Here is a 117,227-nt window from a genome sequence, read left to right on the forward strand (position 1 = left end):
TCCCTGCCCTGTGCCACATCTCCCCAAGGGTTTCCAGTCTCGATGGCCCCTGTGTGCCCACCCCAATGGGCAGTTTTCCCCCAGCTCCAGCCCTGATGACACAATGTCAGGGTCCTGGCACTTGGCAAAGTGTTGGCTTTGCTTCCCAGCTTATAATCAGTCCTTGGGGCTCTGGCATGCTGCCAGGAATGCTGGTGGTGCCAGGTGTGTGCCCAGGCTGGTAGCAATAGCCCGAGGTTCCCACAGGCAGAGGAACGTGCAACATGTGCTGGCAGCACCAGTCCCACACTGGTGGCACCAGCCCCATGACCCACTGTGCCACCCCAACCTGCAGCCGTGCCCCAGCCCACCTGTCCTGAAACTGTCCCAGCATCACTCTGGGTGGGCACCACATGGGCATTCCAAATGCCTCTGTAGCTGTGGGGTGGCAGAAGTGGATGGGGACAGGGCATCACCCAGTGCTGCCCACCCCCATGGGCGTCATCTCAGGGCCATGGGCAGAGGTGCTGGGCACAGCAGGGATGCAAGCAACACTTCCTCAGAAAGGAGGAACATGGCACAGTGCCCACTGGCACCTGCTGCAACGCCCCCAGCTTGCCAGCCGCAGCTCCGGCGCCACACGGCTCTGCCGGCTGCACCCAGACAGGGGCACACCCAGTCGTGCCCAGCCACTGCATGCCATCCTGAGGCCCAGGCGTGCCCAGCCACTATGTGTGCAGCAGCTTTGGTGATGCTAAGGAAGGATGGCCCCCACCTGAGGCACCGGGCCCTGACAGCACAGTGAGCAGAGGGACAGGGTGGCAGGAGGATGGAGGGACAGGGTGGCAGGGGGACAGAGAGAGAGACGGGGGACAGAGCACGGAGCAGCCCCAGCTGCTCATAGAAAAAGAAACCTACACTTTATTGTGGCTGGTGGGGCCGTGCCAGCCGTGCCAGGGTTACATTCAGCTCTACTGCAGTCCGTTAGCATGCGTCAGCGGGGGGGGTGCAGTCCTGCCACCCGTGGGTGCCACAGGTGGGATGGGGCATGGGCATGAGCAACCCCCTGCCTGCCCCAACCCTGATGGGGCAAGTTGGGGGCAGCTGTAGCCAGGCACACACTGAGCGCCCGAAGGCGGGGGTGAGGGTTAGCACCAGAAATTGGGCTTGGCATCCACTGTGGGGCACTGGTGCCCAGTACCAAGCCCAGCCACTTCCCACTGTGGCACGGGTGGCAGGATGGGAGACTCCCTCCAAGCAGTGCCAAATGCCAGGGGGCACCAGTGGCCAACACAATAGCCCAGGAAAAGAGTCGTGGCCATCTCAGGGGCACCTGGGTGCCCTGGCTGCCCCTGCATCTGCGTAGTGCTCCTGGCAGCTGCCCAGGCACTGGGAGAGGGCATTGAGGCTCAGACCACCAGAGCTGCCTGGTGGGGTGGGAGGGAGGGGTGGGCAGAGAGTAGTGCCAGTCAGAGCCTTGGGGTGGGTTGGTGCATGGCAGGGAGTACTTGCATATATGCCAGGGCCAGGTCTGGTGGGATGGGTGAGCCCTGGTGACATTGGTAGTCTTGGTGGCATCAGTAGCCTCAGTGGGTGGGTGATGAATAGAGCTCAGCCCTTGCAGGTGGGTGCCCGCTCGGGGCAGGGGGTGGCAGTGCCAGTCTGGGGGCACACAGGGCGCACAGCTGTGCCATCCTCCAGCCCTCGGGAGGATCCTGAGTGGGGCACTGGGCACGGGGGGTGTCAGCGGCAGGGGCTGCGGTGCTCCGGGGGGGCCTCTTCAGGCGGCTCTGCCAGGGCCAGGGGGTGCTGCTGGGGGGTCTCTGAGACTGGAGGGATCCTGGGGTTGGGAGCAGCCCCATGGCCCTGCTCCACAGCCCCCCACTACCCTGCCCCACAGCCCTGCCCCACATCTACCCTCCACTGTGCCCCACACTGCCCCACGGCCCTGGCCCACGGCTTCCCATGCCCTCCCCACACCAACCCACCACTGTGGCCCACATCACCCCTCCATTCTGCCCAACGCTACCCCACCATCCTGCCCCACGCTGCCCCAGTGCCCTGCCCCACATGCCCCCTTCACCCTGCCCCACATAACCCGGCCCCACATCACCACACCACCTCCAGCTCTCCCATGCTCCCCAGCCCCCCCAGCCCCGTGCCCCATGGGGTGGGCAGGGTGCTGCCCGGAGGTCCCTCACCGGAAGGTGCCAGGGCGGCGGTCTCCTGGGGCGCGGGACCGGGCAGCTCAGCGCCGTCGGGCATCAGGGACGCCCGGGAGCGAGGGCAGCGGTCTCCGGATCGCGTCCTCCGCAGCACCGACTTGGGGAGGACAGGGAGGTCAGCACCCACGGGGGGTGGTGACCTCTGTGGGGAGGAAGGTTCGGAGGCGCGGTGACCTCGAGGGGAGGTCCGGGCTCTGGGAGTGCCCCCACGCCTCACCTTCCGGGCCAGGGGGCTGCTGGGGGCCGAGGCGCTGCTGTAGAGGCTGAGGCTGGAGCTGGAGCGGCTGGGGGACAGCGCTTTGGGGGAGGGGGACGCGGGGGTCCCCGCGCCCTTGGTGGCCCCGAAGGCGTCGGAAGACAGGTAGCGCTCGTTGATCTTCAGGTTGGTTCTGCCCTTCACTGCGGAGGCACAGCTGGTAAGAGCCGGGCGAGCCCGGTGGGCACCACAGACCTGCATGGCACCGCGGGCAGCGGGGACACACAGCACAGCGGTACCGGGGCTTGCCTGGCCTCCTGCCACCACAGAGCGTCCCGTGGGCACCCCGAGCTCCCCACACCCACCTCTGCAGGGGTCGTTCTTCACCAGGAACTCGTCCAGCGCGATCCAGCCGCCGCCGACCCTCACCATCAGAGTGCTGCGCAGGATGCGCACCATGCGCAGCTGCTGCGACTCCCCGAACTGCGGGCAGCAGGTGGGCACGGGGTGAGGCTGGGGGAAGGGGGGCACAGCAGGGACCCCCACCCAGCTCTGTCCATCTGGGACCCATTCATGCCCACCGTGCACAGGATCTGTGTCATGTGCAGCTGCTGCGGCTCCCTGAATTGTAGGCATGAGGTGGGCACAGGGTGAGGCCCGAGGAACTGGGGTCTCAGCAGGGACCCCCACCCAGCTGTGCCCATTTGGCACCCATCCATGCCCACTGTGTGCAGGATCTGCACCATTTGCAGCTCCTGCAACTCCCTGAACTGTGGCATGACGGTGGGCATGTAGGCCACAGCAGGAACCACCACCCAGGTATGCCCACAGTGTGACGTCTGAGTCCAGTGATCCCATGGGACATAAGGCCGTGGGAAGCTGTGGAAGCAAGCCTGGGGGCTGCCAGCTGTGGTGGTGGCAACGCCGGAGTGTGCTGGCACTTACCCGGTACCTGTTGGCACTGATCTGCTCCACCTGGAAGCGCTTGGCGCAGTTGCACTGGGCCACCTGCCTGTTGACCTGGAGAGAGCAGGCCAGGATCAGAGCTGCGCTGGGACCCCCGGCCCCAGCCCCGCGGGCAGCAGGGCTGCCCTACCTCGTCCTGTATCTGGTCGGCGTCGGCGCCACGGCGCAGCGGGTCGCGGCTGGGGTGCAGGGCGCTGACGAACTCGCAGTAGTCGATGAAACCGTCGCCGTTGGTGTCGAAGATGGCAGCCACCGCCGTCATCTCCAGGACATTGGTGGGGAACTCTGCCAGGGCAGCCACGCAATGAGTTGGCACCTTCGAGGTCATCCAGCTCCATCCCCCCTGCCGCAGGCACGGATGCCTTCCTCCGGCCCAGGCTGCTCAAGGAGCCTTGAACGGGTCCAAGGATGAGCTGCCCACAGCTCCTATGGACAACCTGTTCTAGTCTCTCACCACCCTCCTGGGCAAGAGCTTCAGCCTAGTGTCCACTGCCCCCAGCCTGCAGCCTTGCTGGGAGCCCATCCTTGGTCAGCCTCATCCCATTGGGCTCACCCAGACAGCCTGGCCAGGTCCTTCTGGAGAGCCCCAAATGCCCTGGAGAGCCTCACTGGGCCATGCTGACCCACACCTATTCACCAGACCAAAGCCCCACGGGGTGCCCAGCCCAGCAGCCCAGCAGCCCAGCCCAGGCACGCACTGGAGGCGAGGACGCTGGTGATGAACTGGCGCTGGGTGACACGCCCGGCCTGCTCCCGGTCGATGCCGCGGAAGACGTCCAGTGCCCGCGCCTTGCGGCGCCCGATCCATTGCACGTAGCGCTGGCGCCAGGCTCCGAAGTCAAAGTGGGCAAACTCCTCCAGCTCAAGGGGTACAGACTCAGGTTAGTGGCACCAAACCCCCTGGCACCCACCTCATGCCACCCAGGGCAACCATGCTCTGTCCTGTGCTCTGCCCCACATCATGCCCATAGTGTGCTGTGTGCTCTGCCCCAAAATCTGCCCTACACTGTGCCTCACATCATGCCCACACCATGCCCCATGTTGAGCCCCACACTGCACCACATGCTCTGTCCTACACTCTGTCACATGCTGTGCCCCATGCTGTGCTCACACTCTGCCTCATGCTTTGCCCCACACTGGGGCTCACTCTGCTGAGCTCTCCCCACTCCTGACCTCTCTGGGCTCTCTCAAGGACCTCAACACTGGTGGCTGCCAGGATGTGCCCAGTGCCACCCACAGGACCTCCCAACTGAGGGGCAGGTCCAGGAGGGCTCCTGGGCACTGCCTGCTCCATCTCACCCACCCTGGGGATCATCTCCATCCTTGTTCCACCCGGGGCCATGGGGTCCCACAGTCAGGGGCCTGGCTGAGCTGGAGGTGCCCCTGGGGTGCCCCATGGTGTCAGGGGCTGGGTACCTCACGCAGCCGCTGCTGGGCTGTCTCCAGACGGTACTGCCGGTCCAGTGCCAGCAGCCAGAGCTGCTGCCAGCGCTGCAGGAGCTGGGCCACCAGCGGGCTCTGGGGCTCCAGCCCCCCGAGTGGCACTGCCAGTGTGCCCACTGCCTTCCCACTGCTGCGGCGACCTGCAGCCAGCAAGACAGGCAGTGAAGGCACTGACGGGCATCCTGCAGTACTGCGTGGCACGGGGCAAAGAAGCCTTACGTGAGGGCAGCCGGCGGGTGGCTGGGGGGCCCATATCAGAGCCTAGTTTCTGCTTGCTGCTCTTGGTGACCTTCTCCACCTCAGGCTGTTTGTGGTTCAGCTCCTCCATGAAGACCTGCAGCAGATCACCAGTGCTGAGTGCCCACTGGCAGTGCCAGCATGGCCCCAGAGGTGCCTGACTACTGGCACTGCTGAGCATGGGGTTGTAGTTGGATGTGTGGCCACCATCAAAGTAGCTCTGCTGACCCCTCCACAGGACCCTCCTTTAGGGAACCATGGACCCATGGAATGCATTGAGTTGGATGAGGTCTCCAAGCTCATGGAGTCCAACCAGCACTGCCAGGGCACCACCAACCCATGGCCCTCAGCACCACAGCCTGCAAACCCCTCCAGGCATGGGCACTCCACCACTGCCCTGGGCAGCCCGGGCCAGGCCTGCACAAGCCTCAAGGGGCACAAATTGTTCCTCAGGGCCAACCTGAACCTCTCCTGGGGAAACTTGAGGCTGATTCCTCTTGACCCAATGCTTGGCACAAGAGATCTCAGCCCCAGCTGGCTCCAGCCTCCTCTCAGGCACTTGCAGGCAGCCAGAAGCTCTCCCCTCAGCCTCCTTTGCTGCAGGCTCCACACCCCCAGGGCCCTCAGCTGCTCCTCACATTTTCTCCAGATCCTTCCCCAGCTCCCTTGCCCTTCTCTGGCACTTTGGCTCTGCACCAGCAGCTCCTGCCATGGCCTTGGTGCTCTAGAGCTGTGGCTGTGCCATGCCTGAAAGGTGTCAGGGAGCTGGGTGAGGGCCTCTCACCGTGTGCTGGGCACTGAGCTCCTCCAGCGCTTCAGCCTCCTCGGGCAGCGGCTCCTGGTCCCGCAGGCTCAGTGCCTCCTCGGCTGATGCCATCCACTCTGCCAGCCGTGCCACCTCCTCCCGCTGCGCCGCCAGTGCTGCCGCCTGCACCCGCAGCCGCTCGCCCTGTTGCTGGGCCCAGCTCAGCACCTGCAGCACCACTGGGCCTCAGTAGGATGGCACCAGAAGGGTGGCACCAGGGGCATGGGACAGGGTGGGCACTGGGCAGGCATGGGGCTGGCTGCCTTGCTGTCTGACCGTGGGATCAGGGCTTAGGGGGAGCCATGGTCAGCCCTGCCATGGGGCTGGCACAGACTCCTGCCAACAGCCCTAGTGGGTGTGGGGCAGGGATGTGGGACAGGGATTAGGAACATTGCCATGGGGCAGGGTTGTGTCCCTATGGCCATGCCAGCTTCCCTGGCAGTGGGGCTGGAGGGCCCTGGAGCAGATCCAGATCCAATCCCAGAGACCCCAGACCCCTGGGATCTCTAGGATCTGGGATCTCTGACACTGGAAATCCCAGATCCCAGGCTGCTGCTGGCTAGGGCTTGGTGCCAACGTGGCAAAGGCTCAGTTGAACCTGCTGGAGCCATCCCAGGAGGGCAGGGACCTGGAGCTTCCCCCCTAAACCCTCAACACCCAGAAGCGTCCCTGGCAGCAGGATCTGGGATGGACATCCCCAAGGTGTTGCTCTCCAGGGACACCCTGCCTGGGCCAAGTGGCATCTGGCACCACATGGGACTGAGCCATCACCATCTGGGTGGCACCACAGAGGCCCTGGTGACACCAGGATGAGAGAACAGGGGTGAGTGCAAGCCAGTTGATGTGATGGCTCCCGGTGGGTGACATGGGGTCAGGGTGGGCAGGAGAGCTGAGATGGGTCACTGGCACCACCAACCCACCTCCTGGAAGCGGCTCTTGGCCACTGTCACCCAGGACTTGATGGTGACAATGGAATCAGGGTGGCAGGTAGCCAGGATCTCCTCCCCCAGCGAGGTGATGCACTCCAGCTCCAGCTCCTGGCACTGCAGGGACTTCAGCAGCTCCTGGGGCACATGGAGAGTGGCACAGCCAGGCCATGGTCCCTGACACCCACCGCACACCCTGGCACCATGAGGACCAGCCTCTACCTGGGCTGGGTATGCAGTGCAGTGAGCACAGCCACCAAGCATGGCATGGAGTGTTGGCATCCTCAATCTCCACACCTCAGGGTTCTGGAGGCTCCAGCCCCTTTGACTTGGCATGATGGGACCCAACAGCCCACATCTTGGGGTGGCTCACCCCATGCCCTGCCAGGGGCTAGCTAGAGCCAAGTGACATGGGACATCGAAGGGCATGGATGGAGCCACTCTGGAGACAGGGGCTGGAGGGGGCTGGCACCAACCTGCAGCTGGCCCTGGCACTCCTGCACAGCTGCCTCCTCCTCGGGCAAGACGCCAAACTTGAGGCTTTTTTCTGACTCTGAGAGGCGACCCAGGAAGGACTGGACCAGGCTGTGGAACTCCTCTGCCTAGCATGGGTACCAGGGCACTTGCTCAGTGCCCACCTCATGGGCCCCGAGACCCCCATCAGACCCTGAGCCCTGCAACTTCTGCCCGTGACCCCCAGCAGCACCTCATAGAGCAGGGCACCCTGCAACGTGCTGCCAGTCTGCCCCAGGCACCCTGTATGTGGGCACACCTACAGCAGTTCACACCCAGCCTGGCACCTGGCCTGGCACCCAGCCATAGCACCTTGTGACATGGCCACCCACTGTCTGGGCACCCCATGGAGAACTCCACAGCAAAGCCACCCATTGCCTGGGCACCCACGGGCACTTGCCACTCTGGCATCCCACAAAGCACCCTGCAATGCAACCACCTACTGCCTGGGCATGCCATAGCCACCCACCATGTGGGCACCCCCAAAAAGCACCTCACAGCCTACTCATGGCCCCTGAACAATCTCCCCACAAGGAGGCACCAGCTTGAGACTCTGATCTCTCTATCTGGGGAAGCCTTGGGTTGGTGTCTACCCCATGGCACCCACCTGGCGCAGGGCATCCTCCAGCCGGGTCTGCTTGCAGACAGAGAGGGCACAGACCAAGTCCCAGCGGGCACTGAGCTCCTCCACCTGCTGCTGCAGCCACTGCGAGTCGCCAGTGCCAGCACTGCCCCGCGGCAGGTCCCGCAGCCAGCGCCTCAGTGCCCGCACGCAGCTTGCCCGCTTGCCCAGTTCCTTCTGGAACACCTGGGGACAGTGGGTGGCACAGGTCCCACCCAGCCTCCTGCTGTCTCAGCGGGTGGCACAGGCGGGGGGACACTCACCTTGTGCTTGTCCATCAGGTCAGCCACCAGGTCGCGGTGCCCGCTGACAGGCGTGTCCTGGCTGAGCTGGGGCTCAACGTGGCACAGCCAGTCCAGCAGTGCCCGCAGTGCCTCCGAGAACCTGCCTGAGAACAGCAGCTGCTCCTCCAGCTGGTGCTGCCTGCCAGGGGGCACGGGCAGTGCCAGCTCAGCGCCACAGCACAGCATCAGTCACCCCATGGCAGTACCATGGCTGGGCACTGACCCCGACTGACCAACAAGGGGCTGGGGAAGGTGGTGCCAGGCAGGTGTCCGTGGAGGACAATGCCAGGGCCCTTGCCCAGGAGCCACACGGCAAGCAGGGCAGAGTCCCAACCTATCTCATCTCCACCCCATCCCAGCTTCATCTTCATCCCATCCCAATCTATCCCTATCCCATCCCAGCAGCATCTGCATCTCCATCTCATGCCTTCCACATCCATTGCCATCTCATCCTATCGTTATCCCATTCCATCCTCATTTTCATCCTCATCCCATCACAACCCATCCTGTTCCAACCCACCCCTGTCCCACCCTCATTTTCACCCTTATCCCATCCTATCCCATTCCCATCTCATTCTATCCCATTCCATCCTCATCCTCATTCCTGGTCCCAGCCTGGCCCATCCCACCTCCATCCATCCCATTCCCATCCCACCCCCATCCATCCTCTCTCCATCCCATTTCCATCCTACCCTCATCCATCCCCTCTCTCCTTCCCATCCCATCCCCATCCTCACCCTCATTCCCATCCCATCCCTGTCCCAGTGTCACCTCTCAGCAGCGCGGGCACAGAGCCCATCCCATCGCTGCTTCAGCTCCCCCAGCAGCTCCTCCAGCGGCTGCAGGTCCTGCTGGCACCGTGCCCGCTCCCGCAGTGCCCGCCCGCTTCGCAGCGTGGCCTCCAGCACCGGGCGCTTGGCACGCAGAACCTTTTGGAATGCCTGCAGAGAGGGCACAGCTGAGACCTGCACCCACCCTAGGCACTGGCACCTGCACCCCTTCTCTGGCATCTGCAACCCCTGCCATCTACAGCCCCTCAGCACTGGGGCACTGCCATCCCACCAGGAGATGGCAACCTTCTCCTGGCCTCCACCTTGTGCTGGTTCTGCTGGACCTTGACCTCCTCTCCTGGCCCTTTATGTTCTCCTGATCTGCACATTCTGCTGGGCCAGTTGGACCCTCTGGCCCCTACCTTGTGCTGGGCCAGTTGGACCCTGATGTCCTCCTGACCCCCACCTTGGTGCAGCCAGCTGGCCCTTGACCTCCTGGAAGCCCACCTTGTGCCCAGTCAGCTGGTCCCTGACCCCCTCCTGGAAGCCCACCTTGTGCTCAGCCAGTTGGCTCTTGACCTCCTCCTGGCTCATGCCTGCATCCTGCGGCACCTCCAGGCTCTGCTCCACCTCCTCCATCCAGTCCAGGAGCAGCCGCCGGGACTCGCTGAACTGGAACAGAGGGGCAGGGTCTGGGGAGGTCCTTGTGCCCAGCACAGGGCCTGGGGAGATTCTTCTGTCCAGTGCAGAGCCCCAGGGGGAAACTTCTTGTGTCCAGCACAGGAACAGGAGTGACCAAGGCAACCTGGTCGAGGAGCCACAGCAGGCACCCAAAAGATCTACATGGCCTTGGCACCACTGTGGCATCACCTGTGGTCCCTATGCTGGACCTGTGCAGCCCCAGAAGGACCTACATCTCTGGCATCACATCCCTGGCACTGCATCCCTGGTACCTGCTTGGCATGCTTGCGGGCGTCCTCCAGCTGTGCCCCACGCTCAGCTGCCCGCTGCAGCACCTTGCCCAGCCGCTCCCTGGCACTCAGCAGCAGGTTCTGGATGACAGCTCCATCCTGCCTCCTGCTGAAGTCCCTCAGGCGGGCAGCCACGGCTTCCAGCCCTGCCAGCTGCTCCCCATGGGCACTTGCCTCCTTCAGCAGCGCCTGTAGGGAGTGGGCACCGCTGGGTATGTGGTGATGGCACCAGGGTGGAGCAGGAGAATCCCAGCACAGCCTGTGTGGAGCTGACTCGCCCCACAACCACCCCGGGGAAAATGTTCCACCAGCAGCTCTGGGAAGATTCTGGCACTGGTGCCACACAGGACCTCACCAGGGAGAGCCCAGTGCCATGGAGCCAGAGAACCATGGATGGGTTGGGTTGGATGAGGCCTCCAAGCTCATGGAGGCCAACCAGCTCTGCCAGGGCACTACCAACCCATGGCCCTCAGCACCACAGCTGCATGGCTTGCAAACCCCTCTGGGGATGGGGACTCCACCACTGTCCTGAGCAGCCTGGGCCAGGCCTGCACAAGCCTCAATGCTTGGCCAGAGGAACCATCCTCACCCAGGCCTCACTGGGGCTGATCCAGGCCAGGAGTCACCCCGGTACTGGGTGTGGGCACAGCTGGGTGGTTGTTGGGAAGGTGGCACGCCCTTGGCACATCCCACACTTGCCTTGTGCTCCTGGATCTGCTCCGTGACGGTGTCAAGGACGAAGCTGGGTGGGGAAGGGGAGCCCAGGAGCTCCTCGGCGTGAGCCACCCAACGCAGCAGCTCCTGCGCGGTGCCATGGAACTCGGTGGTGACTGTCAGCCCCTCAGCCAGCTGCTCCTGGGGGTGGCACAGAGGTGGCCTCATCATAAAGCCATTTGGGTTGGAAGAGATCACCAAGCACTTGGAGTCCAAGCTCATGGAGACCAACCAGCAGTGCCAGGGCACCACCAACCCATGGCCCTCAGCACCACAGCTCCAAGACTTGCAAACCCCTCTAGGGATGGGCACTTCACCACTGCCCTGGGCAGCCTGGGCCAGGCCTGCACAAGCCTCAAGGGACACAAATTATTCCTCATGGACAGCCTCAACCTCTCCTGGGGCAACTTGAGGCCACTTCCTCTCATCCTATCATTGTCCCTTGGGAGAAGATGCCCCAGAAGCCCTGGGGGCAGAGCTGGGAGTAAGCCCTCAGCTGGAGCCATTGGGCTCCTCTCCACAGTGACACTCTCCCCAGGCCCCTTGGGCTTTGCTCCTCATCCCTCTGGGTCCCCCTGACCCAGCTGGCTCCTGCAGACCCTGGTGGGCCACCTCCTGGTGAGGGACCCCCAGCCCAGCCCCCCCACGCACCTTCCTGAGGCGAGCCTGCTCCTGCACACTGTCCCACTTGGTCTCCAGGACGCGCAGGCGGTGCTGGGTGCCACAGGACCTGCTGGGGCAGCCAGAGGCCAGCAGGCGCCGCAGCCGTGCCCGCACCTCCCCGTACCAGTCCTGCTTGGACTCCAGCACCCGGCACAGCTCCTGCCATGGCACCAGCACCGTCATACAGGCACAGGGACATGGGGATGGCGTGGGGTAGGATGGAGGCACCGTGGTGGGCTAAGCAGTGTGGTTGGCTCAGCACCACAGTGGGCTCAGTGCTATGGAGGCACCACAGTGGGTTCAGAGCTATGGTGGCACCATGGTGGGCTCAGTGCTATGGTGACATCACGATGAGTTCAGAACCATGGCGGCACCATGGTGAGCTCAGTGCTACAGTGGCACAGTGCAATTAAGAGGAGAATTGGGATGGGGTGGCATGAGGCCACACAGGGCTCCTGCTCTGTCTCAAGGGATCTGGAGTGGCACAGGAATGGTCTGGGAGAGGGCACAGGAAGCTCCTGGCACCTGGGTGCAGAAAGTGGCGGCTTTGGGGCACAAAGGGACCCTTGGGGACACCAGGGTGCTTACCAGGTGTGCGGTGAGTGTCTCTTTGGTGGTGTCTGGGTGGCCCCACACTGGCTTGGAAAAGAAGAGCTGCAGCTCCACCTGCTCCAGCCACTGCAGCAGCTCTGTCATCTCCAGCGTGATGTCCTGCACCTAGAGACACCACAGGGGCTCAGCTCAGTGCCATGGTGGCACCACAGTTGGCTCAGCGCCGCAGTGGGCTCAGTGCCATGGCTGGCTCAACACAAGTGATCTCAGCACCAGGGTGGGCTGAATGCCATGGTGGATTCAGTGCCATGGCTGTCTCAGTGCTCCAGTGGCATCACAGTGGGCTCAGTGCCACGGTGGCACCACGATGGGCTCAGTGCTCTAGTGGCACTGTAGTGGGCTTGGTGCCATGGCTGGCTCAGCACCCCGGCAACCCCATGGTGCCCGCGCTATGCCCGTACCTGGCTGAGGTTATTCTCCAGCTCCAGCTGGCGGCTCTCGGTCTGGCTGAGCACCAGGTCCCAGCGCTGGCGCAGCTGCTGCAGTCCCTTCCGCAGCCCCTCCTCGCCATCGCCCAGGCCGCCCAGCAGCAGCCCCTGCCCGGCCTCGCTCACCGCCTGCACCGTGTGCGCATGGCACAGCACGTCGTTCCGCAGCACCTGGGCATGGGCATGGGCACGTCTGGCACTGGGCACTCAGCATGACCTGAGCTGAGCCCAAAGCCTTGCGATGCCTCTGCTGCCCGTGCCAAGGCGATTCGCATTATGGCACTGGCAGCCCCGTGGGGACAGGGACCTGGCAGCATTGTGCCAGGGACAACAGCACCAGGGATATCCAACTGCCAGCACCCTGCCTCTTGTCCTCAGTGTGGCACAAGGCACGTCCCAGCAGTGGCACCCTCCTGGATCTTGTTATTGGTATGGCACTGGAGATGCCCCAGTGCCAGCGGTCCCCAGCATGGCACTGGAAACAACCCAGTGTCACCAGCCCTCTGGCTCCTTTCCCAGGCATGGCACTGGAGATCTCTGGTGACAACACCAGCACTCTGGCTCTTGTCCCCACAATGGCACAGGACTGGTGCATGGCACCAGCTTTGCAATCCGCGGCAGGGAAGTTGCCGGGAAGGGACATGGAGGCTGCCAGTGCCACCCCCAGAGATGCCGCTGGCACGCCGCAGCAGTTTGTCTGCGGCACCAGCATGCCTGGGCAAGGGGCTGTGGCGCTGGGCAAGGCGGGGCCACCTCATTCCTTCCATGGTGTCACCGGGGAGGGGACGCATTCCCGTGCCTGCCCCAGTCACGGCCTGCCCCACCTGCTCACAATCCCCTCAAGCACGATGCCAGGAGGGTGCCAGGAAACTTCCTGCAGCAGGACCAGGACTGAGACCTCCTGTGGGATGGGGCACAGCAGGACCCTGTCATGCCCTCCAGGCTGGAAAGGTGGGACATGGGAACCTCCTGAGGTTCAGCCAGGCAGAGGGCAGGGTCCTGACCCTGGGGAGGGTAAGGGTTAGGGCGACAACCTCCTGCCTCAGCCCAGAGGAGGCAGGGAGCTGCTGGGAAGGAACTGGGAGTGCTGGGGGGGAACAAGGGCACCATGAGCCAGCAGGGTGGCCAAGAAAGTCCCCAGGGGACACTCAGCAGAGTGTGGCCAGCAGGCCAAGGGAGGCTCTCCTGCCCCTCTGCTCTGCCCTGCTCAGGCCACAGCTGCAGAGCTGGGGCCAGTGCTGGCTCCACACTTCAGCACAGCCTGGGAGCTGCTGCAGAGAGCCCAGGGCAGGCTGGGAAGCTGCTGAGAAGTCTCTGAGCAGGGAAGGCTGAGGGGCCTGGGGCTGCTTAGCCTGGGCAGGAGAGGACTCAGAGGGGATCTTCTCTACATCTGGAGGGTATGAGGCAAGAGGCTGGGGCCAGACTCTTCCCACTGGTGCCCAGGGACAGGCCAAGGGGCACCAGGCACAGACTGGGAGCCAGGAGGTTCCCTCAGGAGCAGCCTCTTGGTTTGGAGTGTTGCAAGCCCTGGAGCAGGCTGTGCAGAGAGGCTGTGGAGTCTCCTTGTCTGGAGAGCTGGCACAGGCAGCTGGGCACTGGGATGCTGGGCACCGGCTGTGGATGACCCTGCTGGAGCAGGGGGGCTGCAGTGAGTGCCCCCCAGAGATCCCTGCCCCCGCCAGCAGCTCACCCTGTGCTTGGCCAGCTCGATCTCGCAGCTCTGCAGGTCCAGGCTCAGCAGGGTCGGGCCCCGCAGCTGCTCCCCGGTGTGCCCCAGCCAGCGCAGGAGCTCCTCCAGCTGGTGCTGGAACTGGCCCAGGCCCAGCAGTGCTGCCTCCAGCTGGTGCTGCCCACGCAGGTGGGAGAGTGGGCATCAGTAGGTGGAAGCTCTGGTAGCTCAGTGCCCATGTGGCACTGACCCAGCACCCATCCTGCACCACGCACCCATCTGGCACTATGTGCACCCTGCACAGCCAGCACTCTCATATGGCACCCTATATACCCACCCAGCATCCACATATGGCACCCCATGCACCCACCCAGCACCCACATATGGCACCCCACACCCCCTGCCATGGCTGCTGCCCCATGCCAGTGGCAGACCTGGTTGGCAGCTCGGGTGCCACCCCATGCCTAGAGCAGCAGTGCCCAGGCCCCGTACCTGCCTGCTGACCACCTCCTCTTCCAGCCGGTCCCAGCGCCGCCGAAAGTCACCCAGGGGGGAAGGGGAGTCCCCCTGCCCAGTGCCAGCTGTGCCCGCCTGGTGCCGCAGGCTCTCCACGTCCACCTTGCACTGGTATAGCTCCCGCTTGAACTCCTGTGGGCAACTGGTGAGAGGAGAACCCCACCCAGCCCCGCTCACGGGACGGGGTCTGCTGTGCCAGTGGGCATGGCATGACACAGCATGGCACAGAACAACATGGCAAACCTGGGTCTCACTTGGCATGGCATGGTAAAACTAGGTCCAGCACATATTGATTGGTTTGGCATGGCATGGTACAGCTGGGTCTGATTTGGGTAGCCATGGCATGGCACAGCATGGCAGAGCTAAGTCTGACATGCACTGCATGGTTTGCATGGCACAGCTTGGCATGGGTGCCTAGTCCCAGAGCTCCTCCTCGTGGGGAGCTGTGCCCACTCCAGGCACCTCAGGGGCAGGACTCAGCCACCCTGAGGAGGACTTGGCCCACATGCTTCCCCGTTGTGCCCTGGGTCTGTGCCCAGCCTATGCTCACCTTGAGTTCTGCCAGCTGCTGCTGCACCATGTCCAGGTCCCCTCCAACCAGGAACTCATCTGCCACACGCAGCTCACCTGCTTCCAGCCACTCCAGCAGCCTCTGCAGAGCACAGGCACCGTGGACACGGTGGGCTCAGCCCTCTGCCCACCCTGCCCCACCCAGTCCCTAGGTGCCAGGCACAGCGGCCCTTCCAGGATGGCAGTGCTCTGGGGGCACCCAGCAGCGCCATGGCCAGGACTAGAGCTTGGACCCACCATTGGGTGCTGAGGACAGGAAGGTGCCCCAGCCCCACTGAGGGGCTTGCGGGTGTCATGCTGGCACAGGATACTGGTGTCACTGCCCACCCAGTGCCCACCCCCAGTGCCCCTGTGCCTCTCCTCTACCCCCTAGCCCTGCCACCCACAGTACCACACTGCCTCCAGCCTCCTGTCCCACTGCCTCACCAGCCTGTGCCCTGTCAGCCCCATGCCCCCCACCTCCTTACCTCATTGCCTGCTGCTAGGCCAGTGCCCACTGCAAGTTCCACTGTTCCCCTATCCAACTGCCTCCCTGCCCTGCCAGTCCAATGCCCACTGCCAGCCCCACTGCCCACTCCTGCCCACAGCTATGCCTACAGCACCCTCTCAGTCTCCAGAGCCAGGACAGGAGGATGACAATGGGGAGTTATGCCACTCTGTGAGTGTTGTGTCCTTCTGTGTCTTCCCTGGCACCCCCAGTGCCCACCTGCATGGTGTCCTGGTAGGTGACAGCGGCCTGGAGCTGCTCCTCGAGGCGGGCAAAGCGCTCAGTCCAGGCCTTGTTCAGGCTGTGCCAGGAGGAGTAGAGCTGCGGCCGGGCACGGGGTCAGGGCACGGGGTCAGAGCACCGGGCATGGGGTCAGAGCATGGGGATCAGTGGCACAGGGCACAGGATTGGGCACAGGTTATGGGGGTTAGATACAGGGGACAGTGGCATCAGAGTCAGGGCACAGGGTCAGCAGCACCAAGGACAGGGCTGAGCATGGTGAGTTCAGGAGCACTGGGCACAGGGGTCGGTAGCACCACGCAGGACAGTGAGTGAGGTAGGTGGGCACCAGCAGTGTGCAGGAGCCAGAGAGTGCTGCCAGGGGTGCAGGGGATCATGGGCAGTGGTGCAGGGAGCAAGGCCTGGCAGAGCTACAGTCCCTTCTGCTGGGACATGAGCCTGGCACAGCCACCTTCCCCCCCTCACCCTGTGCTGTGCCCATGCCTGCTGGCACTCACCTCGTCCAGGCTCTTGGTGACGTCAGGTTTGTCGGGGTCCCCGCATGATGCCATCAGCTCCACACCCAGGGTGCCCAGCGTGTCCAGCTCACCTTGCAGGGCCTCGATCTCCTCCCGCAGTGCCTGTGGGCACCATGGTGTCTGGCACTGCCCTTACCATGGCACTGCCCATGCTGTGGGGCTGCCCATGCCATGACACTGCCTTTCTCAAGAGGTTGTCCATGCTGTGGCACTGCCTGTATTATGGCACTGCATGTGTCATGAGGCTGCCCATACCACAGGGCTGCCAATGCCCTGGCACTGTCCACACCCTGGCACTGCCCAGTGAGCCTGATCATGGCTGTACCTGCATGGTGCGGAGCTGGGCACGGATGGTCTCAGGCTCACCACCAGCCTCCTCCAGCCCCAGAACCAGCTGCTGGGTGTCACTGAGGGTCAGTGCCAGCTCTGCCAGGCCATGCCAGAACCGCTCTGCCAATGCCAGCAGCTCCTGCAGCCGCAGCTCCTGCTCCTGGCACCTGCCCTGCAGACAGTCCCACTGTGCCCTCAGCTGCGCCGCCCGTTCCTGGATCCCTGTGAGAATGAGTGGGACATGGTTCAGCCTGGCATCCAGCTTGGCACTCAGCACCCTGACATGGCCTGAAGAAGGGGCGTGATCCTGCCAGGATGCCCAGGATGCTCTGCCAGGCCAGGCCTGCCCCTCTATGCTGTGCCACACCAGTACCTTTGGCCGCAGCCTCGGCATTGGCCACCTGCATGGTGGCCAGCAGCTCACTGCCCTGTGCCTGTACAGTGTCCAGTGCCACCCCCAGCTTCTCCAGCTCGCCCAGTGCCAGGCTGTTCTCGCGTAGCTGCTCCCGCAGATGGGCAGCATCGCCACGGGCACTGGACTGGCACTGCAGGCGGCTCTGCAGCCGCTCCAGGCTCTCCAGCAGCAGGTCCATGCGTTCCGTTAGCTGTGGGTGAATGGTGCCCATGGTCAGTGGAAGCCCAGGGCGTGCCAACCAACCACTGCTGTGCCAGTGCCAGGCCATACCTGGCTGTAGCGTGGCAGAGCATCGTCCAGCACGGCAGCTGCCTGGCCCACACGCCCACGAAGATGCCCATACTGCTCCTCTGCCTCCTGGCACCGCTGCTGGAACGGGGCCACCTGCTCGGGGCTCAGCTCTGCCAGCTGTGCCACCACGTGCTGCAGCTTCCCCATCACTGGCCGGTGCTCGGCAATGGCCTCCCGCAGGCACTGTGGGCACAGGTGGGCACATGGGCCATGTGTGGGGACAAGATGGGTTCCCTGGTGCTGCCCTGGCAACCCAATGGTCCCCATGGCAGTGCCACTTCTGTCCTGATGCAGTTGGCATGCTGTGCTGGCACACTGAGGGTCGGCACAGTGTCCCTGCCTTTGCCTTCACCTTCCCCATGTCCCTGCCACCACCACCTCCCCACCATTTCCACATGCCCACCACCACCATGTCCTTGCCACCACCTCTGCCTCCCCAATGTCCCAGCTTTGCCCATCAGCAGGTTCCTGCCACCACCACACCCCCAACATTGTGGTGCCCATGCCCTGACCTGCAGCAGTGCCTGCTGCTCCCGAAAGGCGTCGTAGCCGCTGGTGCTGGGTGCCAGCTGCGTGCCCACATCCCGCGTCTCCTCCAGCCAGGGCCAGAGCTCATCCAGTGCCTCGCTGAACTGTGCCAGCAGGTGCTGGGCCTGCTCCAGCTGCAGGGCACTGGCAGCACTGCGCTGGCACAGCTGCTCCACGCGCTCCTGCAGCGCCCGCACAGACGGCTGCCCACGGATGGAGATATAGGTCAGTAGAGATGGCACAGGCATGGCAGGTCCCTGCCTGGCACCCATGGGCGCAGCTCACCTGCAGGTGCTGGCGCAGAGGCTCGGGGCAGGCAAGCAGCAGTGGCTCTGAGACCCCCAGCAGGCGCTCGACCAGCACCTGGTGCTGCAGAACCTCAGCTGAGAGCAGCTGCGGGCAAGAGGTGGGCACAGGGTGTTGAGTACAGAGCTCTGGGTGCAGAGTGTTGGGTGCAGGGCAGAGGGTGTTGGGCACAGGGTATTGGAGACAGGGTGCTGGGTACAGGATCATGCAGCAACTCTAGCACCTCCTACTCGGGGATCACTGAAGGAGTCCAACAGAGCAGAGACCCAGCACTGGTATCCCCAGGGAGCTCTGGGCATCTTTTTGGGTTCCAGAAGGTGACCCCAGCCGTGGGCAGGGCTCCAGACTCACCTTCTGGTCAGCAAGCTGGGCACAGAGAGCACTGGCATCCAGCTGCACCTGGCTGATGTCTTCCAGCCGCTGCCCAAGTGCGGCTGAGTGGCAGAGCTGAGCCTCCAGGACCTGCTGGAACTGTGGTGTGGGGCAGCTGTCAGCTGTGGGAACCAGGTTGGCATCACCACAACACCAACGCCCCTGGTGCACCCAGTGCCTGTTATCATGGCACTGAGGTGGCATCACTGGGACATAAACCCTCCCGGCACAGCCACTGTCGGGTATCATGGCACAGGGGTGCCCCCATCAGGTCATGGACCCTTCTGGTGAACCCACTGCCCGTTATTGTGGCACCTCCAACCACAACCCAGCGAGTGCCACTCAGACAAGTCCTCCTGGATGCAGCCCCGGGCAGGGGGTGACGGTGCCCAGGTGCCCCTGTCTCTCACCTTCTCCCTGTCGCTGTCGCTGACTGGGGCCTCGTGCTCACGGTCCCAGCTGCCCAGCTCAGTCTCCATGCGACCCAGCCAGAGTGCCAGCTCCTCGGGGGCAGTGCCCAGGCGGGAGGAGGCCTCCAGGGCCTGGCGCAGCCGCTGCTCAGCGTCGGCACTGCTCTGCCCAGCGATCAGGTACCGCATCCGCAGAGCCTCCATCTTCTCCTGTGCCAGCTGCGCCTCCTCCCCTGTGCCCACTGTGTCACCACGGCACCAATCCTGTCCCCACAACCCGCCCCTGGACACAGCTCTGGACCCTCATCCCCAACAGAGACAGAATTCAACTCCCTGGCTGCCAGTGCCCATCCCACCATGTCTCTGATGCCTACTACATCACTCACAGCCCCTCTCCATCCCGTGGGCTGCTGCCCATCCAACCACGATGCCATGGGCTGCATCACATGAAATGGTGTTGGGGTGGAAGAGGCCTCCAAGCTCATGGAGTCCAAGCAGTGCCCCAGTAGTGCCAGGGTGCCACCAAGCCATGGCCCTCAGCACCACAGCTCCATGGCTTGCACACCCCTCCAGGCATGGGCACTCCACCACTGCCCTGGGCAGCCTGGGCCAGACTGCACAAGCCTCAGGGGGCACAAATTGTTCCTCATGACCGACCTGAACCTCTCCTGGGGAAACTTGAGGCTGCTTCCTCTTGACCCAGTGCTTGGCACAGGAGATCTCAGCCCCACCTGGCTCCAGCCTCCTCTCAGGCACTTGCAGACCACCAGAAGGTCTCCCCTCAGCCTCCTTTGCTGCAGGCTCCACACCCCCAGAGCCCTCAGCTGCTCCTCACAACTTCTCCACAGCCTTCTCCTCCTTCTGCAGAGCCCTCCCAGCTCTGTTGCCCTCCTCTGGACCTGCTCTAGCCCCCTGCCACACTACACCAAGCTCCTGCAGTGCCCCCAGAGAACCCCAATGCCACTCGATGCCAAGGGTGTCCCGGGTGTTGGTACACTCAGCACACTATATCACTCCCCTCCCCTCCCTGCCCCGTGGTCCCCAGACAGTGCCACTCACCTGTCACCATCTCCAGCACCTGCTGGCCGCTCTCCAGGGCACCATCCAGCTCCCCCAGCCGCCCGCGGATCTCCTCACACAGCATCTGGCCAAGAGTGCACCCATGGGTGCCCCCATCCCCACCACCACCCTTAGCCCTCCCAGTGGCCCCACTCCTGCCTCCCCCACTCTGCTGTGACCCACTCAGACACCCTGTGCCACCCTATGTGCTCATGCCCACCCGGCGTCCCACCTGGGTTTGCTGGTGAGCATCCTGCAGGCGGCTGAGGCAGCCATTGGCACGCCAGAGCTGTGCCAGCTGCCGCTCGGTGGATGCCAGCCACTCCTGGAAGGAGTCCACTGTCTCCTGGAAGGCCTGGGCTGCTGGCAGGATTCTCTCCAGGTGGCCATACCTGTGCCAGGGTTGGGTGAGCTGGGCAGGGCCATGGCTGGCAAAGTCCCACTCCCTGCGCCAGCAGCTCTGGGCACAGTCTCCACCCTGGCAGCACCCCCAACCAGCCCTGGCAGCGCCAGGAGCTCCACAAAGTGTCCCGAGCTGAGGGTCCAACTACATCCCAGTATGGGCTCTGGGCACATCCTCTGCCAGGCTGTGCCAGCCCCAAGCTCACTTTGTGACCCACTACCTTCCCATCCCCTGCAACATTCTGCCAACTGGCATGACCATGCAGGGCACTGAGCCGTGCTGCTCCAGCTCCAGTGGGGCTCTGGTGAGCTCCCATCAAAGGGCCAGTGCCCACCCTGATACCCCACAGCCTCATGCCAAAGCAGTGCCACCCCCAATGACGGTGGTCTCAGCCCTGACCCACCTGGCTTCAGCCTCCTCCTTCAGCTTGTGCCACCTCTCCCTGAGGCCAGAGAGGCTGCTGCTGCCCTCTGGCACCACTGTGCCAGGGCCATGTGCTGCTGGCACATCTCTGTCCTGCAGGAACAACTCCATGCGTGGCCTCCGCTCCTCCAGCAGCCGCTTCAGGAGCTGTGGGCAGTGGGAAAGGAGTTGTGCCAAGGAACCTCTCCCTCCCACACCACCCTGGCATAGTCCTGGTACCCCCAGTCCTAAAATGCCCAGCACGGGTGGGCTGTGCCAGCTGAGATGTCCTGACCTTCTGCTCCTCTAGCTGGGCCTTGGCCACCTTCACCTCAGCTGAGGCTGGCTTCTGGTTGCCCACCAGCTCCTCCATGTCTGCCACCCAGGCCAGCAGCTGCTCCACTGAGTCCTGGCCTCGATCAGTGCCCAGTACCTCCTCTGGCACAGGCACAACCTGTGTGGATACCTGTGGAGAGACCTGGCTGAGCTGCCTGTCTGAGTGGGGGGAGCAGCTGTGGAGCAGCCATGTAGCTGCTGTGCCCACTGTGCCCTGACCAGTTGGCAATGTCAGGGACGAAGGGACCTGAACCCAGTTCACCCCATGGCAGGGCTGTGCCAGGACCACATCTCCTACTCTGGCACCCAGCTGGACCCCAAGAGGGTGCTGGAAGCTCACGGTCCTGTGCCAGCACCACCTGAGGAGGACAATGGCAGAGACCCAGTGGTGGGAACAGCTATGCTGGCACTACATTTCCATTGTGCCGGCACTATACAGGTACCATACTGGCACCACGCTGGCGCTGGCACCTGGCTAGCACCATGATGGCAGAGCACCCCCGCCAGGTCCCACCCAGCATACTCGTGGCGAGGGTCCCTGCCCTGCAGTCACCTCGCTGGTGTCGCTGTGCCCGGCGTGGCCGCTGGCCACGTGCTCGGTGGTGACGGTGACGGTGCGGGTGACCAGGGCCTCGCCGCCGCGCTCGCCCACCGGGTACTGAGTCACCTCCACGATCTCGGTCACGATGGTCTCCGTCACCTCCGTCACCTCGGTCACCTCCCGTGTGGTGAGGGGCTGCCAGGGCCAGGCGCCACGGGGGCCACTGGTCCGGGGAGGGGTCCAAGTCGCCCCCACCACCTGCCCCGGCACCGGCACGCCAGCTGCGCTCCCGTTCTGCACCGACACCTCCGATCGGCTGCGCCGCAGCACGGGGCTGCCAGCCCGGCACTGCCTGGCACCGGGCAGTGGGCTCCAGCCGTTCTCCACCGGCAGCTTCTCCGGTAGCGCTGGCCAGGCCTCGACGGCGCTGCCCAGCGGCTGCCCAGCGGTGTCCGGCTCCCGGAGCAGCTCCTCGTGGCGCTGGCTCCGCTCGCCCAGGCAGCTGGGCCTGCTCACCGAGTTCCCCATGGCACAGGCGAGGCTGCCAGCGCCGCACCCCGCCTCGGATCCCGGCCTGCAACAAGCCAGGAGGTCCTGTGTCACAGGGGCCCAGGCGCTGCCCTGTGGCACTGGACTCACCGCAGGGATGCCCACACCGGGCCTCCGTCTTGTGCCCAGGGGCACCTGCACGGGCAGTGCCCAAATCCCCACGCAGGTGTTGGGGAGGTCCCAGGGCCCCCAGCCGCGGGCTGCCAAGAACTGGGCACCTGGTGATGGCAAGGCACAAAGTGCTGGCATCACCCAGAGGACTCCACGGTGCCGCTCCGGAGCTGGCACCATGCAGGACGCGGGTCCCTGCCCCACGGCGGGAGTCTAGGTGGCAGTGCTGATGGTGGGGGGTGGCAGGGGCATCGCTGGGGCCGCAGCAGACGGGCAGACGCCGCCGCGCCGCTTTGTGCCGTTAGATTAAGGCGGCGGCGGCGGCAGAAAGGGACCATCTGTGCCGGGGGCCGGGGCTGCGGGCAGCGGGGGCACGCCGTGGGGAGCGTCCACTGCCCGTCTGGGAGCATCCATCTGCCAGGGATCCCGCACGCACCCACGGGGGTGCACCCGCTGTCAGCCTGGCATCACTTACCACCAGGAGCACCCACTGTTCCCCTGGGAGCACCCACTGCCGGCCCGGCAGCACCCCCCCCATCTTGGCAGCACCCCCTCGGGTTCTCCCCAGATCACTCCTCACTGCACCCTGCTTGTGGCCCCGCCGTGGCACCCCTCACCCGTGGGAATCGGTGTGACCCCCACCTATGGAAGCACCCAACCCCCCACGCTGACTGCAGCCGGATCCCCCCCAACCTCCAGACCCCACTCACCCCTCGGACTTCCCCTGCTCACAGCCCCCATCCTGGGGGGCCTGCGGGAACCTACTGGCTCCCACGGGTGGAGTGGAGTCGCACCGGTTCCCACGGGTGGGGGTCACACCGAGCTCACATATGGGGAGTCACGCCGGTTCCCACGGGGCCCCCGACCGGGCAGTGTGTGTGTGTGTGTGTGTGTGTGTGTGTGTGTGTCGGGTGGGATTGTGGAGACCCCGCGCCCCTCGCCCCACTGCATCCCCGGCCGCTCCCCACGGTGCCCCCCCAGTACTTGCGCCCGGGCCCGCTCCCCCCAGTACTTACCCCCCGGCAGAACCGAGCGTCCCTGGGGCCGGGGCCGGGGCCGGGCCGGGGGCTCGGAGCTGGTCTGGGAGGGGCCCGGCCCGGCCCGGTAAGGGGAAGAGCAGGGGGATCGCTGCCCGTGCCCGGTGTTGGTGCCGCTGCAGCCGCCTTTGTGCTGCTGCCGGGGGCACCGGGCGGCCCCGGCTCGGCCCCAGCGCGGCCCCGGCTCGGGGCTGACCCTACCGCCCCCCCCCCCCCACCTCGCCGCCACCGCCTTCACCCCCCGCTCGTTACCGGGGAAACCCCACGGGACCCGCAGCCATCCCGGCCGGGGGGAGGGGAGCGGGGCCGCTCCCTCCGCCCCGACCCCCCTCGCAGGCAGCGGCAGCGGCACCTGCTGACCCTCGCGGTACCGGCCCCTGCTAACCGCTCCCGGCGCCGGCACCTGCTGCTCCTCTCGGCATCGGCACTTGCTGGCCCCTCTGCTGCCCGTATCGGCCCCGCCGCCCCTCAGCACCCCCCGGCTCCGGGTCTGCGCTCTCCGAGGTGCCCTGAGTCCCCCACCCCAATTCCAGCCCCACAGCCAGAGCTGCAGTGGGGAGCTGCGGGCACAGAGGGGGCACAAAGAGGGGCATAGGGGGACACAGAGGGGTCAGAGCCCCACAGCTCCCAGCGTCTTTGGGGGTGCGGTGGGGGTCCTCGGTCTGGCTGGGGAGATGTTTCAGAGTGTCCCCCCTCGACGCCCTCAGGACCGGAGCTCAGGGACAACCCCCGCAGACCCTGCCCCCGATGCAGGAGGGACTCGGAGGTCTGGGGGGTGCAGAGCTAGGGGGGGCCTGGCACGGCGGCGAGAGGCCCTGCGGGGTGAGGGTCCTGCCCCACACAAAAGGAACTGGAGGGGGTCCTGCCCCACACAAAGGGGCCGCTGGCGGGGGCGCGGCTGCTGGGTGAGGCTCCCGAGGGGTCTCCCGAGAGCAGTGGGCGGAGGCGCCGGGGGGGCTTTGTCTGCTCCCGGCCGTCGCCCAGCCGTCAGTGCCCGGCTGTCCGCCGCGCTGGCACCGGCATCTCTCCACCGTCCCCAGTACCAGCGGTGCCACATCACCCAGTACTAGCATCATGCCACCATCCCAGTACTGCCACTGTCCCACCGGCCCGGTACCAGCATCGCAGCACGCCCTGGTACCCCCGCTACTGCCTGGCGCCCCTCAGCACCAGGCCGGGACCTTGCAGTGGGCAGCGAGGTGGCTCCTTCAGCTGCCAGGGGCTGGCTTGGCACTGGGCTGGGGGTGGCATGGGGTGGAGGGAGCTGGGCACCAGCCAGCAGGCACTAGAAGGGAGCAGCCGGAAGAGTCCCGCGGGACCAGCCCCTGGAGCTGGGTGGGGTTTTGGGATCCCGTCTTGGAGCCTGGAGAGGAGTGGGGAGAGAAGCAGGAGTCTGGGATCCCATCCCAGATCCAAAGCTGTGCAGGATTCTGGGATCTCAGTCTGGATCCCATCCAGATTACAGAGCTGGGTGGATTTCTGGGCTCTTATCCCTGATCCTGGAGCCTTGCAGGTTTTTGGGATCCCTTCCCTGATCCTCGATCTGTGCAGGTTTCTAGGGTCCCAGCTCAGATCCTGGAGATGAGTGGATTTCAGGGATCCTATTCTGGATCCTAGAGCTGTGCATGTTTCTGGCATCCCATTCTAGGTCCCCGACCCAGGCAGGTTTCTGGGATCCATCCAGGAGCCTGGAGCTGTGTGGGTTTCTAGGACCCCATTCCAGATTCCATCCTAGATCCCAGAGCTGGATGGATTTTTGGGATACTGCCCCAGCTCCATTGGTTTCCCTACAGCCCTGGCAGTGTCCAGCACACAAAGGTCCTTTCAGTTTGTGCTGCCATGTGTGTGCCCATGCAGCCCGCACCCAATGACAGTGGGCAAGGGGCTGCCCAGGAGGGGCCAGGCACCCGCTGTGGGTGCTCCTGCCTCTGCCTTGCCATGGACACTGTGGGGTGGCCTATGCCAGCCAGAGGCACCCCAGATACAGCTGTACACCCCTGGCCTGGACAGATGCCAGGTGATGTGGTTGAGCCTGGAGCCAAAGGCAGCCCTGGCACCAGTGGGACTCAGATTGCGATGCCACAAGTACCAGTAATGCTATGTGTGCCATCTATGCCATGTGTACCAGTGATGCCAGGAGTTCGTGCAAAGCCATGGGTCTGGCAGGCTCTGAGTCTGTGGCAGTGCTGATGACATTGGCAAGGGACAGGGCGCACCAATACCATGAACCAGGGGAGATGGCACTGCGGCCACAGCATGGGCATCATAGCCAGTTTGGGGTTATGCTGAAGGGTCACGTCCAGGCACCACCCTCCCTTTGGGCACTGAAACCTCCCCAGCCTGGTTGGGCATGTGTCTGGTGCTGCCCAGATCTGGGAAGCTCTGCCAATGCCCATGATGAGTCTGTTACCTGTGGGGCTGTGCCAGGCTCTGTCTGGGCAGGCAACTGCTTCTCCATGGCATCCAGCCAGTGCCGCAGTGCCAGTAGCTGCTCCTGCACCTCCGGGCACCTCTCCAGGTACTTGCCAGGTTGCCGAGCTCTGGCAGGAGAGCTTTGATGTGCCAGGCGCTGGCACATTTGGACACCCTCTGCCCTGCCCATCACTGGCTCTTCAGGGCCACTATCACTCTACAGCCACCATCTCCCCACAGCCACCATCTCCCCAAGGCCACCATCACTCCACAGCCACCATCTCCCCACAGCCACCATCTCCCCAAGGCCACCATCACTCCACAGCCACTATCTCCCCACAGCCACCATCTCCCCAAGGCCACCATCACTCCACAGCCACCATCATCCCACAGCCACCATCATCCCACACCCACCATCTCTGCAAGGCAAACATCACCCCACAGCCACTGTTACTCCCCAAGGCCACCATCTCCCCAAGGCCACCATCTCCCCAGAAACACCATCTTCTACCACCAGCTCCCTTGTGCCAGAAATGCCAGTCATGCCAGCAGTGCCAGTACCTCTCCATCCCCTCCCCATCCAGCGCTGATCCTTCCATACTCTTCCTGGTGACACTGGCATCATTGGGAGCACCAGGTGCCTGCAAGGAGAGCAGAGGAATGGTGAGGTTGTGGTGCCAGGGCCAAGGGCAGGAGGTTGGGGCTCCACCGGCCCCCACAATGCCAGTGCAGGCATTTTGGGATCACCCCCAGGACTGGCAGGGGCAGGGGCACCCCTGGCAGGGTTCCTCATTCTCCAGCCTGGGGTTCAGCTCTGCTTGGGTCTGGCACTGCTTGGTGACCATGACAAAGCCTCCAGTCCAGTGCCCAGCTGAGCCCCAGCTGCCCTGTCCCAAAACCAGCCCATGGCCCAGCACCATGCGCAGGATCTGGCCCCTCCACTCAGACGATGCCAGGCCAGGGACAGGCAAGCCACAGTGGGAGGCCTGAGGGAGTCACTCCAGGTTTGGGCATTTCCGGTGTTAGGGGTTGAACCTGAGCCAGCACCAGGCACCTGGCACACCCAGGGACACCTGGCACACTCAGAAGCATCCTCAGGGCCCCCTGGATGGTGGACCCGGACCATGGACAGATGGCATCTTGGGTAAGATGCAAGAGTGTCTGGGACACTGGCAGAGCTGAGCAAGGAGGCCCAGTCATGGCATAGCTGCCAGGCACTGGACATGGCAGATGGAGCAAGTAGCTTTGGAGCTGCCCAACAGCAGCGGCATAGACTCTCAGCATGGCACCACTGCCAGCCCTGCTGTGAGGACCTTGACCTGGCACTCTGTCACTTGGAGTGGGTTCCTGGGCAGCACTATTGCCCTGCTTGCACCCCAGGACCTGCAACAAGGTTGGGGTGGATTCATCAGTCCCTGGCATGGACTATCCCATGCTGCTAGATGGCACCAAGACACTGGCACCTTGTCGTGAGGCCATGTTGCCCAGGGATAGTGCCCATCAGGGTCTCAGTGGGGTGAGGCAGGGACCTGGGAGGGGTCTGGGGGTCCTGGCACGCAGCAAATAGCTTCACACAGAGGTTGGCACATGACGAGGCAGGGGCGTGGGAGAGGCCATCAGGGCTTTGTGGCTGCCGGGGGAGCCAAACAGAGTCGTGCCAGTGCCAAGCACTGCGCTGCAGCCAGCAGTGCCCGGGGCAGCGGGCACAGGGGCTGGCAACGGGTGGGTGCCAGCAGGGAAGATTCGGCTGCTGTGGCCATGCTGGGATAGCAGCCACAGGTCCCACGTGCTGGGCATGGCCAGATTTGTGCCACCAGGGGGCTCAGGCTGCGCTCAGGGGGGCTGAAGGTGCCAAGGCTGGGGGCTAAACCTAGGATATGTCAGTCTGAAATCCACGCGAGTCGTGCCCATGCTAGGGAGCTGGGCACAGTCACCTGCCGGCAGCTGCTGCTGCTGTTTCCATCACCCAGCAACGCTGCCCCGAGTACAGCAGCACCGGCTGGGCAGTACCCTCCATGCCAAGCACTTCCCCTCCCAATGCCTGCAGCAGTGCCCAGACACCTGAAGTTCAGCCAGGGCAAGGGCAGGGTCCTGACCCTGGGGAGGGGACACAAACCTCCTGCCCCAGTCCAGGGGAGGCAGGGAGCTGCTGGGACAGAACCGGGAGTGCTGGGGGGGAGCAAGGGCACCATGAGCCAGCAAGGTGGCAAAGAAGGCCAAGGGAGGGAGGCTGCAGTGGGTGAGCTCCAGAGGTCGTTTCCTACCCTACTGGAGGTCTGGATCCAGTGGGAAGCATCTTGGAGAGGGACAAGGGATCCTGTGGGACAGCAGGGTAACACAGAGTGGCACAAGATGGCTGGAAAAGGCCCATGGCTGAGGGATATGATGCCAGTTAGGAGGAGCAGCCTGGCACAGCTTCTGTCTCACCCCATGGCACCAGACGCTGCATGGGGTGTCCTCCCCACCTCACCCTCTGCCTTGCATTTGGGTCCCACCAGCCCAGCTCACCATGGCACCCCCACCACCAGAGCTGGGTGCCTGTGCCAGGGCTGAGGGGCTTGTGGGTCAGGGGTGCCTAACTGGCATAGTGGGGGCCACTCTGGATCTGGGCAAGGTGAACTGGACCCATGGATGGCACAGGGAGCCAAGAGGCTTCCAGCCCATGTGTGGGGCAGGGCTGGGAGTCTTGAGGGATCCACAGGGGTTGTGAGAGATGCCTGGCACAGGGAAGGTTGGCGAGCTGAGGACATCTGATGGGACAGTGGTGGCAGTGCCAGTGTGACCCCAGTGAGCTGCCCTCCTTCAGACCCACCTGAGCCCCCCATGGGCACAGGAGTTGTGCCCCAGCAGCACAGGGGACGCTTCCCACTGCCCCCCACAGCCCCCACTCCAGCTGTGCCCATCAGCCTCATTGCACTGGGACACTGTGGTGCCCACACAGTGCCACCAAGAGGCTGCCAGTCCAGTGCCACTCATCCCTACCAGCCCAGAGACACACATACAATTGCCACTGGCACTGTCCCACTGCTCCTTGGCAGACACCACAAGGTTCCAGAGATGGCACAGCTCTGGTGGTGCCAGCACTGTGCTCCGTACTGCCAGAGGATGATCCAGGACCAAGCTGTGGCACCTGGCACCCAGGGCTGGAAACACTTCTGGAGCCATTTGGGACAGTGCCAGGTAACCCCTTGGCTGTGCCAATATTCCTCATGTTTGCTGGTGTGCCCAAGGAATGCCAGGGTCTCACCACATTCCTGCCACATCCAGGCCACTACAGATCTGGCGCTGCCTGGCACACATGGCACAGCCTGTCTGCTCCAGGGCACGGCAGGCACAGCTTCAGAAGTGGCACAGGGTGGCACAGCACCTGAGTGCCTTGGGGCACAGTAGGCATTGCTCTGCCCAGAGCCCATCACCCTCTACCCATGCTAAGGATACAGCCTCAGAAGCTTCCATGCAACCATCTGTGCCCACTTGTTGTGCCCAAAACCAGGCACCCACTGTCACAGATCTACAGTTTCCTGGCACCAGAGAGAGCTTGGTACTCACAGGGGCAGCTCTGTGGACAATTGGGCAGCTGTGGGGACAAAATCACAGCCTCACTGCATGCGTAGTGGATTTGCCCAGGGTGGACATGCCTGACACGCCAGGAGCTGCTCTGCCCTTAGCACCCTGGCATACATCAACCCATCTCAGGGCACAAAGGCACATGGCACATGGCATGGGAGGCGATGAGAGCCTGCAGCTGGCATAGCCATGGCACAGCCGGGGCGAAAGGACCACGCAGAGCTGTGGGCTGGTTTCAGAGGATCCTTTACTGCCCGTGGTGCCCCTGCACGCCACGGGCACCTGGCGCTGGGTACAGGTCAGGTTTTAGTGTTTTTGCCCCCAAAATGAGATGCCCGTGGGTGAGCCACGAAGCCCGCACTGAGGGGAGCATCCCTGGGCAACGGGACCCCGGCTCAGCGCGGCAGTGGCACCACGTTGCCCGCGCCAGCATCATGCAGAAGCCAAAGTGGATAATGAGGTTATTAATAATTAATTAACACTAATAACGAGGGAGGGGTGGAGGAGTGACAATGGCCCGATTGACACAGATGGAGCAGGCAGCAGGAGGAGGAGAGGTGATGACAAGGTCCATGTTGAGCCCTGGCACTGACACCCCAGGCACGGGGTAAGGAGGGGGCCAGGCGACCGCAGGGGTGCCTCTTGGGGGGCCACTTTATTGCTTCGGCCCCAGCAGGGGGTATCAGGTGGGCCAGGGCACCCCTCTGGCAGTTGAAGGGCTCCGGTGCCACCCCAGCTCTGTGCCCGGGGAACTCTGGCAAGTGCCAAGGGAGGGGGAGGGTGTCCCAGTGTCCTCCAGCGCGGCGGCGGGTGGCCCAGGCAAGGGGCATGGGCTCCGTGGCAGCGGTGAGGGGGTGGGATGGAGATCCAGCCACACTACAACAGAGCCAACAGAGAGATGGGATGAGACACTGACACCATGGATGCTGCCAACCAGCGCCATGCACCCGCCCCAGCAGTCCCACACCCTGAGCTGCTCTTGGAGGAGAGCAGCACCCCCACGGCCATCTCGGTGCCAAGGAGCACAGCACCCAGCCAAAGCCCCCCAGCACCAGCACCGCGAGTGCCAAGGAGAACCAGAGAGTGGGATTTTGGTGTTACCTGTGTCAGCGAGTGCCCAGCAGCCGCTGTGGCTCCCCTTAGGAACAGCCAGGACCTGCTGACGGTGGAGACCCAGCTCAGGAGCTCGCCCAGTGGCACTGGCACTGCTTTGGTGGGACTGGAAGGAGGCCTCTGCCAGAGAGAGAGCGGCACTATCAACTGCGTGGCACAGGGAGTGTGGTGGGCACCACCAGGGAGGGAAGGAGAGGGGAAGCAGGGAAGAGGAGAAGAGGGAAGGAGGGAAAAATGGAGAAAAGAAGAGGAAAGAAAGGGGAAAAGAGAAAAAGGACAAAAGCAGAAAGGAGAAAAGGGGGAAAGGGAAAAAAAAGAGCAGAACAGAAGCTGCCCATTTTCTACCACCACCCTGGGCTGCCAGGTATCCCATGCCCCTCAAAAGCTCTGAGGGTCCCTCACAAGGGTCTGGAGAACCTCATGGTGCAGAAGGCACACAGGGCTGGGCAGCGGCTGGGCTCTGGGCAGAGGACTCACATATGGGGCTGGGCTGGTTTGGCAGCACTGGCAGTGCCAGGCTTGGGTTTTGGCAGGCACCTGTCCATTTCTGGCACCAGGTCAGTGTGAGAGAAATAGGCCTGAGGCCGAGCACTTCCCAGATGCATGGACAGACAGACGGACAGACAGGCAGTGGCCATCATGGCCACTGGCCTGCGGGCACATGAGTGGGCAGAGCTGAGTGGGCAGGTGGATGGGCGAGCAGGCTGGCAGAGGTGGTGGCAGGTGCAGAGCGAAGCCCCTTGGTGGGTGAAGCGGCGGCAGGTCCCAGTGCATGGTGCAGAAGCCCCGGGAAGTGCCAGCACCAGCACTTACGGTGGCAGCACTGGCTCAGCGGTGGAGATGTGCCGAGGGGGTCGGGGGGCAGGGACCCATCCTCAGCATGGAGGAAAGGGCTGGTGTCTGGTGCCAAGCAGCGGGGAGTTGGTGGTTGCCTCCTGCTCCTCCATCCTGCTAGCACAGCGCCAGCTGTGGTGTGTTGTGGGGCAGGGACTTAGGGATAGGGCCTGTAGGGCAGGGGCTGCAGGGACAGGGCCTGTGGGGCAGGGGCATCTCCTCCATTGTCTCCTCCTCCATCTCCTCCTGGTGCAGGGTGCAGGGCTGATGGGTTCCTGGCAGCAGCTGGGTTGTTACGGCACATGGCGGAGCGCTTCTAGTGGCCACACTGGCGGGCTGGACTGTGCGACGGGCAGAGGCATCCCTCAGCCCCTGGTACCCAGACCCTGCCAGAAGAACCCTTAATTAATTAATTCATTAGTCAAGTCTTTTTGGTTAAAGTTGAGGCACTGCTTTGGAAGAGGAGAAGGTTCTGAGTTCATTAATACAAGTGGTTAGCCGGAGGCATTGGCACATGCGGAGCGGGAGCGGTGCTGCTTCCTCAGGCGGGGATCAGGCCATGGGCAGCGGGCACTCACTAAGCCCCAGGTGCCCCTCACTTGCCCATTGCCCACAGCTCAACAGGGGCAGTGAGGCAAGGGCAAAGGTGAGTTCAGCCACCGGCTCTGTTGTGCTCTGGGGACCCGTGGTGTATCGGCGCCCAAAGCTGGAGGAAGAGTAGGAGGAGGAAGAAAACGTCATGGAAAAGCCAGAGCCAGTGGCATCGAAGCTGCCGCGCCGGGAGCCTGAGCGGGAACCAGTGCGGGAGCCGGTGCGGGAGCCCGCGGCGGAGCCTGCGCTGCTGAGGTTGTAGGGGCTGTAGTAGCCCTTGCTGGACTGTGAGGAGGCCTCCAACAGCCTCAGCCCTGTCCCATCCTCGATCATGCTGCGCTCCATGGCATCCTTGTAGGAGATCTTCAGCTTGGTCTTGGGGCAGGTGAGGTACTTGGAGTAGGTGTTGACATCACGCAGCTTCTGGGCTGTGCGTGCATCAATGGTGCCCTTCTGCAATGCCTCGTCCAGGGAGACACGGCCAGGGGCATCAGGCTCGATCAGCCCACCTGTCAGGTACTGCACTTCCAGGAATCGCTGTCCAGCCTCGTAGTAGAGCCAGCCCTTCTTCAGTGCCTGTGCCGCAGACATCTTCGTCTTGGTGCGTGGGTCCTCAAAGCCGTAGAAGGCTTTCTGTGCCAGGTTGATGCGATCCACCATGATCTTGTCCACCAGGCCCTTGGCGAGCGCATCGGCAACTGAGCATCTGTCACCAGTGTTGGGGTCGATGATGCCCCCAGTGCAGGCCTGGGCCTCCAGCAGCCTCTGCCCCGTGATGTTGTCCACCAGGTTGCGCCGCATGGCCTCAGTAATGGACACCTTCTCCAGGGTGTCTGTGTCCAGGATGCCAGCCACTGGCCCCGTCTCCTCAGTTGGGTCAGTCCACATCGAGATGGTCGTCCGCAGAGGGGCCGGGCTGACAGTGTAGGAGGAGGAGGAGCCCACTGAGGATGAGCGCGAGCGGAAGCCGCCCATGTTGCCTGAGAGCATGTCAGCGAACTCGGTGATGGAGAGCGTGCCTGAGCGGTACTGGTCCAGTGCCGACTGGTCGATCAGGCCCTTGCCAATGGCATCGTCGATGTCATACTGGCGCCCTGAGCGCCTGTCGATGATCATGGACTTGACCACGCCATCGGAGGAGGAGGTGGTGATCTCCTCCCACTCGCACTCCTGCTCTGATAGCTCCAAGTAGGTCTGGTGGTCGATCAGACCCTTGCGGTAGGCCTCATACACTGACATCTCCTTGCCTGTTTCTGGGTCGACGATCACCACCCGGCGCTTGCGGACAGAGGACTTAGAGGAGGTCTTCCTCTCCCGCTTCTTCTCCTTCAGGGGCAGGAGGCACAGTCCTGTCTCAGGGTCAGTGATGCAGCGCTCCATCAGTTGCAGGTAGGTCAGGTTCTCCTCCGTGTTGGGGTCAAAGAAGCCCTTGGTGTCATCACTGGGATCCAGCAGGATCTCGTTCATCTCCTCGTCAAAGAGGCCCCTCTTGTAGGCCACCTCCACAGGCAGGCGGTGGCTCTCCTCGGGGTCAATGATGCCCCCTGTTGCAATCTGGGCCTCCAGCAAGCGGATGCCATGGTCCTTCAGGATCAGGCCCTTCTTCATGGCCTGGAAGAGGGAGATGAGCTTACCGGAGTAGGGGTCACGGTAACCAGTGACAGCCCTCTCAGCAGAGAGCAGCTTGTCCTTGAACTCAGGCCCCACAATGCCCATGCGCACGGCCTCCTCCACTGTCAGCTTCAGCCCCTTGATGGGGTCGATGACATAGCCTGTAGCTGCCTGCGCTTCCAGCAACTCGAAGGCAGTGCCTGGCCGGATGATGCCCTTCTTCATGGCCTGGTAGATAGAGAGCCGCTCCTTGGTAGAGTCCACGAAGACACCAGCGATGCAGCTGGTGCCCTCTAGGAACTTCTTCAGGTTCTTGGAGACCTCCTCAACGGAGGTGAGGCCCTCGTGGAGGCGCTGGGCTGTGGCCTCGTCCATCACTTGGGAGCGGACCAGCTCCTCCACGGTGATCTGCTTGCGCAGGCCGCGAAAGGTGAGGCGGCGTGCATCACCCAGTGGCAGCAGTAACAGCCGGCTGCCCTCATCAGGGCAGCAGCGCCGCAGCAGCTGGGTGTAGCTCAGCTTCTCCTCTGTGGATGGGTCCACGTAGCTCCGCACCTCACTGGGCTCTGACAGCATGTCATGGGTCTCCTTGTTTATGAAGCCCCTCTGGTAGGCCACCTCCAGGGGCAGGTGGAAGCCCAGATGTGGGTCAATGATGCCACCAGTGGCGAGCTGGGCGTCCAGGAGTTTGAGGGCCTCCTCACTGGGAATGAGGTCCTTCTTCATGGCCTGGAAGATGGAGATCTTCTGCTCGCTGTAGGGGTCTCTGTAGCCGGTCACAGCCCTCTCGGCAGACAGGAGCCGGTCATGGATCTCAGGCCCCACCACCCCTTTCCTGACGGCTTCATCCACAGTCAACATCTCATTCTTCACAGGGTCAATCATGAAGCCAGTGGCAGCCTGGGCCTCCAGGAGAGAGCGGGCCACCTCTGAGCTGATCAGGCCCTTCTTCAGTGCCTGGTAGACACTGAGTTTCTGCTTGGAGGAGGGGATGTAGATGCCAGCCACGCAGCCTGACCCATACAGGTACTTCCAGACAGTCTCTGTGTCCAGCAGCTCCCGGAAGGTTTTGGAGCCCTGCTTCAGCAGGTTGTAGGTATCTTGTGAGATGATCTTAGCCTCATAGAGGTCCTCAGCTGTGATGCGGCGCCTGACATAGTCATAGGAGGTGAGGTTCTGCTGCCGGATGATCTCGGTCTTCTCAATGATCTCGATGATGATGATGATCATGCGCTCTTTGGACACACGGCCTGACTGGAATTCCTCCATCAGTTGCTTGCGCTGTTCCTCAGGCAGCAGGTCAGAGTGCATGATCTCCCATAGCGACATGGAGGAGCCAGCCCTGCTGCCCACGGGGATGTCCACCTGTGTCTCCTCAAACACTTTCCGTGTTTCTGCCTCTGTGTACACATGGGTGGTCTCCACTACCTTGGGCTTCTCTGGCTCCCGCAAAGGCAGCAAGTACAGCCCTGTCTCGGGGTCCTCAATGCACCTCTCCTTCAGCTGTGTGTAGGTGAGGTTCTCCTGAGTGTTGGGGTCGAAGAAGCCCTTGGTGTCATCACTTGGGTCAGAGAGGGTCCGGTTTATCTCCTGGTCAAAGTAGCCACGCTGGTAGGCCACCTCCACAGGTAGGCGGTGGCTGTGGACAGGGTCAATGATGCCACCAGTGGCAATCTGAGCCTCAAGCAGGCGGATGCCATGCTCCTTGACAATGAGTCCTTTCTTCATGGCCTGGAAGAGGGAGATGGTGTCTCCTGAGTAGGGGTCCTTGTAGCCAGTGACAGCCTTCTCAGCTGACAGCAGCTTCTCGTGCAATTCCGGCCCCACAACACCAGCCTTTACAGCTTCATTGACATAGAGCTTCCGATTCTTCACGGGGTCTATCAAGAAGCCTGTGGCTGCCTGGGCCTCCAGAAGGACCACTGCGGTGCTAGGCTTCAGTAGATTCCTTTTCATAGCTTCATAGATGTTCAGCTTCTCCTTGGTAGCCTCCACATAGACACCAGCAATGCAGTCACTGCCATGCAGGAACCTCTTGATGGCTTCTGTTTCAGCGAGTTCCTTCACTGACTTCTTACCTTCCTTCAGCTGCTCATACTGGGCCTTGCTGATGATGTGGGACTCCAGCAGCTCGCTGGCAGGCACTGGTGCCCGCAGCCCACTGAAGGTCAGCTTCTCCTGCTTCTTGGTCTCTGCCTCCTCGATGATGGTGATGACGATCTTGATGATCTTCTCAATGGTCACCTTGCCTGTCTTGTACTGCCGGAGCAGCTCGCGCCTGTGTTCCTCAGTGAAGTACTCAGAGTGGATTAGCTCCCAGATAGTCATGGTCTGGCCCTTCATGCTGCCTACAGGCACCTCCACGGTGGCCTTGTCGAAGCATTCCTTGGCCTGGCTGTCTGTGTAGACCTCCTCTTGCTGTGCCCGGATGGCCTCATCTGACAGTGGCAGCAGGCAGAGGCCTGTCTGCTGGTCACGGTGGCAGCTCTCCCGCAGCTGCCCATAGCTGAGGTGCTGGCGCTGATTGGGGCAGTAGAAGGCCTTGGCCTCCGCGTGGAGCTCACTGAGTGCTGCGTTGACCTCAGGGTTGAAATAGCCACGCTGGTAGGCAACCTCAAGCGGGAGCCGGTGGCTGTGGACAGGGTCAATGATGCCACCAGTGGCCAGCTGGACATCAAGCAGCCGCATCCCGGTGTCACTAGGGATCAGCCCTTTCTGCAGTGCCTGGTAGAGGGACACTGTCTGCCCTGTGTAGGGGTCCTTGTAGCCAGTCACTGCCCTCTCTGCTGACAGCAGCTTCTCATGGAACTCTGGCCCCACCACCTCAGCCTTCACTGCCTCATCCACCGAGAAAAGCTTGTTCCTCACAGGGTCAATGAGGTAGCCTGTGGCGGCCTGTGCCTCCAAGAGGGACAGGGCCACCTCTGGCTTCAGCAGGTTTCTCTTCAAGGCCTCATAGAATGTCAGTTTCTGGCCAGTGGACTCTACCAGGACACCAGCAATGGCATCAGTGCCCTTCAGGTACCGCTGAACTGACTCCATCTCGGCCACATCCTTCACAGACTTCTTGCCCTGGTGCAGCTGGTTGTAGAGGTCCTTGGTGATGACTTTGCTTTCCAACAGCTCAGCAGCTGGCACTGGGGCCCGCAGTCCCTCAAAGCACATCTGGCTCTTCTTTTCACTGTCCTCCACAACCGTGATGATGATCTTGATGATCTTCTCCACTGTGATCTTGCCAGTCCTGTACTGCTGGATAAGGTCCCGTCTTTGGTCCTCAGTGAAGTATTCAGAGTTGATGATTTCCCAGATGGTCATTGTCTTCCCTTGGAACTTGCCAAATGGTGCTGTCACCGTAGCCTTCTTGAAGACATCCTTGGCCTCCTTGTCAGTGTAGAGCAGCTCCCTGGCACTGGCTGCCTGGTCAGTGAGTGGCAGAAAGCACAGTCCTGTCTCAGGGTCAGTCACACACCGCTCCAGCAGCTGCAGGTAGGTGAGGTTCTCCTGAGTGTTGGGGTCGAAGAAGCCCTTGGTGTCATCACTGGGGTCGGACAGGACCTGGTTCATCTCTTGGTCAAAGTAGCCACGCTGGTAGGCAGCTTCCACAGGCAGACGGTGGCTGTGGACGGGGTCGATGATGCCGCCGGTGGCGATCTGTGCCTCAAGCAGGCGGATGCCGTGCTCCTTGACGATCAGATCCTTCTGCATGGCCTGGAAGAGGGAGATCTTGTCCCCGGTGTAGGGGTCCTTGTAGCCGGTGACAGCCCTCTCAGCTGACAGCATCTTGTTGTGCAGCTCAGGTCCAATGACGCCTTCCCTCACCGCTTCATTCACGGATAGCCGGGCATTGTGCACAGGGTCAATGATGAAGCCAGAGGCAGCCTGAGCTTCCAGGAGGACCAGGGCAGTGCCAGGGCTCAGCAGCTTCTTCTTCATGGCTTCATAGATACTCATTTTCTGGTTGGAGGGTTTGATCAACAATCCAGCGATGCTGCTCTTGCCCTTCAGGTACCTCTTGATGTCCTCCTGCTGTGAGAGCTCGCCAACGCTCACCTTGCCCTTCACCAGCTTCTCCAAACTCTCCTTGCTCAGGATGCCAGCAGCAGCCAGCTTCTCAGCTGACACCTTCTGGCGGATGCCATCGAAGGCAAACTCAGGCTCCCCGTTCTGTGCCAGACCATCCAACATGTCCCTGCCGTTGGGCACTGCCATGACGTCTGGCTGCTGTGTGGTGGTGACAGTGGCCACCCCGGGCAACTCATCTGTCTGGATCATGATCTCTCGTGTCTGGGCCAGGGCAGCCTTGTACTCTTCCTGCATCTGCTCCAGCCTCTCCCTCAGCCTCTTGTTTTCCTCTTCCAGCAGCTTTTCCTGCTCCTGCCGCTGCCTCTCCAGCTGCTGCAGCTCCTCCTGCTTGTGCCGCACATTCTCCTCAGCTTCCTGCTGGTGCTTCTTGGCTTCATCCAACATGGCTTTCAGCTGCTGCTTCTCCTGCTCCATCTCCTTCTGCTGCCGCTCCTGCTCTGCCTTCAGGTTCTGGGCTTTGTCTACCTCATCCTTGAAGAGTTTCTCCAGCTTCATCTTCTCCTCCTCAATGAACTTCTCCTTCTGCAGCAGGGTGTCCTTTTCTGACAGGAAGCTCTGCTGGAGGAGCTGCGTCTCTTGGCGGAGCTGCGCCTGCTGGGCCACCTGCATCTGTAGTGAGGTGGAGAGAGGACACAGGGTCAGACAGAACCATGGCAGCACTGGTGTGGTGGTGGGGAGGGGCAGAGGGAATAGGCAGGATGGAGGACATGGGGCTGTCTGGGATGAGGGGTCACTCTGCTACATGGGTTAAGAGTTAAGGGAGCAGAGCTGGAGTTAAGTAACCAGAGCAACACATGGCTGGGACTAGTGGGGAGAAGACATGAGGACTTCTACAGGGTCAGGGATGGACCGGGTAAAAGGCTAGGAGCTGGGGACAGCTCTTGGCTACAGACAGGGGGGAAGCAGGACACGCCACAGGGACAAAGAGCTGGCACCAGTGGTGAGGACACCCCTGCAAAGCCGACACTGGTAGTGGGCACCACCAGGGCAGGGGGTGGGAGGTCCTGCTCCGGTACCTCGCTGTTGGGTTTGACTGCTGCTGGCTCTTGATCTTGACCTACATGTTGGTGTCCTGCCCCAGGAGCAGTCACTGACCAAGACACCAGCAGGTGCCAACAGCTGGTTCCTGCACTCCAGGGCCCAGCCAACACAGTGCCAGCCCCCCACATACTCAGAGCACGGGCATGTGGCAGCTGGGGTGGGGGAGGTTCTCCCGATGTCACTGTCACCACCGCAGCACCCGCAGCCCAGTACCTCCTCTGCCTTCTGCTGCAGCAGTGCTGCCTCCTGCTTCAGCTTCTCCTTCTCCTGCTCCAGCTCAGCAATGGCCTGCCGCAGCTTCTCAGCATCCTGATCGCTCTGGTGCCACTGCATTTCCAGCGTCTGCACCAGTGTCATCTTCTCCTGTGTGGACAGCTCAGTTTGGTGCAGCCTCTGGCTGATCTCCTCTGCCTGTTTCTTAAACCTCTTAGCCTCCTCCTCAGCTTTAGCCTGGGCCACGCTCATTTCAGCCACGTGCAGCTTGAGGCGCTCGGCCTCGGCAGTGATCTCCAGCTGCCGCCGGCGCTCAGCCTCCAGTGTCTTCTGGAAGCCCTCGGTCTCCTCAGCCAGGCGTTGCTGCATCTGCTCCTTGTCCTCCTGCAGCCGCTTGGCATGTTCCTGTGCCAGGTCCTTCTGCTTCTGCAGCATCTCGGCCTCGGCCTTCAGCCGCGTGGCCTCCTGCACTGCCTGCATCTTTTCCTTCAGCATCTTCTCAGCCAGCGCCCGCTGTTGTGCCAGGTCATCCTCAGCCAGCTGCCGCATGCGGGCAGCCTCCTGTGCTTCCACGCTCAGCCGGGCCACCTCCTCTGCCACCTGCTTCATCTTCTCGGCCTCCTCCGCCAGGAACTTCTGTGTGTTGTCCTTGTCCCTGAGGATCAGTGCCTTGTTCTCCTCCTCGATGCGGCTCTTTAGCTTTGCCAGCTCCTCCATCTGCACCCGCACCTTGAAGAGCTCCTCCTCTACCTGTGCCTTCTGCCGGACGGCGTCGGTTACCTCCTCCTTTAGCCGCTGCAGCTCCTCATCCAGGATGCCCTTCTGGTGGTCGGTCTCGTCTAGTTGCAGCTTCACTTTGGTCAGCTCCTGCTCCACCTGCGCCTTCTGCCGCAGTGTTTGCTCGGCAAACTTCTTATGCTTCTCCATCTCAGCATCTGCCAGCTGCTTCTGCCGCAGTGCAGCCTGCTCTGCCTGTGCCCGCTTGGCTGCCTCCAGCTCAGCCTCTTTCCGCAGCTTTTCAGCATCTTCCTGTGCCTGTGCCTTGGCCTGGGCCTCCTCCTCCGCCCGCTGCTTCAGCCGTTCAGCCTCCTCCACACGCTGCCGAGACAGCCCTGCATCCTGCTCGGCCTTGCTGCGGGCAAACTCTGCCTCCTCAGCCACCCGCCGAGCCCGTTCAGCCTCCTCACGCAGCCGCTCCACGAGGCTCTGCTCCTGCTGCCGCGTCTGCAGCAGCTCCTGCTCCTTCTGCTGCACAGCGGCCAGGTGGGCCTTCTCCTCCGCAGCAATGCGCTTCTGCGCTGCCTCCCGTGCCAGCTGGATCTGCCGCTCTGACTCCTTCTCTGCCAGCTCTTTCTGCCGCCGGGCCTCTTCCACCATGGCCTTCAGCCGCTCCACCTCCTCCAAGGCCAATCGTCGCTGCCGCCCAGCCTCCTCCTCAGCTGCTAGGATGGCCTGCACCTTCTCTTCAGCCTCCCGCCGCCGGCCCTCCTCTTCCAGTGCCAGCGCTCGCTGTCGCTCGGCCTCTCGCTCTGCCTGCTCGCGGCTGCGCTGAACCTCCTCGGCCTCACCACGGATGCGGCCCAGCTCCCGCTCCAGTTCTGTCTTGCCAGCTGAGGCCTTCTCGAAGCTGGCCTTGAGGGCGCGGATCTCCTCCTCCACCTGCCGCCGCTGCCGCAGGGTGTCCTCCACCATGGCCTTCTGTCGCTCCAGTTCACTCTCTGAGGAGCGCTTCAGCTGTGCAATCTTCTCCTCAATGTCCTGCTTGTGCTGGGCTGCCTGCTCCTCCAACAGCTTGCGCTGGTAGGCCTCGTCCTCTGCCAGCCGCCGCAGCCGCTCATTCTCTGCCTCCTTCTCCTTCAGGGCAATCTCTGCCTCTGCTTTCAGTCGAGAGGCCTCATTGATGGCCGCCAGCTTCTCCTTCAGGATACGCTCAGCCTCGGCTCGCTGCCGGCCAGCCTCATCCTCTGCCAGCTGCCGCTGCCGCTTGGCCTCCTCGGAGAGGGCACGCAGGCGGGCAGCCTCCTCAGCCAGCTCTCGCAGCTTGCTGGCCTCAGCCTCCAGCCGCTGCTTAGACTTCTCACTGCTGGAACGTGACTCCTCCTCTGTCTTGGCCTTGCTCTCCAGTAGCACCTCCATCTCAGCCCGCAGCTTGGCCAGTTCGTCCTCCACCTCCTTCCTCTTCTGGATGGCTTCACTCACCTCTGTCTTCAGCCGTGAGAGCTCCTCCTCCAGCAGCAGCCGCTGCTGCTCCCCATTCTCCATCTCGGCCTTCAGCCGGATTAGCTCCTGCTCTGCTGCCAGCCTCTGCTGGGCTGTGCCCTCTGCCAGCTCCCGCTGCTTCTCCAGCTCCTCCTCTGCCAGCTCCTTCTGACGCAGGGCTGACTCCTCTGCCTTAGCACGCTTGCGGGCCTCCCGCTCCGCGTCCTCCTTCTGCTTCTCAGCCTCCTGCTGTGCCAGTGTCTTCTTATGGGCCACCTCCTCTGCCTGCAGCCTCAGCCGCAGCGCTTCATTGGCCTTCTGCTGCCAGTGCTCCAGCTCCTTCTCAGCCTCCTCCCGTGAGCGCTCGGCCTCCAGCTGCTGCCTCTTCAGCCGCTCAGCCTCCTCCTGAAGCTGGGCCACAGTGTTGTGCTCCTGCTGCAGCGACAGCTCCAGCTGTGCCGTCTTCTCAGCAAAGGAGAGCCGCTTGCTCTGCAGCGTGGCCTCAGCGCTGCGCTGGGCCACCTCCTGGGCCACCTGGATCTGTCGCTCCTTCTCGGCCTCCGCCTGCCGCATGCGGCGCTCGGCCTCCTCTGCCTGCAGCCGCAACTTCTCCAGGTCTGCCACTGCCTTCTGCTTCTCCCGTGCTGCATCCCGCTCTGCCTGTACCTTGCGCTGCAGCTCCTCCTCGGCCTCCCGCTTCTTTTGGCTCTCCTCCTTCACCTGGCGCCGCAGCCGCTCAGCCTCCTCCTGAGCCTGCCTCTTCTGCCGCTCGGCCTCCTCAGCACGGGCCCGCAGCTCCTGCAGCTCGGTCTCAGCACTTGCCCGCTGCTTCTCAGTGCTCTCCAGCTGCAGGCGGATTAGGCGGATCTCCTCCTCCACTTTCTTGCGGTTGTACTCAGCCTCCTCAATCAGCTTCACCTTGGACTTGATCTGGTGGTCTGAGTTCTGCCGCAGCTGCAGCAGCTCCTGCTGGATGTTCTGTTTCTGCTGCTCGGCGTCCACAGCCACCACCTCACGCCGGGTCACCTCTTCCTGCATGCGGTGCTGCAGCTCCTGTGCCTCTGCCTCCGCCTGTGCTTTGGCTTTGGCATGGGCCTCGGCCAACTGCCGCTGCTTCTCCAGCTGGGCCTCCACCTCCGCCAGCCGCTGCCGTTCCTCCTCCTTCAGCTTCTTGGCAGCTTTCTGGAGGGGGAAGAGGGTGCAGAGAGAATGGGAGAGAGGAGAGAGAGACAAATCACAGGGATGCGACCGAGCTGCGGCCTTGGCACAGCCACTGCCACCAAGTGACAGGATGGGGCCTGGAATGACTCCTAGGCCCTGGGCCTCCCTGCCAGCCGCAGGCAGTGACACAGTCTCAAGAGCAGTGTGGCGCATGGGAGACAGGCACATGGTCGCGTGGCCTCGGCATGGCACAGACAGATGGACAGACAGATGGACAGGAGCAAGGCACAGCACAAGAGTGGGTCCGGCACCGTGCAGCAGGAGATTGAGCCACCAGAACAGCCCAGAGCCATGGGGACGAGCAGCCTGCAGCCACCACCATGCCCGGTGCCCAGCAGCAACAGCACAGCTGTGGGGCAACGTAGAGCTCGAGCAAGAGACGCAGCACCAGAAGTCATCACCAAGGGCCATCACCATGGGGAAACGAGAGATCCAGCATAGGACAAGCAGAACGGAGGGAAGCAGGTGCCAAGGGGGTGCCAGGGAAGTGCCAGAAGGATTTTCCTTGCTGGGAAAATCCTGGTGACACGAGAGCCCTCTCAGCTACAGCCTGGCTGCCCCAGCTGCCCCCAGTCATGCCAGCTGACCTGGGCAGACGTTGGCATGCCAAAGGGCTGGAAATGAGCATGGCATGCACACTGTGAGCAGGGCACCAGCACAGGCAGTGTCATGTCAGTGAGCCTGACCCTGCATTGTGGGGCTGGGTCCCCTCGTGCCCCTGGGGAGTTGAGGCAGACAGAGGAGTATGAGCAGTGGGGAGGCATTCCCGATTGCACAGAGGGCAAGGCAAGCGCAGGTTGCTGGCAGTGCCAAGGGGTGAGGTGGGGGGGGCACGCGCAGAGGGTGAGTACCTGGTGCGGGGAGGCCAGAGCTCTCCTGGCTCCAACCCCCCCATTAGCTCCCCACCACCACACACAGCCCCCAGCCCCGGCAGAGGCAAAGCCGCTCGACGTCCAGGGCAGAAACCAAGAGTTAGAGAAGGCACCGCCACAGAGCTCCAGGCACTGCACCTGGCACACGCCCAGGCCATGCTGCCAGTGTCACCTGCATCTGGGAAGTGTCTCCTACCACCAGTCATGCCAGAGCCTGGCAGTGTCAGAGCCAGCTCCGTGTGCCACACAGAACCACCCAGGAGTGCCGCCGTGCCCAGAACCAGCATGGCAGCAGGGTTAGAGGCCATGGGTGAGTGTTAGTGATGGGGTGGGGGGGACCAGCGGCAGCCCCCAGGACCCCTGTGCCCCGCTGCTGGGCAGCTGTTCCACCACCCTGTGTGCCACCACTGTACCTCCTCCTGCTCCAGCCGTCGCAGTGTCTCGGTGATGAACTTGATGTATTGGCTGCTGAGCGTGGTCAGCTCACTGTACCGTGTCCGCAGCTCCACGTACTGCACAGAGGGCACCAGGCAGAGTCAGCAGAGTGCCCACCACACCCACTGCCCACTGCTTGGCACCACATCACTGCTGGGACCACCATGCCCACCCCTCCAGCCAAGGGTTGCAACCTCCAGCCCCTGGAGAAGGAATTGCCAGGCTCAGGGTGCACAGGACCCCCAGGTGCCCTCTCACCTCCTGGATGATGCTGTCAGACGCCGACTGCACCTTGGGCTTCTTGGCCGGAGATGCCACTGGCTCCACCTGCGCCTTGAAGCTGACCAGCTGCAGCTCATAGTCCTGGGGAGAGGGTTCTCAGCTCAGCAACCACAGTCCCACCAGCCCCGTTTACGGCCAGCTGACAGCAGGCCACTTCCTCCCTGGTTACACAGCCAGCCCCCACCCCAAGAAGGCCACTCCAGACTGGGCACCTTGATGGCATCAATGTACTGCTTGGCATAGCGCTGGCACTCCTCCACCTTCTCCTTGTTGCGCTCACACTCCTCCAACAGGGCCTGGAGAAAGAAAGAGGGGACTTGTGGGATGGGGTGGCAGAGACCTCCATGCACTGCTAAGGCACACCAAAACATAGCTCTCAGCACCACATCTCTACAGTGATGGAGACTCCATCACTGTCCTGGGCAGCCTGGGCCAGGCCTGCACAAGCTTCAAGGGGCACAAATTGTTCCTCATGACTGACCTCAACCTCCCCTGGTGAAACTTGAGGCCAATTGCTCTTAACCCAATGCTTGGCAGAAGAGATCTCAGCCCCACCTGGCTCCAGCCTCCTCTCAGGCACTTGCAGACAGCCAGAAGGTCTCCCCTCAGCCTCCTTTGTTCCAGGCTCCACATCCCCAGGGCCGTCAGCAGCTCCTCACAACTTCTCCACATCCTCTTTCTCCAGACTTCTTATAAGTTTCCTAACCAATCTCAGGACCTGCTCCAGCCCCTCAGATGTGCTCAGGTGAGCTCCTGGCCACCCCACCCCAGCCAAGGATGTCCGATAGCCCCAGTCCCACCAGCCCCACTGTGGGCCCAACCTTCTGCTGCAGCAGCTGCTCCCGCACAGCCTTGCTGTCCGTGATGGGCACGGCCTGGATCTGCTCCTGGCGCTGCCTGGCATCGCGGATCCACTGCAGCAGGGCGTCACAGCTCTCCCGGTAGTAGCCAAGCTGCCTGCCCAGCTGGCCTAGCTCGCGTTGGCGCAGCTCAGTCTGTGCCAGCACTGCGTGCCAGCGCTCCAGCAGCTGCTGCGCCCGCTCCCGGTATCTCTCCAGGTCCACATCACGCTCGCTGTGCCCCCGCACCAGCCGCTCGTTCACCTCCGTGGCCTTGCCCAGGTCGGTCTCCAGTGCACTGAAGAAGGGCTGGTGGCCCTCAGCCTGTGCCCGCAGCCGCTGCAACAGACATGGCACAATCAGCATCAGCCACCAGGATCACTCCCAGCCACCTCAGCTTCTCACCAGCCATGCCAGCTCCCCACCAGCCACCCCAGTTTCTCACCAGCCACCTCAGCTCCTCACCAACTGCCCCAGCTCCTCACCAGCTACCTCAGCTCCTCAACAGCTTCCCCAGCTCACCAGCTATATCAGCTCTTCACCACCCATGTCAGCTCCTCACCAGTCACCCCAGCTCACCACCAGTCACCCCAGCTTTTCATCAGCCACTTCAGCTCTCCATCAGGCACCTCAGCCCCTCATGAACCACCTCAGCTCCTCACCAGCCACACCAGCTCCCCACTGTCAGGGTGCCACCCTGCAGGTACCTTCAGCTCGGCCTTGCTGGCCTCCAGCTCCTGCAGGTCAGCTGGCACCGTCTGCACATCTTTCAGCTGCTCCTCGTACTTCCTGAGCATCTCCTCTGCACCCTGCGTGCTGCGGATCACCAAGTCGATGGTCTTCAGCCTGCAGGGAGAGGACACAGGATCAGCCACTGTCATGAGGCCACTTCTGGAGTCATGGGGAGCTGCTGGAGGCAGGGCAGGCTGGGAAGCTGTTGAGAAGACTCTGAGCAGGGAAGGTTGAGGCGCCTGAGGCTGCTTAGCCTGGACAGGAGAGGACTCAGAAGAGATCTTCTCACATTTGCAGGGTAGGGGGCAAGAGGCTGGGGCCAGATTCTTGCCACTGGTGCCCAGGGACAGGCCAAGGGGCACCAGGCATAAACTGGAAGCCAGGAGGTTCCCTCAGGAGCAGCCTCTTGGCTGGAGGGTTCAGAAGGAAGGAAAAAGAAAAAAAGGAAAAAGGGGAAAACAGGGAAAAGGGAAAGGAGAAAAGGAAAGAGGCAAGTGGGATCCTCACTTCTCCAGGTAGATGCTGGACAGGCTGTAGACCTGCTCCATCTTCTGCAGGGTGAGCTCCAGCTCGGAGCGCAGCAGCGGGGCTGAGCCCACCTGCTCGGGCTGTGCCAGCACCTGCTCTGTGCGTTCGCTGACCTTTGCCAGGCTCTTCTTGATGCCCTCCAGCTCTAGGTGGATTTGCTGCGGGCACAAGAGAGGTACTCACTCCCTGCCTACTGCCACCAGGGTGGGTGGACAGGCACCAGATCAGTGAGGGGTGCCCAGGACCCTTGTTTTGGGTGCCAGTGTCCCTGTTCTGTATGACAAGGGCTCAGTGCCAGTGTCTCATTCTAGGTGCCAATGTCTCTGGCCTGGGTGCTCAGGGCCCTGTACTGAGTATCCAGATCCCTGTTCTGGATGTCATTGTCCCTGTTCTGGATGACCAGGTCCCTGTTCTAAGTGCCAGAGGTGCCAAAAGCCCTGCTCTCAGTGCCAGTGACCGTGTTCCAGGTGCCAAGGTCCTCATTCCGGGTGCTCAGGCCTCCATTCTAGGAGCCAATCTCTCTATTTTGGGTGCCAAGATCCCTGATTTCTGTGCCCAAGTCCCTGTTCTGGGTGCCCAGCTTCCTGGTCTGTGTTCCACAGGCAGTAACAGTCCTGTTGAATACCCATGTCTCTGTTCTGGATACCACTGTTCCTGTCCTAGGTGCCCAAGCCCCTGCTCTTGGTGCCCACATCCCCATCCCAGATACTCATATTTTCACTCTGGCTGCAGGTATCCCCATCTCTGTTCTGGGTGCCTAGGGCCTCATTCTAGGTGCCAATGCCCGTTAATTCTAGGTGTCCACGTTCCCATCCCAAGGGCCCAGATGCCTGCTCTCAGTACCCATGTCTTCTTCCTGGGTGCTCAGGTCCCTGCTTTTGACAGCCATATTCCCGTCCCAGGTGCCCGGGTACCTGCTGCTCGCTCTGGCGCTGGGCGCACTCGCGCGCAGGCTCCTTGCCCAGGGGCAGCCGCACCTTGGTGACCGTGCGGCTCTCGCAGCTCTCCAGCTGCAGCCGAATGTCCCTCAGCTGCGAGATGTGGCTTCGGCACAGAGCCTCCTCCTGCTCGCCTGGGAACACCGCGGGCACCTCAGACACCGCCAGCGACATCCGCGGGGCATCGGCCCCGGTGCTAGCCCCAGGGACACCCATGGGACATCAGCCACGGCCAGGGACACCCAGAGGACATCGGTCTCAGTGCCAGCCGTGGGGACATCAGCCACGGTCAAGGATGCCCGCGGGGCATCGGCCCCAGTGCCAGCCCCAGGGACACCCACGGGACATCAGTCCTAGTGTCAGCCCCAGGAACACCCACGGGATAGACAGCCATGGCCAGGGACATCCAGGGAATGTCAGCCATGGCCCTCAGGACACCAGGGGACATTAGCCCCAGTGCCATCCCCAGGGACACCCAGGGGAGATATCAGCCCCGTCCTCAGGGGCACTTAGAGGACATCAGTCCTGTCCTTGGGGATATCCTGAGCACCAGGCCAGGTGCCAGGCCCAGAGGTGTCACCTTTCTCTTGGGAGCGCAGCAGCTTCTGGTACTTCTGGGTGCAGCTGGCATAGTCACGCTGTAGCTGCTGGCACTCTCCTGGCTGGAAGCCACCTGCGTCCTGGCTGAGCCGCAGGAACTCCTGGTAGTGGGCATCCAGCTCCCGCAGCACCCGCTGGCACTCCTCTGCGGGCAGCGAGCGGAACTGGGGGGCACAGGCAGCCGTCAGACCTCTGCCACTGCCATCACAGCACTCCCAGGCCCCCCCGGTGGTGGGCACTCACCGTGTGCGGGGTCCAGGCCTGGATCTGCTGAATGTGGCGCCGCAGGCACTGCCAAGCCAGCAGGCACCGCAGGTCCTGGTGCTGCTGCTGCCAGAGGTCCAGCAGCTGCCGGTGGGAGGCTTCCAGCCTGGGCAGGGGGCAGCAGGAGGGGGTGAGAGGTAGCACCCCCCGGCAGGGTGGGGAGATGAGGAGGGCGTGAGGGATAAGGAGGGGAAGAAGACCCCTTGGCACTGTGGGGACACCATGGCAAGGGGAGGAGCTGATGGGGCGTCACCAGCTGGGCACACTGGGGCTGCCGTGGGGCTGGGGAGCACACGGGGGTGCAGAGGGGCTGGGGGTAACCCCGTGGGCGCTGCAGATTGGGGGGTCACCCTGTGGCCTGAGGTCATCCTGTGGATCTGGGGGGTTCAACCAATGGATCCATGAGTCTGAAGGTTACACCGTGGGTCTGGGGGCACCCCACAGGTGCTGTGGCTCTGAGGTCACCCTGCAGATATGGGGGTCACCCCCTGGGCTTGGGGTTTGCACAATGGGTCTGAGGTCACCCTGTGGGTCTGGAAGTTCCACCATGGGTTTGGAGTCCCCTGTGAGTGCTGTGGGTCTGAGGTTCACTCTGTGGGTCTGGGGTCAACCCGGGGGTGCCATGGGTCTGGGGTCTCACCTGCGCACAGCCTCCAGTGCCTCAGGGTTTGGAGGGGGCAGCAGGAAGCAGACTGAGGGCACCAATGCCTCACTGCCCCCCGTGCCCTGCACCCGCCAGCGGTGCCCCTGTGCCTGGCTCAGCAGGGTGCAGGCATCGCCCTTGTGCACTGTGATCTGTGGGGGCATCAGAGTCAACTCTCTCCCAGTAGTGCCCCCCCGTGCCTTCCAGAGCCCCCAGTACACCCCAAAGTCCCCCAGTGACTCCAATGTCTTCCAGTGCCCCTCTGGTGCCCCCCAGAACCCCCCACTGTCCCCTCAGTGCTCTGCAGAGCTCCCCAGTGCCCTCTGGAGTCCTGCAGTAGCCTCCAGACCTCCCCCAGAGCTTCCCAATGCCCTCTCAGTGCCCCTCCCGAGCTCCCCAGTGGCTACCGGTGCCCCTCTAACCTCCATCTGTTTGTAGTCGCAGACAGCCTGGAGGGAGGGACGGCCCTGCAGGGGGGTGTCCGGGCTGCGCGGCTTCAACTGAACGATGCCCTGGGCACGGCGGGCAAGGGCCCCCAGCTGCACTTCCAGTTCTGCCAGCTGCTCCTTCTGCTCCTGTGGGCACCGGCAGGTCAAGGGGGCACCGGGGGAGTCCCATGGCAAGCACTGAGTGGGGTTTGGTTGGGAGGAGGCAACAGGGATCAGGGTGGGCATGAAGGGGGCACCCCAATAGGCAGGAGTCCTCTGGAGGGGACACAGCTGGGGAAGGAGTGGCAGGGTTTGGGAGACACAGGGATGACCCTGGGGTGGGGTGGAATTGGGGAGTCTCCTGGGGAGGCTGCAGTAGGGCTGGGGGTCCTGAACCACGGTGGGGGTTTGCATGGTGCAGCCATGCAGCAGTGGGGTGCAGTGGGACTGCAGACCCTTCGTAGAGGGGGTGCAGTGGGGCTTGGGGTGACCATGGAGGTCTGCCATGGGGCTGGGGTCCCAGGAGGTTGCTCACGGCACAGTCCTGCAGCAGTGGGGGGCAGTGGGGCTTGGGGTGCCTCGGGGTCTGCAGAGAGTGCAGGGGTTCAGTGACTCCGAGGGTGACTCTGGGGATCCACAGTGGGGCTGGGGGTCCCCTGGAGGGGCTGCAGTGGGACCAGGGGTGATCCAGGGGGTCCACAGTGTATCTAGGGGATGACCCCGGGGATCTGCCATGAGGCTGGAGATGCAGTGGGGATGAAGGTAAGCTGAGGGGGGGGCGCACAATGGGTCTGGGGGTGACCCTGGGGGTCCACAGCAGGTGTGGAGCGTGGAGGCACGCACGGAGCAGTCCTGCAGCAGGTCCTCCAGGCGGGTGACGGTGACGCCGCGGTCGCAGGTGAACTTCCTCCTCATGGCCTCCTCTGTTCTGCGCAGCAGCTCCTGCGTCTCCTGCACCTCGGTGAAGAACTGCGGGGGGCGTACAGGGGTTGGCACCGACCACAGCGGCTGGCACCGACCCCACCCTGCCCCGCCTGGCTGTGCCTGGCGGTGCCTACCTGGAAGTAGGCACTGTTCTCCTTCAGGTGCCGCTCAATGCAGCAGCAGAGTTGGAGCATCCAGCTCCACTGGGTCTGGAGCGCTGCCAGGAACGCCTGCGGGCACGGGCACGGGCGCTAGCACCGGCACTGATACTGCCGATGGCACTGCCAACGGCAATGACACCGGCACCAGCACCACCAGCAGCATCAGCAACAGCACCACCAATGCCAACAGCACCGGCACCAGCATTGGCACTGCTAATGGTACCACCACCACCAGCCCCAGCACTGTCAATGCCAGTGGCACCAGCACTGGTGCCAGCCAACTGCTTGCACTGCCGCAGCTCCACAGTAGTGACTCACATCAGTACCCTGCTGTGCCCAGTGCCCCATGCCAGTGACCCGCAGCAGTGCTCTGCTGTCCCCACAGCTCTGTGGAGCTGTGCTCCAGAGTGGCCCAGTGCCCATGCCCCACACCCCATCACCATGACTGGCTGTGCTCTGGCTTCCCAGCCTCTCCAACCCCCTGGATGCCCGCAATGCCCACCTCCAGTGTCTGCCTGCCTGGGTGCTCCTCCCGCAGCAGCCTCTCGCCAGTGCTCTGCAGCTCCTTTACCCGCCGCTCCCGCAGCTCCAGCTCCCGCATCAGTGCCTGGCACCAAGGACAGCACATCAGGTGCTGGCACCAGCCCTGGCACCAGCATCTGCCCCTCACCAGCGAAGTCATCAGAGGAAGGACCACCCGCTCAAGCTCCGAGATAACAGAGATCAAGGCACAGCTGGCATGGGGGGTACAGCTAGCATGGGGGGCACACACCCACAAGGAGAGGGTGGCACAGTGGTGGGGTGGCATATTAATCCAGTGGCATGGTGACATGGCTGGGATGGCCAAAAGGCATCCCCCTGCCCCGTGATTTGGGGGCACCTCCAAACTCTGTCTCCTCCACCCAGCCCAGAGGGACAGGAAGGGTGTAGGGTGTCAGGGCAGCAGGTGCCAGGCTGTCAGCGGGCACAGAGTGGCAGGCTGCCCTGTACCGAGTAGCTGTCCTTCTTGGCTGCCACGTTGGGGTTGTGGTGGCTCCAGTCAAAGGTGACCTCCTCCTCCTCACGCTCGCTCAGCCACAGCAGCTCCTTGGTGGCAGCATTGATGAAGCTCTGCAGGCTCTCCAGGTGCCGCAAACGCGACTTGGACGAGGTCTGGGGTGGGCACAGGGGGCACTGAGCCTGTGCTCTCTGCCCCATAGTGCCTCATATCTACTCACACATCTATCCCATCATCCTCTGGCCCACAGCGCCTCACATCTGGCCCATCATCATCCTCCCCCCACCACTGCCCCACATCCCTGCCCTCGTCCTCCTCCCCACCATCATCCTCCTCCCCCCACTGCCCCACATCTGTTTCCATCCTCCCCCCATTGCTCCCCATCCTCCTCACAGATCTGCCCCTACCATTTCCCCATGTCCTGCTTCCCTTCCATCACCTCCTGCTCCCTCCAGTGCCCCCCAGTTTCCCCTCTGGTGCCCCATTGCCCCCCCCTCCTGCCCCCCACCCCGTTCTCCCTGCCTCTCAATTCCCCCCATGCCCCTCATCACCCCTAGTGCCCCTCAGTGCCCCCTCACCAGCAGCTTCCCATACTGCAGCTCCAGTTTGCCCAGACACTCTCGGTAGGCTCCGCGGGACCCAGGGGTGAGCTGGGCCTGGGGTAAACCAAAAGTGAGTGTGGGGACACCCACACGGCCCTGGGGACACCCCCAGCCCCATGGAGACCCCCAGAGACTTCTGGAGCCCCCAACAGTGGCTCTGGAGAGGGACCCTCATTCAAAGGACTCCCTGGAGTCCCCCAAAGGTGGTCTTGATGACCCCCAAGAGCAGGGACAGGGGACCTAAGGGGCACAGGGGGCATGATGGTCTTGTAGGGCATAGGGGGCATGGGGTACATGGGGGCATAGGGGATATGATGAGCACAGGGGACATAGAGGGTATCAGGATCTGGTGGCACATGGAGGGCACAGAGGACAGGAAGGGCACAGGAGACATGGGGAGCAAGAGGGGCACAGAGGGTATTAGGAACTTGTGGTAGCACAGGGTGCACAGTGGACATGGTGGGCCCAAGGAGCTTAGGGGCATGGGGAGTAAGAGGGACAGTGGTATCTTGCAGGGCACAGGGGACATGGTGGGCATGGGGGACATTGGTATCTTGTGGGGCATGGGGAGCATGAGTGGCATGGTGGGCACAGGGCTGCTGGGAGTGGGTCTATCCCCAGTGTCACGCCACAGCAATGCCCACCTCGTCAGCCCGTGCCCGGTCGATCTTGGCACGAAACTCCTCGATGGACTGGTGCAGGCCGCGGTGGCTGCCCAGCTGCGCCTCCACGGTGGGCAGGTCGACACCCCACTCGGCTGCTGCCAGGTGCTGCTGGTTGTCCTCCACCCATGCCATCAGGTCCTGCAGGTAGCGCAGTGTCCCCTCCTCCAGCTCTGCCCTCGGCCGCTGGGGCACTGCTGCCGTCGTCGTCACCGTCGTCACTGCTGGCACCACCGTGGGCACTGCGCCCGACTTGAGCCGCAGGTTGTACTCGGTGCGGATGGCGACCAGGCGCTCATGCAGGCGGTACACGCTGCGGGGGGCACAGGTTGGCACAGGCTCAGCAGGGGCACAAGGGATTTGAGGTGGCACAGTAAGCTGGGACACGGAGAGTATGGGGGGCACAGGGGACACAGAGGGCACAAGGGACATGGCTGGCAGAGGGAGAGCAGTGGACATGGGGGGCAATGGGAGCACAGAGGACGCGGCAGACTTAGGAGATATAGAACACATGAAGGGCACAAGGAACATAGGGGCACAGAAGGCATGGCAAAGATGGGGGGCATGGTGGGCACTGAGAACATGAGGCCAGAAGGCACATGAAGGGCACGGGGTGTGGGCACAACTGCCAGGGTGGCTGTCACAGGTGCAGATGAGTTTAAGGTGGGTGCAAGGTGGGTGCAGGGTGGGTAAAGGTCATTTCATGGTTGGCATAGGGTGAGTAGGGGGCACAGCAGGCACACACCACTGGTACATCTGCTCACTCTGTGGGTGCAGATAAGTACAGGGTGAGTTCAGGGTGAGCAGAGGGAGGGTACAGGTGGGCAGAGGGTGGCATGGCGGGCACGCACCGGCGGTACATCTGCTCGCCCTGCGGGTGCCGCCCATCCTTCAGGGTCTGGACGTCGTTGAAGAGCAGCCGGATCATGCCATCTGCCTTGTCCAGGTCCCGCTCCAGCTCTGCTGCCCGCTGTGCCGCCTTGCCCGCCGCCAGCAGCCGCACATCCTGCACACACACACAGTCAGGGCACGGCGTGAGGCACAGACAGGAACCCCCCACCCCGTGGTGCCCCCACACTCACGGCCTGGAGCAGGGCATCGGCCTGGTTGAGCTGCTCCTCGCACAGCCCTGACTCCATCTGCAGCTTGGTGACCACACGCTGCAGCCTCTCCAGCCTGTGGGCACGGCGTTGGCACGGTGTTGGCACACAGGCACCAACCCTGACCACACAGCACAGCTAGTGCCACATGGGGTGCCAACCCCATCCATGGCACAGCTCCTGCCCCACGGGGCACATATCCCAGCTGTGGGAGCCAGCAGTGCTCCCATGCCGGCCCAGATCCTGTATGGCCATGGCACGGATCCCATCCCTGCCGGGCACGGATCCTGCCCGTGCACAGCCCTGATCCCACCAAGCCCAAATCCCACCGCGGCCTGGCACCGTGCCCATCCCTGTACAGCCCTGTACAGCACAGATCCTGTACATTCCTGGCACGGATCCCATTCCCTCAGCCGCCCTGATCCCGCCCAGCCTGGCACCAATCCCATTCGCTACACATCCCTGATCCCGCCTAGCCTGGCATCGATCCCACTCCCCGCCCGGATCCATCCTACCGCCCCCCCCAGAGCTCGGTGCCAGCCCAGCCCCGATCCCGGCCATCCCATTCCTGTCCCACTCCCTTTCCCATCCCACCCCTCACCCCATTCCCACCCCACTCCCACCAGCGCCGTGCCCAGCCGTGCCGTGCGGTGCCGGTCGGTGCCGCGCTGGCGTCCCGGAGCCGCTGACTCACGGCCCTGGTGGTTCCGTGGCCAGGGCCGGGGGGGAGGCCAGGACACCCCACCCAGCCCAGCCCAGCCCCGTGCTTTGGCTGCGGGTACCCGCCCTGCTGCCCGCCCTGTTGCCTGCCCTGATGCCCAGCCTGGTGTCCATCCCGCTGCCAGTCCTGCTACCTGCCTTGATGCCCACTCCAGTGCCTGTCTGTTGCCCATCCCAGTACCTATTCCAGCACCCACCCCAATGTCCGCTCCTGTGCTCACTCTGGTGTCCACCCCTGTTGCCCACCCTAGTGTATTCAGTGCCCACCCCAGTGCCCCCGCCACCGGTGCCCGCCCCGGTGCCTGCACTTGGCACTGGCCTCTCGAACTCTGCCCGCAGCAGCTTCTCCCGCTCCAACACGGCCACGTGCAGCTGCCCCCATTCCTTCTCCACGTCCAGCGGGTGGTACCCGGGTGGCACCTTCAGCTGCCCCGACTGCACCGCACCCTGTGCCCCACAAACAATCACAACCCGCAGCTGGCAGCCGCAGGGCCCCGCAGACCCTTGGCACCCCCCACATCCTCTCAGCCCCGTGTAAGCCCCAGAGCCCTGAGACCCCCGGGACCCCCAGTTCCTCCCCCCCACCTCAAGTCCTCCAGGACCTGCCAGCACACAGGGACCCACAGAGGACCCTCAGTCACTCGAGACAGACAAACTCGAGCCCCTGCCCTCCCCTCAGCCCCCCCCCCCCCAGAATCCCCAGTTCCCTCCCGGCACCCCAAGACCCTGGACCCCTGGGACTCCCCGTAGCCCTGGGACCCCCAGGGCACCTCCAGCACCTTGGGACCCTTAGGACCCCTCAGTCCCCCCCGAATCCCCAGTTCCCTCCTGGCACCCCAAGACCCTGGACCTCAGACTCCCCATAGCCGTGGGACCCCCAGGACACCCCCAGCACCTTGGGAACCTCAGGACCCCTCAATGCCCCAAGCCCCCTGGCACCCCTGAGTCCCCCCAAACCCTTGGGACCCCCAGTTCCACCTAGCATCCCAGGACCTCCCAGTGCCACAGGAGCCCAGTTCCCGCCCAGCACCCCAAGACCTTGGACCCCTGGGACCCCCCGTTCACTGCTGTGCCCGCACACCTCCAGGCTCTGGAAGATGGCCTTGGCACGGTTCTTGTCGGCCTCCTTGGCTGGCAGCTCCGTCTCCTTGAACTTCAGGAACTGGCGCCAGAGGATCTGCCAGGGACAGGGGGCAGCTGAGGGGGCAGCGGGATCCCCAGTGCCAAGTCCCCCCGGCTCTGGCAGCGCCCCCCATCCCCCCAAGGCTCTGTGCGTGCGAAGCGGGCAGGAAGGAAGGGGCCGGGTGGGAGCTGGCAGCTGGCGTTTGCCAGGGTGAGTCACACAGGGCTGGAAGGGCTGAGTCAGAGGGGGCCCCCCCTACCCCCGCCACGCGGCTCTGCCACGGCACCGCCGCGGCGCCCAGCCCCCCGAGGCCCACAGCGCCCCACGGACAGGCCGGATGGACCCGCTTGGCACTGGGGTGGATCCAGTTGGTGCTGGCATGGGCAGTGCCACGGTTGCCATTTGATTTCCCAGTTCCCAGCACAGCCGGTGCGAAGCAGCACCAGGGCTGGGGCTGTGCCAGCCTGGGGTTGCCCGCGCCGCAAGGACTCGCCGCGGCATGAGCCCAGCCCACGCTTGGGTCAGTGCCCAGCTGGGCTACGGCCAGGCTCTTTCCCGGGCAGCGGCGCGGCTCAGGCAGCACCTTTCATCGGGTGCCAAGGCACGGTGGCACCGCGGCCTCACCTCCACCTCCTCGTAGCTGGCAGGGAAGCGACGCTCCTCGAACTGCACCGTGTGCTGGCGCTGCCACCGCAGCAGCGCTGTCACCACCTCGTAGTACTCCTGCCAGCGCAGCTGCAGCTCCTGTGGGCAGTGGGCATGCATGGGCAGCAGGCTTGGCACCCCTGTCCTGATCCCCTATGTCTGGCATCCCCAGACCAGGGCCCCGATCTTGGCACCCCCAACTGCTACTGCTGCAGCTCCTGTGGGCATGTACAGAAACCCCAGCCCAGCACCCCAAGCCTGGCACTTCCCACCTCCTGTCACCACAGCTGCAGCTCCTTTGGGTATTGGACACATCTGGCACCCCAAGCCTGGTACTGCCCCAGACAGGCACCCCAACTCCTGCCACTGCAGCTGCAGCTCCTTTGGGTATTGGACACATGTGGCACCCTGAGCCTGGTACCCCTCAGACAGACACCCCAACTCCTGCCATTGCAGCTGAAACTCCTGCAAGACAGTGGGCATGTGTGGAGCTGGCTGCCCATGCAGGGGACAAGTGGCATCTGCAGCCTGACACCTCAGACTGGCACCCCCAACTCCTGCCACCACAGCTACAGCTTGTGCAGGCAGCTGGCATATGTGGGACCTCCACCCTGGCACCTCTGGCCTGGCACTCTCAACTCCTATGAGAGTGTCTCCAGCTTCTAAGAGCAGTTGGCATACATGGGACCTCCAGCCTTGCACCCCTGGTCCCACCCCCCCAACTACAGTCACCACAGCTGCAGCTCTGTGGGTAGTGGGCATGTCTGGGGCTAGCTGCCAAGGCAGGGGACATGTGGCACGACTCACATTGGCCTTGACACCATCCTGCACCTCGGGTACACGTGGCATGGCATCGTAGAGCGAGGAGACGTAGGTGATGATCGACTTCTCGTCAGGCTGTGGCACATCCACGTCTGCCAGGGGAGAGTGAGGGGGTGAAGGTTGGTGTGGGGGGTCTGTGGGTGACCCCCACAGCCTGGCACAGCCCTGGCAGCGCGGGTACCTTCAGGGTCTAGCAGGCGGGTGACACCCAGCTCGCGCTCGGCGATGGTGAAGGCCTGGTCCAGGTTCTCCAGGTTGCTTTGCCGGAAGACTCGGTTCATGTCGATCAGCATCGGCCTGGCATGGATGGGCACAGCTCAGGACCGGCACAGGGACCCTGCCTGCAGGGGGAGCCCCCTGGGACCACCGTCACACCCCACTGAGGCTGTTGGTGGCACCCACGCTGCGGCCAGGCACCCACACCCTGGGCTCAATCATCATCGGTGGCACCAGCAGCTGGCAAGACCCACAGTGGGCCAAGGACACCGCAACAGCCCCCAGCAGGGTCGCCCAATGGGGCAGAGACCTCTAGGGCTGCTGGCATCAATCACACTGCTGCTGGGCACCCACACTCTGGGCACCAGTAGCACCAGCAGCTGGTAAGAGTCACCAGGAGCCAGGGAACCCCCCCAGTAGCCCCCAGTAGGGAAACCCTAGTGCCCCCCATGAGGGTGCCAGCTCCAGCCCCACCAGTGCCTACAGCTGGCAGAGCCGCAGGTTGTGCTGCACTGAGTAGAAGTGCCTGTGGATGCCAGTGGGCACCAGGCATGACAGGATGTCCTCATAGACCATCACCACCTGCTGTCCTGTGCCCCTGGCATGGCTCATGCTAAGCCCCAAACCACACCACAGTGCCACCTGGCATGCTGTCACCCATTGGGCTTCATTGTGGGACCCAGACAGGTGCCACTGTCAGGGAGCTGTGGCCACAATCGTGGCTTGGTGTGGCGTGTGGCATGGCCTGGCACAGCCTGGCAAAACTCAGGGACCTCCTCTCACCACTCCCAGGCATGGCACCACCTCCTCCCAGTTGTGGTCCCCAAAAACCCACAGCAGCTGGGGACCTGCTTACCCATGCCCTGGCATGCCACAGAGGGTACCATGCCCAGCACCCTGAGGGGCAGCACTCAGGACTGGGAGTTCAGGACAGAGACTGAACCACTTGGCTCCTGGTGCCACCATGGCACTGCTGGCACAGGCCAAGGGATCAGGGCTCAGTGAGAGCACTTGCCAGGGTGACCCCAAAATGGGATTAGCACAACTGGCAGTGCTAATGCCAGCCCCACATATGGCATATGGTGGCTACTGAGAGAGGCCAAGTCATGGCAGGAGCAGAACCCCAGGGTGGCATCATCAAGGATATTACAAGGGACAAAGCTGGTGGTGGCCCTGGGGTTGTGTCTGTGGCACCTGCAGGAACACTGGTGGCACGTGAGGTAACAGAGAGCGGCACAAAGGACAACGCTGGCACCAACACTCCCACTTGCCATTGGTACCCACTTGTGGCGGTGGATGATGGCGTTGAAGAGGCGCCCGTCGCGCCAGCTGCTGCTGAAGTTGTCACACCTCAGGCCCTGGTAGTCCTCCACCATGCGCTGGGACCAGAGCAGCAGCTTCTCCTTGGCTGTCATGTCCTCCGACTGCCCGCTCACCTGGATGTCTGAGATCTGCCCGCCGTGCCCGCGGTGCCAGTCAGCAACCGCCTCCGCTGCATGACCCCACACGACCCCATTGTTCCCCGCATCGCTCTGAGCTGGCACCAGCGAGCCCCCATGCTGGAGGAACCCAGCTCCTCCATGTCACCAGCACCACTACTATGAGCCCCAGGCCCTGGCATGGCTTGGTCCTCCCCTTCTCCACCACAGATGGTGGTGCCCTAGCCCAGCAACTGCCCCATGTGGGCACCAAATACCAGCCTCCTGGCATCACCAGCACTGCCACCTCTCCTCGTGGCATGGCATAGGGTGCTCACTATCTTCCACTTCAGCTGGTAATGCCCCAACCACACCACTGCCCCGTATGGGCACCAAGCTGGCAACAGGGAGCTTCCTGGCACAGCTAGCATCACTGGCAGTGTGGTGTGGCAAGTTTGCCACCTTCTCCGCTGCATCAAATGATGCCACAGCCCACGGGCACCAAACTGGTGCTGGGGAGCCCATCCCCAGCCTCCCAGCACTACTGGCATCACCAGCACTGAAAGCACCATGCCCCTGCCTGGCCGTGCCAGGGAGGGTGCCAGTACTGGTGCCAGGCTCACCTGGAAGTGGAGGATGATGGTCCAGATGAGCCCCAGCGTCAGCTTGGGGTTGCCATCGGCGATGTCATCATTGCGGATGTTCACCAGCTTAACCTGTGGGCACAGGGTGCCAGTTGTGGGTGTCACTGGGACTGTAGTAGAGCCCCAAAGGGTGCCCAGAAGCATCCTGGCATCCCCTCACACCCCTCACCTGCCGATGCTTCAGGTAGTTGAGGGCGATCTGGACGTTCTGCAGCTTGTGGAAGCGCATCCGGCCCTTCTCCCGGGGCTGCGGGCACACAGTGCAGTCAGCGGGCACTGCCAGGCACAGCAGCACCTGGCACAGCCATGGCAGCACACAGCACAGCTATGGCATTGCCCAGCACAGTCCCACCAAACCACCCACACCAGGCACCACGGCCACCTCTGCGCCACCAGCTGTGCCACACATGCTGCCACCAAACACCCTTCGCACTTTGTCCCTGTGCCAGGGCTGGGACATGCCTGCCACTGCCACTGCCATGCCACCATCTAGGGCCAGCTGGGCTTGGCCACGCCACTGGCACAGCACAGGGCTATCAAGGGAAGCCAAACACAGCGGCACCATAGGCAAGAAGAGCTCGGGCATTGGGCATCCCACTGTGGCAGGGAACCAGTGCTGGCACCTGGGCCTGTGCCCCCTGTGCATGGGCACCATGGCTTTTTCAAGCCAGTGCCAGCCAAGTTTCCACCACACTCTGTCCGGACAGTGCCCACACACCAGGTCCTGCCAGGAAGCCCCTGTCTGTCCCGCGGGGCTGCAGGCAGGAAGCTGCTGGGCACAACAATGGTGTCCACAGACAGAGTTGGCACCAGATCCTCCACCACTGCTTCCTGGCTCCACATCAGACCCATGGCATGGGCACAACTGGTCACATGGCACAGACAGGGTCAGCCCCATGGCATGAGCACAACCAGCCCCATGGCACAGACACAGGCAGAACCAAGGTGTGGGCACAGCCCAGCCCTGTCCACGGCATCCCAATCCTGCCATTGGCAGCTCCTCATCCCACCTGTGCCATGTGCTGGCTGTGCTAGTGTCAGTTGTCAGATGGGCCAGGGAGCCTGGGAGTGCCCCTAGTGCCCCATGCCCAGCCTGTCCTCAACCCATGGTTGGGCTGCATGGGGGGAACCAGACCTGAGGTCAGTGGTTGTGGTGTCAACCTCCTTATCAGATGACCCAAGAAGCTAGGTGCCAAGTGGCACCTCTTGCTATAGTACTGGCAGCCCTATTCCAAGTCCCTGTTCCATGGCACCAATCCCAGCAAGGTCATGCTCCTATCTCAGTGCCACCAACAAGGCCTGGCACAGGGTACTCCCCTCTCCCATCAGCCCCACTGCCACAGCACCCAGTGGTGCCACCATGTCCCCATCTGGCACCACATGTTCTGGTGCTTCTCCTGCCCACCAGGCCGGGCTGGTGCAGCCACAGTGGTGCCAGGGCACCACCCGGGTCAGCGCAGGGGGAGCTGTGCCATGCAGAGTGCCAAGGACAGAACCACTCACCAGGCGCAGGGTCTGGATCACGTCGCGCTCCCTCGGCTGCCCAGGCAGAGCGACAGAGAGGAAGAGGAGGCAGAGGCGAGGGGCACAGTCAGGGCACCGCCGGTGCCAGGCACCCGCCAAGCAGAGAGAGACCCCAGAGCAAAGGGTTAGAGGCCAAGGTGGCACCAGAGAGATGCGGCATGGAGAGGGCACAGCAGCACGGCACGATGCCAGCAGCCGGCCAGGATGGAGCCAAGGTGGGGAGATGCCAAGCAGGAGAAAGGTGGACGACGCCAAGCGGGAGGAGGGTGGGCGATGGATGCGGGGGAAGCGTTCGGGGGCACACGCAGCAGCAGCGATGGCATCGGGTGGCACCTACCAGGGTGTCCCCCGAGAGCACCTCCAGCAGCGAGATGAGGTTGTGCCCATCCCGCAGGTCCTCATACAGGTCGTTGACATGGCGCTGTGCCTGCAGGCATGGAGATGACATCACTGGGCACGCCGGGCCTGGCACCCCCTTCTCTGCCTCCCTACCCCACAAAAATGGGAGTCATGCCCCCCACCCCATGCCATGGTGCCCACACACATCCCCAAGCACAGACCAGTTGCCACCAGCACCCCATGTGTCCCATCCTGTGCCAGCAGTGCCAGGCTGGGGCTGGCATTACTCTGCCACAAGCCAGGATCCAGCAGCCACAAGTGATGGACTCAGTGCCTACCATGTCAGCAGCCATGGAGGAGTCAGACCTGGTGCCCACCACATTGGCAGACATAGGAATTGGACTAGGTACCCACTGTACTGGTACCATTCAGGGTCAGACAAAGTGCCCACCATGCCAGGGATTGGACTCAGTGCCCACCATGTTGGCAACCACAGAAACTGAACCTGGTACCCACCATGCTGGTACTATAGGGAGGGGTCAGACATGGTGCCCACCATGGTGCCCATGCCAGCAGCCATGGAGGAGTTCAGACCTGGTGCTCACCTTGTTGGCAGACACAGGAATTGCACCTAGTGCCCACCATGCTGGTGCAAGGGGGGTCAGACATGGTGCCCACCATGCCAACAGCCATGGTGAGGACAGAGGAAGAGGAAGGAGGAAAAGGAAGGAGGAAGAGGAAGGGCACAGACCTACCTCTGCTCGCCAGTGCTGCATGGGGAGAGGCAGAGAGAGACAGTTAGGAGAGAGGTGGAGGGCACAGCCTGGCATAGGTAGCAGGCACCGGCACCCACCCCAGGCACTGGCACCGCTGCCACGGTGGCACCACTGCTGTGAATGGGGACCCAGAGTCAGGGAGTGGGGGCCGGGAGACGTCTCGGCGCGTGCCAGGCGCCAAGGTGGGGCTCTGGGGAGAGGCAGGGGCATGCTGGTGAGCCCCTAGCGGGGTTTGCCTGGGTGCGTGGCACAGGTGGCACTGGGACAGGAAGAGGAGTCATGGCTGGAGATGAGAGAGCTTGATGGCGCAAAGGGGCATGGGGCACCTTAGTGGGCCCGGGCAGGGTGCCAGCACCACAAAGGGCACTGCAGCAGTGCCAGGGCTGGGAGGGGTGGGCAGGGAGCTTGGCAGAGAGAGCAGCAAAAGACAGGAAAGGTCCTCGAAAGGTCCTCTGGTGCCTGAGGCCAAGGCAATGTCCCCACCCAGTGCTGGCACAGCAGCTTCTGGCCTGGCATGATGCCTGGCACAGCCACAGCACAGCACAACCCCCCAGCACAGCCGGGCACGGGAAGAAGAGAGGGGGATCCCTGGCACTATGGCAGGCTTATAGTAGAAGAGGGCAGAGACCCCTGCACCAGGGTGCCAACCGCAGCCCTGACCCTGGAAGCACTGGCATGGACAGCTGGTGCCAGCACTGTGCCGGGGCCTCCACTGCCCAGAGCCTGTAGTACTCTGTCACGGCAGGGATGAGGCTGGGGGTTCTCTGACTCTGGGCACTGCTGCTGGCACAGATGGCACAAGTGGCACACGCTGTACCTTGATAAGGTGCTTGTTGACCCATTTGGTGAAGGTTTTCTTCTGGACGCGGTCACGTTCATCTGCAAGAGAGCAGAGGGCAGGATGAAGGCTGGCATGGCATGGCACAGCTGGCAGAAGTAGCCCGAAGCAATGAACCATCATGGGCATTAGCCACAGTGACTCATGGGGGGCAGAAAGCGGCTCAGAGGGACCAGCCTCTGCATGCCTGCACCACAGCCCTGGCAGTGCTGGCACGGGTATGGGCTGCCCAGCCCTGCCCACCTAAACACAGCGGAGAGCCTCAGGGGCACCCCAGAGATGCCCTGAGTGGGGCGGAGACAGGACTGGGATCAGTTTGTACCAACGTGGCCCCAGGCACCATGCCCCCAGGCACTGTGCCATGGTTCTGAGAGAGATGTGGATGGTACCAGCATGAGCCCATGAAGCATCTGCCCCGGCACAGCCTTGGCACATCCGTAGCACAGCTCTGGCACAAGACTGGCACAGCCCCAACAGGGCCGTGGGGCACAGTTGCTGCCCTGCGGAGTGAGGAGGTGCCATGGGGCTGCCCGACCTCATTCTGCACTCACCCAGCCCAGGGTGATGGGTACAGACAGGGCCCTGGGACCCCCCTGCAGGGTGCCTATGCTGTGGGCAGGGTGTGGGCAGGGTAGGGACATGGTGCCCTCTGGCAGGGTGCACGGGGCGTCCCCATGGGGCTGTGACTCATGGGCACTCCCTGCCTGCTGCCCTCTCATCAGGGCACAGGGATGGGTGAGGCCCAGCATCCCCTATGCCCACCCTGGTTCCCCCAGCCCAACACCAGAACGGCAGCTGCTGGACTCTGTTCAGTGCCAGAGTGGGCATAGTGGCATTAGGGGACCTGGCAGACAGGGCGATGCCACCACCCCCTGCCCATACTGCAGCACCCACACCCACGCCCCTGCCCACCCTGGCCACACTGTGGCACCCATCCCCATCCCCTACCCACGCCACAGCAAGGCCCGGATGGCACAAGCTGGGTCTTGCCCGGCCTGGAGCATGCTGGGATCTGCCCAGGCAGCACCCAGCACCTGGCACCCAGCACGCAGCTGTCCCAGGCAAGCGCACTGGCACCAGAGCACAGCAAGGGACACTGGCGCACATTTAGCACCCTGTGCCCATGGCTGGCAGAGTGGCAAGGCCAGGGTGTGGCAGTGGCACAGGAGGAAGGAAATGTGGGGTGCAGGGGGAGCGGCGCTACGCCCTGGCAGCACCCACAGAGGCCTCGCCACCCCAGTAAGCTCCAGCTGGCAGCGCCCACCCTGCAGCACCTGAGCGGCGGCGGCCGGGGAGAGCCGCGGCAGAGCCCCGAGCACGGGCAGGGTGTGGCAGGAAGGGCTGGCACCGCCGCCAGCGGCGCTGGGAGCAGTGGTCGGTCTGGCACCGCTGCAGGCACTGCTGAGGGCACCACTGTGGGCACTGGGACCCCAAGCCCCACGGGGTGGCCACAGATGCCCCGCAGATGCCCCACGGCCTGCCCAAAGACGCGGGTGTGCCCCACAGCCTGCCCCATAGCCGCCCACATAGCTGCCCCTCTACCTGTTCAGGGCACCGCCCAAACATGGGAGTCTGCCCCACAGCCTGCCCCACGTCCTGCCCCACAGCCTGCCTGGGGACACCGCTCAACCATGGGGTCTGCCCCACAGCCCATCGTGGGGACACCGCCCAAAGATGGACCCCACATCCCTCCGCCCCACACCTTCCTGCCCCGCGCCTCTTGCCCCACATCTCCTGCTCCTCACTTCCCTGCCCCTCATTCCCCTACCCCACACCGCCGGTACCTTTCCTGCCCTCCGATGCCCGCAGCACTGCCAGGTAGAGGTTGTCCTCCGAGCCACTTCTCTGCCCCATAGCGGGTCCCTGCCCCACAGCTGACCCCTGCCCCACGGACGGTGCCTGCCGGGGGTCGCGCAGCCCTGGCCGGGACATGCTGACGGTAGCTGAGACCCGACGTAGCTCGGTTCGCCTCCGGCCCCCACCCCAGGGAGGGGCCCGGGGACCCCTCCCCCCCCCGCCCTATAGATCCCGCCCCACAGGAAACCCACGGCCGCCCTTAACTCCTTCGGCGCCGGCAGCTCCCGCCGTGGGGCTGCGACCCGCCCGGGGGGCACTTCCCCCAGCGCAGCCCTGGCAGCTGGGGAACCCCCCGGAACCCACAGGTCGGGGCTGTGGGACCCCACAAGTCTGCATCTGGTGGGACTCAGCATCCACAGCCCCTCGGCACCGCCGGACCCACACCCCAAGGGCTCAGAGCCCCCAAGGCTTCGATGCCGGGGGCCGCAGGAACCCCAGCCCTGATCGCTGGGGGTACCCAAGGGCTCTCCCCCGCCTCATAACTAGGAGGTGCACGACCCCCACCTCGGGGTCTCAGGATGCCCGGGTCCACAAGGCTGGGGAACCCCATCCCACGGCCTGGAGCTGCAGGACCCACTCGGTCCCACGCCGCAGGACTCCTGAGCTGACGAAGCCGAGGGACTTGGTACCCCCAAGTTCACACGCTCAGCACCCCCCCGTCCCCACTCAGGGGCCAGAGTCCCCCAGGCTCCTGCCGGGAGCCCCAGGAGACCCCAGGTTTCGTGCTCAGGACCCCCAAGTCCTGGGGACCCCCTGGATGCTCACCCCAGAGCTGCCAGACCCCGGTCCCCAGACCCGAGGTCTCTCAGCCCAGTTCTGCAGCCCAGCAGGCTCAGGACCCCCATCTCGGAGCTCAGGACCCCAAAGTTCACATCTCCCATTCCCCAGACCCACACTCGGGGGGCTCCAAGACCCAGAGCCCGTCCCAGGGGAGCTGAGACTTACGGACCCCACAGGCAGGGAGGTTCCCGTCCCCACGCCCACGCGGCTCGGGCACTATGCCAGGCGCAGGGCACTGTGCCAGGCTTCTCTGCCCCAGCGGCGCTGCCGGGGACACATTCCGGGCGCTCCAGTGACACCAGCTCAGACCAGCACCCCCAGCTCAGACCAGCACCCCCTCAGTCACTCCAGCTCCCCATGTGAGCACCCACTGCCGGGGCACGGCCGAGCCCCCACCCCTGAGCCAGGGGACCTCGCGGTGGCATAGGCACCTCAGAGTGGCACAGGATGCCAGGAGGAAACAATCCCGCTCCGTGGGGCCGTGCCACAGATCATCTCTTGTCATCCAGACACCGAGTGGCACAGAGACCTTGGGATGGTATTGGGACCTCAGGCTGGCACAGGGACTTTGGGGTAACAGAGGTCTCAGGTGGCACGAAGACCCTGTAGCAGCAGCAGCAGCAGCAGCACCCATGTCACCCACCATGGGGGTGCCAGCAGCCAAGGAATGCGCACCCGCAGGCACCGCGGGCCTGGCTCCGCCCAGCCCAACGCCCACTCCCTGCCAACGCCCGCACCGTGCCGATGCCAGCAGCCGCGGCCCGGCCCTTGCGTGGAGTCCAAAGGGACACGGGAGGTGGCACCATCCTGCCGTGACTCAAGTCGTACCCTGCCTGAGCGTGGCGCCACAGGGTGCACCCACCAGCGCCCACCTCCCTCTGCCAGCACCCATCTGTGGGCCGGGGGGGTCCCGCTGCTCAGATGGGCCTGGCAGTGCCCGCAGAGCCGGCTTGGTGCCTGCTGGGGAAGAGCCAGGGCAGCCACTATGGAATGCAGGCGGCACCGGGCAGCACCAGGCTCCACACGCACATTTTCCACCCGGAGCACAGCTGGCACTGACACATCTGGCACTCGCACACCTGGCATGTGGAGCCTGGCTGACGGCAGCACTCATCAAGGGGCAGGGACATTCCGGAGCCATTGCTCACCAAAGCCACAAGTGGGCACCGGGATGAGGGGAAAATCAGGGCGGAAATGGCATTGCCAGGGTGGCACTGTGCCAAGCCGGTGCTGCCTCATAATGCTCCAATAGCACCTGGGCACTGCCATTGCATGTCCAGGACTGGTACTGTGCTCACATGGGGCTGGTTGAACTGCTCCATCTCCACCGGTGCCAACCAGTGTGCCAAACTGATGCCAGCTCAGGAGAGATCCAGATGGTACAGCTAGAGCTGCATTGGTGAACCCCAAGTGTCACAACAGCCACCGACACCAGTGCCACCATGGCACCTCCAGCACAACAGAAGCAGCGCAAGCACCACAGCACGAGAGCAAGAGGCACAAGTGGATGGCTCTGGCACCCTCTGGCACAGCAGCTGCTCCTCAAGGTGAGGCACTGGGGTAACCCCCCCCCCCCCCCGACCCTGCCTGGTCACACAGCAACTGCCAGCAACTCTCTGCCAGCACCACCACCCTGACATTGCATCCCCAAGCCAGTGGTGGCCTCACAGCCTGGCACCAACCCCTGAGCTGAGCTGTCACAGGGGTGCCAGACCCCAGCTGGTATCCCAGAGAGTCACCATGCCTGGCACAAGGACATGGGCTCCTCTCACCGATGGATACTGCTGCCACAGGAACTGGTGCCCCCGGGCAGGGTGTGAGGGTGGGGTGGGTGCTTTAAAGAGATGCTGAATGAAATGCTGGCACAGCCCCTGGCTTGGGTAGAGCCCCAGCACAGGCAGTTGCCAGTCCAGCTGAGCCGGACAGGCAGGAGCTACCACAGCCCCTAGCACCAGGCCCCGCAGCTGCTAGCACGCAGCTGGGCTGGCCCAGTACCCTCCCACGGCTCCTTGCCGCCGGCCAGAAGCTGGCACAGGCTGTGGCACCCACCAGAGCTGGCTCAGCACTCAGCACCCACTCTTGTGGGCACCTAGTGTCCACAGCACCTCCTCATGTGGGCACCCAGTGCCCTGGCACTCAGCACCAACCAGTGCAAGAGTGTTTGCCAGGTCCGTGATTGCCCCAGGGCCTTCCCTCTGCCCACTGCTGCAGGCATCCCTGGCACAGCTCCTGCCGACGCGGCCCAACCGGGCCAACAAGGCCACAGCACTCAACAGCTGCTGCCCGCCAGAGGCACGGGATGGACCCGGCTGCACCCGTGGGTGGGAGGTACCTCAAGCCAGCCCAACCAGGATGCTGCTGGCAGGATGCCCATGGCCACAGGTGCCCAGCAGCAAAGTCCCCCTGTGCATTGGCAGGATGGTGCTGGCATCCCAGTTCAGGTCACCTCAGTTTGGTCTAGTTCAGTCCACCTCAGTCTGGCCCTGCTTAGCTTACCCTGGTTCAGCCCAGTTGAGCCCAGTTCAGCATATTTAGCCCAGTTCAGCCCAGTTCAGAGCCCAGTTCAGCCCAGTTTAGCTCAGCTCAATTTAGCCTAGTTCAGCTCAGCTGAGCTCAGCTGAGCCTAGTCCAGCTTAATTTAGCTCAGTTTGGCCCAGCTCAGCCCAGTTTAGCCCAGCTCAGCCCAGTTCAGTGCAGCTCAGCCAGCAGTGCTCAATTCAGCTTAGTTTAGCCCAGCTCAGCCCAGTTCATCTCAGTCCAGTTTAATCCATTCCAGTTCAGTCCAGCTAGGCCCACTTGAGCCCAGTTCAGTTCATCTCAGTTTAACCCAGTTCAGTCCAGTTTAACCCAGCTCAGCTAGGAGCCCAGTTCAGCCCATCTCAGTTTAGCCCATCTAAATCCAGATCAGGCCGGTCCAGTTCATCTCGGTTCAAAGTCCACTTCAGCTCTGTTTAGCCCAGTTTAACCCAGTTTAGCACAGTCCATCCCAGCTCAGACCCCAGTTCAGCTCAGCCCAGCTCTGTTTAACCTAGTTTAACCCTGTTGCACCCAGTCTAACACGGGTTAACTTAGTACAGCCCAGTCCAAGCCAGCTCCCTGCAGAGCCCAGTTCAGCTGAACACAGAGCTGAGCCTGGTCTAACCCGGTTTAACCCAGTCCAGCCCAGCGCAGAGCCGAGCTTAACCCAGTCCAGAGGCGTCCCTGCCCACGGCAGGGGGTTGGAACTAGGTGATCCTTGGGGTCCCCTTCGACCCTGACAGTTCTATGGTTCGAGTCCAGCCCAGTCCACAGCCCAGCCCAGCCCAGCCCGGTCCAGCATAGTCCAGCCCAGCTCAGCCCCACTCCCGGGGGCGGGGTTCCTCTGACAGCCCCACCTCCTCCGCCCCTCCCGCTCCCCCGTTCCCCCCCTACCCTTGCCGGGACTCCCGCCAGTCCCTGGGTGTCCCCCGACGTGCAGCGGCCCCGGGACCTCCCCAGGATCCCCCGAACCTCCCGTTCTCCCACGGTCCCGCTCTGTCCCGGTCCCGCTGTCGGTGTCGGGGCCCGTCCCCGTCCCGGTACCGGTGCCCGTCCCCGTCCCGGTGCCCGCCCCGCCGCCTGCCCCGCTGCCCTCGATCCCTACGCACCAGCGCAGCAGAGGCGGGCGCTGAGGAGCCGCCGCCGATCGGACTCGGAGCCGCCGCTCAACCAGAGCCTGGGGCTGGGGGGCGGTCGCGGGGGGCTGCCCGCCATGGCCCCTCCGCACCCACGGCACCGGCACCGGGAACGGCAACGGAACGGAACGGACCCGCCCCAACACAGCGCCCCGCCCCGGGCGACACTGGGACCCGCCCGCACCCCAAAAGCACCCAACCAGGTCTTCCGGCAGCACTCGAACCCCTGGACCCCCTTCATGGGGACCCCCGAGACCCCTTTCACCGGGACACCAGGACCCGCCCAGCTCTGGGACCCGCCCGCACCCGGGAGCTGCGAGCACCCCAAAAACACTCATACCGGGACCCCGAACAGACCAGGACGCCGAGCAGACCGGGACCCCCTCCATCGGGACCCCCTCCATCGGAACCCCTGGCACCCCTCAGCACCCTGCACTCCATATCCAGTGCCCCCTCCCTGAGCCTCCCCAGCCCCCGCACCCCACATCTGGAACCCTCCAGCATCCCCCCGCCATGCCCCGGTGCCCCCTGGTGCCACCTGTCCCGCAGCAGCCGCAGCAGCAGCAGCAGCAGCAGCAGCGGCGGAGCCAGGAGGGCATCGTGTGTCCGGGGCCGCGGGTCCTGCTCGGGGGCCGGGCCGGGGCCGGTGACTCAGAGCCCGAAGCCGCCGCCAGCCCCGGGCGGAGCCGGGACCCTCTCGGGACGGCCCCGAACACAGCGGAGTAGGAAGAGTGGAGTGAGCAGGGCACGAACACAGGGATGGGGATGGGAATGAGCGTGGGCCACCGGGCATGGGCGTGCGCCACTCGGCACGGTGATGGGCATGGGCATGGGCCACTAAGCATAGGCATGGGCACTGGCATGGGGACAGGCATGGGAACAAGCGTAGGCCACCAGGCACGGGCACAAGCACGGGAATGTTCTGCTAGGAGTGCAACACTGGGCATGGGCACGGACTTGGGCATGGAGACAGGCATCAGCCACTAGCATGGACATCAGGTGTGGGCATGGACCACACAGCATGGGCATAGACGCAGACACGGGCATGTGCCTCTGAGCATGGGCACAGGTGTGGGCCACCAGGCATGGGCACAGGCATGGCCACAAGCATGGGCTCTACCAGCATAGGCCATGGGCATGGGCACAGGCATGAGCCACCAGTATGGGCGTTGCATGGCATGCCATATCAGGACAATGCTCAGGTGCTTTGGGTTCTGCCACAGCACCCCTGAGTGGCAGGGGTGTATCAGAGCCTGGCACAGAGGGTCTGGTGCCAAGCCCAGCCATGGCACAACCACGATGTGACACAGCAGGCCAGGCGTGGGGGCAGGGAATGGCAGGGTGCCATCCGTGCCTCTGCCCACGGCAGATCCAGTCTGTGCTGCAGAGATAAGGGCTGGGGGGGAGCAGGACACGACGATTGGGGCCTGTCAGCAGCAAACGTCACCTGCAACCGGCACACCGAGCACCGTGGGACCGAGGCATCAGGGCACTGTGCCGCACAGCAAGCTGCTGCCACTCCACCGTGGCACTGCTGTGCATGTCCCGACCCTGTGATGGGCTGCTCACAGCACATTGACTTTCTCACAGCCCTGCCACATTTGCCAGGGTACTGCCAAGCTTACTGTGGCACTACCACGCTTGCAATGGCACTGCCACATTTGCCACAGCCCCGCTATGCTTGCCATGGCCCTGTCACATTTGGCATGGTCCTGTCACACTTGCTGTGGCAGTCCCATTTTGCCAAAGCATTGCCACGCTTGCCATGGCACTGCTACGCTCGCTGCAGCCCTGCCGTGTTTGCCAAAACCCTGCCACAGCTGCCAAGACTCACCACCATATTTGCCATGGCACTGCCTCTTTTGCCACAGCCCTGTCACTCTTGCCAAACCCCCTCCACGTGTGCCAGGACCCTGCCACACGTGCCACGTGTGGCTCCCAGTGCTGGGCAGTCCCCCAGTGGGGCCCCCAGGACCGGCCTGGTGCGGTGGCTGCGGTTCGGCGTTTCCCGGTGAGTCATGGCCTGGCAGCAGCCTCCATCCCACGGCCTCCGGCCTGGCACTGCTGGATGCTGCTGTGGTGGAAAAACTGAGTGGGGCTGGCGGGGGAGTGGCATGGCCAGCAGGGTTCCCGAGGCTCTGGGGGCTCCCCCTCCCTCCCGGCTCTGCTGGCACCGTGCCGGCAGCCTTGGCAACACAGCCAAACAGGCCCCAAACAGCGCTCGCCACATCCTGCTGTGGCACTGGCAGCTGTGCCAGTGGGGGGTGTGGTGTCGCTGTTCCCCCAAGCCCCTCGGAAGTCCCACAGCCACTGTTCCCAGCGCCAGCTGCATCCCGGCACTGGCAGCTGTGGGATGGGGAGAGAAAATGGCACATCGGCACCCCAGTGTCCACCCTGAGCCCCCAGAACAAAGCTGCCACCGAGAGTGGCTGGGTGGGAGCAGAGCTTGGCATGGAGCTGGGCACAGAGCTGGCCAGACGTAGCTCCCCCCCACATCAGGGATTCCAGGAACGATGCTCAAAATAACACCCCCCTCGGTCACCGTCCAATGCATCACCATGGCACAGCATGGCACAGCATGGCAAAGGGGACACGGGCAGACCCCCCTCCCAAGCCCAGGAAGGTTTGGGGAGCCTCAGAATTTGCCATAGACCCCTGAGAGCCCCTACACTGGATGAAGGTGACGGCCTGGCACAGCCTGGCATAGCATGGCTTGGCATGGCACAGCTAGGATGACGGGTACTGTCAGGTGTGACCTTGGCAGTGCCCTTCAGCTAGCCCTGGGCAGGTGCCAGGGAGAACAGGTCCCTCTTCAGCTCCCCCACTGTCAAGGTGCCCCATACACATTATCTGCCTGCAGGCAGTAGGTATGGGCAGCAGCAGGCACAGGTAGCAGTGGGTATGGGCAACACCAAGTACAGGCAGCAGCGGGCACAGGCAGTACCCAGTGTGGGCAGCAGTGGGCACAGGCAGCACCCAGTGCCACACATTCGACAAACCACAGACAACGCCCTAGAAAGTGCCAGAAGCTGCGGGCACCATGGTGAAAGGGGCTCCAGGCTCATGGCAAAAGAGGTGGCAGGCCCGCGGGGGAGGGGCGGGCTGCTGCTGGGGAGCCTCGACCTCAACAGCAGCAGTGCCCAGGGCAGATTGCCAGGACCCTCGAACCCAATAGCACCGGTGCCCAGGGCAGGTTGCCAGGACCCTCGAACCCAATAGCACCCATGCCCGGGTGTTCTGCTGGAGCCCCCTGCCCCTAATGGCATCAAGCAGGGGGAGAGCTGCCGCCGGGACCCCCCCCACACCCGAATAATATGGACTGGGGAGTTTGCCATGGAATTGGGGGTCCCAGGGTAGGGGGGTCCCTAGACGGGGGTGTCTCAGGGTATGGGTTCCCAGGGTGCAGGATCCCAAGGTGAGTGGTTTCCAAGAGGACGGGTCCCAACGTGAGAGGGTCCTCAGGTAGGGGGCTCCCAGGTAGGGGGTCCCAAGCTAGGGAATTCCCAAGAGGGGTGATCCCGGGGGGGGGGGGGGTGTCTTACAGTGGGGGGAGTCACAAGCTGCTGAGGTCCCAGGGTGGGGGGGGGGTCTCATCCAGATGCTGAGTCACCGCTGGCTCACATCACCCCATACCCAACCCCGTAGCCCCCCAAAATGTCCCCCATGGGGGCAGCAGCTTCAACCCCCCCTTCCCTAGCGAGCGGGGGGGCGGGGCGGGGCGGGGGGCGGGGCCGAGGGGATCCGAACGGAGCCGAACGGAGCCGAACGAAGCCGAACTCACCTGTGCCCTCCTCCGGGTCCGCTCCCCGCCGCCTCAAGAACCAGACCAGGGCGAGGGACGCGGCGTGGCCCGCGGCCACCAGCGACGGGAACAGGGTCCCCGACTCTTCCATGGCCAGGCTGGGTCCGGCTCAGCTCGGCTCGGCCCGGCCCGGCTCGGCTCAGCCCGGCTCGGCTCGGTCCGGCTCCGCCCTCCCCGGCCCATCCCGCTCCGCCTTAACCCCTCCCGGGACAGACCCGGGAGAGCCCGGACCCTGCCACCCCCCCGCCGGGCCAGTGTGTCCCCAACACCCCCCCTCAGTGTTCCCCCCCGTCCCCTCCCCCCCCAGGCTTTTTTTATCCGGGACAGGACGGCGCCAGCTCCCCCCACCAAAAGAAAATTTCCAACCACACCCCCCAAAAAAACCCACTCCAAATGACGGTACCCCTGGGGCGGGGGGCACGTACCCGGGACGACCTTCATTAGGTGGGGGTCGCTGGAGGGTGCGGGCAGGGTGCGGGCAGCGGCTCGCTCGGTACCGGCAGACGGGGGGGGGGGGGGGGCAGCGGAGGGGGTGGATATAAATAAGCGGGGCCGTCACCGGGCTGCGAACATGAGACACGGGTGGGGGGGCGGGGCAGCAGAGACCCCTTCCCGGGACTCCCCCACCTCACACGGTGCTGGCCCTGGTGCTGAGGGGGCCTCGCTGATCACCCCGCGAAGGTGAATGGTACCGGCATTAACGGGCTAGATACAGCGGGTGGGCAGGGGGGCTGAGAGGATCTGCGGGGGGGGTAGGCAGGACCTTCTCCACCTCCTGAGACTACCCCCTCACGCCCCCCAGCACAAACCCTCCGCCTGATGCTGGAGAGTCCCAGTGACAACCCCGGGGGCGGCTTGGGTGGTACAAGCACTAACAGGCTGCGTACGGAGCAGGTTAGGGGGATCGACCCCGTCCCCTAACTCCCGGGACACCCCCTCAGGCACCAGCGCTTCATTCCGCGGCCGTCCCGGTCGTGGCTCCGGGCCGGGTTTTCCCACAGCGGCAGCGCTGGGGTAGTGGGAGGATGGAAAACCCGGAGCGGAGTCTCGGCGAGGGCGGGCGGAGAGAGGGGGGGGGGCGCGATGTGGGACCCGTGGGACTGCCCCCCCCTCTCACCCTCCGTGTGAGTCACAGAGCTGGAAACTTGGAACGGGGCTGGCTGGGGAGGGGGGGCGGGACCGGGGGTGAGTCACAGCCCGGGGAGGGGGGGAACGCACTGGCTGGAGGAGACCCGGCGGGTCCAGCTGCCGCGATCGAGTGTCGGGATCGGGTGTCGCGGGGAACACACACACAGAGGGACCCCCCCGCAGCCCCCTCCCCACTCACAGCTGCTGCCGTCGGTCCCTGCAGAGTCAGTGATAACCCTCCCCCACACACACGAGTGATAACACCCCCAGTGCGGCACAGCCCCCCCCGGTGCTAACCCCCCCTACCAGTACAGCACAGACCCCCCAGCGCTAAACCCCACCACAACAGCTCCCCCCCAAGCACAGCCTCCTGCCCATCACGGGCAGCAGGAGGGAGGTGGCAGCAGCAGTGAGACCCCACCTCAGCAGCACCCAAAGTCCTCAGCAGCCTTTGGGCATCGCGGGGACCTCTCCACAGGGGCCCTTCCCCACTGCGCCCACCCCCCAGGCACTGGTAGCAGCAGAATCCCCTTCCCCCCACCCTGGGACACCCTGAGCTGTGCCAGCACCCAGGGTCACCCATGGGTGATCTGGAGACAGATCAGGTACCCTCTGCCCCTGCCTGGGTATGTGGCATGAGGATGAGGGTGGTCACACAGCATAGTACTAGGAGTTCACCCAAGAGGTGCCACCTATGGGTGCTGCCAAAGGAACCTTCTCCCACCCCACCTGTAGGTGTCAGTTGATACCTGGGGCTGGGGGAGCATCGGAGGGGGGCAGCTGGGACACTCCCACCATGGCAATGCCAGGGGCCACATGCCCCTCGGTCTCCTCCTTCCTGCGGTAGAGCCGCTCACCACGGCGTGCTCGGCTGGTGCCGGTATCAGTGCCAGTGTTGGTGCCGCCGCTGGCATTGGCAGACACTTTGGTGGAGGCGTTGGCAGAAACGTTGGCAGTGGCACTGGCAGAGGTGTGAGGGGCACGGCGTTGGGGCTGCGCCGGGTGCCGTACCCGCTGCATGGAGCGTGGCACAATGTCGGGGGGCAGGTGCAGGTACTGGCGCAGGTGGGCAATGCCAGCATCCGTCAGGTACCAGTAGTAGTGGCGCCAGGCGAAGGTCTCCCTCACCAGGCCACGGGAACGCAGTGAGCCCATGGCCCGCAGCACCTCCACGTTGGGCACCCCGGGCAGCTGTGGGTGGGGTCGGCGTGGGCGCGGGTCCTTCTCGGCCACCAGCACTCCTTCACGGAACAGCAGCTCCAGGATGGCACGGAGCCGCTCCAGCGGCATCAGCATCCCCGCCACCATGGTGCACAGCGGGTACGGAGTGGGCACCAAGTTTTAGGGACTAGCACAGCTCACCACGGCTCGTTCTGGCACAGCTTGGATTTGATACAGCCCAGTATGGCCCAGTGCAGCTCAACACAGCCTGGTCTGGCCCAGTGTAGATCAGTATGGACTGGCACAGCTTGGCATAGTCCGGTATGGCCCAACAGAGCTTACTGGTATTTGGCACAGCTTGGTATGGACTAGCACAGCTTGGCACAGTTCAGGATAGCCCACTACGGCCCACTCTGGGCCAACACAGCTCACCAGTACTTGGCACGGCTCGGTACAGCCTGGCACTGCTTGGTATAGCCTGGTATAGCCCACTATAGCCTGGCACAGCTCAGTATGGCCCAGTATGGTCTGGTACAGCTCACCACAGGTTGGTACAGCCCAGTATGGTCCAGCGCAGCCCAGTATGGTCTGGCACAGCTCAGCACAGATTGGCACAGCCCAGTACGGTCCAGTCCAGCCCAGTACGGTCCAGCAGCTCGGCACAGCTCGGGATGTTCTGGCACGGCCCGGTATCACCCAGTCCAGCCCGGTATGGTCCAGTCCAGCCCAGTACGGCCCAGTATGACGGCCCGGTATAGCCCAGTGCGGTCCAGTCCAGCCCAGCACAGCCCGGCACGTCCCGGCACGGCTCGGCGCGGCGCGGCTCCGCCCCTGGCCGGGGCTCACTGACTCAGCGGCCCCTCCCCGGCCCCGGGGGGGGGGCCCGGCCGAGCCCGTTCCACCCCCCCGGGACAGACCCAGCCAAACACCCCCCGGACAAACCACTCTCCTCTCCGACCCAACGGGCCGGTTCCTACCTGGGAACGGCCCTGGGGGCTCCCCCCGAGCCCCGGGAATGGCCCTGGGCGGGGGACACGGGTACGGGACCCCCCCCACAGCCCCGGGGGGAGTCTCAGTCCTGGGAGGAACCGCAAGGGACTGCTGCTCCGGGAGGGGGCCGGGGGAAGGAGGTTCCTAGGCGGGGGTCGCCACCTGCCCGCGCCTCCCCCCCGGCGCATCCCTGAAGGAAAGGAGGGAAGGGAGGGCAGGGGTCGGCGGGGAGAAGGCAATAGGGGTCGAAAGGGTTCGGGGGGTGCAAGAACCGCATTTGCAGCCTCCCCTCCCGACACTCTCCTATACTCGCACCCCCTCTCACCCTTCCCGGGGACACCCCAACCCTGCAGATCCCAACGTGTGCACCCCCGGGGCTGGCAGATGGGCACCGGGCAGTTGCCCACTCCCACCCTGGCACCCAGGTCCCTACCCTCGGGCGCACCCACTGCTCACGGGGGAGTTGCGTGCGGGGGAGGGGGTGGGTGATGGTGGCAGCACCCGGATGCCAGCGCCGGTGCCAAGAGTGGGAGGGCCTCTGGGAGGGAGCGTCCGAGGTGGGGGGGAGCTTGAGGTGCCCAGTGTGGACACAGGGTGCTCAGGTTGCCTGGGGTGCCCGGGAACTTCGGGGTATTCAGGGGTGTTGGGAAGCTCTGGGGTGCCAGAGGAGCTTGAGTTGCCCGGGGTCCCCAGTGTGGACACAGGGCGCACGAGTGGCTTCGGGGTGTTTGGGGTTCTCGGGATGCCTGGGGTTCATAAGATGCCGAGATGCCCAAGGGACTTGGAGTCTCCAGGGTGCCCAGGACACTCCATGGTGCCTGTGGAGTTCGGGGTGTCTACCATGAGCATGGGGTACCCAGGGTATCTGGTCTGGCAAGGGTGCTCAGCGTGCCAGGGGAGCTTGGGGTGCCCAGCATAACACAGGCAGAGTGCCTTGGCTCAAGGTGCCTTGGGGTACCCAAGACAGCTCGGGGTGCCTGAGGTGTGTGAGGTGCACGGGGTGCCAAGAGAACTTAGGGTGCCTGGCACGGGGTGCAGGGGGTGCCAGGGGAGCTCGAGATGCTTTGGGGTGCCTGAGCTGCCTGGGGCGTTTTGGGGTGCCAGGGATATTTGGCCTGGCCGGACTGCCCAGGGTGCCTTCGGGCTCCTGCGGTGCCAACACCACAGGCGAGAGGCCCCCAGGGTGCCCCAAAGCCGCCGGGCGGGTGCCGGGCGGTGCCACGTTGGCATCTCCTGGGGAGCCCCACCCCGGGCCCTGCTCAACTTCCCCATCCCGCGGAACTTGGGGGGGGCAGAGCCCCCAAACTTGCACCGGGTACCCGAAACGCGGGGGGGGGGGGTGGGTGGCAGTGGTGTCCCTCCCTCCCCGCGTCACCTCAGTCCCCCTCCCCCCACCTCACGGGCTCGGGAGGGCGCCAGGAGCAGGGAGGGGACAGGGACAGGCAGCCAGAGAGCGGCAGCCAGGGACAGGCAGGGACAGCAGCGCGGGGGTGGGGCGCAGCTGCCCGTCCAACCGGTGTCCCTCCCCACGGGCAGGGGGCTGGGGTTCAGATAGGCGGGCACGGGGGGGGGGGGGGGGGCGGGGACCAGACATAGGGACATGAGGAGGGGCCACGACAGCTGGGGGGACAGTGAGGGCGAACACCAGCAGCGGACAAAGGCGGGTGACAAGGGACAGTCGGGGGGGGCGCAGGGGCACGGACAGTCGCAGAAGCGGGAGGGTGACAGAGGGCGGGACAGCAGGGAGTGAGGGGTGCCAGGAGGAGTATCTCGGGGGTGGAGAGGGCACGGGACACATACACACAGTCGAGAAGGAATGACGACACCGGGAGAGGGCTGGGGGTCAACACACCAGGAGGGGACAGTTGGAGTGAGAGGGCGGGCACCGAGGCCATGGCACAGGGTGGGTTCAGCCACAACCTGGCATCCTGTGCGTGGGGGACTCCCTTGTATGCCCATCCCCATCCATGTCGGTGTGTGGACCACACAGGGACAGTGTCATTGGCACAGAGCTGGAACAGCTGGCACAGCCATTGCCCTACCAGTGGGACTCTCCTCCAGCACCCCTAGTGTACCCCCAGCCAGGTCAGAGACTCCCCAGGCCTCCCTCACCTGGAGTCTACCAAACGTGACAGCAAAGCTTCTTCAGTGCCCAGCTGCCACCTCCATGGCCATCTTGTGCCAGGGATGCAGTGTCAGTACTCATGATGTCCCCCAGGCATTGCATCGGTACCTACTGCCCACCTTGGTACTGCCAGTCCCACCCTGGCACCCAAAGCCCACTCTGACACCCCAGAAGCCATCCTGGCACTGTCAGTCCCACTCAGGCACCATCAGTCTCACCCTGGCACCCACAGCCCATCCTGACTGCCTTAACCCACTCTGGCACTGCCAGCCCCATCACAGTGGAAATCCCACAGCAGTGCCACCAGACCTATGCTTGTGCCACCCTCCAGCTCTCTCTGAACCATGGTGTGACGGTCTGACCCACATCTGTGTCTCTGCCCCATGGCACAGGCACAGTCTGTCACGTTGCCCTCAGATCTCAGTGGGGGTGGGCAGCAGGTCCTGGCCCTGGGCCCTCATATCCTCCCAGTGCCCATTACTGGTGCCAGTGTTTATACTGGTGCCAGCACTGACATTGGTGCAAGCACCAATTCTGGCGCCAGCATGGGCACTGGGGGGGCAGAGGCAGAACAAGGGGGATGCTGTTTGCTGGGCCACGGTGGGCAGTGCCAGGGGAGACGCTGGCTGTGACCATTCCCACCATAAATCACCTCAGCAGCAAGGGGCACAGCCAGGGCTATGCTGCCACTGGGTACGGCCATGGCTATGGCCACCCCCATCCCTGGCTGCTAGGGTGGCAGTGCTGCAGGATGTTGGGGTGCCAGGACACGTGGGATACCACGACTGTGAGGTGCCAGGGGGCCGGCACCATGGGGTCACAGGGTGTTGATGTGTCAGGGCCTACGAATGTTAAATGCCAGTGCCATGGGTTGCCAGGGCCTGCAGGATGCTGGGGTGCCAGAGCTACAGGGTTACCAGGGCTGTGGGGTACCAGCACCATGGGGTCACGGACCACCAGTGCCATAGAGTGCCAAGGCTGTGGGGTGCCAGGGTGCCAGGGCCTGCAGGATGCTAGGGTGCTGAAGCCACAGGATTCTGGTGTACCAAGGCTGTGGGGTGCGAGTGTGTCAGCACCATGGGGTCATGAGGTGCCAGCAGCATGGGGTGCCAGGCCTGCAGGATGCCAGGGTGCCAGTGCCAGGGCCTGCGTCGGCTGCAGTGACCGAGGGGCCCAGCAGCCTCGTGACCAGCGTCACCCGGAGCCCATTACTCACGGCCCAGTGCCCAGGCTGTGCCGCACGGCGCTGGGCATACTGGAGCGGGCACTCGGAAGACCGAGGGGGTGTGCGGGGGGGAAATGAGGGTACACCGGGGGCTGGTGCAGGGGGGAAACTGGGGGCACACTAGAGAGACCCGGGGGGGTGCTGCAGGAAAGCAGGGGTGTGGCACTGGGAAAGTTGGGAGCAACTGGGGGAGGATGCTGGGGCAGGATGCTGGGGGGGAGGATGCTGGGGGGGAGGATGCTGGGGGGGAGGATGCTGGGGGGGAGGATGCTGGGGGGGGGAGGATGCTGGGGGGGGAGGATGCTGGGGGGGGAGGATGCTGGGGGGGGAGGATGCTGGGGCATGTAGGGGGATGACAGTGAGGATTTCAGGGAGATGCTGGGCGATGGTGGGGGGCGTTGGGGAGGACGCTGAGGGATTTCAGGGGTGCACAGACACGGAAAGGTACTGGGGAACGCCGGCGGAACGCTGGGGTGGAGGACACCGGAGGGCATCCTGTGGGGTCTCAGGGGGTGCAGAGAGACACCGAGGGAGCCTGGGGGGATGCTGCTGGGGAATGCCAGGGGATGCTGCGGGAGGGCAGTGGTGGATTTTAGGGGGTGCAGGGAAATACTCGGAGGTACTGGAAGATACCGGAGCGATGCCAAGGAGCTCACAGCCCCACTCTAGCTAGTACTCGTGGGTGTTCCCCGTCCCCAGCTCAGCCCAGTCGAGCAGCCCCCAGGCGTAGGATGCGGCAGGATCCCCCCTCCCATCCCCAAGCCCCCATCCCGGGGGGATCCCCGCCCCCCTATGTTCTCCCCCCTACCTCGCAGGTTGCTGATTTCGCTGTGGATGGAGCGGGACCCTCCCCGCGCCCCCTCCATGGCCGCCAGTGCCGGGCCCCCCCCGCAGCCTCCGGCCCCGCAGCCCCGGCACGGACTTGCCCCCGCCCCCTCCCTTTCGGCCCCGCCCCCCGGCCCCGCCCGGCCCCGCCCCTGCGGCATCGCCACCCCCACCCCCCCGGGACCCGCAACAACCACCGGGACCGGCCACCACCCTCGGCACCGCAGTTCCCCCGGCCCGGACCCGCAACCGCGCCCCCCCGGGACCCTCCAGTACAGCAACGCCCCCCCAGTAGAGAACAGACCCCCCCAGTACAGAACGGGACGGTTCCAGCGCAGCCCAGACCCCCCCAGTACAGAATGGGACGGTTCCAGTGCAGCCCAGACCCCCCCCAGTACAGAATGGGACGGTTTCAGTGCAGCCCAGACCCCCCCAGTACAGAATGGGACGGTTTCAGTGCAGCCCAGACCCCCCCAGTACAGAACGGGACGGTTCCAGCGCAGCCCAGACCCCCCCAGTACAGAATGGGACGGTTCCAGTGCAGCCCAGACCCCCCCCAGTACAGAATGGGACGGTTTCAGTGCAGCCCAGACCCCCCCAATACAGAATGGGACAGTTTCAGTGCAGCCCAGACCCCCCCAGTACAGAAGGGGACGGTTCCAGTGCAGCCCAGACCCCCCCAGTACAGAAGGGGACGGTTCCAGTGCAGCTCAGACCCCCCCAGTATAGCACAGATCCTCTCCAGTACAGAATGGGACGGCTCCAGTACAGCCCAGATCCCCCCAGTAAGGCACGGACCCTCTCCCAGTACATCCCTGAGACCCCCCAGTACAGCACCCTGGCACCCTCCTGTCACCCTGAGAGTTTGCAGCAGGGACCCCTCCAGTCCCCTCATGCTGGTACCAGTGTGGCAATGCCAGGGTAGCACTACCAGGCCTTAGCCTCCATCTCCTGGTGGCTGCATCAGCCCTGGGCTGTGCCAGGCAGCTGTCATCACACTGCAGCCAGGCCAGTGGCCAGCCTGGCAGGAGCCCTGGCACTGACCTGGCAACTGCTGGTGTGAGGAGACACAAAGACATCCAGAAAATGCCCACTGTGGCACCTAGCAATCCTGGATCACCCAGCATCTGGCACTCTTGGCACCAGGTACATAGCACCCTTAGCAAATTTGGCACCTTGCACCCCTGGCACTGCTGGCTGTCCCGGCATCCAGCACCTCGGGCACCCAGAACCCATCACCCAGCATCGGGCACCCCTGGCGATCAGCACTAGGCATGCCTGACACCCCTGGCTACTCTGGCATCCATACTATCAGGCACCCCAGCACCCAGTACCCAACACACTTGGCTACCCTGGCACCCAGCATCTCTGTTACACAGGACTTGCCCCCCTGGCTACCAGTTACTCTGGTACCCATCACTTGGCACCCAGAATTTGGCATGTCCTAGCTACCTTGGCACCCAGCGCTCGATGCCCAGCACCCATGGCTACAGTGGCACCCAACACCCAGAATCTTTGCCTACTGTGGAACCCCCAGTACCCAGGACCTCTGGCACTCACCACTGGGCAACCCTAGCTACTAGCTACTCTGGCACCCAGCATCCAACACTCCCAGTTACTTTGGCACCCAACATCCCTGGCACACATTACCCCTGGCACTCTCAGCTATTCCAACACCTCTGACACCCAGCACTTGGCACCCCTGTCTACTGACTACCCTGGCATCTCTGGCTACCTCAGTATCTATCATCTGGCACTCCTGGCACCCAGTACCCAGCACTCCAACCTGCTGCCAGGGCTGCCACCAGTTCAATTCTCCCCTGGCACCCCATTGCCCACCCCATGGCCAGCAGAGCAGGGCACAGGCAGATCCCACTCCCCAGGCATGGGCACCACTGCTGGCACAATCCAGAGTCACTCACTAACCTACTGGGAACCAAGGGGCACTGCTATGGATCAACTGCCAGGGTGCCAACATCACCAATGCCACTACTGAGCACTGGTGCCTATGCCCTAAGATGCCACCACCAAGCCCTGTGGCTTGTGCCTCAAGATGCCAGTGTTGCTGATGTCACCGCCAAGGCCCAGTGCCCACACTCTAAGATGCCAATGCCATCACTGGGCACTGGCCCTCATGCCCCAAGATGCCAATACCACTGATGTCACCACCAAGCATCGGTACCCATGCCGCAAGATGCCAATGCCACCCAAAGCTGCTCAATGCCAGCCCTGGGCACCGAAACCCATGCCCTGAGATGCCAGTGCCACTGATGTCACCACCAAACGCTGTGGCTTGGGCCCTAAGATGCCAATGACGCCACTGCTGAGCACCAGTGCCCACACCCCGAGATGCCAGTGCCACTGACGTCATCGACAATCGCTAGTGTCTGTGCCCCAAGACAGTAACACCACACCAGGCACTAGCACTCATATCCCAAGATGCCAGTGCTACTCAGTGGCACCACCAGGTCACGGCGTCCATGCCCCACGACGTTGCAGCCACCTTCAAGCATTGGCACCCATGCCCTGAGGTGCCAAAGACACTTGATGTCACCCAATACCACCACCAGGCACTGTGGCTTGCACCCAAAAAGGCAGATGCCACCACTGGGAATGAGTGCCTGTTTCCCAAGATGCCAGTGCCATCTGATGCCACCACTGGGCACTAGAGCTTGTGCCACCATCAAGTACCAGCACCAATGCCCGAGGGTGTCAAAGTCACCCAATGCCATCAGCGCTCATACCCTGCCCCTTGTGCAACCCTCTTTGATGCCAGACCCCCTGGACTCTGTCCTTGTGCCCACCTCTCTGTGCCATTCTCGGGGGAGTTGAACTGGGAGCAGGGTGGACTAGGGGGAGTGCGGGGGGAGATCTGAGGGCAGGGGGCTCTGAACTGGGTACCGGGGCGCGGGAGGGCATCAACCGGGTGCTGGGGGGCTCTGAACTGGGTGCGGGGGGGGCTCTGAACTGGGTGCCGGGGGGGGCTCTGAACTGGGTGCCGGGGGGGGCTCTGAACTGGGTGCCGGGGGGGGCTCTGAACTGGGTGCCGGGGGGGGGGCTCCGAACTGGGTGAACTGGGTGCGGGGTGTAGGGAGGGGTGGGGGGTGTCCGAACTGGACGCTCGGGGTCTACCCTGGGTACTGGGGGGGGGTGAACTGGGCTGTCGGAACTGGGGGTTCTGAAGTGGATGAGCTGAACTGGGGGAGGAGCAGGGCAGCGTGAGCGGGGAGATACGAACTCGAGTGGGGGCGAACTGGGTGACCTGAGCTGGGCTGGGCGGGTGGCCTCGAACCAGGTAAACTGGGTGCCGGGGGGGTCTGAGCTGGGTGCGGGGGGGCTGAACTGGGTGCCGGCAGCTCCCGTCCTGTCCTATTATGGGAATGAGCCGCAGGCGCTGCCCGGCTGCGCACCCACCCCCACCTCGCCCCACAACCTCCCCCCCACGCACACTCTAGCCCCACACCCACCCCCCCCCCCGCCCCCCGGCTGCCCCCCAGGTGCAGGGGGACCCCACCTCTGCTCCTCTCCCGCACGTCCTCGTAAATCTGCACCAGCTCCTGCTCCTGCTCCTGCGGGCCTGGGGGCGGCTGCCCCTGGCCGGGGAACGGCATTGTCGGGGGGCACACACGCAGTGGGGGTCCGACCGCTGCTCTGCCCCACGGCGGCCCCACGGCGGCCACGGGACAGCAGGGACGGGCCGCCCCCCCTGCAGCCCTTAAAGAGACAGCTCCGGTGCCCCCCCGGCCCTTAAACGGACAGCTCGGGTCGTCCCCCCCAGCCCTTAAAGGGACAGCTCGGGTCGTCCCCCCCTCCCCGAGCCTTAAAGGGACAGAAGGGAGCCGCCCCCCGCTCCGCCCCGCGGGGCTCCGCACTCGTGGGGCACCGAACCCTTACGGGGCCGGGCACGAATGTGGCACAGCCGCCCTATGGGGCACGGAACCACTATAAGATATGACCACTCTATGGGGCACAGAACCACTACGGGGCGCAGAACCCTGCTATGGGGCACAGAACTCCTGTAGGGTATGGTCACCCCATGGGGCACGGAAGGTTATGGGACAGGGCACCCTATGGGCATGAACCCTGTGGGGCACAGACCACCCTCTTATGGGGCAGGGGCACAGCGTGACGCTGGAGGTGCCAAGGGGCAGGATGGGGTTGCCAAGTACAGCCTGCCCTCCTCAACTGGCACAGGAAACCCGTGCGATGGGGCTGCCCCACAGCCCTGCCCCACAGCTCAGCCCCATAGCGCAGGCCCCGGAGCTTGCTCAGCCCTAAAAACAGCCGTGGGGGGCAGGCTGAGTACTGGGGGGGCAGCCATGACGGGCGACCCCAAGGAACCCTCCAGCAGGGTCCCCCACCCCCCAGCTGGATATGGGGACTTGCCCCTCCTTCCCAGCAGCAGGCACCGGGGGAGCCGTGGGAATCCCCTCCCCCATCCGCTCTCGTCCCTCCCCAGCCCCACAGCAGAGGCTGGGAGGGGGCCGAGCCCCCCTGAGTACGGCGGGACACACAGGGTCCCACTGCTGGGGACTTGAGGCTGGGGGCTGTGACATGACCTCCCCCAGCACAGAGGGACTGAGGGTCCACGGGTGGCACCTGGTGACCCAGAGGTGTCCCAGGTGAGGTCCCTGGCGAGGTCCCCGGGAGGGGTCCTCACAGCTGCGGCCACCATAGCCCCTCCCAGGGCTCCCACGGCGCTGGGGACCCTACTGCTGTCACTAGGGCCCCTGCCCAGCCCTGGGGACACCCCAGGGACATCCCGGGGACACCCTGGGGACACCCCAGAGACACATCCTGGGGGCTGCGAGGACACCCTGGGGACAACCCTTGGCACACCCTTGGCACGTGTATTGGGTACTGGGGGGCACCCTAGGGATGAGGGGACACTCTGGGGGCACTGCTTGACATGTCCCTGGGGACCCTCTGGTGTCCTCAGTGCCAGGGACAGCTCGGGCTGTGCCTAGCCCTGACCCTGTCACCCGCGGGGCACACTCTGGCCCCACATCCTGAGGCTCACCACCAGCTGGACCCAGGACAGGGTGCCAGTCACAGCCAGAGCCCTGGTGCGGTGCCTGGCATGGTGTTCCTTGTCAGAATCTACTCCCAGTGTGATGCCCAGTGCGATGCCAGTTGCCAGCCTGACTCTTAATGCATTGCTGAACTCAGCTGGACCTCAGACATGATGATGGCATGGTGCCCACCCCTAGCCAGCCACTGACTGCAGTGCCCAGTGTGATGCCTACTGGCAGTTGGATCCCTGGAGAGGTTCCTGGTGCATTCAACGTGGTGCCCATCACCAGCTGGACCCTCAACATGCTGGCTGCAGTCAGACCCCAAGACATGGTGCCTGCTGCTAGTCAAGCTCTTGACATGATGCCTGGCAAGGTGCCCACCACAGCTGCACCCTTGACACAATGCCCAGTCTGATGCCAGTTACAGACTCTCAATGGAGTGCCCAGTGTGGTGCCTACTGCCAGGAGGCCCCCATATGATGCCCAGTAGGGTATCCACTATCAGTCTGACCCTACACATGGTGCCAGCTGACAGGCAGATCCCGGGCACAGTGCCCACCATGATGCCAGCCACAGCTGGACCCCCAGCATGGTGCCCACCACCAGCCAGACCCCTGACACAATGCCTGGCACAGTACTTGCCACCGCTGGACCCCTGACATTGTGCCTGGCATGGTGCCCACCACCTGCCAGACCCCTAGTGTGGTGCCTCCTGTAGTGTTCACTGCAACTGGGTCCCTGACATGATGCCCAATGCAGTGTTTGCTGCCAGACAGACCCCCAGTAGAGTGCCCAGTGCTGTGCCAGAGCAGCGCCCACTGTAGCCAGCCCCCCAGTACAATGCCCACCACCAGGCAGCCCCCGCAGCATGGTGCCCAGCACAGCACACGGTGCCATCCTACCTGCGATGCGGATGACAGCTCTCTCGGCAGGGTCCAGCACGGTGCCGTTGCCCGATGCAGCCTTGGCACGCCGGGTACGCTGGTGCTTGCCCAGGTTCCAAGGCAGGGTGTCCCCAGGACCAGGGGAGCCACTGCTGCCGCCACTCGAGCTCTCCTCTGCCATCGCCCCTGGCTGCGGGCACCGTGCCCACCTCGGCTCCTACAGCAGAAGGATGGCGTCAGGGACCTGTTGGCACCTGTAGCACCACCTGCCAGCACCCAGCAACCACCGCGCCCAGTGCCAGCCCTCGGGCACGCCCCAACTGCCTGGCTCACACCTGCGGCCAGCCACAGGCAAGGAGGTCACGCTGGCCATGGGGCACCAGTGACCGGAGTGCCCCGGTGCCACCAGCTGGGAGAGGCTGCCAGGGCCCAGCCCCACACCAGGGCAGTGTGACAGAGGTTGCCAAGTGAAACCGCACGTCAGCACTGCTGAGGCCTCTGCCACCCTGGCACCACTATGCTGGCACCACTACTCTGGCACTGCCACGGCAGTGGCACTAGCCGCAGCCCTTCCCCACCGGGCTCTGCGGTGCCAGGAAGCACCGAGACGCCATTTCCAGCGGCTCCAAACCCACCGGGTCACTGGCACCGGCTCTCGGGAGGCTGATGCCAAATCCCCACGCCGCTGGCAGCCCCATGGCACCAGCACATGCCGGTGGCACCCCCAGGAGGATTTTCTGTGCCATTTTTAGCTCAAAGCCTCTGGAGGTGCCAGTGTCTGCAGCCAAGGCCATGGCTGGCATCACAAAAAAGGGGCCCCCAGGGCCCCCCAGCACAGACCCACCACAGCCTGGCCGAGCACCTGTGGGGCGGGCACACGCATGCGGGGCACACAAGCATGTGGGCAGGGCCGGGCACATGCGTATGGGACACCTGTGCGGTGGGCACAAGCATGTGGGGCAGACATGTAGGGTATGCACATGTGTGTGGGCTGGGCACGTGTGAGTGGGCACACACGTGTGGGTTTGAGCAGCCGAGGGCACACGTGTATGTGGCACATGTGTAGGGTGGGCACTTGCATGGAGGGAGGAGGGGGTAGCACGCGAATGTGGGGTGCACAGCTAGGGTGGGCACACGAGTGGGGGGTGGCAAGGGCTGCACAGGGAAGGAGGCAATGAGCATAGGGTGGCACAAGTAGAGGATACAGAGCAGGGGGTGGCATGAGGAGGTGGCACACGGCGGGGGGTGGGTACACAGAGGGGGGATGGAGCAGGGGGTGGCACGGGGGGGTGGTGCCCGTGCCAAGCCTGACTCACGGCTGCAGCCCCCGCAGCCCTCCCCAGCTCCTGCAGCACCGACCTACAAAACCCGCGGCGCCCCCGGAGCCCCCAGAGCCTCCGCGGCTCAGCCAGCTCAGACGCCCCCCCGCAGCCCCGACACCCCTCCAGACCTCCCTCCGCACCCCAGAACCCCCGCATCCTCCAGCGCCGCCCCCCGCCCCCGCGTAACTCAGCGCCTCCCAGCATAGGTCCCCCTACCCCACACTTCACTGCCCCCCCACCCCCACTCCGCAGCCTCTTCCAGCACCCCCAAACCCCCATCCTGCACCCAGGGACCCCCACATCACCCCAAATCCCCTCAGCACCCCCAGCCTTCCCATCCTGCAGCACAAATTCCTCCCCAGCCCCCCCACTTCAATGCCCTCGCCTGCACCCCCGGACGCCCCCCGCGCACCCCTGCACCCCCGGTGCAGCCCTCCCTGTGTCCCCCGTGCCGCTCGCACTCACCCCGCGCCGCGCTGCCCGCCGGGCATGACCGGGGGGGGTGAGCACCGGTCCCGGGAGTGGGCACCGGGGATGTCACCGGCGGGGGGGGCACCGGCTCCGGTTCCCGCAGCGGCTCCGCCCGAAGCGGCCCCGGGCTGCAGCGGGGGCGGTCCGAGAGGCGGAGCCTGGGGCGGGGTCCGGGAGAAACCCCCCCCCTGCAGCTCCCAGTTAACCCAGTTAGCCCAGTATGCCGCGGGTTAATGCTCTGCGTTGCTCCCAGTACGAGCAGTTAACCCTTACTGGGGCCTCCAGTTAACCCCACCGCTGCTCCCAGTACACCCAGTTAAGCCTTACTGGGGCCTCCAGTTAACCCCACCGCTGCTCCCAGTACACCCAGTTAAGCCTTACTGGGGCCTCCAGTTAACCCCACCGCTGCTCCCAGTACACCCAGTTAACCCTTACTGGGGCCTCCAGTTAACCCCACCGCTGCTCCCAGTACACCCAGTTAAGCCTTACTGGGGCCTCCAGTTAACCCCACCGCTGCTCCCAGTACACCCAGTTAAGCCTTACTGGGGCCTCCAGTTAACCCCACCGCTGCTCCCAGTACACCCAGTTAACCCTTACTGGGGCCTCCAGTTAACCCCACCGCTGCTCCCAGTACACCCAGTTAACTCGAACCCCACCAGTTCTCCCAGTACACCCAGGTAACACTCACTGGTGATCCAGTGTGGGAAGGGTTAACCCTCACCAGTGCTCCCAGTACTCCCAGTTAACCCTCGGAGGGGGTGCCCAGCTAGCCCCTACCAGTGCCCTCGGTACACTCTGTTGGCCCCCACTGGTGTGTCCACCAGCGCTCCCAGTACACCCAGTTAGCGCTCCCCAGTGTCCCCAGTGTGTGAAGGGTTAACCCCACCCAGCGCTCCCAGGGCAGCCGCTACCTGCCCCCCACTCCGGTGCCCCCAGCAGCGAGGCAGGCGCTGACCGCGCCCAGCGCTCCCAGTTCAGCGGGAGCCGCCCCAGTGCTCCCAGTAGCGAGGGTGTGCCCGCGCCAGGCGCCGACCTCTCACGAGCCTTGGCACCGGCAAACTGGCACCGGCCTTGCATCGGCTGCCCGTGCCCTGCCTGTGCCCTAGTACGCCCTAGAACCTCCCCGTGCCTCCCCGTCCCTCCCCGTACCTCTGTGCCTCCTGGTGCCTCCTGGTGCCTCCCAGCCCCTCCTGGTGCCTCCCAGCCCCTCCTGGTGCCTCCCAGCCCCTCCTGGTGCTTCCCAGTCCCTCCTGCTGTCTCCTAGATCCTCCCAGCCACATCTGGCTGCTCCCGGCACCGCCACATTTGTTTGGCATGTGCCAAACTGGCACCAGTGATCCTGGCACAGTGACAGGGGCACGTTCCAGAGCGAGCCACTGGTGTTCCACTGCGTGGCACTTCTGTGTGCCACTGGTCTGTGCCGCAATCTCTGCCACCAGCGCCCATCTCAGTGCCTGTGGCCCAGTGTGTCACTGGTGCCCGCTCCAGTACCTGTCCTGCTGCGCGTCTCAGTGCCTGTCCTAGTGTTTGCCACCGGTGCCTGCCCCGGTGTGGCCGGTGTCCTTCTGGTGCCCGGCGCCAGCTCTGCAAGCCCTTCTTGGGCCCCGGTGGTGCTGGGTGCAGCGGCCTGGCTGCAATCATGTGCCGGTGGCAGTGCCGGTGCCAGGGCTGCCAGCGGGGCCGGTGCCAGCAGCCACACAAAGGCCCCTTTCATGGCCCTGCTAGCCCCCAGTGCCAGGGAGCAAAGGTCTGGCTGCGCTTGGCACTGGCGGTGCCTGTACCTCCGCTCAAGGCCAGCAGCAGCTGACCCAAGGCTGCCCGTGGTGCGCATGGGCGGGGCACCCTGGCAAGGCTGATAGACGCTCCATCCAGCCCAGCTGAGGGGTCCTGGCCCCGGTGGCAGTGGTGGCTTCGTGCGCCGGGGCCTGGCACGGTGCCCAGAGTGGAGATCCTGGCACTGCCCGGCGCTGGCACAAGGCACTAGGCTCAGCAAACAGGGGGCCGTGGCGGGCAGCTGGATTGGAAGCGCAGGGTAATGCCCGGAACGGGCCTTAAGGGCTCCGGGCACGGGCACTATCCCTGGCACCCGCCGACACCACCTGTCTCCCCCTATCCCACACACAGCCCCCAGGCACCCCCCCTGGGCACTCCCTCAGCCCAAAATGGTGTGGAGGGGACCAACGCCAGATAGCGGGCGTGACGGGGCAGTCCCGGTGCCAGGACGGGGATGCTCATGTTCCAGGAATCCCCGTGAGCCCAGGCGGGTGCCAAGCTCATAGTCCCACTTCAACCCCGGTGCCAGACCCCTCAGGACCTCCCCAAAACACAGCGCCCCCGTAGTCCTGCCGTCTCCCAATCACCGGACACGGATGAAAGGCACCAAATTTATTCTCAGCTTGGGGGTCTCCGGGACCTGCCCCGGGACAGAGCCTCCCTAAAGCTTAAGAAGCCCCAGGGCAAAGATCCCCTTAGACCCCAGGGACCCCTGAGCCCTCCCTTAGTGCAGGGCCTGAAAGAAGTGGGCAAGGGCAGGAGTGACACCTGAGTGGGAGGACCCCCCGAGGTCCTGACCCCTGGAACTGCTCGGGACCTCGCAGATCCTGGCCCGGGGCGGGGACTAGTGCAGTGGGAGTGGAGGGACCGGGGGTACTGTGTCAGAGTGCCATCGGAAGTGACCCCTGAGTGCTCCAGCCTGAGCCCTCAGACTCTGATACCCCCTGGAGCAGGGATCCTGCCCACACCATCAGCACCCGGGGCTGCTCTGGGACCCTCAAACCCCGATGCCTGGGCAGGGGTTGGTGCAGTGGGATCGGGGGTACTGGGTCCGGGGGTGTCGTGGCAGGGTCAGGGCGGGTCAGTGGGGGTTCTGGCAGCCCCTCCACGCTGGCGGCAGGTGATGAGGTACTGCGGGTAGGCTTGGGTGTCATTGAAGATGACGAAGATGGTGGGGTGCTGGGAGTTGTCCACCACGCTGTGGTAGCGCCGGGGTGGGCAGTGCCCGGGCTGTGCCCGCAGTGGCGGGGCACGAAGCCCGGGGGACCCCTTTACGAAGTCCCCGGTCAGCACCTGGGCCACGAAGATGAACTTGGAGCCGTCGGAGCTGGGCGGGGAGAACCGGTCCTGGGCTGGCAGCGCCGCTGACACCGCAAAGTATACGCCAAGACCATACAGGGTACCTGCGGGCACCATGGGCAGGGCTGGCACCATAGGCATGGGCACATACTAGTAGCAGCAGACTGGGATATGCCACCAGTACCAAGGTAAGCACATCAGCAATACTGGGCTGATATGTGCTCAAGGTATCCAGTGGGCATAGACTAAAGCTGCTCAGTGGGCATGGGCCAAAGGTAGCCAGGGAAAATGGGCCAGTGGTACTGGAGTAAGCATGTCCTGGGAGTAGTAGTACCATGCTGGTGGTACCAGAGGAAGGATGCGCCCATGCGATGGGGTTGGCACGCATCAGGCTAGCATCAGGTTGGTACTTGCTGGTGGTGCCACAGCAGGCTCAGCCTATGCCTGCCTGGCACTCACCATTCCTGCCACAGAAGCTGCGGTTGAAGCCATGCAAGCAAATCTCGCGGCTGCTGCCCTCGGTGGTGCCATGGAACAGCACTTGCTCCACCACAGTGCCAGGGGCAGACTCCCGTGCCACACTGCCCTTCTTCAGCTGGTATTGTTGGTACAGCAATGGGTGGATCAGCTTCTGCACCTGTCAGGGGCACAACACGGGCTCTGCCATGGGCACACCATGGCTGGGGGCCTGCCTGTGTCCAGCTTGCCCTGGCACTGCCATCACCCACCCTAACAATGCTGATCCTGCCATGCTGCTCCTCCAGGCTCTGGTAGAACTGGCGCACAGTGGCACCAAACTCTTCTGAGTCCTCAGGCAGTGACAGCAGCCGCACTTCCTCCTCTAGTCCTGGCACCTCCAACCCTGCTGGGTACAGCCCCAGAGTGCCAAGATGGCATGGTTGGTACCTCACCAGGCAGAATACTCCCCCAGCAAGGCAGGGCTAGGCCCATAGCACCACACTGGCACCAAACAGACACCGCACTGGCACCAGCACGCACCAAGCAGGTGTCGGTCACTGTGGGCAGGGGGCTGGCTGCGGGAGATGGTGATGGCACGGGCACTGCCAATGTCGAACTCCTCCATCCGCTGCAGGTCAATGGTGAGGGGACGCCCAGCCAGCACCAGGTCCAGCCGGCGCTGCTGGCACTGCCAGGCCCGCTCCAGCTGCTCCGTAGCTTCGGCAGGGTAGGGAATGGCAGTGCCAGAGGATTCCCACCGCACCCAGCATGCTGTGGTGGTGCCAACATTGGGTAGCTCTGGCTCTGGCAGGTGCCGGAGCAGGGCCTGGAGGTCATGGGCAGCAGCTGCAGTGTACTCGGCAAAGCCATGCAGCGTGGCAGTGTCATGGGACAACTGGAGGCTCACCGCATGCCGGCGCCGCAGGGCAGCCAGGCAGGAGGCTGGCAGTGCCCGCAGCCGCTCACTCACCACCACCTGTGCCTGCAGTTGCCCTTCCAGTGCCTGCTCCAGTGCCTGCGGCAGCACTGACACATCCTGCTCGAAGGAGCAGAAGATGGTGACCCGTGCCACGTCTGCTGCTTCTTCCAGCGAGGCCTCCAGCACGGCACGGAGCCTGGTATCATCCTCCTCACTGGGCAGTGCCAGCTGCTCACGTTGATAGGAGCGGAGGGAGAGAGCAGTAGCACGTGCCAGCTCTGCCACCTCCTGCTCCTGGCACCATGAGCTGTCCATGGAGCGCTGGATGGCCAGCACCATCTGTGCCTCCTCTGACAGCTTGGCATCACCAGTGCCCCACTGCAGCTCCCTGGCATCATCCCCACTGCCCAAGGCCAGGGGCTCAGCAACAGCATCCTGTTCGGTACCAGCCCATGGTGCATGCTTGGCATCATCGGTGGCATTTTCAGTAGCATCATCAGTGGCATTTCCAGGGTGCAGCGCTGCCAGTAGCTCCTTGATCTCCTCTGCAGGGGGGACCAAGACCCTGACCATGAGCTCCCCACCATGGCATGGCACTGGCATCTGCAGCCCCCCTACCACCACACCACTGCAAGCATCCCCCTCACCGATGTTGGAGTCCAGGCCACTGGCCTCAGTGTCACTGTCACCATCACTGGCACCGCTGGCATCACCAGGCCAGTGCTGGACATCCTCGTGGCAGCTTGCAGGGAGCAAGTCTGTCAGCTCCAGCTGCAGGGACAGAGGGGCAGGTCGGTGCCACCACTGTCACCAGAGCAGCAGCTCGTGTATGGCAGGGATGGGCCTGACGGCATGACGTTGGAACCAGCCCTGGCCATACCTGGGGGTCTGGGGGACTCCAGCTGGCACCATCCACGTCGATAACGCACTGGAAGCGGCTCTCAAGCTGGTGCAGGACGCCGCGCCCAGCCTGGTCCCGCAGGAAGCGGGCAATGCCAGGGAACCGCAGCGGCACTGGCTGAGAGCCCACAGTACCCAGCAGGCTCTGGAGGAACTCAGCAGCTGCCTGGCACCGACCCAGTTCCCCTCTCACCTGCCGGTAGTGACAGCTGGTCAGGGCTGGGATCTGCCACCAGTGGGCACCACAGAGCTGGGAGGGACCCTGCGCCCCTCCCCATGGCTTACCCGGAAGCCAGCAACGTCTCCTCCCTCCAATGGCACCAGAGAGACCTCGGGGATGCTGCCCAGGAGGTCCTGGTAGTGCCATTGCAGGTACCGCACTGCACCCGGCTCTGCTGCCACCAGCACCTCGTCCTGTGCCAATGCTGGTGCCACCGGCACTTCCTTCTGTGCCAATGATGGTGGCACCAGCATCTCATCTTGAGCCAACACCAACACTTCATCCTGTGCTGATGCCAATACTGTCCCTGCCTGCTCCAGGTACTGCCACCGCCTGGCCAAAGCCTCGTCCCCCTCTGTGTCCTTGTGACCCCCAGGGATGGTATCTGGCAGCTTCCCTGGCATCGAGGTCAACTCTGCTGGCAGTTCTGTTGGCTTCAGCTTGGCAGGAGCTGAAGAGACTGTGTCCGGTGAGGTGCTGGTGCCCAGGGTGTTTGCTGTGCCTAGTGATGGGGTGTCCCCTGGCACTGGGCTCTCATCCCTCTCTGCTGCCCCCAGGAAGGAGTAGTGGGGTTCCACGCTTAGCACCGTGCCCTGCAGCTGGTGCTGCCGCTCCAGCACCCGCTCTGCCACTGCAGGGGAGAGGACAGGCAGCTGTGGCATCCCTCTCGCTGCCATCACCCCAGACCTGGCACCACCAGCATCCCAGCCACCATATCCCTTGCACCCAGCTCTGCCCTTGCCCAAGACATTGCACTTCTGGCACCACCATAACCTATCCCCAACACCCCTGACACCACCACCACTCCAACACTGGCACTCATGGCACTGTTATCATCCCAGCTGAGGCACCCCCAGCATCACCCCAGCCACGACACCCTTGGTACCCAGCACTACTGTTACCCTTGCCCTGGTACCACCATGCTAGCATGATCCCCAGGGTTGGCACAGTGCCTGCTCACCATCGAGCTGCTGGAAGGTGACGATGGCAGCCTGCCCACCTGGCAGCATCTGCACGTCACTGACGCTGCCACCGCCGCTACGTCGGTTCTCAAAGTAGAGCTCCAGGAGGTCACAGCTCAGTCCTGGCACTGATGCCCTCACCAGCACCTGAGGGGTGCGTGGCACCCGCCGCAGTTGGAACCCGGCCCCTGCTGGTCCCCAACACTGTGCCTGCTGCTCCACCACTGCCAGCTCTGTCCAAGGGGACACCAATGTGGCACTAGGGTGGCACTGTGGACTCCCAGATAGCCCTGGACAGGCCGACTGCACTGCGTGCCACCACCAGAGCTGGCTGAAGGGAACCACCAGGACCCACATAAGAATTCACACCCCACAGCCCCATCTCAGTGCTCCCAGCTGGGATTGGGACACCCCCTGCCCCATCCCACCACTCCCAGTTAAGACTCGGATTCTCAGCACCTCAATCCCAGCACTCCCAGTCAGGATTTGGACCCTCCACACCAGGAATGTGGGGCGGGTTCTCCCTGCCCCACCACCTCAGTGGTGGACTGGGACACCTGGCACCCCATCCCAGTGCTCCCAGGTGAAATGTGGATCCTATACAGCCAATCCCAGGGCTCCCACTGGAGACTGGGACCTCTCAACCCCCATCCCAGGGTTGCCGGTAGGGACTGGGATACCCCCAAGCCCCATCCTAGGAGCTCTCAGTGACCTACCTTCAGGAGTGAGGGGGTCGCGCAGGCTCAGCAGCCCCCAGCTGGCAGGACCCCGGCACAGAGTGAAGGCTCCTGGGGGGCGGCCCAGGAGGGTCCCTAGGTGAGGCTCCAGCAGCTCCAGGGGGGTCGCCGAGTTCGGACCCCCCAGCAGCAGTCGGGAGGGGTCCCACGGCGGGGCCGGCGCCAGGCGCAGCTCGGCCCCCCCCAGCCAGTGGGGACTCCGGGCCAGCACCCGCTGGGCGTCTGGGGGAAACACGGGGGTAACTGAGAGGCACAGCACCCACCCCCTGCTGGGAGGGCCCCTGCTGGTGAGGGGCTCCTCACCAGTGCTCCCAGTGAGAACTGGGATATGTCACAATCCGTCCCAGTTGCTCACCGCGTGGGTCCTGGAAAGTGATGGTGAGCTGGGGGCCATGGCGCTGCCAGCTCTGCACCGGGCCTCCCCCGGAGCGCCGCCGGCTCTCGAAGTACAGAACCAGTAACTCCGGTTCCACACTGGGGGGGCACCCCTCAACCTCCAGCACCCCTGAGCAAGGGGGATCACCCTGGGGGTTGCCGTTCTGCTGCGGCTCCTCCTCGGCCATTCTGGAGAGGGACACACTGGGGGGATACTGGGACACCCACACTTCAGCTATCCCCTCAGCGCGCCCCCCTGGATCGAGGAAACCCCACACCCCTCCCCAGTGGTCCCAGGACCCCGCAAATACCAGACGCTCCAAAAACGAAACCGGAACGGAGTGGAACCGGGGCGGGGCCCGGTCGGGGACTCTCTGCCGCCACACGGGGGCGCATTGCCACCAGCCCCGGCCCCTCGCTTAGCCACGCCCCTTCCGTGGCAGGGGGCGGGGCCCAGGTGACCCCGATTTGCTGCTGGCCCCGCCCCCATGCCGCGCAGGAAGCTCCTCGAGGCTCTGCCCACAGAAGAACCCGCCCTGGCTCGGGCAGCCCCGCCCCCTACCTCCCCAGGCTCTGCCCCATTAGGCTCCGCCCCAGGACGTCTGTCAGAGGCCCCAGCCCGGCGGCAGCCAACCAGAGCCTGTGCTTCTCGAGTCCCGCCCCGAATCAGCCCCGCCCTCCGCTGGGCTTCTCCCGCCCACAGACACCCGGCACCTGCGTTGCTGAGGCCTCGCCCCAAATCAGCCCCGCCCTCCGCTCGGCCCCGCCCCCGCAGGTCACTGGCCCGGAGCCTGCGTCGCCAAGGCCCCTCCCTCATTGAGGCTCCGCCCCACCAGGCCTCGCAGGCCCCGCCCACGCCGCCGGAGCGGTCCCAGCGCTGCCGCCCGGGCCCGGTGAGCTAGGGGAGCGCCTGGGGTGGAGGGGTAGTCGGAAGGGGGTTTCGGCAGGGTTGTTGCTGTTCTGAGGTTGCGGGAGTCTCGCAGGTTCCGGCGCTGCCCCCGCGCGTGGGTTCGCCCCTTCCCCTCCCCCCGCCTCCGCGCTGCCGCATTTAGCTGCAAGGGGGGGGGGCACTGGGTACCAGGAGGCAGCGGGCAGCAGGAGACCCTGCTGCGGGGCCGGGGCTCTCGGGTCTTCACGGTGAGATAGCGGGCTGTGGTGAGGTTGTGCGTGGTGTCCCTCCCGCCGCAGCGGTCGCGGATTAGGATTGAGCGGCCCGAAATAGGCCGCGCCGTGGCTTTACCGGCAAAGCCGCTTACGGGGGCTGCGGGATCGGGGGAGGGGCGCGTACCACACTCTGAACGCCCTCGCAGCCTCCCTCTGTAAACCTCCCTTGCAACACCTCCCCGCAACACCCTCTGAACCGCCTAAACCCACCCCCAACCTCCCTTGCGACATCCCCCGCCGAACCCCCCCACAGACCGCCTGCAACCTTCTCCCCTCCCCGTTACCTCCTTCCTCTTCAACCCATTGAACGCCTTCCAACAACCTTCCCTGCAATCCTCCGTGCCCCCCCCCCCCCAGATCTCTTGTGCCACCCCCTTTATGGTGCCCTCCCGCCGTGTCTTATGGCTCGCCGTGGGGTGCCCCCCGTTGCTAGGGCTACTCAGTGCCTCTCATATGAGGTGCCCCCAACGTATCCCCATTATGGGTTGCCCCCCATGTTGTGTGCCTCCACGTGGCGTGTCCCCTGTCCCCCCCCTGCCATTTGCACCCAGTAACCCCCACCTTGGGGTGCCCCCGATGTTGGTGCCACCCTGTACCTCTCCTGTGGGGTACCTCTCATTGCTCCCGCATTGCCCCTGTAGGGTGCTGCCTATGCCAGTGCCACCCTGTGTCCCCCATATGGAGTGTCCCCCCCATGCCACGTGACCCCGTGGGGTGCTGCTTGTATCCCCATGTCTGGTGCCCCCCGCGGTGCTCCACTGTACACCTCCTTGGCACAGCCCACGGTGTGTCCCTACGCTTCTCCCCGCCCCCGATGCTGTGTGTGGGGGTTTGTGCCACGTTGGGTAGCACAAGCCCGTGCCCGTGGTGCCCCATGGCTGAGCCCTCCCTGCCCACCCATCTGCATCTCCGCCATGGCACGGAGCCTTGCATCACACGGTGCCACTTTGGTTTTGCCGCCGGCCGGGCTGGCACTGGACCTTGTGCCTGGGCATGGCTGCAGCACCGGCACTGGCCCCAGCACTGCGCACTGGCCGGGGTCTCTGCCAGTGCCCACCATGTTCCAGGCCATGTGCCAGGCTGCGTCCCGGTGGCGGCCATCACGGGGCATCGCCGCAGCCAAGGCCGCCCTCGCCAAACTCCCACCCGCCGGCAGCCGTGGCACAGGCGCGCTCTGCGGGCAGGGCTGGCTCTGGTGCCAGCTGCCGTGCCAGGCCCGGCTGGGCCCGGAGCTGCGGCAGTGGGGCAATGGCAGACAGGGCTGGCCATGCCAGGGGAGCCGTTGTGGCGCAGGGAATGGGGCTGAGAAGGTGCGGCAGTGCCAGGGCTGCGGGCACCGCTGCCAGCCGCGCGTCTGCCCCTCTCCTGCCCCTCTCCAGCCCCCCTCCCCCGTTGCCGCGGTAACGGCGGCGCCGCCGCCATCTTGTGCGGGCCCGGGGCAGCGGTGAGGGAGAGCCAGGACCCCCGGGACTCAACCCTGTGGGGCAGGGCTGGGGAGACTCCCGGGGGGCAGCAACAGGACCCCCAGGACTGGCTCGAGGTGGGAAAAAGGGGCCGCAGGGCGTCATGCGGGGAGGGGGGGGAGATCCTGGATGCTTATGCCGGAGACTGCTGATACCGGGGAGGTCATACTGGGGGGGTTGGTGGTGCCGTGGGTCTGTACCGGGGGTGCCGTGGGTCTGTACTGGGATGTTGGTGGTGCCGCGGGTCTGTCCTGGGGTGTCGGTGGTGCCGCGGGTCTGTGCTGGGGTGTTGGTGGTGCCGCGGATCTGTACTGGGGTGTTGGTGGTGCCGCGGGTCTGTACTGGGGTGTCGGTGGTGCCGCGGGTCTGTGCTGGGGTGTTGGTGGTGCCGCGGATCTGTGCTGGGGTGTTGGTGGTGCCGCGGGTCTGTACTGGGGTGTCGGTGGTGCCGCGGGTCTGTGCTGGGGTGTTGGTGGTGCCGCGGATCTGTACTGGGGTGTTGGTGGTGCCGCGGGTCTGTACTGGGGTGTTGGTGGTGCCGCGGATCTGTACTGGGGTGTTGGTGGTGCCGCGGGTCTGTACTGGGGTGTTGGTGGTGCCGCGGATCTGTACTGGGGTGTTGGTGGTGCCGCGGGTCTGTACTGGGGTGTTGGTGGTGCCGCGGATCTGTACTGGGGTGTTGGTGGTGCCGCGGGTCTGTACTGGGGTGTCGGTGGTGCCGCGGGTCTGTGCTGGGGTGTTGGTGGTGCCGCGGGTCTGTGCTGGGGTGTTGGTGGTGCCGCGGATCTGTACTGGGGTGTTGGTGGTGCCGCGGGTCTGTACTGGGGTGTCGGTGGTGCCGCGGGTCTGTACTGGGGTGTTGGTGGTGCCGCGGATCTGTACTGGGGTGTTGGTGGTGCCGCGGGTCTGTACTGGGGGTGCCGCGGGTCTGTGCTGGGGTGTCGGTGGTGCCGTGGGTCTGTGCTGGGGTGTTGGTGGTGCCGCGGGTCTGTGCTGGGGGTGCCGCGGGTCTGTCCTGGGGGGTTAAGTGGTGCCGCGGGTCTGTACTGGGGTGTTGGTGGTGCCGCGGGTCTGTACTGGGGGTGCCGCGGGTCTGTGCTGGGGTGTCGGTGGTGCCGCGGGTCTGTACTGGGGTGTCGGTGGTGCCGCGGGTCTGTACTGGGGGGTTGGTGGTGCCGCGGGTCTGTACTGGGGTGTTGGTGGTGCCGCGGGTCTGTACTGGGGGTGCCGCGGGTCTGTACTGGGGTGTCGGTGGTGCCGCGGGTCTGTACTGGGGTGTTGGTGGTGCCGCGGGTCTGTACTGGGGGTGCCGCGGGTCTGTGCTGGGGTGTCGGTGGTGCCGTGGGTCTGTGCTGGGGTGTTGGTGGTGCCGTGGGTCTGTGCTGGGGTGTTGGTGGTGCTGCGGGTCTGTGCTGGGGTGTTGGTGGTGCCGTGGGTCTGTACTGGGGGTGCCGCGGGTCTGTACTGGGGGTGCCGCGGGTCTGTACTGGGGGGTTGGTGGTGCCGCGGGTCTGTACTGGGGTGTTGGTGGTGCCGTGGGTCTGTACTGGGGGTGCCGCGGGTCTGTACTGGGGTGTTGGTGGTGCCGCGGGTCTGTACTGGTGGTGCCGCGGGTCTGTACTGGGGTGTTGGTGGTGCCGCGGGTCTGTACTGGGGTGTTGGTGGTGCCGCGGGTCTGTGCTGGGGTGTTGGTGGTGCCGCGGGTCTGTACTGGGGTGTTGGTGGTGCCGTGGGTCTGTACTGGGGTGTTGGTGGTGCCGCGGGTCTGTACTGGGGTGTTGGTGGTGCCGCGGGTCTGTGCTGGGGTGTTGGTGGTGCCGTGGGTCTGTGCTGGGGTGTTGGTGGTGCCGCGGGTCTGTGCTGGGGTGTTGGTGGTGCCGCGGGTCTGTACTGGGGTGTTGGTGGTGCCGTGGGTCTGTGCTGGGGTGTTGGTGGTGCCGTGGGTCTGTGCTGGGGTGTTGGTGGTGCCGCGGGTCTGTGCTGGGGTGTTGGTGGTGCCGTGGGTCTGTACTGGGGGTGCCGCGGGTCTGTACTGGGGGTGCCGTGGGTCTGTACTGAGGGTGCCGCGGGTCTGTACTGGGGAGTCGATGGTGCCGTGGGTCTGTACTGGGGGTGCCGTGGGTCTGTACTGGGGATGCCGCGGGTCTGTACTGGGGGTGCCGTGGGTCTGTGCTGGGGGTGCCGTGGGTCTGTACTGGGGAGTCGATGGTGCCGCGGGTCTGTGCTGGGGGTGCCGCGGGTCTGCACTGCGGGGTTGGTGGTGCTGTGGGTCTGTACCGGAGGCGTCGGTCCCTGACCCCTCTCTCTCCTCTCCCACAGCTCCCAGCCGGGGGGGCTCCTCCGCCATGTCTCACGAGAAGAGTTTCCTGGTGACGGGCGACAGCTTCCCAGGAGGGGGTCCTCAGCCCACGGCCCCCCCGGGCTACATGCAGCCCCCTTACCCACCCCCCACCGCTGCTCCCTACCCCCCCCAGCCCCAATTCGCCCCCTATCCTCAACCAGGTTTCCCGCAGGGGCCAGGACCGTACCCGCCTGCCCCGGGCCCCTATGGCCCCCCTGGGCCATACCCTCCCGGACCCTACCCTCCCCCAGGCCCCTACCCCCAAGGCCCCTATGCGCAGCCCCCCTACGCCCAGCCCCAGCCCATGGTGCCGGGGGACCAGGACTGTGAGTATGGGGGGGCACAGGGGGTGGTGGGAGGCTGTGGGAGGGGGGAGCTGGTTTTGCCCCATTTTGGCCCCATTTTAGCCCTGGGGAGGGGGGCCGGGCCCAGCCCCTCAGCCTTCTTGTAACTCCTTGTTGTCATTCCTGCTCAGGACCCCCTTGGCCCCTGAGACCCCCTTGAGTCTCCCTCCTAGACTCCCAGCCTCTTTGGAACCCCCTCGTACCCCCTGGGGCCCACCCAGCCCCATGAGACACCACTCTATATGCCCCTCAGGAGTCCCCCCATCCTCAAGCCCCCTTTCTGCACTCCCTGGGACTCCCTTGGGACACCTCCTATCTCTTGAGATGCACCTGCCTGCCCTTTGGGACCCTCTCTCATTCCCTGAAACACTTCTAGGGACCCCTTTGGGACCCCCTTGAGACCTGGTATGTCCTCAGCCCCTGAGATGCCCTTCCCCATGCGCCCTGGGACCCCCACCCAGCCCCTGAGAGCCCTCTGTGGGATCCAGCTTCTGAGACACCCCCCTGATGTCCTCTAGGACTTCACACACCCTTTTTGGACCCCCCTAGCCCTTCTGCGACTCCTTCACATCACCTGAGACCCCTTCCTGGGAACCCCCAGGGCTTTCCTCAGCTCTCTTTCCATTCACCACCAGCAGATAGATCCAAGTCCCGCCACAGTCACTTGAGGGGTGTCCTCAGCCCCACTATGAGCCCCTAAGCCTCCCAGCCCCTGAGCATCCCCCTGTTGCCCCCCCAGCTCCCCTGCACAGCACTTACCACGAGGATGGGCCCCCCTCCTACTATGACAACCAGGACTTCCCGACGGCGCACTGGGACGACAAGAGCATCCGCCAGGCCTTCATCCGCAAGGTGGGACCCCAGCAGCACCTCGGGGAGGTGGGCACCGTGGCCTTGGGGACCCCCCGCTCACCCCCCGCATCCCCTCCTCCCCAGGTGTTCCTGGTGCTGACCCTGCAGCTGAGCGTCACCTTCGCCTTCGTCGCCGTCTTCACCTTCGTGGGAGGGGTGAAGGGCTTCGTGCGCCGCAACGTCTGGACCTACTACGTGTCCTACGGCGTCTTCTTCATCTCCCTCATCGTCCTCAGCTGCTGCGGGGACTTCCGCCGCAAGCACCCTTGGAACATGGTGGCCCTGGTGAGCACTGTGGTGGCCGTGGGCTGAGGGGCCCCTTGGGGCGGCTGCTACAGCTGTGGCAAAGCTGAGTGCCCATATGGATGGAGGATGTTGGGTGCTATGGAGGTTTGGTGTCACCAGGACCAGTGGTGGGACAGGACCAGTGTCCAGGGTTAGGGACACCTTGGAGTGTGTGCTGTGGACGTGGCAAAGCCATGAGTCTTACATGGATGACTTCGAGTGCCATGGAGGTTTGGTGTCACCAGAGCTGGTGGCAGGACATGGCCAAAGTCCAGGGGCGAGGAACATCCTGGGGTGTGTGCTGTGGACGTGGCAAAGCCAAGAGTCTTACATGGAGGATTCTGAGTGGCCATGAAGGTTTAGCATCACCAGAGCCAGTGGTGGGATGTGACCAAGGTCTGGGGTCAGGGGACACTGTTGGGTGTCTGCTATGATCATGGCAAAGCCAAGAGTCCTGATATTGGGTGCTGTGGAGGCTTGGTGTCACCAGGGCCAATGACACTAGGTTGGGTGTCTGCTGTTGCCATGGCAGAGCCAAGAGTGCCACATGAAGGACATGGCAGACTGTGGAGGTTTGGTGTCCCCACACCCAGAGCGTTGGTGCCCACATTCCCAGAGCTCTGATGCCCCCATGTTTGGAGGTTTGTGGTGTCATCAGGCCCAGAGCTTTCACCTCACCATACCTGAAGTTCAAACCCAGAGCTATGGTGTCACTGTACCTGGAGTTTTGGTGTCCCTATTCTTGAGGGTTCGGTGTCCCCATGCCCAGAGCTTTGGTGTCCCCATACTTGGAGATTCAGTGTCACCATACTGGGAAGTTTGGTGTCCTTGTGCCCAGAGGCTTGATACCCCGATGCTCAGAGGTTCAGTCTCCCTCTGTCCAGAAGTTTGGTGTCACCATGCTTGGAGATTTGGTGTCCCTGTTGCTGGGGGTTCAGTGTCACCATGTATGGAGGCTTGGTGTCCCCGTACCCAGAGGTTTGGTATCCCCATACCTGGGTCTCAGTGTCCTCATGCCCGAGGGATAGGTGCCCTCCTGCCTACTGTGACCATGGCCCCTCGTGTCTCCAGTCCATCCTGACCCTCAGCCTGTCCTACATGGTGGGGATGATCGCCAGCTTCTATGACACCGACGCCGTCATCATGGCCGTGGGCATCACCGTTGGCGTCTGCTTCACTGTCGTCATCTTCTCGCTCCAGGTCTCAACTGGGGCTGGAGGCTCCAAACTGGAGCTGGGAGGGTCCAAATTGGGGCTTGAGGGGCTCCAAACTGAGGATGCGGGGGTCCAAACCAGAGCTGGGGATGTCCAAATTGGGGATGGGGGTGTCCAAACTGGGGCTGAGTGGGTCCAAACTGGGACTGAAGGGTCCAAACTAGGGCTGAGGGGCTCCAAACCGAGGCTGGGGGGCCTCCAAACTGGAGCTAGAGGGGTCCAAATAGGGGGTGGGGGCATCCAAGTTGGGGCTGAGTCCAAACTGGTACTGAGGGATCCAAAGTGGACATGAACCCCTCATTAGGGTTCTGTTGTGGGTCTGCTGGGTCTGAAGTGAGGCTGGGTGGGTCCAGGTTGGGACTGGAAGCTCTGAACTGGGACTGGAGGCTATGAACTGGTTCTAGGGGGAGTCAGTATGGGGTGCGTCATCCACCCTGGGCTCCATGGTGGCACTGGGTGGTTCCATACTGGAGTTGGAGGGGTCCAAACTGGGTGTGTGAGCAACTCCAGGCTTCATGGTTATAGTGGGGGTCTACAGAGTGGGACTGGGAGCTCTGAATTGGGTCTGGGAGTGTCGTTATGGGGTATGTGACCCCCTCCCCACCACCTCCGGGCTCCATGGTGGGGCTGGGGGTCCAGATCCTTACCATTGTCTCCATGGTTGGAGTGGAAGCTGTGAAGTGGATCTGAGGGTCTGTGAAGTGGGTGTGGGGGAGGTCCATATGAGGTGTGTGACCCCTGTTGTGCACCCCCCCCAGACCAAGTATGACTTCACCTCGTGCCGGGGGGTGCTGCTGGTGTGTCTGGTGGTGCTGGTGCTGTTCTCCCTGCTCTGCATCTTCATCCGCAGCCGCATCCTTGACATCATCTACGCCTCGCTGGGGGCCCTGCTCTTTACCTGCGTGAGCTGGGGGGGGCCCTGAAACGGGGCGGGGCAAGCACCCCAAAATAGGGAGGGTGGTGCCAGGAGCTACCTCAGGCAGTGGTTGGGAGCACCTGGAATAATGGTGTGGGGGTGGCAAAGGGGAAGGCACCCAAAATAATGGGGAGGGCAGTAAAGGGGGGCATCCCAATTAATGGGGGGGGGTGCAGCAAAGGGAGGTAACCTCACATAAAGGATGGGGGAGGGCACCTGGAACAATGGCAGGGGACAGCCAAGGGGGAGAAACCTGAAGTAGTGTGTGTTTGGGGGGGAATCTGAAATAATGAAGGGGGCAATACCAGGGGGGTACTCCCCAATAATGAGAGTGACACCCAAAATAATGGGGGAGGGCAGCAAATTGGGAGTCAAAGTAATGGGGAGACACACAGATGAATGGGGAGACACCTAAAATAATGCTGGGGGGGAAGTAGAGGGGGCATTCCAATTAATAGGGAGGTAGCAAATAATGGTGAGGGGCAGCAAAGGGGGAGGCACCCCAGATAATGAGAGGGCAGCACAAGGGGGCACCCCAAATAATGAGAGGTCCACCCAAAGTAATGGAGAAGGGGCAGCAAAATGGGTGAGTGGGACAGTAAAGGGGAGTATACCAATTAATGGGAGGGGGCATCAAAGTGGGGGATGCCCCAAATAGTGGAGAGAGGATGACAGTGCTGGGGGGAGGCACCTGGAATAATGGGGGGGACATGACCCAAAGTAATGGTGGCAGGAGCAACACCAAGGAGAGTGCCCAGAATATGGGGGTCCATAGTTGGCTCTGTGAGTCCTGCAGTGCCACAAACCTCCTCTGTGCACTCCCCCGGTGGTGTCCACCCCAGTTTGGACAGCTGGTGGTGGAGACACAGGTGGTGCTGGGGAACAGAGAGCATGTATCAGAGCTGGGGGGGTTCTGGGGGTCTGGGGAAGCTTCTGTGGCTCCTGGGGGGGCTCTGTGAGTTCTGTGGTGCCACCAACCCTTCTTGTGCCCCTGGCATTTTGGGCAGCTCCTGATAGTAGGGACACAGCTGGTACTGGGGAACAAAGAGCATATCTCAGTGTGGGATGATTTGTAGGTCCTGGGGGGCTTCTGTGGCTCTTGGGGGGGCTGTATGAGTCCTGTGGTGTCACCAACCCCCTTTATGTGTGTGTGTCCCCACAATGATGCTCCCCACCGCCCCCCCGATTTTAGGCAGCTGCTGACAGCAGTGACACAGCTGGTGCTAGGGAGCAAGGAGCACATCTCAGTGTGGGGCACTCTGTGGGTCCAGGGGGGGTCCTGTGGTGTTACCCACCCGCACAGTGCCCCCCCGTGACTGGTGCCCCCCTGTTCTGCCCAGTTCCTGGCGGTGGACACGCAGCTGGTGCTGGGGAACAAGCAGCTGGCGCTGAGCCCTGAGGAGCACATCTTCGCCGCGCTCAACCTCTACACCGACATCATCAACATCTTCCTCTACCTCCTGGCCATCATCGGCCGCGCCAAGGAGTAGCTGCCCCCCCCCCCAGCATCCCGCTCCCTGCCCCCCCTCCAGACCCTGCTTTCTGCCCCTTCCCACCCCAAACCCACCCCCTCCCCTCACACCCCCGTTCAGTTCAGTGTTATCACCCCTTCCCCCCAAAAAAAAATCTCCCCTTAGAGTTTTTGGTTCCCTAGCTCCATTTTTTGGTCCCCCCCAGATAAAAATGGGGGGAGAGTGGCACATATGGGTGCCCTGACAGCCCTCACCCCATCCCCAGCACCCTGCCCGGACCCTTTGCTGACCCCCCCTTGCTGTGAATATGGGCTGTGTGTCCTCCCCCTTTGAATGTGGACTGGAAGCACTTTGTCCCCCCACCCACAGTGGAGCTGACCCCCCTGTCATCCCAATCCTCTCTCCCTTCATGTCCTAATGCCCCCCACCTCATCCCAGTCCCCCACCTCATCACAGTACCCCCCTTCACATCCCAATGCCCCTACTTCATCCCAGTGACCCCTTCACATCCCAATCCTTCCCCCACCTCATCCCAGTATCCCCTCACATCCCACCCCCCTCATCTCATACCAGTGTCCCCCAACACATCCTAGTCCCCCCCATCCCACTCTCCTCCCCTGCACGTGTTACCCCCTGGCCCACCACATGCCACACAGGCAGGGTCAGGACCCTCCCCCCAAGCTCGCACCCTACCCCCCCAGGCAGAGGTGAGGGAGGCCACTGCAGGAGGGTCCCTGTTGGGACCCCGAGGACCTAAGCTCCCCCCTTGCCCCCCTCAATTTGTCCTTTCCCTGCTTCCCTGGGGGGACCCTGCCCTGGGGGAGTGGTGTCCTTGTCCCATTCCTGCCCCCCTCCATTTGTGGCTCCTGCTGTCAATAAACCCCACCCCAGTTCAGCTCCTGCCTCTGCCTGCGCCTCTTACTGGGACCAGTGTCACCCATCTGCTTGTGCCAGTGGGACCAGAGTCACCAAGGATTCACATCACTCATCTCCCTGTGTCACTGCCACCAGTGTCATCCATCTGCTCATGCCAGTGGGACCAGTGTCCCCAACCTCCCCATGTCTCTAGGACCAGACATGGTCACCAAATGGCTAATGGGTTCCATCTACAGGATCCCAGGAGCAGAGTCTGTGGAAGCCCTTGGTCACTTGGGCCTTGGGGACACTTGGTGGGACCAGAGGAGAGTGGAACAGGGAAAGGAGAAGAGAGAGCTGAGGAGTGGGAAGGGAGATGCCACCAGATTTGGGTCCAGCGCCAGCTCACAGAGTCACTCTGGGTTCTTTGGAGCTGAATGTCCATCCAGTGAGGATTTCTGCAGTGGCTGCAACCTCTGAACCCCAAACATTTCTGTCCCTTGATACCCCTCAGGTCCCCTTCACACGGGGAGGGTGTGAATCGTGTGTGATCTGCATGTGGTCCCCCAGGGTCACATGGAGCAACCCAAACACACACAAAGCCATGGACCCCCATGGGTGCACCCCCAGGTGCTGAGTGAGCTGCTGCTGGTGCTGCTCTACCATTCTCCATTGTTGAAAGCTCATGGAGAACAGGAGAGGTGCCTGAGGACTGGAGGAGAGCCAATGTCTGTGCAGTCCTCAAAAAGGGCAAGAAGGAGGACCCAAGAAACTGCAGACTCAGCCAGCCTCATCTCCATCCCTGTAGAGGTGATAGAGCAGGTGGTTCTGGAGGCCATCTCTAACCACATGGAACAAAGGAGGGTCATCAAGAATAGCCAGCATGGATTCACTGAGGGGAGATGCTGCTTGGCAAACCTGATAGCCTTCTACAAAGGCCTGAGCAAGTGGAAGGATGAAGGGAGAGCCATGGGTATCATCTGCCTTGACTTCAGCAAGACTTTGGACACCATCTCCCACAGCATCTCCTAGGCAAACTCAAGAGCAGTGCATTAGATGGTTGACTGTGAAGTGGGTTGGTGCCTGGCTCAGAACAGAGTTCAGAGAGTTGTGATCAATTGGAGGCTTGTGGCCAGTGGTGTTCCCCAGGGATCACCACTGGGTGCAGTTGTGTTCAGTATCTTCATCAACAACCTGGACGAGGTCATTGAGTGTACCCTCAGCAAGTTCGCTAACGGCACAAAACTTGAGGGGTGGCTGTCAGCCCCTCAGGCTGTGCTGCCCTCCAACGAGATCTGGACAGGCTGGAGAGCTGGGGGAAGGCAAATCTCATGAAATGCAATAAGGACAAGTGCAGAGCTCTGCATCTGGGGAGCAATAACAGCAGGCACCAGTATGGACTAGAGGTAATCCTACAGGAAAGCAGCCCCATGGAGAAAGATCTTGAAGTCCTGGTGGACAGCAAGTTCTGCATGGGACAGCAAGAGATCCAATGGCATCTTGGGGTGCATCAAGGAAAGTGTGTCCAGCAGGGCTAGGGAGGTTCTCCTTCTTCTCTATTCTGCCCTGCTGAGACAACACCTGGAATACTGTGTCCAGTTCTGGGCTCCCCAGTTCAAGAGAGATAGGCCTCTACTGGATAGAGTCCAATAGAGACCTAAGAGGATGCCTGGGGGGCTCAAACAAGTCTGCTATGAAGAAAGGCTGAGAGACCTGGGGTTAGTTAGTCTGGAGAAGAGAAGGCTGAAAAGGGACCTTATCAACATCTATAAATACCTGAGAGGTGAGTGTCAAGCTGAAGGTGCCAATCTCTTTTTGGTGGTGTCCAATGATGAGACAGGGAACAACAGGTACAAGCTAGAACACAGGATGTTCCACCTCAACGTAAGGAGACTCTTCTTTATGGTGAAGGTGACAGAGCACTGGAACAGGCTGCCCAGGGAGATTGTGGAGTCTCCTTCCCTGGACTTTCAAAACCCACTTGGATGTGTTCCTGCCCGGGGTGCTCCTGCTCAGGCAGGGGGGGCTGGACTCGAAGATCTCTGGAAGTCCTTTCCAGCCCCTAAGATTCTGTGATTCTATGGCTCCTCAGTGCAGCGCCCACCGTTGCCCCTCCAATGCCACGCCCATCGTTGCCCCCGCAAAGCCCTTCGTGCGCCCCCCGGTGCAGTTCCCACCGTGGCCACGTCGTGGCGCAGCTGCCGCAGCTTGCGGAGCGAAGCGCCGGAGCCGCCCGGATCCCGCCGCAGGGCTGCGCTCTGCCGGCGCTGCGGGAAGGAGCTGCCGCGGAGAGGAGCTGCGGCGGGAGGGAGCTGCCGCGGGAAGGAGCTGCGGCGGGAGGGAGCTGCAGCGGGAGAGAGCTGCTGCGGGAGGGAGCTGCCGCGGGAGAGAGCTGCGGCGGGAGGGAGCTGCCGCGGGAGAGAGCTGCGGCGGGAGGGAGCTGCCGCGGGAGAGAGCTGCGGCGGGAGAGAGCTGCCGCGGAGAGGAGCTGCGGCGGGAGGGAGCTGCCGCGGGAGGGAGCTGCGGCAGGAGGGAGCTGCCGCGGAGAGGAGCTGCCGCGGGAGGGAGCTGCCGCGGGAAGGAGCTGCGGCGGGAGGGAGCTGCAGCGGGAGAGAGCTGCCGCGGAAAGGAGCTGCGGCGGGAGGGAGCTGCGGCGGGAAGGAGCTGCGGCGGGAGGGAGCTGCGGCGGGAGGGAGCTGCGGCGGGAGGGAGCTGCCGCGGGGGGGAGCTGCGGCGGGGGGGAGCTGCCGCGGGAGGGAGCTGCCGCGGGGGGGAGCTGCGGCGGGGGGGAGCTGCGGCGGGGGGGAGCTGCGGCGGGGGGGAGCTGCGGCGGGAGGGAGCTGCCGCGGGAGGGAGCTGCTGCGGCTCCGCAGAGCGGGGCGCTGGGGGCTCCCAGCGGCCCATGCCGGCACCGCTCAGAGCTTTAGCACCGCACTTTGCCCGAGACGACACAACGTGGAGCTCTCGCACACCGGGGACCAGTGTCCCCAGAGCTAGTGTCACCAACCCTCCTATGTCACTGGCACCAGTGTCATCAACCTCCCAGTGTCATCAGGACCAGTGTTGCCCACCTCCCCGTGCCACCAGGGATTCCTGTCACCCTTCTCTGGTGGCACTGTGACAAGAGGCTGTGGTGCCAGATGTTGAGGGCTGTGCCTGACTCTGACCTGACCATCAGGTCCACACCATCCTGGCTCATCAATGGCCACCAGCTGGGCACTGGTGGGTACTGGGTGGCTTCTGGTTGCAAGGACGCAGAGCCGACATCTTGAGACTATACTGGCCCTGAAGAACCTGACAGCCCATGGGCACCCCAGTGGAAAGCCACTATGGTGAGGGGCTCCTTGCCACCAGGGTACCACCACACTAGTGGAACTGATGGGCGCAGAGCAGCTGGAGCTGGTCAGGCTTCCCGTGGAGGTGGCACGCTGGGCATGCCAGGCACACCAGGTAGCCTGGTCTGCTAGCGTTGTGGCAAGGGGCTGGTGCCACCATCCTGGAGGTGTGGTTCCAGTTTCCCCCCTGGGAACATGGGATGTGTTGGGAAAGAGCTTTGAGTTCACAGAGTCAAATTGTTGGCCCAGCACCGTTAAACCATGGCTCAGCACCACAGCTCCATGGCTTCGAGACCCTGTCAGGGATAGGGACTCCAGCGCTACCCTGGGCAGGCTGAGACAGGCCTACACAAGCCTCCAGGGGCAGAAATTGTTCCTCATGGTGGACCCAGGAGCCTGGACCCTGTGGTGGGCAGGTGGACTGGAGCAGCTGGGGTAGTGAAGCTCCTGCAGGGAGTGGTGTCAGCTCAAGGCTGCCGTGGAACATGGTGCTGGTTGGACTCCAGATGGGATGTGGATCAGACTCCCACAGGAACCTGCTAAAGAAAAGGGACAGTGGGTGAGGGAGCTGTTGTGAACTGGGTGAGCAGCATTTGAACAGGCTTTGGAGGTACAGGGGCAACACAGGAGAAGAAAGAAAGGGTTGGGTGGTCTGAGCACCTGCTGCCAGTCCCTGCAGGTCATCCCCCCACTGTGGGTGCTCTGAGGAACACCTCCATCCCACAGGAGAACACTGGGGTGAGAGCAAAGCCCCAGCAAAGCCACCACTGCACCCACAGTGAAGGCACCACCATGAGTGGGGGAACAGGTGAAGCCCCCCAAAACCAGCATTTTTCCTTGCTCAGTGATAATGTTCTCCACCCACAGGGGCCACAGACGTCCATGATGTGCCCTCAAGTGTGAGACATGGAGCCAGCCAGGCTTGGTATGCCAGCTGGAGGATATTGACCCACCCAATAAAGCAAACAAGGCTGGCAGGGTGCTCTGGGTCAGCTCCCAGCAGCTTCCTGTGGAAAGCCTTCTCCAGAACAGGCTGAACCTCTGCTCTGCAGTTCCTGCCTCCTCTGGCAGCCAGGAATGTCCTCCTGGTGTTTGGCCAGCTCAGGCCAAGCTCCATCCATCGCTTAGGGCAGATCTCCTCCTGCTCCCCTGGTCTGCGCTGATAAGGCCACCCCGGGCAATCTTATCTCCCCCAACATCTGTTTGAGGAGCCACCAAGCCGAGCTGCTCTCCTGTGCTCCTTCTCCTGTTTTCTTCAGCAGCTTCTCAACCATGAGCTCCCTGTTTTGGCTTGGCTGGTGCGTGGTCTGTAACCAACCCTCTGGACACGACCAGCAGCACATCCCACCCCCCCGGAGAACATCCCACGGGGTCTCCACGGCCGCACTGTGTGGCTGCCCATGTCGCCCCTCGGGTGGCTGAGCACTGCTGGCCATTTCCTCTTTAATCATCTCCAAACTGGGGCTAACTCATGCCCCGAGTGTTTGCTGCTGGCTCCAGGGCGTGAGTTTGCATTTCGTGCCCTTCCATTTCTTCTCGTGCCCATTAGCCCAGCCCTCAATGTCACCGCTGCCCCTGCCCGCTGCCCAGCCGCGCTCCACCGCCTCCCGGCTCAGCACGCAGACCTGTGCCCGCCGTGGTGCCACCAGCTCTGTGACCAAAGCATTCCTGTGGCTCCTAGAGCCCCAGTTCTCACTCATTGCTCCCCTTCCAGCACAGCCCAGTCCCCAGGGGCAGGTAGGACGTGCGATGTGAAGGTGTCCTCCAACCTGAAGGACTCTTTGATTCCACCAGGAGGCCACAGCCATGTTTGGGGTTGTGATTTTGGGTCACTGTGGGGATCTGCTGCTGCCTGCTGCTGTCTTGGGTTTGTCTTAACAGCACAAAGTGGGATTCACCAACAGGTCTCCACTGGCTGCTTGTCCAAAGGTCCAGAGCTGCAATCTCCTCTGAGCTCAGCTGAAGGTCTGCTGTCCCTCCTGGTGGAAGCTCTTAGCTCAAAGAGAGGAAAGAGCAGAAGATGTTGCTGTGATGGAAGCTTTGCCTCATTTCCTATGGAACTGGTTCTGCTGCTTCTGCTCAGTAAAAGGTCCAAAGGGTGTCTGAAGGCTTTGGAACAGGGAACTCCCTAGCCACAAGGTGACAGCCCAAGTGACACCTGGCTCCTCCTGCTCCAACAGCAAAGATTGTGCCATTGGCTTCAGAGCCTTTGGGCTGAGGCAGCAGCATCCACCCTCCTCACCCTTCCTCCTCACTTTTCCTCTTCACCCACCCTCCTCACACTTCCTCCTCACTCTTTCATCTTCACCCTTCCTCCTCATCCTTCATTCTCACCCTTCCTTCTCACTCTTCCTCTTCACTCACCCTCCTCACCCTGGGAGAGGTCCAAATGTTCTTCAGGACCCCACAGCTGGAGCATTTGTTTTGACCCAATGAGGTCCCTTCCAACCAAAACTATTCCTTGATCCTATTTTGTGGCACTGTCCCCACCACAGCTCTCACTGCCCAGCCCCAGAACCCGCCCCTGGGAGCAGGGGTGGGGGCAGCTCTGGGGTTCTTCAGGAGGTTCTGGGAGGGCCTCATGTCCTAGGGTCAGCAGGAAGATACCTGAAGAAACTCACTGAGGATTATAAGAGAAAACCACAGCCTGGAGAGCAGGAGATGACCTGGCAGCCCATCACAGGAGGCCAGAACATGGGCTGGGGGCCACCTCAGCCTCATGAGGCACAAGGTGTCCACTGCACTGACCACTGAGGGGCTTCACTCTGAGATCAGAGAACCATGGAATGGTTTGGCAGGGACCTGTGAAGCTCACCCAGTCCAATCCCCTGCAGTCAGCAGGGACATCTCCAAACACAGCAGATAGTTCAGAGCCCCAAAGAACCTAACCTGGGATGGTTCCAGGCATGGGACATGTCCCACCTCTCTGGGCAGCCTGGGCCAGGCTCTGCCCACCCTCCCAATGCAGAATTTCTTCCTCAGCTCCAGGCTCCATCTCCCTCTTCCAGTTCAAACCCAGCATGCCTGGAGCTGGCCCAGCATCCCCTGATCAAGTCCTTCCCCAGTTCTCTTGGAGCCCCCAGACCCTCCTCTTCTCCAGGCTGAACTACTCCAGCTCCCTCAGCCTGGCCTCACAGCAGAGGGTTTCCACCCTCAGGTCATTGCTGTGGCCTCCTTTGGCCCCACTCCAGCAGGTCTCTGTTTCTCCTGTGCTGAGGACTAGGAGTGGGGAATCCTGGATCAAGACCCTGCCAGGGCTGCGGAGCAGCACCAAGACCTCCCAGGAGCCTGCCAAGAGCAGGAGAGCAGGTGACCAGGTCTGACACAAACCAGGAGTCCTTTGTGCATGACCAAGCAACACATGGAATGAAATCAACCTTCTCTGGTGTGAGCAGGTCCAGCAGCAGCCTCACCTGCTTCAGCCACTGGGTCTGATGGTGCTCCTAAGACCTTGGCCACCCTCTGCCACCTCCACACTTGACCCTGCACTGCATCACCCCTCTCTGTGCCTCTTCTCTTCCCACCACCACATCCAGCTCCTTCATCTATCCAGCTGTCCTGCAGCTCTAGCCATGCATTTCCATCAGCAGTGGTCACACAGACTCTGTCCTCACCACTGCCCTGTCACTCTGCTCTGGCTGCTGTCCTCCAGCCCCTGCTCCATGTGGGTGGATGGTTGCTCCTGAGCAGATTCCATCCCATTTTTGGCTCTGAGTGTGACCAGTGGCAGATGTCCTCACCCAACACACCCACGCTGCCGTGGTCACACCTGGCTCCCCTCCCGGGGATGGAGGAGCTGGGGACACGTGTCCTGCAGCGTGGGGGAGCAGCCAGGGGACATGGGCACAGCTTCAGCCAGTGGGGCTGGGACACTGGGGGCTTTGTAAGCCCTCACCAGGGGCTTTTGGCCTTGAGGTGTCCGCAGAAGTTGGTGCCAGCCCAGAGTGATGCTGGAGATGCCTGCAGAGCTGCAAGGAGCAGTCTGGGGATCAGCCCAGCCTTGTGGATGTCCCCTCCCTGGGGGTGCTCAGGGCCAGGTATCTGGAGGTGTCCCTGCCCAGGGCAGAGGCTTGGAGCTGGCTGATCTTTAAAGTCCTTTCCAGCCCAGCCCATTCCACGATTCTGTGATTCCCAGGGGATTGCCGACCCTGCAGCCCTGGATACCATCCTGGATTCTGCTGAGCTCCCACCCCTGCCCGGGCTGCTGTGCCGGTGGGTCACACATCCTGAGCCCTGCGCCCGCCGGGACACCGCGGGACACCGCGGCCGCAGCAGGGGCAGAGCCTGGAGCTGCGCAAGCAGCAGCGGATCCTGAGCAGCTCTGTGCTGCCCACGTGCCTGCAGGACCCACCCGGGAACGTGCCGGAGAAGACAGCGCAGCGCTGGGGGAGATGCTGGTCGGCGTGGCGGGGCCGGGCTGGCAGCCGGGCTGGACCTTCGACCGCAGCGACGTGCGAGCTGTGCACAAACATCTGATGTCAGCATGTCCCGGCCCCGTCCACCGCCGGATAAAAATAGACGGCGGCCAAGAGGGGCCTCCTGGAAGGGGGGAGCCCACGAACCTCAGCCCAGCATGAGGGGTGTGAGCACCAGCAAGTCTGGCACCCTGCCCATGTCCTCCTCCTGCCAAGGAGGGATGGTCCTGGTGGCACCAGGGCTCTCTCCTGCAGCACCTAGATCCTGCGGAGCAGCCTGGAAGGGAAGGAAACGAACCCTGAGAGGGCTCCAAAAGCCCCTCTCTTGGGGCTGGAGCATGCTCAAGGTACCCGAGACCCATGGTGAGTGAAACAAGGAGCTCCTGGGTGGCTACAGGACCCTGCAGGGACCAGGATAGGACACATGGGCTTTCCCCAGGACCCAGCACAGGATTCACACGGACCTTTCCCAGATCCAGCACAGGACCCATGTGGACCTTCCTCAGGACCAGCACAGGATCTGTGTGGACCTTCCCCGGGGCCAGCACAGGACCCATGGGGACTTTCCCAGGGTCTGTGGCTACCCACTGGTGGGAGGTGCCTAAGTACCAAGCGTGGCCTGTTCAGGGACACAGCAGTGTCCAACTGTGGATGTGCCCCACACACAGGGACTGAAAGCAGCAGAGGTCCAGAGCTTTTCCCCATGGTCACCTCTGAGCCCTGCATCCCATCTTCTCCTGCTGTAAGAGCAGATCCCAAGAGGAAGAGCCCAGGAAGTGGAGCAAGACCAAGATGTTCTTCATCCGGGCAGAGTCCTGGCATCTGACCATGCACAGCTCGGAGCCCTCAGGCTCCATCCGGTCTCCTCCACAGCCCTGGATCAATTCCCCTCTGGCAGAGGTGCCTGATGGCTCTCAAAACCCTTTTCCACTTTGGCTGCTGGAGACGTCCCACGGCAACGAGTTCCACCGCGTGCTGGCCGTCAGTGTTTTACCCCAAGAATCAGCAGTGACCTGCACTGGTGTGTTCCACAGCTCTGGGTGAGCTCTGCAGGAGTGTCCTCACCACCTGCCCTTTGGTGTGACACCCTGAAGAACTGCTGCTGCTCCCCAGGTGGAGCTGTGTCATGTGAAGGCCTCGTCCACACCTCTGAGGGCCCTTCCCATGCCATCAGGGTCTCTGCAGCTCCTCATGGCCAGCTTGGAGCTGGCTGTCCCCACCGGTGTGGTGTCACCAGTGTGCTGCCAATGTGTTGTTCATCCCTTTTGGGTGCTTTTGAACACGGTGAGCAGCAGGCCCTGATGTGGAGCCAGTCTCTGCTACCATGGAGCCTCCTCTGGCCCTTCCATGACCGAGTCCCACTGATGCTTTTGGGGAAGGATCTCATCCATGTTATTGATCTACTCCTTTGTCACCTCATTTTGGGACAACTCTGCCCTGTGAAGGAAAGGCCTGCTGCAGACTCAGGGCAGCAGCAGAGGATAACTTTGCCTTCCTTCTTCCACCCTTTCGACCCTCACCATCCTGGGGCTCTGAGGATCTTCTGCTCAGGTTCTTGCCCTCCATGACTTTGAGCACTGCTGGGTGTCAGTCTTTTGGGCTCATCTGCCCTGTGCCCTCTTCAAACTGGGAGATCACCTCAGTGCTGCTTATCCCCCACCAGCTACAACCAGACTGGAAGACAACTGGTAGAGCTGCCACAGGGAACCAGAGGCCAGAGGAGATGGGATCTGTCCCAGGAGTGACCCTGGGACACAGGCAGACAGGAGATACCCAGGGCGGGACAGGTGGGTTGTATCTGGTTCCAGCCTTCTTCTTCTTGTCCTTGAGCTGGTTCCTAGCTGAACTTTTACCTTCCACTCTGATAAGAACTTGTGGTTGACTCTCCCACGAGTCCTGTCTGGCAGGCACAGGACAAGGTCACCATGCAACCTTGTGGCCCCTGGTGGCAGAGTGGCAGCAGGGTGGTGGAACTGGTGGTATGCTTGAGGTGGCCATAGCTTGTGTGTTCCCGGAGGTGGCCATGGCCCAGGATGTGCTTTCATGGTCCAGGAGGAGGTGACAAGGTCTGTTTGCACCAGTGCCACAGGGCCGTAGCTGGCTGGAGCAGCTTAGTGTGCTGCCAGGCAGGCAGGCCCTGAGGGTGGCCACACAAGGAGACATCTCCTGCTATGTCTCAGGGGAGAGGGGTTTGTGTGTGGTACCTGCTGGGCATCATTAGCACCTCCTTGTCCCACAGCCACACTCACTGTGGTCCCTCTGGAGAGGCTAGAGGCACAGAAGGTCTCCCAGAGGAGCAAGGAAGCACGGCTACGTGCTTGGAACAGGGTGGAACAAATCATAGATGTGCTGACAGAAACCAGAGCTGGCCAGGAGAGCAGAAAAACACTGAGTGAGCCAGGAGCTTTCAGGAGGAATGACAACATCTGCAGGACTCCTCACTTAGAGCTGCTGAAGAGGTGTCTGGGTGCACAGGAGCCCAGCCCACTGGAACCCGTCATGGAGCTGCCCCTGGTCGGGGAAGATGGTGAGGAAGGTGGCAGTGGTGATGGCAGGGAGATCACAGAATGCTTGGAAGGGACCTTCGAAGGCTACCCAGTCCAACCCCTGCACTCAGCAAGGACATCTGCAACTAGAGCAGGTTGTCCAGAACACCACCAACCTGACCTGGAATGGTTCCAGGGATGGGGGCAACCTGGGCAAGGCTCTCCCCACTCTCCCAGTGCAGAATTTCTTCCGCAGCCCCAGGCTCCATCTCCCTCTTGCAGTTTAAACCCAGCACCCCTGGGCCTGGGTCTGCACCCCAGGTCTCCTGGAGCCCCCTTGAAGTCTTGGAAGGCCATCAGGTGGTCTCCCTGGAGCCTTTTCTTCTCCAGACTGCACGACCCCAACTCTCTCAACCCTGACTCAGAGCAGAGGGCTGCCAGCCCTTAGATCATCTTTGTGGCCTCCTCTAGCCCCACTTCCACAGGTCCATGCAGAGAAGTCCAGAGCTGCAGGTGGGGTCTCAGCAGAGACCTGCTGCCAGCTCATGTCCAGCCTCTCACCCACCAGCCCCCAAGTTCTTCCCCCCGGGGCTCTTCTGCCGCCCTTCAGCCCCAGCCTGGGTTGACATCGGGGCTTGTCCTGGCCCAGGTGCAGCACCTCGGGCTTGGCCCTGCTGAGCTTTATGAGGGTCACAAGCCCAGCGCTCAGGTGATGGTGGAGATGATGGTGGAGGTGATGGAGGGGACGATGGTGGAGGTGATAAAGGTGATGCAGGCGATGATGGTGATGACGGTGTCTGTA

General features: G+C 63.5%; 4 protein-coding genes across 7 annotated transcripts; 1 reads left to right on the forward strand and 3 right to left on the reverse strand.

Annotated features, from left to right (window-relative positions):
• Window positions 1-877: 877 nt before the first annotated feature.
• PLEC (plectin) lies at window positions 878-75,440 on the reverse strand. Its single transcript, XM_064154335.1, has 72 exons — window positions 74,371-75,440; window positions 62,381-62,442; window positions 60,786-60,875; window positions 59,094-59,171; window positions 58,904-58,996; window positions 58,147-58,313; window positions 56,828-56,943; window positions 56,632-56,738; window positions 55,804-55,923; window positions 55,138-55,233; window positions 54,376-54,503; window positions 53,319-53,412; window positions 53,088-53,242; window positions 52,219-52,549; window positions 51,551-51,628; window positions 50,966-51,127; window positions 50,478-50,582; window positions 49,949-50,044; window positions 49,734-49,859; window positions 48,885-49,037; window positions 48,460-48,614; window positions 47,799-47,925; window positions 47,536-47,719; window positions 46,932-47,089; window positions 45,997-46,175; window positions 45,465-45,603; window positions 44,740-45,096; window positions 44,131-44,214; window positions 43,895-43,999; window positions 43,615-43,713; window positions 38,910-42,290; window positions 31,929-38,264; window positions 30,525-30,656; window positions 26,418-26,497; window positions 23,392-24,004; window positions 21,166-21,615; window positions 20,872-21,038; window positions 20,298-20,457; window positions 20,066-20,150; window positions 19,007-19,239; window positions 18,576-18,695; window positions 18,204-18,311; window positions 17,903-18,121; window positions 17,370-17,573; window positions 17,058-17,289; window positions 16,680-16,906; window positions 16,334-16,456; window positions 15,816-15,917; window positions 15,090-15,191; window positions 14,516-14,671; window positions 14,045-14,200; window positions 12,328-12,525; window positions 11,903-12,031; window positions 11,303-11,473; window positions 10,637-10,792; window positions 9,920-10,126; window positions 9,519-9,638; window positions 8,968-9,137; window positions 8,176-8,335; window positions 7,898-8,098; window positions 7,254-7,379; window positions 6,772-6,915; window positions 5,831-6,019; window positions 5,029-5,143; window positions 4,783-4,949; window positions 4,065-4,227; window positions 3,497-3,651; window positions 3,346-3,420; window positions 2,766-2,883; window positions 2,422-2,603; window positions 2,181-2,301; window positions 878-1,808 (listed from the first exon to the last, which is right to left on the reverse strand). Exons 1-72 carry the CDS (start codon window positions 74,927-74,929, stop codon window positions 1,723-1,725), a joined length of 21,042 nt encoding a protein of 7,013 aa, XP_064010405.1. The 5' UTR covers window positions 74,930-75,440; the 3' UTR covers window positions 878-1,722.
• Window positions 21,565-23,037, reverse strand: LOC135181379 (uncharacterized). Its single transcript, XM_064154502.1, has one exon. It carries the CDS (start codon window positions 22,585-22,587, stop codon window positions 21,682-21,684), a length of 906 nt encoding a protein of 301 aa, XP_064010572.1. The 5' UTR covers window positions 22,588-23,037; the 3' UTR covers window positions 21,565-21,681.
• A 14,569-nt stretch (window positions 75,441-90,009) lies between the features above and the next one.
• On the reverse strand, window positions 90,010-95,696 carry PARP10 (poly(ADP-ribose) polymerase family member 10). Of its 2 annotated transcripts, XM_064154504.1 has the most exons (11): window positions 95,595-95,696; window positions 95,264-95,472; window positions 94,888-95,130; window positions 94,171-94,404; window positions 93,275-93,840; window positions 92,970-93,182; window positions 92,737-92,860; window positions 91,711-92,634; window positions 91,440-91,576; window positions 91,171-91,348; window positions 90,010-90,815 (listed from the first exon to the last, which is right to left on the reverse strand). In XM_064154504.1, the coding sequence occupies exons 2-11, from the start codon at window positions 95,469-95,471 to the stop codon at window positions 90,484-90,486; spliced, it is 3,159 nt and encodes a 1,052-aa protein (XP_064010574.1). In that variant the 5' UTR covers window position 95,472; window positions 95,595-95,696; the 3' UTR covers window positions 90,010-90,483. The 2 variants fall into 2 exon arrangements, with proteins under 2 accessions (XP_064010574.1, XP_064010575.1); XM_064154505.1 differs by lacking the exon at window positions 95,595-95,696 and having other exon boundaries at window positions 91,440-91,573; window positions 95,264-95,558.
• A 397-nt stretch (window positions 95,697-96,093) lies between these two features.
• Window positions 96,094-106,229, forward strand: GRINA (glutamate ionotropic receptor NMDA type subunit associated protein 1). Of its 3 annotated transcripts, none has more exons than XM_064154506.1 (7): window positions 96,094-96,176; window positions 100,230-100,577; window positions 101,335-101,447; window positions 101,532-101,732; window positions 102,804-102,932; window positions 103,705-103,848; window positions 105,203-106,229. In XM_064154506.1, the coding sequence occupies exons 2-7, from the start codon at window positions 100,256-100,258 to the stop codon at window positions 105,350-105,352; spliced, it is 1,059 nt and encodes a 352-aa protein (XP_064010576.1). In that variant the 5' UTR covers window positions 96,094-96,176; window positions 100,230-100,255; the 3' UTR covers window positions 105,353-106,229. The 3 variants fall into 3 exon arrangements, with proteins under 3 accessions (XP_064010576.1, XP_064010579.1, XP_064010577.1); XM_064154509.1 differs by lacking the exon at window positions 96,094-96,176 and adding an exon at window positions 96,397-96,420; XM_064154507.1 differs by lacking the exon at window positions 96,094-96,176 and adding an exon at window positions 97,662-97,987.
• The last annotated feature ends 10,998 nt before the right edge of the window (window positions 106,230-117,227 follow it).

The sequence above is a fragment of the Pogoniulus pusillus genome, chromosome 14, assembly GCF_015220805.1.
Source record: "Pogoniulus pusillus isolate bPogPus1 chromosome 14, bPogPus1.pri, whole genome shotgun sequence".
NCBI lineage: Eukaryota > Metazoa > Chordata > Aves > Piciformes > Lybiidae > Pogoniulus > Pogoniulus pusillus.

Excerpts from the sequence above, each read along its gene's own strand:
- GRINA (XM_064154506.1), top strand. The coding sequence starts at position 100,256 with ATGTCTCACGAGAAGAGTTTCCTGGTGACGGGCGACAGCTTCCCAGGA. Across the intron at positions 101,733-102,803 it reads CTTGGAACATGGTGGCCCTG|TCCATCCTGACCCTCAGCCT; the intron begins GTGAGCACTGTG and ends TCGTGTCTCCAG. Across the intron at positions 103,849-105,202 it reads GGGCCCTGCTCTTTACCTGC|TTCCTGGCGGTGGACACGCA; the intron begins GTGAGCTGGGGG and ends TGTTCTGCCCAG.
- PLEC (XM_064154335.1), bottom strand. The coding sequence starts at position 74,929 with ATGGTGGCGGGGATGCTGATGCCGCTGGAGCGGCTCCGTGCCATCCTG. Across the intron at positions 46,176-46,931 it reads AGCGCCAGAGCGAGCAGCAG|CAAATCCACCTAGAGCTGGA; the intron begins GTACCCGGGCAC and ends TTGTGCCCGCAG. Across the intron at positions 26,498-30,524 it reads CTGGGCACTCGCTGACACAG|GCACCTGGTGCTCCCAATGA; the intron begins GTAACACCAAAA and ends CTCTCCTTGCAG.
- LOC135181379 (XM_064154502.1), bottom strand. The coding sequence starts at position 22,587 with ATGGTGCCAGCTCCGGAGCGGCACCGTGGAGTCCTCTGGGTGATGCCA.
- PARP10 (XM_064154504.1), bottom strand. The coding sequence starts at position 95,471 with ATGGCCGAGGAGGAGCCGCAGCAGAACGGCAACCCCCAGGGTGATCCC. Across the intron at positions 95,131-95,263 it reads CACTTTCCAGGACCCACGCG|ACGCCCAGCGGGTGCTGGCC; the intron begins GTGAGCAACTGG and ends TGTTTCCCCCAG. Across the intron at positions 92,635-92,736 it reads TGGCCTGGACTCCAACATCG|AGGAGATCAAGGAGCTACTG; the intron begins GTGAGGGGGATG and ends TCCCCCCTGCAG.